Genomic DNA, 122,511 nt, shown 5'->3' on the forward strand with positions numbered 1-122,511 from the left:
AACTCAGTAAGTGTCTACACTAAAATGCAGCCCCCACCGATGTAACTCGCCCACTACATTGACTTAATAACTCCACCGCCACAAGAGGCATAGCTCTTAAATCAATGTAGTTAGGTTGACACAGTGTAAATGTAGACACTGCAGTGCTTACATCGACTGTTGCTGCCTTTCAGAAGCCTTCCCACGATGCCCCACACTGACAGTTAGATCGGTGCAAGCACTCCTGGTGAGGACGCACACCACTGACACAAGGAGCATCGTGAGGACATACAAAAGCAGCTTACTTACTGCGGTGGCTATAATTTCAATGTAATTTAGGTTGCCTTAATTTTGTAGTATAGACGTGCCATTAGTACACTCAGGAAGTGAATTAAACTAAAACAAATTAAGACCACTTTAATTTGGAATGAGGGTGTTAGTTGCTAGAGCTGCTGTACTTCAAAATTACAGAATCGAGAAGTGAGCTAATAATTCCCAGTGAATAATTTGTTCATTGCATTTTGCCTATTTGTCATTATTTTAAATTAATTTTATGAAAGTAACTTCAGGTTTACAATTTCATATTGACTTACACATTTAGGTCTCAGTCAGGCAATGGGATCTACTGGCATGGAGCCCTATGCCCATATGGCATTTTCATTGACTTAGGTAATACATAGTTCCAAAGGGTGTCCAGCAAATTGATACAATACATTATGTAGCTATCGATAGATTATACAGAAACTACATTCTTTTGAATGTTATTAAGGTTGAAAAGTCAAGCACTCAGGAGACAGAATGCCTATGCATCCAGAATTCAGCCCCCCTATGTATATACATTATGGAACAGCCTTTAATTACATGATCAAATGCTGTTTTTTCCACAGATCCCCTGACTCATTCAGTGCACAGGATGGACTACCCTAGCAGCTGGGCTCACAAGTGAGCCCAAAGAAAGCAAGAAGTGATAGGCATCCACCTGATGAGGCTATCACTGAAGGCTGAAACTCCTCCCTATACAACTAACAGCTATGGACGCTGAGCAAATAGAATGTGGGTCCAATGGATTCTCAGCTTTTGCTTTTATATCTTGAGGCTACTTTTTTAAATATATGGAGGAGCTGTTGGGATGCATTTCCATTGCTGTCTGCAAAGGGAAGTGCACAATGTATTAAAAAGTGAGGCATATGTTCAGCACTGATCAGAACCAAGGAAAATATCTTAGATGTAAGACTTGTGGGGGGAAATAATTGCTAAGTGCAGGAAAATTGAAAAGCATCCTACTGCACCTTTGAAAATCACACAGGCAAATGAAGCAGCTATGTCTTCTGAAAAATTAAACTTACAAAAGGTTGTACCATGTATATCCAGATTTACATTGCAAGGTAGACGTATCCCAAGTCACAGTCGTAGTTCCCCTTTCTGCACCAGAGGGCGTGTCTATATTACTGTGTGGGGTCGATCTAAGATACGCAACTTCAGCTACATGAATAGCGTAGCTGAAGTCAACGTACTTAGATCTACTTATCGCGGTGTCTTCACTGCTGTAAGTCGACAGCTAACGCTCTCCCGTCGACTCCGCTTGCGCTCCTCGTTCTGGTGGAGTACCGGAGTCGACAGGAGAGCATTCAGCGGTCGATTTATCATGTCTCGACCCCCCGCTGGATCGTTCGCTGCCTGCCAATCCGGCGGGTAGTGTAGACAAACCCAGAGGCTTGCTGGGTTTTACCACCTGAACTTCTGTATCAAACAGCTTGGGGCAGGCAGGGAATCCTTCAGAAGTACTGACATGGGGCAAGTGAAAGATGATGCATAAAGTTAAAAGGACACAGTTAATTTCTTCAACAGTTTTTTATTGATTTTACTTCCCATTTTTGTGATACCTTTTGAGAAGCTTTAAAATACACATTACTCTGCCAATCCCTCTTCTTATCCATTTAGGAGCCAATGGTTTTTTGACACACCCCCCCCCCAGTGGGTTTTGGGGAAAAAAACAACCTTGAAATTAGCACAATTGTTTAATATAATAATAGTAGCTCAAAATTCTGTAGCCCCTTTGTGATGTTACACCCCATATTCTTCATAGAAATATGGTTATGATATGAATATGGCATAACTAAGATATACTTTATGCAAGATGGCTCATGTAAGGTATCATTGGAAAGGTTATAAGCTACTGAATGTGATTATCCAATTTCTATGCTTGTATTCTTTCTGTATCTAAAGTTAGGGATATGGATTATATAACAATTACAACTGGGTGTGTATTTGGGAGACACCCACCAGACAACAGACCATCAGCCTTGATGGGCCATTAGGAAGAAACAAGAAGACTGTGAAAATACTAATCTCTCTCCTTCCGGAGAGTCCTCCTGGGACATAGCTGTGACACTACTAGGTCAGGTGGTCCTGTCACCTGACACTAAACACTATCTTGGACTTCTAGTCATTTTCCACTAACTGGAGGGGGAGGTCAAGTTTGGAAAACAAAAATTCCCACCTTATGTAAATTGTATTTAAGGCTGGGGAGAAAGGCAAACAGGATTCTCCTCCATTGCCTATCCAAGAAGAAAGACTGCTGAAAGTATCTGAAGGGACAAAGGAACTGACCTGAGGGGAAAGGCAGGGGTGAGACAGGGATCCAGTCTGTAAGAAGAAATAACTGGAACTGTAAGCTACAGGAACTCTGCAATTTGCCTAAAATAACATTTAGGGTGAGAAATTACTTCTTGAAACCAGTCTTTTTAAGATCTTAAGCTTAGTATGCGTGTTTTGTTTTATTTGCTCAGTAATCTGCTTTGTTCTGTTTGCTATCCGTTATATTCACTTAAAATCTGCCTTTTATAGTTAATAAATTTGTTTTGTTTATTATTAAACCCAGTTTGTGCAATTTCTAACTGGGGGAGGGGGGAAGTTGAGCATATCTCTCTTCACATTGAGAGAGAGGATGAGCGTGCGCTGTGCAGATCTTTCTATACAGCGCAAGACAATATACCTTTGGTTCTGCTCTCCAAGAGAGGTGGGCACCTGAGTGCTGGGGCAAGTCCCTTAAGCTGAGTTTTCCCAGAGCTGATCTCAGTGTCTGTGTCTTTCTGCATCTGGGTGTGGCCCTGCCTGTGTGTGTGCTAGGAGGCTTAAGAGCCTGGCTCAGCAAGACAGAGTAAAGGGGGCCCAGGCTGGCAGAACAGGCAGGCTCAGTGATATCCCAGTACATCAGGTGGTACCTTAAAGGAGGGCAACCCATCACACCCATATCAAACAAAAACATATTTGTTTGTGCACTGGCATCATGAACAGTTTAACCACAGCTCTGTGAGTTATGATTCCTTTGTTAATTATGGCTATTGACCTATCAAAGGAGAGAAAAACAGCCTTTTGTGGGACCTATATTTTTGTTTTATTAGTTGAATTTAAGGTGTTGATTTTGACCTGTAAAACATAGCGCACACTCCCTGAAAGAATCACAACATCAACATTTTTCTCTGACTTTATTTTAAGTTGTGCAGAGCTTTCAAATACTATGGGAACACTATAACAATCTAAGAGGACATGCATTAAACTGATACTACACATTTTTGCCCTTAACTTACAAAGAAAACTGTAAGGGTTGGATCCTGCATCATTGAAGTCATTGAGAGCTTTGCTATTGCTGTCAGTGGGCACTGGATGAGACAGAAAAGGAAGAAATTAGCAATCTGTGTATCCTAAAGTTCTTGAATAATTCCTGTCAGATAAAAACATTTTAGAGAAGAGTTGATTTGAAGGTCTGATGACTGAGCAATGGCTGGAAAATCCATGGTTTCCATGGCAGCTGGTGTCTATATGAAAGTGTTGGTGGGAAGGAGAATGCAACTCGCCTGTAATTAGTGTGGATTAGGGTAACATGAAGATTTATTTTTTATTCTGAGATTGCATTATGTTTTTCTTGTATGCATGTTTTCTGTTCCTTAGTTACTGGTGTAAATTAATCTGTCTTTTGTTACCTACTTGGAATACTGCTTGTAAACACAGGGGATAAGAGAGGATAAGGCCTAATCTGGTTTGCCTCAAGACACGCTACATTAAAAACAGAGGCACATTAGGATTTAACTTCCACTTTTTAAAGGATACCTTTTTGCCTCTCAGTCCTTCTTTTACTTTGTTGATTAGCCACGGAGGCTCTTTTTTGGTTCTCTCTGTTTTTTAATTTGGCGTATACATTTAAGTTGAGCTTCTATTATGGTGTTTTTAAAAAGTTTCTATGCAGCTTGCAGGGATTTTACTTTTAGTGCTGTACCTTTTAATTTCTGTTTAACTAACCTCCTCATTTTTGTGTAGTTCCCCTTTCTGAAATTAAATGCTACAGTGTTGGGCCGCTGTGGTGTTTTCCCCACCACAGGGATATTAAATTTAATTATATTATGGTCACTATTACCAAGCGGTCCAGCTATATTCTCCTCTTGGACTTGATCCTGTGCTCCCCTTAGGACTAAATCAAGAATTGCCTCTCCTCTTGTGGGTTTCAGGAATAGCTGCTCCGAGAAGCAGTCATTTAAGGTGTCAAGAAACTTTATCTCTGCATCCCTTCCTGAGCTGACATGTACCCAGTTAATAGGGGGATAGTTGAAATCCTCCATTATTATGGAGTTTTTTATTTTAATAACTTTTCTAATCTCCCTGAGCATTTCACAGTCACTATCACCATCCTGGGTCAGGTGGTCTGTAATATATCCCTGCTGCTATATTCTTATTATTTAAGCATGGAATTACTATCCATAGAGATTCTATCGTACAGTTTAGTTCATTTAAGATTTTTACTTCATTTGATTCTATGCTTTCTTTCTCATATAGTGCCACTCCCCCACCAGCACGACCTGTTCTGTCCTTTCAATATATTTTGTACCCTGGTATTACTGTGTCCCATTGATTATTCTCATTCCACCAAGTTTCTGTGATGCCTATTATATCAATATCCTCATTTAATATGAGGCACTCTAGTTCACCCATCTTATTATTTAGACTTCTAGTATTGGTATACAAGCACTTTTAAAACTTGTCACTTTTTAGCTGCCTGCCATTACATGATGTAATTGAATGGGACTTTTTTTCATTTGACTGTTTCTCATCAGATCCTACCTGTATTTTATCTCTTCCATCCTCTCCTCCTTATTAGGACACAGGGAATCTCCATGTATAGATCCTCCCCTAAGGCATGTCTGAACCACATGCTCTTCTGCACCTGTTGGCCTTCCACCAGCCCTTAGTTTAAAAACTGCTTTAAGACCTTTTTAATTTTAAGCTCCAGCAATCTGATTCCATTTTGGTTTAGGTGGAGCCCATCCTTCCTATATAGGCTCCCCCTTTCCCAAAAGTTTCCCCAGTTCATAATAAATCTAAACCCCTCCTCCCTACATCATCGTTTCATCCATGCATTGAGACCCTGCAGTTCTGCCTGTTTAACTGGCCCCGTGCGTGGAACTGAAAGAGAATGCTACCATGGAGGTCTTGGACTTCAATCTCTTACCTAGCAGCCAAAATTTGGCCTCCAGGATCTTTCTCTTATCCTTCCCTTTGGCATTGGTACCTACATGAGTCACGACCACTGGCTCCTCCCCAGCACTACACATAAGCCTATCTAGATGTCTCAAGAGATCCGCAACCTTCGCACCAGGCAGGCAAGTCACTATATGGTTCTCCTGGTCATACCAAATCCAGCTATCTATGTTTCTAATGATCAAATCCCCCATTACTATTACTTGTCTTTTCCTAATAAGTGGAGTACCCTCCTCCGGAGAGGTATCTTCAGTGCGAGAGGATACTACTACATCATCTGGAAGGAGAGTCCCCACTATGGGATCGTTTCCCTCGGCTCCAGTTTGATGTTCTCCTTCCCTGAGACTTTCATCCGCCTCAACAGCACAGAGGCTGTCAGACGGGGGGTGGGACCGATCTATTGTGTCCCGGAAAGACTCATCTATGTACCTCTCTGTCTTCCTTAGCTCCTCCAGTTCAGCCACTCTGGCCTCCAAAGCCTGTACATAGTCTCTGAGGGCCAGGAGCTCCTTGCACCGAATGCACACATATGCCACCTTCCCATAGGGCAGGTAATCATACATGCTGCATTGGGTGCAATAAACTGGCACTGTGCCTCTGCAATTCTCCCTGTTTCCAACACCCCTGTGTCCATGGCAGCACAGCTCTGGCAGGAGCCATACTCCTACTGGCTGCCCCCAATCCCATTGCGGGTGAGAGTACATGTTCAGAATCCAGAAAGGAAGTGTTGCCTTACTCACTGATTTGCTGTGGGGCTGGGGGTGGCTTATACTCTGGGAAGTGGTTGTTCTCCAACCCACCTGCACAGCCGTGAAGAAGAAGAGGCAGTGTGCTGCAGAGCTCCAGTCTCCCCCTCTGCCCTCCTCACCCAGATCCTCTGCTTTTTGCTACCCTCTGCTTACAGAAGTGATGGGTAGCATTTGGCCACTTCTTCTACACATCTGTTTTTGGCAATTTATGTAATATATTTTCTGCACTCTAATACTATAGAACATTTTGTGCCAGTGTTTGTATGAAGTGTGCTATTATAAAGTTGTAATGGATTGGATGGTATTCATTTTACTAGAGTAGATTATGATGACAGAAATGATCATGGTGAAGTCATCTTTGTTAACACAAAAGGAAACCTTTTCCTACTGTTCCTAGCTGGAAATACGATTATTGTAAAACTCATTTGTGTCATTATCTTTGCCATGGCACATCTGTCATTTCTTTTGTAATTTCTCTGCTATTCTAGTTAACTTTATTTTTAGAATAATGGAAGAATTTTCAGTACAAATCTGAAATTATTCTCATTGGAAACTGTAATCTTGATTGGCAGGAAAACTACTTAGATGATGTACAATTTTTTCTAGCCTAGCTTCGTATCAGTCAGTGTATTACAAGCACTATATTTGATCCCTGATTTCTAGTTATATCTTTGGGGTGGCGGGAAAGGGGTGTTCAACATTACATAGTTATTTTGAGCACAGTGAACCCTTCCCTGTTCCACTGGAAAGTACTAGTTCTTTTCAAAAATATAATCTATTTGTTTCATCTCCACCTAATTACATTACAGGTTCTCAAGATTCCTCTTTTTCTTTGTATTTGAGTTCACAACTCAATAAATATGTATGCCTCGTGTGACGTTGCACCCCATAATGCTTTATAGAAATATGCTAGTGAGTGTAAATATGACAACTGGAATATGTTTTATGCTAGATATGCCATGTAACATATTGCAAAAGTTATGATCTACTGAATATTTTCATCCTATTTGTATGCATGTATCATTTTTATATCTGAAGTTATGAGCATTGGCTCTATGCTTGTATTTAAAGTGTTTGCTGTAGGAAGCACATAAGACAGATTTGGTCAACATAGTGTGAAGGGTTATTCAAGTAATTGGGAGTACTTAACTAACAATGGAGTTTGAGAGATGCCAATCCACATCTGAGCTTTCCTGGGAACATTCAAACTAACATGTAAACAATGGCGTTGGCCTGCAAAAAGCGGAATCATTTGTAGACATGTGACTTGCCCAGGCGGCTAGAGACCCCATCTTGTGGCTGTGATGTTGCACAAGAGCGAGGATATAAAAGGCCCTGAAAGCCCCTCCATTTTGTTTTCAGCTAGCTCAGAAGATAGCCTCTCCATCCCAAAGAAATGCCTGAAAGAAACTGGAACAAAGGACAGTAACTATGGGTGTGTGAGTGATTGCTGGACCCAGACGAGGAGGAAGTCTAGTCTGGAAAAGAACATTATTGGAACATCTCTGAGGGTGAGATTTACCTGCATTTAGTTTCCCACTGTATTAGGTTTAGACTTGCGTGTTTTATTTTATTTTGCTTGGTAACTTACTTTGTTCTGTATGTTATTACTTGGAACCATTTAAATCCTACTTTTTATATTTAATAAAATCACTTTTTAGTTATTAATTAACCCAGAGCAAACTCCTGGGAGACTAAACACCTGTGCATATCTCTCTATCAGTGTTATAGAGGGTGAACAATTTATGAGTTTACCCTGTATAAGCTTTATACAGAGTAAAATGGATTTATTTGGGGTTTGAATCCCATTGGGAACTGGGTATCCAGGTGTTGGAGACAGAAGCACTTCTTAAGCTGTTTTCAGTTAAGCCTGCAGTTTTTGGGGGATGTGGTTCAGACCTGGGCCTGTGTTTTTAGCAGGCTAGTATGTCTAGCTCAAGAAGGCCAGGGGTGAAAGTAACTTACAGGACTTATCGGTACTGCCGGAGTCCTGAGGGGGTGTGGCTTCAACTGGAAGAGGTGGGGCCTCAAGCGAAAGAGGCGGAGGCCTCTCAGGATTTAAAGGTCCTGGGGCACCGGCTGTGGCTGGGAGCCCCAGGGCCTTTAAATCAACCTGGGGCTCCCAGCTGCAGAGGTGGCTGGGAGCCCCCAGGGCTCATGGGCAAATTAAAGGGCCCGGGGCTCCAGCCACCGCGGAGCTCTGGGCCCTTTAAATCCCCACCGCAGCTCCAGCTGGGATTTAAAGGGGAGTCCCGAGCCTTGCCGGGCTGGAGCCGGGATTTAAAGGGCCCGGAGCTCCCGCGGCTGCCAGGAACCCCAAGCCCTTTAAATCCCAACCCCAGCCCTGCCGCCGAAGCTGCGGGCGGCATTTAAAGGGCTCTGGGCTCTCCACAGTGGTGGGGAGCTCCGAGCCCTTTAAATTCCAGCCCCAGCCCTGCCACCGAAGCTGCGGGCGGGATTTAAAGGGCTCTGGGCTCTCCGCAGTGGCGGGGAGCTCCGAGCCCTTTATATCCTGGCCGCAGAAGCCGGGATTAAAGTAAAGTTCTCTGGATTCCTACTGTGTGAAAGGCATTACATAACTATAACATTATACTGTTATTTCAACATGCTGCCTTTGCAATTTAATGCAAACACTTTATCTGCTGCATGGGAATTTAAAGATATCATTGAGCTAAATGATCTAGGAAAACTTAGTGAAAATAAGATCTTCAGAGTTCAAACAAAGAATCCAACCTGCAACTGGGTCTCTGCAGGCTGACCCAGGTTCCCACACAAAACTCCATTGAAGTAAGTGACTGCACAGGTCCCATTGCAGGATCAGGCCCTATGGGACCCTAATATCCACAGTGATTAGTGTTGTGAAATTAAATGGAAATCAGACAACTTACTGTGTGCTTTGATTCCACACTAAAAAATGTAATGATAGAAACAAATTCCCTACAATTGAGCTATACATTTCTCCATAGAGAGACTATTACAATAATTTTTTATCTTTGATATTGGTGTGATTAAATCTAGCCAACAGCATAAAAATAATATGGCCTCTTATTGCATCTCTTTGTGTGCATAACTCCCACAGAAGATCTTGTGCAATTCTCCAGATTCTCTATCCAGTACTGCCCTATGTAGATATTTCAGTATAGATCATAGAGGTGCAGTACTCTTTGGCTTCAATTACTAACAAGAGTCTCAGATACAATTTGCCAAACATTCATTTAGGTGGCAATCTAGAAAATGCCATAATTTTTATATTTGGGGTCTGTAACAGGGCCTCCTTGGTCCTGCTTCTGCCTCAGTCAACAAACTCTGCAGAGACCTTTGTGCTGGTCCAACATCTTGTGCAGTTTATTTATAAAGGATTCCCACCACCTTCACAACATACACTTCTACCCCAATATAACGCGACCCGATATAACACGAATTTGGATATAACGCAGTAAAGCAGTGCTCTGGGGGGCGGGGCTGCGCACTCTGGTGGATCAAAGCAAGTTTGATATAACGCGGTTTCATCTATAACACGGTAAGATTTTTTGGCTCCTGGGGACAGAGTTATATCGAGGTAGAGGTGTATATAGCACCTTTAACAAGCAGGGGGGAACAATCAATCAATCAATCAATCAATCTCTCTCTCTCTCTCTCTCTCCCTGTCACTATCTGCTTTCCCCCTTTTTACTTCCTTCCTGTGCCTATTTGTGGGCTCTGGCTAATGGCTTAATTAGCCTTTTTGCCCTACCCCACCCGAGCACAAATTAGGCACACAGCTCTGCTTAGTCAGTTCCAATCTGCATTGCCTGATTGGAGTGGCTATGAACAGAGTGCTGACTCAGGCTTTCATACCTAGCACTCTGTCACAGGGTCAGATTGGGGGAGGGGGGAAGTGGTGGTGCTCTCCTACCATTGTTTCTGCTACTATGTATAAAACTCAGATATAGAGGCCCAGGCCTTCAGAAGTATTTAGACTCCTAACATCCAATGAAATCAATGGGAGTTAGGAGCCTAAATATCTTTGAGGACCTGGACCCATTTGACTAAAAACCAGGCCTCTGAAATATAAAAGCAGCCTGTGCTTTAAATGGGAAGGGATCTGAGACAGGCATTCCAGTGAGAGCAGCACAAGGCGTGAGTGGTCTATCGGCTGGGAGTGTTTTGGAAGAAGAGCTAGAAGGAAAGATGAGGAAGTTTAGGCTATGGGGCAATAGCCTCGTGGTTTAAGGGTTCCAGGGTTGGCAAAATATAGTGGATGGTGGGAGTAGGTCCCCCTATACTGCAACCCTGTGAAAGGGTGCAGCAACACCTGCATACTAGAGGAAGAGTAACTGATTAGAGTTGGACTGACAACAGAGCCCAGGAGAAGGGTGGAAGAGGTTAGTCATTCAGAGGAAGGGGCTGTGGCTACTACTGGAAGAGTCTAGAGTGGAAGAATTAGCTTTGGGTTTATGTTGGACTTTGAATTAAATCCTGGAAGAGGTGGACTTTTGCTATACTAGGGAGTAAAAAGGTAGTGGTGCTCATCTGACTTTGTTTCTGCTACAATATATAAAACACAAATATATAATGACTGTTTTATCTTTGGGTTTCACCCTTTCCTTGGATTCTTTCATCTGCAGGGAGTTTCTTGTGGTGATCTCACATGATGAGCTGGCCCTTTACGGGGATTTACTGGAGGACTAAGTCCCTTAAAGTGACCTGATAGCTCTAATGAATGAATGGGAAACTGAGGCAGAGTCAGCAGTCTGATGCTGGGTTTGGAGAGACCTGGCTACAGGTGGCCAAAGCACAATGCATTATGTGTTGTTTTGCTTTTTTAGTTTAGAATGATATCAGGCTACATGTGTGTGTACGCCCATTTATGTCCCCATCCAATCTTGCCTCATACCTGATTAAGCTGCTGCTTGAAATCAGTGCTAAAATGTCCACTCACTTCAATAGGATCAGTAGTGGGCCCTTAAAGCTACGACATATTTTAACTTAGGTCAGTTTTTTTTTTTTTTTTTTTTTTTTGGTTTTGTTTCCTTTTTTTGGTTTGGGGGAAGCTACTAGGTTTGATTTTGTTTTTAATATTAGTTTTTAATATTAATAATAGTAACTAATATTACTGCATTTTTAATATATAGCAAGATATCTAGAGCTTTGGGTAGGTGCTTTTTAATGCACTGTATAAATCTAAATAGAGAACCTCAAAGCATATTGAGAGGTATACTGAAAGACATATGGTGCCATGTAGTCTCTGATTCAGTTTTAAATCCTTTTGAATTGAGGATTTACATTTTCAACTCCACACTTGTAATTTACAGCTTGTTTTGGTTCCTTCAACCTGATATCTGATGATCTTTTTGTCTGCAGTTTCTGCTGCTCTCCTTGATGTCTCTTACACATTTTTTAAAGAACAAAATTGTGCTTATTGTGTAGTAATTTATTGTCTTATCCCATCTCATCACTTATAATCCTCTCTACAATTCTGTTGTAATAATTCCATTTACATGATTTTTAGGGCTGTCAAGCAATTAAAAAAATTAATCGTGATTAATCGCACGATTAATTGCGCTGTTAAACAATAGAATACCATTTATTTAAATACTTTTGGATGTCTTCCACATTTTCAAATATATTGATTTCACATACAACATAGAATACAACATGTACAGAGCTCACTTTATATTTATTTTTATTACAAATATTTGCACAGCAAAACCAAAAGAAATAGTATTTTTCAATTCACCTAATACATTTAATGTAGTACAATCTCTCTATCATGGAAGTTGAACTTATAAATGTAGAATTATGTACAAAAAAACCCTGCATTCAAAAATAAATGTAAAACTTTAGAGCAGGGGTGGGCAAACTTTTTGGCCCAAGGTCCACATCTGGGTTTGGAAATTGTATGGTGGGCCATGAATGCTCATGAAATTGGGGGTTGGGATGCGGGGGGGGCCCTCTGGGATGGGGCCAGAAATTAAGAGTTCAGGGGTGTGGGAAGGGGCTCTGGACTGGAGCGGGGGGTTAGTGTGCGGGGGAGGGGGGGTGAGGGCTCTGGTTGGGGGTGTGGGCTCTGGGGTGGGGCTGAGGATGAGGGGTTGGAGGTGCAGGAGAATGCTCTGAGCTGAGACTGAGGGGCTCAGAGGGCAGGAGGGGGTTCAGGGCTAGGGCAGGGGGTTGGGGCACAGGAGGAGGTCAGGGATGCAGGGTCCAGGTGGCGTTTACCTCAAGCAACTCCCAGAAGCAGTGGCATGTCCTCCCTCTGTCTCCTACATGTGGGGCAGCCAGGGGGCTCCGCACGCTGCCCCGTCCACAGGCGCCTGAAAGTGAGAACAGGCGTTCACATGGCACGTGCTTGAAGTTCTCTAGTGTGTCTTTAAGGTTGTTTGCATCCTGGCCAAAGAGGATGACATCATCCATATAATCCAGGTCAGTAAAAGAAGTTGAACCAACAATTATACCAATATTTGCAGAGACATGTTCAAGGAGCCAATCCCATGTATGGCAAAACAGAGCTGGGGCCAGGATACATCCCTGCTTTGTTCTAGTGAAAAACCTGTTGGACCGATAGGTTCCTGTAGTGAGGCAGAGTGGCCTCTCTCTGGACTCGTGAGTGAGGGCTCTTTTCCCTCCCCTGGGTGGGTGGAGCTAAGCCCTCCGCACCCCCTCGCAGGAAGTGCAGGGGCGGGACAGGAATTATAAAGGGAATTCAAAACAATGAGGAGTCCCTGTGGCACCTTAGAGACTAACACATTTATTTGGGCATAAGCTTTTGTAGGCGAAAACCCACTTCATCAGATACATGGAGTGGAAAATACAGTTGGTGCTGGACCAGGGAAGGAGGCAGATGTTGCTGCTAGGAAGCTGAGCCCTCTATTTGATCCTGGACCAGCATCTGAGCAGACCATTGCCCTACTGACCAAGGCAGCAGAAGGCCCTGAGGAGTGACCGGAGGGGACGCCGTCCAACTATGAAGCAGGAAGATGGAGACCAGTGCCAAAGGACCAATGCCAGCAGAGTGGGGTAGGAAGTAGCCCAGGGAAACCAAACATTGCTCCAGTTGTGCTGTTGGGACGCAAGGCAGCGAATTTGTGTTTCACCGCTGACCCAGTGGTGGGACTGCCTACCACTATTAGGGCCCTGGGCTGAGACCTGGTGGAGTAGGGCAGGCCAGCATCCCCCTGCTGCTGCCCCACAGCTGGAGCTGGCTGATTACTAAGCCAGAAGGCCTGTGCCAGACTGTTACCACTGCTCCAGCCAGGAGGCTGATAGCTACAGACAGCTTTACCTGCTCTGCCCCACCCCAAGAGCCAGGACCCAACTCTGCTGGCTGCCGTGTAGTGTGGCGGCATGGCCTCCCTCCTAGGGTTGCCAACTTTCTAACCCCTGAAAACTGAACACCCCTGCCCCACCTCTTCCTCTGGGGCCCCAGCTGTCCCCTCCTCTGTTGTTCACTTTCTACCCCCACCCATGTCACTTGCTTCCCCATTCCCCGGGACTCACCTGCAGAGCCGGGCTTGGAGCACAGTGGGGCACAGCAGGAGTGGGGGAGGGTCTGGAATAAGGGGTCAGTCCCCAGAGCGAGAAACTGTGGTGGCATAATCAGGGCAGAGCGAGGTGGGGTGTGCAGACAGGTTCCTCCTGCCCCCTCAATGGCACTGGTACCTACTTTGTAGCCTGGTCAAGGAGACAGCCAGTTCTCTCCACCAGGCTGGGGGCTGGAAGAACAGCAGATGCTAAGCAGAGTTGCTCCTCCAGGCTCCAGCAGCAGCTGCTGCTCTTCCCAACCCATGGTGGCAAAAGCCAGTTACTGCAGATAACCTGACTTCTAGTGTCCAGGAAGCTGTGCTGACCGGATGCTGCCAGTTTCCCATTTCAATCAGATGTTCCAGCTGAAAAACAGACACCTGGCATCCCTACTCCCTCAGGACCTGAGAGGGAGCCCCGTTAGTTCTCATTGCACCTATGCCACTGAGTCATTACATAAATCTTGGATTAACCTCAGAAAGATGTTATGAACACCAATACCTCATAGGGCCTTCCACAGGGCAGCTCTATTGACAGAATCAAAGGCTGCCTTCAAGTCTACATATGCTGCTGTCAAAGGACAATTGAATTAGCTGATAGATCTCAGGTAAAAAATGAAGAGTAAGTATAGCATCCATGGCAGATCACCCAGCAGTGAAGCCCAATTTTTCTGGGAGATGGCTTTTCACAAGGAGATGCTGGAGCTGGGCAAGTAGGACATGTTTAAAAACTCTTCCAGGAACAGAAAACAAAATTATTGCCCTTCAGTTGCTGCTCTCAGTGCGTGGAACTTTCCCTTTATAAAACTATCTCTTCCTTCCACTCTGCTGGTACCTTCCCAGTAGTCCAAGCCAGACAAAAAGTTGGTGTAATGTTTGCATTATTGTCTCTATGGAGCACCTGAGAAGTTCAGGTTTTAAATAGTTGGGTCCAGCAGCATGCCCACTGGAGTAGGCAGGGGTTAAAAGCAGCCCTGGAGAAGGCTGTGGCTGGGAAAAGCAGACACAGCTGTGGCCAGCTCAATCAGGGCCCAGCTGGCCCTGATAAGAGGGCTGTGGACCAGGAGCTGGAGGAAGTCTCACTCTAGCCCTTGACAGGGCCGCCCCAAGCAGCCAAAACAAAAAAAAAAAAAAAAAAAAAAAAGCCGCAATCTAAAAAAAGCAGCTATCGCGATCTGCGGCAGCAATTCGGCAGGAGGTCCTTCACTCCCAGGCAGAGTGACGGACCCTCCGCCGAATTGCCGCCGAATACCTGGAACTGCCGCCCCTGTCCGGAACGGCCGCCCCAAGCACCTGCTTGAGAAGCTGGTGCCTGGAGCCGGCCCTGGCCCTTGAGTAGGAAGGGCTAGTTGCCTGGGAGCAAGATACCTGAACTGGAGCAGTGCTGGGGAATAGGGCTAGGGAGCTCTTGGTAAAACCCCAGGCTGCTGGCCTTGTTGAAGGCCTACAGAGGAACTGGGGCTGCAGAGATACAGCCTGGGAATAGGCAAAGGCAGCAGCTCCTAACCCCTTGCCTATGATGAGTGGCCACTACAGACTGCAGTTTGCCCCAGTGAGCGGGGACTAGATAATGCCTGGTAGTAGCCACTGAGGCAAGGTGGGTTTAGAGGGTTGGGGGTTCCCTTGGGAGGGGAGACCCAGAGCATGGGGGTACTGCTGGGGCAGAACCTTGAGGTAAAGGGCACCAGGGTCTGGGAGGGACATGGGGGGCCTGCAGCAGGTGAGCCATTGGCCACCAGGAGGTGCTCCAAGGCTGGAAAGGAGCTAATTCCTAGGATGACCAGCAGGAGGCGTTGCACTGGTGAGTCTCACTTCACTACACCCACTTCAGTTTCTTTATGGCAGAGCAGATCTTTTCCAACATAAGTATATCTACACAGGTTTCAGGGTCAGGGATTGCATCTACTGCTAATGTGTCCAGATCTGAGTATGGGCATGGAGTCGCTTCAGGTTGGCTAAGTACAGTCAGATAATATTTTTCCCCTCTTTGCAAGGTTTTTGCTTGGGTAGAGCATGTTTTACCACACTGTACACTCTACTAAAAATCTCATCTGGATCCTTATTTCCCATCTCAATTACTGCCACCTCCTCTTCTCTGGCCTTCCTAATACACATGTGCCCCATTCAAAACACTACTGCTAAGATCACACTGTTGGCCCTTGGTTTGACCATACCATTCATTTCTGAGTCCCTCTACTGTCTCCTCCTCCTCCACCACATCAAGCACAAACTTCTGGTCCTTACCTGTAAGGATCTCTACAACCTAGTCCCTCCAAATTTATCTGTTCTTGTGTCTTACTATGTCATGTCTCACTTCCTTTCCCATTGCCTCTATATAAACCCGTGGTATGCCCACATCCTGAATATTGGGTGCAGATGTGGTCGCCCCATCTCAAAAAAGATATATTGGAATTTGAAAGGGCAACAAAAATTATTAGGGGCATGGAATAGCTTCCATATGAGGAGAGATTAATAAGACTGGGACTTTTCAGCTTGGAAAAGAGACAACTAATGGGGGAAATGATAGAGGTCTATAAAATCATGACTGGTGTAGAGAAAGTAAATAAGGAAGGGTTATTTACTCCTTCTCATAACACAAGAACTAGGGGTCACCAATTCAAATTAATAGGCAGCAGGTTAAAAACAAACAAGGAAGTATTTCTTAACACAAAACATAGTTAACCTGTGGAACTCTTTTCCAGGTAATGTGAAGGCCAAGACTATAACAGGGTTCAAAAAAGAACTAAATAAGTTCATGGAGGATAGCCATTGATGGACCTATTAGCTAGGATGGGCTGGGATGGTGTCCCTAGCCTCTGTTTGCCAGAAGCTGGGAATTGGCGACAGTGGATGGATTACTTGATGATTACTTGTTCTGTTCATTCCCTTTGGGGCACCTGGTTTTGGCCACTGACGTTAGACAGGCTACTAGACTAGATGGACCTTTGGTCTGACCCAGTATGGCTGTTCTTATGTTATGTTCAAATACCTTCTTTAAAAGCCATCTCTAATATGATTCTCATAGTAAGCTGACAGTGGTTTAGCAGTTTGATGCTTCTTCAATAATATCTTCTAAAACGAAACAAAAACCATGCAACCTGCAAACTAGGCACTGCTAATCAATGTCACCTTGTGTAATCCTTACTGGCATCCTCATCTTCTCACCCAGCTGTTACATCTTGTCTTAATCCTGATCCTGCAAACATTCAAGTCTGTTCATTCATAAATGTTTGAAGGAGCAGGTGTCACATTCTTGGGTGCAATCCAGTGTCATTGCCTGCCCTGTAATCCTGGGCACCTCACAATGCTTTGCTGCTCCCAACCTGGGCTGCTCACAAATAGCCTAACATCATGCAGGTCACACCCTGAGTGTCTGTATAGCTGCAGCCGTGGTCTAGAAGCTCTGACACCAGCAGCTTGCCAGCAACACACCCATCACACTCAGGCTTCCACCAGCTTTGTGGTGGACTATTTGCTGTACTATTTGCAGGATGACCCAACACATTCCCAGTCCCAGATTTTCCCCAAAATGTGTATTCTACAATGTCCAGCCCTTTCCTGCACAGTTTATATATTAAGGTTCAATGCCCCTGTAAAGAGTCAACGTTCAATAGTTTGTTACTTTAACTGCAGTTACTAAACAATTCAGTTTAAACACAGCACTGGGTTGGTTCAGGTTAAAAATAAAGGAAGTTTATTAACAAAAGAAGAGGTAGGATTTTAAGCAGGGCTGGCTCCAGGAACCAGTGCAGGAAGCAGGTGCTTGGGGCGGCCAATGGAAAGGGACGGCACGTCCGAGTCTTCGGCGGCAATTTGGTGGTGGGTCCCTTTTGGAGGGAAGGGCCGGCCACTGAATTGAAACCGAAGAATGAAGCGGCACGGTATTTTTATTTATTTATATATATATAATATATATTTCCCCCCCCTTCACTGCTTGGGGTGGCAAAAAAGCTGGAGCCGGCCCTAAATTTAAGTGAATTCAAGTATAAGAGAGATAGTTAGAAATGATTACCAGCAAACAAAAGTGAAAACACACATAGAAAAGTCTAATACTTAATCTAGCAAGTTTTGGTTCAAGACTTTGTTTAAGATGGCCTTTCTCACCCTCAGTCGTTTACAGCAAGATGGTGACTGGCTCTTTCCTTGGTCAGGATCTCTCCCAGAGGCTCAAAAGTGCTGGTGCCTTTGTCATCTTAGGTGAAAGAAATAACTTGGGGTTCTCTGCCCCTTCTCTTTATAGTCCAGTGAACCTTTGAAGTGAATTCTTCTGAGGGTTACCCTTCAAAGTAAAGTTTATTCAAGCAGTAAAGGAAGTGACATGGAGTCTAATGGTGAAGGAGACTTTCTTCCCCAACTTGTGTTTGCTGAAATCCAAGTTGTTCTGTTTCCTGCCATCTCCTTCCCCCGCTGTCTAGAAGACTATGTTTACTACTTACATGTAAATTGACTAAGCACCCCCTCTTGGCCTACTTAACAACTTTTGCCTAGGTAGCACTGTCTGGATCTGAATAAGTGCTGATAACATTATACAGGGGAATTTCTAACTTTACATATAATATTGCTACATGCATTTCACCAGGATAATATTGACCAGCAAGTTATAAGGCTGATCATATGTCATACAAAGATTATTACAACATTGTGTAGGGTGTGAATACAGGGCAGCTTTCGGTCACAGTGGGGCCCTAGTTTGTAGGTACTTCAGGGCAAGGTAGGGACTGTTGTTCACCTTCAGCAGCACCCAACACAATGTGATCCTGACCTTGACTGGGACTCCTGGATATTACTATAATATATAATAATTCACACTTGCATTTATAGATGCACCTATTAGATTAATGCATATTGTATAACAGTAGTTCTCAACCAGGGGTATGCAGAGGTCTTCCAAGGGGTACATCAACTCATCTAGATATTCGCTAATGCTTTTTATGTAGCTTGTTGTAAAACTAAGCAAAGTCAGTACAAACTAAAATGTCATACAGACAATGACTTGTTTATACTGCTCTATATACACTATACACTGAAAAGTAAGTACAATATTTATATTCCAATTGATTTATTTTACAATTATATGGTAAAAATAAGAAAGCAAGCAAGTTTACAGTAATGATGTGCTGATTTTTTTATTTTTATATCTGATTTTGTAAGCAAATAGTTTTTAAGCTAGGTGAAAGTTGGGAGTACGTAAGGCAAATCAGACTCCTGAAAGGGGTACAGTAGTCTGGAAAGGCTGAGAGCCACTATTGTATAAAACCTAAATACTGGTATTATTATTGACTACCTTTTCCCATTTTATGATGTGTTCCATTCCAAATTTATCTACGTAGGTAGGTGACATGCAAAAATCCTCTGCACACATCCTTAGCTTTACTTCTGACGCAGTCACTTCATTATTATACAGCTTCTTGTCCACTTTCATTACCATGTGGCAATATAGCAGCACATATGATTATGTTATTCTCCACTCCAGGAAGCTACTATACAATCTGGCAATTTTTGCACACAAGCCCAGGTTTGGACCCATCAAGACATTACTCTCTAGGACGGGTTAATTGGTGGATCTATATCAGAAAGTTTACACAGCAACTGCACAATATCCAAATGCAGCCATTTTTAAGGTAATGGCCAGTGTTTATATGTGCTGCTGCTCTCTTCTGGATGGAATGTTGATCATGAAGTCCTGGCTGGCAAGATTATATTGTATTATACACAAGATACTACATTAGAATAATATTAAGGTTGCCAAATCAAGTATTCGAAAGTTAGGAAATGCCAGAATTAAGGTTGACTGTGCAAAAATAAAAGCAAAACAACAGTATGTGATCATTAGTTAAAATTTGTATCATAATACATACACACAAGGTGGCTGAATTAAGGTTGCATAGGCAACCTTAATTCTGGAATTTCCTAATTTTTGAATCCTTAACTCTGCAACCTTAATGTTCCTGTAATGTAGTTTTGTGTGTGTAATTTCCTGTTTTTCAAAAAGCAAACTGAAAAAACAAATTCCATTGTGTGGCATCATATTGACAGCAGTATGGTTCATCATGAGCCTTTAGATACCCTGCACAGATCTCTGCCACTAGAACTAAAGGAGCAACTGATAGCAATAGTAGGTTGTGATCCTCTACGTGGACTAGCATTAGAGGGGGATGAAACACATACTTTGCCAATGGTTTTTACCCCACAGATACTTGCTGTCAGCAGAAGAATTTGGGGACTTAGGAATCTTTGGTTCTGCAAGGAAATGTGCTCTAGTGGTCACTGATCCTTTTGCCTGATACACCAAAGATTGACTCTTTCTCCCCATCCCTCCAAGCTGTCCCAGTCCTCTCTCTCCCTCATCCCAGCTCCTTGTACCCCATCCTTCCTCCCTACCCAGTTCTAGTCTCTACTCTCCAGGCGTTTCATTCTAGTCCTAATCACCTTGTCCAGTGAGTCCTAGTCTCTCCCCCTCCAGACTCCCCATCTACAGCCCAGTGTGTCTCTCTCCCCACTCCCAGTTTCTTAGTGCAGCTTGTCCTAGTTGCCCCCTCCGTTGACCCCTTGTCCCCAGTATCTTTGCCCAGCCAGTCCCAGTTTCCCCCTCCCAGCTCTTCATCCAGTTTCTCTGTATGCTTCCACTCGTCATCTCCATGTCCCTGATAATTCCCCCAACCTCCCTGGCTCCTTGCTCCACTCTCCCTTCTCTCTAGCTTCTTGTTCCAGTCTCTTTGCTGAGCTAGCCTCAGTTGTCTCTTCATACCCCAACTCCTTGTCAGATTTGTCTCTCCTCCCGCTGTTCCCAGACTCAGTTTTTCCTCTTCCCCCAGTTCCTCATCTGATCTCAGTGTTCCCTTCCTCCTGCCAACTGTCTTTCAGTCACCTGCATTTTCCTCACTAGCTCCCAGTATACTTGACAAATCATTTCAAGCCTCCTGACATCTCCCCCACAGCTCCCCACACCGCAGCCAGGGGCTGACCCCCACTCCTTGAGCTCCGTAAGCCGCTGCCAGGACAGGGGCTGACCCCTCCCTTGCCCCATCTCTCCGCACCACTGCCAGGAGCTGGGGCTGACACCCACCCCACACTGCTGCCAGGGGCTGGGGCAAGCTCCATTCTGGCTGGGACTGGGGCTGACCTCCCCAAGCCCTGCTGCCTAACAACTCGCATCACCATCCCCCACACACGTTCCTCCATACCCTACTAGAAGGCCACACCGGACTTTTTTGGTAAACTGGGCATTTGTTCATTTGCTCTTGCCAACTGATCAGTTGACAAGAGCAAACGGGATAAATGCCTGTTTTTGTCAAAAAAAGTCATCTTGGCCAGGACAGAGCTTAAAAAGGGAACTATTCCGGCCAAACGGGGATGTATGGTCACCCTATCTTCAGGCAATGGGTCATGAGGGAGTCTGGTCAGGGTGGGGGCAGACCCTGGCCAGGCTAACTGCACCAGTCCCGAGAGGCCGGAGTCATTCCCCACCTTGGCACTGGACTGGCCCTGGCCACGCTGCAAGCTTAGCCTGGCAGACGTCGTCACCTTCCAGCAGGGCTGGTCATAGTCGCCAACTTTCTCGGCTCCGGTTGAGTGCCCGCACCCCCGGCCCCGACTCTACCCCATCCCTGCCCCTGGCCTCACCCCCATTCCAATCCCATCCCCAAAGTCCCCACCCTAACTCCGCCCCCTCCCTGCCCCTATTGGATTCCTTCCCCAAATCCCCACCCGGCCCTGCCTCTTCCCCTAGCGCGTCACGTTCCCCCTCCTTTCCCCTCTCTCCCTCCCTGCCCCGCGAATCAGCTGTGTCGTGGTGCAAGCGCTGGGAGGGAGGGGGGAGAAGCAGGACGCGGCGGCGCGGTCGTGGAGGAAGCAGAGGCGGAGGTAAGCTGGAGCAGGGGGGTGGGGCGGGGCCACCGGGAGCTGCCGGTGGGTGCTGAGCACCCACCAATTTTTTTCATAGGCCACGGAGTCAGCACCTATGGGGCCGGTGAGTGTGGCCAGAGGGCAGGATGTGAGGAAGTGGGTCTCTGGAGGTGCATGGGGGGGCTGCTGCCCAGTGGGGGGTCTCTTGGAGAGTGTTGGGGGAGGTCTGTGTTGGGATGCTGGGCAGTGGCAGGGGTCTGACCGGATTAGCCACTGGGCCGACAGGGACCATGCCCAGGGGCCTCAGCCAATTGGGGCACCCCATGCCCTGACCCGCTCTGCCTGTCCAGTGTTCCTGCCATGGAGTGGGGGTGAGGCACAGAGGCTTTCTCCACTCCACTCTTGCTCCAGCCCCTGGACACTGACCCCATATCTCTGGCAGGAGCGCCGAGGGAAGGGAGGGGCGGGGGGGAATGCAGAGTGAAGGGATGAGGAGGGGCCCCCACTTGTTCTGGCCCAGGGCCCCACAAACCACTAATCTGCCTCTGCTCCTTACCTATGCTTCAACTGCCTACAGCCTTAAATCTGCTGCTCTTTCTTCCCCTTATCACATCCAACACATGGATAAGGTTTCTTTTTTTGTCAATAATCTGGTACAGTACAAATGACAAACACTTTATATATTGATTGAATTCCTTTTTGTATGGGGAAACTCCATCATGAATCTTTTTTATTAAACAAATAATTTTCTAAAAATATGAATGTCCATCACAGATCTTGGGAGACAGACCTGTCCTCGCTTACAGACAACCCCCCAACCTAAAGCAAATACTCACCAGCAACCACACATCACTGAACAAAACCACTAACCCAGGAACCTATCCTTGTAACAAACCCCGATGCCAACTCTGTCCACATATCTATTCAAGTGACATCATCATAGGACCTAATCACATCAGCCATACCATCAGGGGCTCGTTCACCTGCACATCTACCAATGTGATATATGCCATCATGTGCCAGCAATGCCCCTCTGCCATGTACATTGGCCAAACCGGACAGTCTCTACGCAAAAGAATTAATGGACACAAATCTGACATCAGGAATCAAAATACTCAAAAACCACTTTAACCTGTCTGGTCATTCAGTGACAGACCTGCGGGTGGCTATATTACAACAGAAAAACTTCAAAAACAGACTCCAAAGAGAGACTGCAGAGCTAGAATTGATATGCAAACTAGACACAATCAACTCCGGTTTGAATAAGGACTGGGAATGGCTGAGCCATTACAAACATTGACTCTATCTCCCCTTGTAAGTACTCTCACACCTATTATCAAACTGTCTGTACTGGCCTAGCTTGATTATCACTTCAAAAGTTTTTTTTTTTTTTTTCTCTTAATTAATTGGCCTCTCAGAGTTGGTAAGACAACTCCCACCTGTTTATGCTCTCTGTATGTGTGTATATATATCTCCTCAATATATGTTCCATTCTATATGCATCCGAAGAAGTGGGCTGTAGTCCACGAAAGCTTATGCTCTAATAAATTTGTTAGTCTCTAAGGTGCCACAAGTACTCCTGTTCTTCTTTTTAAAAATATGAAAAGATTCAAATCCTTCCACCATCAAACCTAATATTTTCAACCGCCCACTAACATCTACAGGTTTTATTCCTATTTTTATTTCTAGAACAGCTGGACACCTCTACTAGTAACTGACTGCATGGATTCCTTTCATTTGTGAGTCTTCAAACAGACTTCAGAGTAACAGCCGTGTTAGTCTGTATCCGCAAAAAGAAGAACAGGAGTACTTGTGGCACCTTAGAGACTAACAAATTTATTAGAGCATAAGCTTTCGTGGACTACAGCCCAAATCTTTAGGCTAATAAAATCACAGCAAGTCAGTATATCTTTGACTCCCCAATATCTCCTCACCTGACTCTCTTTATCTCAGGTTATTTTCACCTCAGTAGAATCCCTTTCTCTATTTTACTGACTTTTTGGAGAAACACCTTCTGATTGTCCTTGAGTAAATCCAGGATAATAGGATTGTAATCATCATTCTCTCCATATCAGAGACTCGCACCTTGAAGCTGTGGAACTTATCCAGCAGTCTCCATTTTATTATCTGTTACAGATGGTAACACATAGTAAAGAATTAACTTACTTCTGAATGAGTTCATACTCTTCAGCTCTCTTCCTGAGCATGGGTGCAGAGGTCATTCGCAGAATTGGGGCCTTAACAGCTGCACAGTTACTGCCGATAGGGCTTTTTTCCCAGCTATGTGCTGGAAACAGAGCCAATCTCATAGGACATTCTATCTCTTTAAACGGAGAGGTCTGCACTGGTGCATCTGAGGGTACTTGAGCAGCCTGGAGAGATCTGTACTTCTCTGCATATGGTGCTGGCTCTCCCAATCAATAAACCTGGTAGTAAAGGTTAGCTTAAATGCTCTTTTTGTAGTCTTAGCTTTTTAAATGTATTGATTTAATTACTAGCATTTCCCCCCCAAATGCTAATAGATTTTTAAAATGAAAATTTCAGCCTCCCCCAAAATGAAGAGAATAATCCCTTCTATTGTGACCTAGAATATGAAATATAACCATCCTTTTACATGCGTATGATATAAGCTATGTTGAAGTTCCCAGTGTTAACATGTTTAGTTATATTTAGGTTTTATGTTAATGATGGGATCCTTAACTGTTGTATATCTGAGTAAAATTCAACTCTCGCAGCTCCCAAGTGCTTATCTGACAGGAGTAATTGCAGAGTGATAATTATTTCTGGACTGGGGACTGTAGTAACAAGGTAATGCCCAAATGGGTTAATTGCAGCACATTTCAGTGCAGTTTATTGAGTATTTAGGGTTCGCTCCCATTCTCTCACATGCAATCTGGAAAGATGTCTGCTCCAACCTGCTTCTTTATAATAGAATGGCTTGCCACTCCCCTAACTCGGGGAAAGCAGAGGAAAATTTATCCTAGTGAAATTATGGCAGCCTCAGGGGTCTGAGAAATTAGTTGGGAATTGGTCCTGCTTTGAGCAGGGGGTTGGACTAGATGACCTCCTGAGATCCCTTCCAACCCTGATATTCTATTTTCTATAAGTGATGGACTGTGGGCCAAATATCTTGATAAGGGCTGCAGTGACAAAATTAAATGAGAATTTTTTTTACAATATTGCCAATCCCAAAATACCAAAATCATGCTCCAAAAAAGCAAAAGACTACCTTAAAAATCATAGGATTTAGAAAACAATTTTTTTGTTTGACTTCTGGTTTCTGAGCCTTGAACATATTTTTAAAAATGTAAACAGATGTGCACTGATCATTAAGGTAGAAAGCTTGTCACTGCTTCTCCTAAAGGGGAAGCTTTTTCCACATGCTGACAGTTTCCTTAGAGCCACCCACAACTCGGATTTGGGTGCTCTAGAAAAAACATAGGCATTGATTTCAGAAGACTGAGATGACCTTAGTGTTGCCAGCTTTCACAAATTTACTGTGAGACTCGCAATAATTGGGGTTCTTAAAGCTTCAGTTTCTGGAGTCAAGTGGTTATGTGAGAAATTTTTAAAGCTTCTAGCCTTTACAGTTGAGAAATGTCACCCAAACATGACAAAATGTGACTCAAATGTCCCCTCAAGGCTCAGAAACCAGAAGGCAAAGAACCCCCCCACCCCCCCAAAAAAATTAGTATTTTTTTCTAAATCCTTGATTTTTGTCCAGGAACAATGTCAGTCTAACTGATTCCCTGTTACCCAAGTTATCCCATTTATCCTTTTAAAATATTGAAACAATATTAGCTTTCTTTCCACATTTGTTAAATATAAACATCAAAGGGCCCAATATTTCTCAAGTTGGGCACTGAAATATTGAGGCACTCAAAATAAATGGTCACTTTTGAAAATATTGGCCTAACTGCTCAATTACACTGGTCTACAATTTTTGAGAAGTCGTCTGCTTCAGAGATAAAATGTGCTATTTATTATGTATTTTGATGTGCTGAATTCAAATATGACAATTAAAACAACTGGCTACTGTTTCTAAGATATTTAAGTTTTTACATTTTATGTCTATGAATATTGTGTAGATAGTAGAGTTTTAATAAAAAATTGTAAACCTAGGTCTTATCATGTAAAGCAACCATAAACACATGAAAATATTTCACCTGTCCTGTTTATGTAACACTTTAAAAATCAGCAAAAGGGTGTTATAAATAAAATTGATTATGAAACAAAAGGCAAAAAACTATTATGTACATAGTTTAGTCCTATTCAGTGTCTACTCGGCGCTTCTTGGCTTGTCTCTTGTCTTCATTAAATGGAGCATCTCTTGTCACTGTCCAGCAATAGTCTGCAAGCATTGATGGGCTCCATTTGCCCGGATAGCGTTTCTCCATTGTTGCAATGTCCTAGTGAAATAGCTCGCCATGCTCGTCGCTCACTGCTCCGCAGTTCGGTGGAAAAAAATCTAGATGAGAGTGCAAAAAATGTATCTTTAGTGACATGTTGCAATCAAGGCTTTTGTATGCCTTGAGGAGGTTTTCCACCAACAACCTGTAGTTGTCTGCCTTGTTGTTTCCGAGAAAATTTATTGCCACTAACTGGAAGGCTTTCCATGCCGTCTTTTCCTTGCCACACAGTGCATGGTCAAATGCATCATCTCGAAGAAGTTCACGAATCTGAGGACCAACAAAGACACCTACCTTTATCGTAGCTTCACTTAACCTTGGAAATTTTCCACGGAGGTACTTGAAAGCTGCTTGTGTTTTGTCAATGGCCTTGACAAAGTTCTTCATCAGACCCAGCTTGATGTGTAAGGGTAGTAACAAAATCTTCCTTGATTCAACAAGTGGTGGATGCTGAACACTTTTCCTCCCAGGCTCCAATGACTGTCGTAGTGGCCAGTCTTTCTTGATGTAGTGAGAATCTCTTGCACGACTATCCCATTTGCAGAGAAAACAGCAGTACTTTGTGTATCCAGTCTGCAGACCAAGCAAGAGAGCAATAACCTTCAAATCGCCACAAAGCTGCCACTGATGTTGGTCATAGTTTATGCACCTCAAAAGTTGTTTCATGTTGTCATAGGTTTCCTTCATATGGACTGCATGACCAACTGTAATTGATGGCAAAACATCGCCATTATGCAGTAAAACAGCTTTAAGACTCGTCTTCAATGAACAGTCTCCACTCATCTGGATCGTGAATGATGTTGAGGGCTGCCATCACACCATCGATGTTGTTGCAGGCTACAAGATCACCTTCCATGAAGAAGAACGGGACAAAATCCTTTTGACAGTCACGGAACATGGAAACCCTAACATCACCTGCCAGGAGATTCCACTGCTGTAGTCTGGAGCCCAACAGTTCTGCCTTACTCTTGGGTAGTTCCAAATCCCTGACAAGGTCATTCAGTTCACCTTGTGTTATGAGGTGTGGTTCAGAGGAGGAGGATGGGAGAAAACGTGGGTCCTGAGACATTGATGGTTCAGGACGAGAAGTTTCATCCTCTTCCTCAAGTGAGAATGATTCTGGTGCATCAGGAACTGGCAGTCCTTCTCCGTGGGGTACTGGGCGTATAGCTGATGGAATGTTTGGATAATGCACAGTCCACTTTTTCTTCTTTGACACACCTTTCCCAACTGGAGGCACCATGCAGAAGTAACAATTGCTGGCATGATCTGTTGGCTCTCTCCAAATCATTGGCACTACAAAAGGCATAATTTCCTTTTTCCTGTTCAACCACTGGCGAAGATTTGTTGTACAAGTGTTGCAGCATATGTGTGGGGCCCATCTCTTGTCTTGATCTCCAACTTTGCAGCCAAAATAAAGGTGATAGGCTTTCTTAACCATAGTGATTATACTGCGCTTTTGTGATGCAAAAGTCACTTCATCACAAACATAGCAGAAGTTATCTGCACTGTTCACACAAGTACGAGGCATCTCTGCTCACTTTGGCTAAACAGAAATGAGTCCCTTTGCAAAATCAAATACTGACAAATAAGAGAACACGACACTGTATGATTTCTAGAGCTGATATAGGGCAATTTGTTCAGCAGAGTGATGTAAGCTTTGTTATGATTGCATCATCCATGACTTCTAGGAATAACATGATGCAATTCATATCATATATGACGCAATACCAGCTTCAGTTGCATCATTCATTGTTTTGCCTAAAAAGCAAGTACTGTCCAAACCCAGTCATAGATTTATTCTTAGATCCAGTCAAAGATGTATTTATTGGTATAAAGGGAAGAGATCTCAATTTAAAACTCAATTATCCTCCGCCATTCCCAAGTCAAGGGTCGTATATACTGACCCAATAGCATATCTTGAAAACTAGAGCCAATCAACAGTTTTAAGCATCATTTTCGTTCTCAGTGACCCAGAATTAGTAAAGTTTGACTACGTTTATTTCAGAAGCATTTTGGCTGTAGAGCAGTGTTATAAGTCCTAGACTAAGAGCTGTGTTGGAGGAAGAAGCAATGACCAAATGCTAAACCTTTTTAATGTTGTGTTCTCATAACTACAGGCTTCTTACATGGACTTACATATTCACATTGTTCTCTCCTATGTCATGGGTCATTTAGTCTATCTCATAGTCAATTACCCAGTGGTAGAGTCCATAACCTCATAATTTTGTACTTTAATATTTGTAGACACTGGACTACCTTTGCAGCTGTTATATATTGGCATAGCTCCATTGAAATTAATGTATCTAGCAGGGCAGATTTACACCTTACGTATCTCTACACCAGTGGTTCCCAAACTTGGGTTCATGAACCCTTGGGGGTTTGTGAAATGTATCGGGGTTCTCAGAAAAGTTTTGTAATGGCGGACAGAGCTGTCCCTAGGGACCTGGGTGTAGGGGCCAGCAGCCCGAGCCTCGTGACCATGACTTCCTGGCAGACAAGTTCAAGCTTTGTTGTAGTCATGTGGTGTTTGCCTGGATTGCTCAAGACCTGAATGCTTGTAGGAGGACCTCTTTAATTGAGTTGGCTTCGTAAATACATGTATGCTGTTTCATGTCAGGTACTCCTTGATGAAACATGTAGGAGGCTTAATTGAGGTGATACGAGCTACAAAAGTGAAATCTTGGAAGAGAGTTGCTGTTTTCATAATGTAATAAAATTAATAATGTAATGATTAATCATGTAAAATAGTGTGTAATAAGCATGTCATAAAAAAACCAAATTATGTCCAAGATCACTGCTTCTATCATTTATGCTCAGATAAGCAAGACAATCCCTGTAAATATTCATTTTTAGGAGGGAGTTCGTGAGATTTGATATTCATGACGGGTTTGCAGGTTGTTAAAGTTTAGGAACCACTGCTCTAGACACAGCTAGCTCTTTCTGCAGAGCAGTCAGCTCAGGCTATTCTGGCACCACAGCGGCCTCCGGTGGGCAAAAGGCAGAACTGCAGCACATTTTCAGCAGGAAAAAAAATCTGCTTTCCTCCCTCAAGAATTCTGTGCATGCTGGAAACGTCACTTAAGGGGAGCAACAGAGAGTCCTGTGGCATCTTTAAGACAAACAGATGTATTGGAGCATAAGCTTTCGTGGGTGAACACCTACTTCGTCAGACTTAAGGGGAGGGGGCACAAAGTGAGCCGTCTAGGCAGGGGGCAGGACAGATCAGGATGCTCCCTTCCTTCGGAGAACGAATCACTGCCGCCAGGGGCAGCAAAATAGCCCAAAATACTGCAACACGCAACTGCTAATACTCCCGGCAGCTAAAAATTGCATGCTTGGCAGCTTGTGCCCTTAGAACATCAGCGCCCCTATGTGCCTACTGTGTCTAATTGGAAATCTGCCTCTGGTATATAGGCATATTTTACCATGTGAGGATCAGAAGATCTGGACTAGGGGTAGGCAACCTATGGCACAAGTGCCAAAGGTGGCACACAAGCTGATTTTCAGTGGTACTCACACTACCTGGCTTCTGGCCTCTGGAGGGCTCTGTATTTTAAATTAAGTGTCTTAAACATTTTAAAAACCTTATTTACTTTACATACAACAATAGTTTAGTTATATATATTAGCCATATAGAAAGAGACCTTCTATAAACATTAAAATGTATTACTGGCATGCAAAACCTTAAATCAGAGTGAATAAATGAAGACTCGGCACACCACTTCTGAAAGGTGGCTGATCCCTGATCTGGACTAATGTTTTCTAAGGGTTTTTGTCATTTTGTTTGCATTATACATTTTCGCTCACCCCATAGGAGATTTATTGGTTATAGTACTGCCATGATAGTTAAGTATGAAATAACCTTTTCTACCTTTGCCAAATTTGAAAACAGTTTCAGTTTTTAAAATATCAAAATTCACTGATTGTATTCTGCCTATTTATGGTGATATTCCAAAGAAGAGTTTTGGTGACAGCACCAAGTAATTTGTTTGCACGGTGCACTTATATTCAAATGAATGTCTATAAATAATGGGTTTCCATTCTCTTCAGGACAGAGACTGAGAAACTAGCATGATGGGGCCTTCATCCTAAAGACTTAGATCACACAATCACATAACTGCTCTGGAATGACATAAAGTGCCATATCCCACCACCTGAGGACTTAAGACACTTGGGCCTTGCCTTCACTAGGAAAAAAGGTGTATTCTTAAATTGAGTTAGCAAACTCGAGTTAGCTAACTTGAAATAAAATCCTAGCAAAGACAAGGCAGTTTGTAGTTTTCACATGTGTTAGCCTGGTGGGTTCACTACTTGCTTCTGAGATGTGTGAAAACTACAAGCTACCCTATCTTCACTAGGCTTTTACCTCCAGTCAGTTAACTCAAGTTAAAGACAATTTCCCCCCCTCTTGAAGACACGCCCATGGACATAAGTAGACTGAGCAAGGAAGTTAACAAATGATGCTGTTGATTTATTCTAGAACAGGGGTTCTCAACCTTTTTCTTTCTGAGCCCCACCCAACATGCTATTAAAAACGTCACCACCAACCTGTGCTGCAACAACTTCTGTATAGCCAGCAGATTAAAAGCCAGGCCTGGGGTAGCAAGCAGGGAAATTGCCTGGGGCCTTGTTGCTCAGGCTGTGGCTTCAGGCCTGGGGCGCGAGGCTTGGGCTTTCTGCCTGGGGCCCCAACGAGTCGAATGCTGGCTCTGCTCCCTGGTTTATTCTGGCGGACCCCATGAAGCCCGCTCACGGTCCCCCCACAGCCCTGGCTGAGACCCACTTCTCTAGAACTGGTTGAACTGTCACAAACAAAACGAAGGGTTTGGGGGTCTTTTTATTTTATTTTATTTGGTTTTTCCTCCAGAGAAAAACGGCCCTTTCTGGCGAACAGACATTTGGGCCATAAAAATAAAAAATCGTGGCGCTGACACTTCCCAGGGTTTGCTAGGGGCGTTGATGATGATGTGTTTCTGCCCCGCACCCCCGATGTCAGCGGAGGGGCGGACACACAACAAACCCGAACTAGTCTCACTGGCCTGTCAAACAGTGGCGGGTCGGGTCTCCCCCGCTCTGAGCGACCGACCCCAGGCTCCGTGCCCGGGCAGACCCAGCGAATAACACCCGGGCGCCCTGCGCGGCGGGAGGCCGATAGAGCAGCCCCCAGGGCCCAATGTACCATCGCTAAACGGAACCCCGACATGGGGCGGCGCTAGGACCGCCTGGGAACGATCCCTGCCTCTGGCTCTTCCGGGCGCGCCTCCCACGGGCAGCGGCCGGACGCATGAGGGGCGCGCGCTCTCCCGACTGCGTGCGCGCGGCGTCTCCCTCTCACGTCGGGTGCGGGGCCGCCGCCCGGCTCGAGCCTCGGGGTCATGGAGGAGCCCGGGCGGGAGGAGTCGGCGGCGGACGACTTCGAGCTGCTCGTGAGGAGTCAGCGCAGGGAGAAACGGGAGCTGCAGGGTGAGGAGCGGCCGTGGGGTTTGGGCGGGCGCGGGGCTTGAGGCGAGGGAGGGTCCAAGAGCAGGGGTGTGTGTGCGGGGCGTGGGAGCGCAGTGGGGCAGGGGTGCGGGTGCGGGGGCGGGGCGGGGCGGGGGTGCGGGGCGTGGGAGCGCTGCGAGGCAGGGGTGTGGGGCAGGGGTGCCCGTGCGGGGTATGGGAACGCAGTGTGGCAGGGGTCCCTATGTGAGCGTGGGACAGAGAGGGCCCAGGGTTCGGGTGGGATGGAAGGGTGGATGCAGAGTGTGGGGGTCGTGGAGCGGTGCGTGCTGGGTGTTGGGTCAGGGGCAGCAGAAGGGGATGGTGGGAGCTGGGGGGAGGGGCAGAGGGGTGTGTGTCGGACATGAAGTCAGAGCGGGTAGATGAGAGCGTATGGTCTGTCCTGGGAAGGGTGTTGGGCACCACGTCTGTGCTGGGACCCTAGACTAGTGGTTCTCAAACCAGGGGTCGGGATCGCTCAGGGGGTCGTGAGGTTATTCAGTGTGGGGTGGCGAGCTGTCAACCTCCATCCCAAACCCTGCTTTGCTGCCAGCATTTATAATGGTGTTAAATATATTAAAAAGTGTTTTTAATGTATTGGGGGTTGCACTCAGAGGTTTGCTATGTGAAAAGGGTCACCAGTAAAAAAGTTTGAGAGCCACTGCCCTAGTCTGTGCCACTTCATATAGTGCTGCTGGCCAGAGCCAGCTTTCGCTGCAGGTAGCAGCGCGGCAAGTAAGTCACACTTCAAAGCAATTCATGGGTGTTATGTAAACCTTAAGACCCTGCTGAGAAATAGGAAATAATTCTCTTCTTACACCTGGTCCACACTAACCCCCCACTTCGGACTAAGGTACGCAAATTCAGCTACGTTAATAACATAACTGAATTCGAAGTACCTTAGTCCGAACTTACCGCGGGTCCAGACGCGGCAGGCAGGCTCCCCCATCGATGCCGCGTACTCCTCTCGCTGAGCTGGAGTACCGGCGTCGACAGCGAGCACTTCCGGGATCGATTTATCGCGTCTAGACAAGACGCGATAAATCGATCCCAGAAGATCGATCGCTTACATCCGGACCAGGGAGTAAGTATAGAGGTACCCTTACAGATGAAGAAAGGGAAGCAGAGTGGTGAAGTGATTTCCCCACTTGGTGAATCATTTTGAGAGGCAGGGTTAGGGCCCAGGAATTTGTCTCCCAGTCCATATCTCTGTGTAGCTTTTTTATTGCATTATGGACCACACTTAACTTGAATATAAGGTACAAAAAATACCATGGTGCAGTTATGAACAATGAAGCCCACAAGGTGAGAATTCCAGAAGTTGAGGTTTATAATGCAGTAGTTCACTACAAAATACCATAAATGAACAGTTGTTAGTTTACATTTCAGTTTCAGAAAGAAAACTTCAGAGATAGGAAAGAACATTTTGTTAAAGCTACTGTTAAAAAATTATATAATACATAGGTTGAGAAAAGAGTGTCTGTACGTCTGGGTATAGTGCTTAGATTATCCACAAATACAAAGTTTGTTTTTAAGTCATGTGATACATAGAGTACATAATCAGCAATAACCCAAATTTAGGTGAATAGATTTAACAATACAGTTTAGATATTGGAATCTGAATACTCGGGTACATCACTCATGAAAAGTTGTACAGAGATTTGGTTGTGGAAAGCAGAATATATCAATAAGTGGAGATTATCCCTCAGTAATTGAGAATTAGATTGGTTATCTATTCAGAAAATACAATCCACGAGGAAAGTATTTGTTACTTTCCTGACTGTGCTTCTTATCAGCACTCTAGCTCATCGCTCCTGGTATTGCCGATCTCCGGTGATGTGTTCTATGTAGATGTCCCTCGACCACCTGATGGTGTCCAACACCATGAGTTATCGCATCAGCTGAGCATAGCGTTGGCTGATTCCGCATTCTCTCAGCACTCGCTCGTTACTGGGGTCCCATGCGCCTAGGGCTCCGCTGATCAGTGCGTGTCTGGACCTGGTAACCCTTAGCTCTCAGGGTTTCGGCCAGAGGGGCATATTTCTCTACCTTTTGAGCTTGAGCATCGTGGAAGGCTGGGGTCCTGTTCTCAAACGGCACTGTGACATCCACCGTGATGATATTCTTCTGGTCCTCGTTGGTGATGACACTGTTCGGTCGCAGTTGGCTGTCGGTTCTGGAGATGGTGGAGTTTATGGCAACCTTCCCCAGGGGTGGCGGGATGACTTTGACCAGGCGATCTTGGATGGCATTGTGTCACAGCTGCCAAGCTCTTGAATGGGGCTTGCAGCTACACAGGGCGTTTGGTAGCGTTTCGTTGGCGTAGCCGTACTTCCTGCATCGCTTGTCCTGATTCCTATGGCGGACGGCTCCGTTCAGTGGGATGCAGTTGAGCTGGGCCCTGTGGATGAACTTCCAGTCGGCAAATCGGATGAAGCTTCCCCTGGCGTCCCACTTGCACATCACCTTGAACGCCTTGCCCTGGTCTGGCTTCCGTTTCTGGTTTTCCACATATTGGCAGCGGATGGCATCCTTCGGGGTCCTCTCCAGCATGATTCTAGCTCTCAGAGTGATGATTGTGTGATCTGTATTCTTCACCTGTGGCACCAGAACTCCCAGCTCCTGGCGTTCCTCACACTGACTTCCAGTGGTAGCCGATATGCTTCTTCAGTCATCGCGTAGCATTACGGGCACAAGTCCAGAGCGAAGCTAAGTCTCCCCTGTCTCTTCCAAATTCACTTTTCAGTGAGCCGCTCAGGTAGGTGGCGAGATCTTGGTTGGAGGGGGTCCTGGCGATTCGCTTCTTGATGGCATCCTGCAGAGCACTCTCCGTGATGTTCCTCACCGTGGCATCCGGGCACGCCGGAAGGTGGAAGGCGTGAGTGATCACGGCAACGTTGCACAGATCACCAATTAGAGGGATTTGGCATCACCCTGTCTGTGCAAGATGTACACCAGTTCATTGCTGGCCCTCTGGGGAAGAAACATCCACTTCTTCACCAGCTGCTGGTTGGTGTTGTTTTCCTTGTTCAGAGGTACCTTCGCCACGGCAGATCCCCTCAGGATGAATGAGATACGGGGAATCAGGAAGGTGTTCAAGGCGTTGATCTTCTACCACGGTGCCAGTAGGGAGGAGTCGATCCTGGCCTCATCTCGTAGGATTTCTGCGATGGTATCCTCAGGTGTCTCCTGGATACGCAAACCCGTCGGTGTGCCAATATGTTGGTACGCCTGCCCGTCCTCGAGGAAGATCATGGGTTCACCCTGGATCTGAAAAGATGTATCCTGGACTGAATCCCTTCTATTGCCATCAATATGCAGGAATGCACACTTCCTGGCATTGAAGCGGAGTCCCATTAAGTTGGTAGCCTGGCTGGTGATGTCAAGCATTTGTTGGAGACTCTTGGGGTTGTCTGCAATCAGGACCAGATCATCTGCTTAGGCCAGGATATTCGCTCTGTTATTGTATAGATCAAAACTGCCTAGACCACTGGAGATCGCCCAAATGAGCGTCTCCATGGCTAAGTTGAAAACGGTGGGGCTCAGGGGTCAGCCCTGCTTCACGCTGCTACAGATAGGAATTTTGGGCGTCTCTCCTTCCATGGAGCGGATGGTGGTAGTGCAGCCTTCATACAGTTCCCGGACCAGTTGGAGAAAGTTTTCAGGCATCCCGAACTCTCTCATGTCTAGAAAATGTGCTAGTGGGGCATCGATCCAAAAGCATTAGCCAGGTCGAGTCATGCTATGGCACATTGCCTCCGTGCCCACCTGGCCATGTGGATGACAGTCTGAAGGACAAAGTTGTGTTCGTAGCAGCCTTCGCGTGACATGAAGCCTTTCTGGATGGAGCTGATGACTCTTCCATTCACCATCCAATCTGTGATCCTAGCTGTGAGGCAGCTGACATACAGTTTGTACATGGTGGAACAGAGAGAGATGGGTCTCCAGTTGTTGGGATCACCTTGCTCACCTTTCTTGTAGACGAGCACCATCATAGATTTCTTCCAGGAGCTGGGAGTGTGGCAGAACTGTTTGCATTTGTTGAAAATGGCAGTTAGTACCAGGCAACTGGGGTCTAATTTTTTCAGGAAGTTGTAGCGAATGCCATCTTTTCCTGGGGCTGTGTTTTTAGTCTTTGTAAGTCTGGCCTCTACTTCCCATGATGTAAAATCTTGTTCCAGGTCCTCTGCATAGTCAACCTGGGGTAGAGGATGAAGGCACGCTGGATGCTGTGTGTTGTTCTGAGCTACATGATCAAACACCCCCTTGAAGTATGAGAATAGTCTCTCGGATGGGATTGCGCAGTAGGATGAAGGCCCGTCGAGGATCTATCTCATAGCTTTAGAGCAGTTTGATTGGTAGAGCGTCTGGATCCTGGATGCTGCTGTTGGGTCGTAGCGGCGACTGATGTTCCTTCTCCTGGCTTCCCTCATGATGTTGTGGTTCTGTCTGGACGCAGGAGCTCTGTGCGCAGTTGGTGTGTTCTCCTGAGTTCCCTTCCTCCCAGATACGATTTCTGCGGACAGATCTTTAGTGAGCCTGTCTACAAGGAGGTCAAAGTCCTCGAAGGAGGCTGTCCTTGCCAACTTCTCTATCCAAGCAGCTTGCCATGGTGTGGTGGCCATCACTGTAGGCTTCTGTTCTTCCGGCTGCTAAATCTCCGCAGACTCAGGCTGGAAAACTGCTGTGGGATTAGCCTGTTGCCTTTTTCCCTCCCGGTGTTGAGAACTCTGTTTGGCCGGATCTTCTGGAATGAGGGCAGTGTCTTCCCTTATGGATTTGAGGGCAGCATTGGTCCTTTTAGGAAGGACAGTTTTAGTGGCAGCGGTACTGGCCCTTTCAGGGATGCAATCTTGCTTGGGAGTTTCCAGAGCAATGCTGATCCTTCTGTGGATGAGTTCTGTCTGGGGGGTTGTCTTTGATGCAGTGTGAGACCTTCTGGGGGCAAGGTCCCATTGGCTGGTCTTGGAGGTCGTGCTGTCCACCTAGGGGTGGGATCCTGTTGCATGGTCCGAGCAGTGGAGATAGCTTCTCCACTCGCTGGGTCTCACTGGGTGGCCTGTGAGGTAGTGCTAGCTCTTCCAACGACAGGATCCTGTGATATTACTTGTTGGGGGGCACTGACCCTTCTGAGGACTACGTTGTGTTGGACATGCTGTGAGGAAGCACTAAGCCATCTGGAGATGGATTTGCCTTGCATAAGCTGGAGGGAGCACCAATCCTCCTCTTGGCGGGGTCCTGCTTAGGGATTGCTGAGAAAGCACTTCCTCTTTCAATGGTAGTATCCAGTTCAGTGGTCCCCGAAGCAGGGGTAGTCCTTCCCTCAGTAGATGGTTGGACTACCTTTTTATGCTGTGCTCTGGGGGAGTTGGTTGGGATGCAGTAGTCGGAAGCCGGAGCTGGAGCATGTGGTGTTTCTGCTTTCGGAACAGAGATGAAGTGGCGGCAACATAGACTGTAGAGTTGGACTCTTCCAGTTCGAGATGTCCTTTGCAGGTGACTTGATGAGACTTGCGTTTCTTCTGCGTCTCGAAAGGCAGGTCACAGAGAGCACATTGAAAGGCGATCCGCTTGCTATGGATTCTCTTGAGGTGTCTGCTGAGACTGCCACTGTACTGGAATCGAGGATAGCAGAAGGGGCAGAGGAGTGTGTCCATAGCGAGGGGATACTGGTGATAGATGCAATTATTCTCCTTTTCTTCTCCCTCTGTTGGGTAGGCTTCAGTCGTATCAGCAGATTCACTACATGGTTCTCGTTCCTCTGTGAGAGTGGCATGGAGAGGTTCAGCTGGGCAGGCATCTAGTGAGATGTTTAGTCACGCTGGTGGTTTCTGAGGAGAGGTTGGTCTCACCGGTTGGGGTACCTTCCAGCACAGCAGAACGATGACCAGCATCAGGATCCTGGGCAGTGGAGGAGGTGGGAGAAGTTTTCCTTCTAGCATCCTTCTCCTGAGGAGCAGGCGAGATGTTTGTTTGTCCTGGCTGTGATGTCCTGGAAGGCCATCCTCGAGGTGCAAGACCTCCCTGTAGCAGCATCTCCACGGGTTTTCTTCAAGGTGGCTCTGCTTTTCCCATAGATGCTGCTCATCTGTGATGTCCTGTAAGCACTGAGGGTCTTCTTAGAGATAGGAAATTTTTTCACTTCAAGGTCCCAGAAGCAAAGATAAGGTTTTCATCTCGAGGCCAAAAGACCAAAAACATCAAGACACTTGATCACGGCCTTGGATAGACCAAGAGACTACCTACACTTGACCAGAGCTCGTTCAAATTAACATTGTGTTCCAAGCGTTAGTCTCTCTCTTGCAATCAGACCATTGCACGCCTGTTGATGTAACTGTAGGACTGAGACTCTTAACTGTCTTTATGTCCTAATTTCTCATGCACCCATAACTTCACAGCTATCATGTTGCACTAACATTAGTTTTTTGCACTTCATTTCTGTTTTTAATTAAAAAAAAAAAGAAGACCAGACATCTTCAGTTTCTCTCTATGTTATTCTAGGCTAGGGTAAAGGGAGTTGCAAAAAAAAGTTCTAATGTCCACTTGCAAACATGGCAATCTTAAAATCTTATCCCCGCAAAGCTAGTTAATTTAAAAAGAGTTAAGTATTATGGGATACTACATCTGCCAGTGGTTTTTAGAGTCATATCATATTGTGTGAAATACCACCCAAACCAAAGAGGAAACTAACTAGTTAGCTGACCTTACACAAAGTACTGTCAAAGGACGAGAGTCAGTACTTAAAATCAAACACAAACAAACCCAAACTGTTCATTTATAGTCATTTATAGCTATAGTAGGTGGATTAAAACAAATCACAGATGTGTGATTTTTCTAAGTTGATTTCCATTTAAATATTAATTATAGAGTGGCTCAGATAGTAGGATTCACATCTAGATTTCAAAACTCCAAGATTTGTTCAAATCAAAACCTCAGCCACACTCCTTATAGTGCTCTGAATCTATTTGCATAATTTTTATTTTGCGCATCCTTGAAGTATGGGGGTATTGGAATGCAGGGTGTAGACCCCAATCCTGCAAACATAAAATATGTTCAAGTTCTGATTGCATTCAATGAGGCTTCTCAGATGTGTGATGTTGAATGGTCTGTATTTTCAGAATCGGAGCCATAGTTCATTATCTTAAAAATACTGAACTAACTTTCATAAGTCTCGAATATTTATCTTCTTCAATAGAAATTGTAAAACAAGCCAAATTCAGAGTTTCTGGTTCCAGACATTTGAGTTATGCAGACAAATTTCAACAGACTTTTCGCTAGCTTTTCAAAATAAACAGTTTGCTGAGGCAAAGTACGGAAAATTTTAGTCCCGTATAATTTTGAGAAGGCTATGGTTGAGTTCCATAGTATTTTATAAGATTAACAGGTAGCAAATACTTTAATAAGGATGTGGCTGGAATATTTTCTTGCTTCCCGGGGTTTGATAACTGTATCTTTCAGAAAGTATAGCTGTTTTAAGATGTAGAAACAGGTTCTGAGACTGCCTAGCATAACTTATGACATTCTGGTATGTCAAAATCTTTATCTTATTTATATAGCCCAATTTTAATCACATTTGCACCAATAAATTTAGCATATTTCATTTATTAGAGGTAAACCATTGATCATTCTACTGGATGTTCCTACAGCCAAAATTCAAGGTATGAAAAATGCTGTACCTAAGAATGATAAAAAGAGAAGAAAACAGTTGATTGATGATGTTGCCAAACTGGAGGCAGAAATGGAACAGAAGCACAAGGAAGAACTGAAGCAGCTAAAGGAAACTTTACCTGAGCAGAATAAGGTACCAGTCATTTTTAGCCTTATTTGTAAGGTCTTGGGGGCAAATATTAACCTCAATCAGCTTTCATTGAAATTGTGTAACTGTGTGTGTGTGTGTGTGTATAATATATATATAATATATAAAAAAGTGTGTGTGTGTGTAACTGAGGCTAGAATTATTAAAAAGTTTATTCACAGATTAATAGATTTCAGGCCTGAACCCAGTCCTCTCTCTCTGTCTCTTTCTCAGGATCATGGTGATAATAAATCTTGTGTGGTGTTCAGATACTGAGGGTAATGAGCACTATAGAAAAAAGCATATCAACAACTTATTTTTTGAGAGAGTTTTAAGAGCAAAATCATATGTCCAATTAAGAGTGTTAGCAGCTCATTCTTGTCGGTCTTTGCATTTTACAAAAATTTAACTTTTAGCTCCCATAGTATGTTTTCATGCTAAGTATCTAATCTAGTTGTGTTTCAGTTATTGATGCTGCTTTTATGAGAGGTTCAGTGGTGTGATTCTTGTATTGTGATTCCTGTCAAGAATTTGTGCCTGAACTCTGAGTACTTCCTATATCAGTGGTGGGCAAACTACGGCCCGGGGGCTGCATCCAGCCCTTCAGACATCTTAATCTGGCCTTTGCGCTCCCGCCAGGGAGCAGGGTCCGGGGCTTACCCCGCTCTGATGCTCCAGCCAGGGAGTGGGAATGGGGGCTTACCCCACTCCATGTATGCCGTGGCTCCATGCGGCTCCCGGAAGCAGTGACATGTCCCCCCGTCCGTCTCCTATACTGCTCCACGCTGCCCCCGCCCCAAGTGTCATGCCCGCAGCTCCCATTGGCTGGGAACCGCGGCCAATGGGAGCTGTAGGGGTGACCCCTGCAGATGGGGCAGCGCGTAGAGCTACCTTGCTGCATAGGAGCTGGATGGGGGACATGGCACTGCTTCCGGGAGCTGCTTGAGGCAAGTGCCGCCAGGAGCCTGCACTCCTGACCCCCTCCTGTGCCCCAACCCCCTGCCCCAGCCCTGATTCCCCTCCCGCCCTCCAAACCCCTCAGTCCCAGTTGGGAATACCCTCCTGCACCCCTAACCCCTCATCCCCAGCCCCATCCCAGAGCCCACACTCCCGACTGGAGCCCTCACGCCCCCACACACCAACCTCCAGCCCAGAGCCCAGTCCCACACCCTGAACTCCTGGTTTCTGGCCCCATTCCACAGCCCGCATCCCCAACCAGAGCCCAGACACCAACCCCCAATTTCATGAGCATTTATGGCCCACCATACAATTTCCATACCCAGATGTGGCCCTGGGGCCAAAAAGTTTGCCCACCGCATCCTATATGTTCTGTAGAAAAACATGGAAATTCTGCAAACAATGTTTTAAAATTCTGCAAAATTCTTCATATTTTATCTGTCAAAATAACACAATAATCATGCCCGTTTCAATTATTTTGGTAAGTTATTTCAAAATACCTGTCAGCAAGTATGTCTGTAACAATATAGACCAAAAAAAAAAAATTCAGGAAATGTTTTTTGACCAATAGATTCCTTAGTAGGCATATTAATATTGAACTTTGAGTAATAATTCATTTAAACTACAATACAGACACACATTTCTTACACCTCTCAGAAGCAGTGCAAAGGCTTGGGGTCGTCAGGGGTAGTGGAGGAGCTGAGGGAGAGGGAAGTAATTGCTGGGAAGAAGCCTGGGAGCGAACCTGGAGGGTTGTTGGGTATGGGTGGGATAAATGTGTGTGTGTGTGGGGGGGGATTGTTAGGGAGCCTCTCCCACACTGACTTCAGCCCCATTCATTCATTCAGACAGACAGACACACATATGCCCTTGCACCCCCATGTGTACCTGTGCATCCCCATCTGTCCCATCACCCCTCCCCCATTCCCATGTGTCCCTGCACCCCCACTCTCATTTAGCCCCGGACCCAATCTGTCCCTACCCACTAGCCCTTCTGAAACTCAGTCTGTGACCTCCCACGTGCCCCACTCTGTCCATCCCTCCAATATCCTAAGCCTCCTGACCTGGCCCCACGGGCAGGGTGCTGTGAGGAACTCAGCTTCTTCTCCGCCCTACCTGTACCAGGCTTCTCCCACCTGGGAGCAGCTACCGTCTGTTTTGGTACACAGCAGTCCCTGGTGGGCAAAAGGTGTAACTGCACGACCTCTCTGGCAGAATGTATTTTCTGTGGAGAAAAAATCTGTGTGGGACATGAATTCTGCACATGCACAGTGGTGCAGAATTCCCCCAGGAGTAATCCTATCAGTTTTTCCATGTTATAACCTTTACTTGTGTCTATTTAAACACTTCCTTTCTGCTATTAAAACAGTTACATTTGCAGTCACATAATCTTTACAACCTGGTGGTATACTTCTGCTGGTATACTTCTTACTTTCAAAAATAATTACATATTTTGTGAAAAATGTGGACCTGTATGACAATCTTGCTAAAATTAAACACTCTTTTGTGCTCTGTAAATAATTACAAAAGTGTGTGACACTTTATAATCAAGTAGAAAAACAAAGTCCCTGCACTGAGGAGCTTACAGTCTCTATGGGTGCTGTGATGCTGGTAATTCAAGTGCCAGCTCTGGCCAAGGCTGTAAGTCGTCAGCTAAACCGAACCAGCTCACCTGTATGTTAGTTTTGTTCAAAACAAGTATTAGTCTTATAACAATGTATTTAGTGTTTAGACTCAATGAAATGCTTGTTATTTGCTGCATGCATTAATCTCACTTGTAATGACTGTATTCCATGCTATAAGGAAATATGTAAGTTTTGCTTTATGACTTTGAAAATGTTTGCTCTAAATTTGTGAACCCATGCATGGGAATCATCCCCCCCCCCCCCCCCCCCCCGCAACCAGGAGGACTATCAAAAATTAAGTGTAAGATAAAAGACTTGTTAATTGCTCCATCCACTCATGGATAAGAATGTGTAGAAGGCCTTATCCCATATTTTGAATGCCAGAAGAGGGAAATAAAAGTAGTGGACATAAAGGCATTGTCTACACTATATAGTTTTGTCGTCAAAAGCTGCCTTTTGCTGACAAAACGGGAGGTGTATGCACTACAAAACTACTTTTGGTGGCAAAACTCTGCCGTTTTGCTGACAAAACAAAACCACCTTAACGAGAGGCATAAAGTTTTTGCGGCAAAATTAAAGCGAAAAAGCATCAGTGTAGACGCTGCTGTTGGTTTTGTCAACATAACTGGCTTCCACCAGTATCCCACAATGCGTGCCGTGAGTGCTCGGCTCACTGTTTTGATCTCTGCTGCCCTGCGGGCATGTACACCTTCCCCCCCTTTCAAAGCTCCGGGAAGTATCTGATAGATGAGTATGCCCCTTTTGGGGAACAAAGAGCAAATCATTGATGTGGAATCTCCTGTTCTGCCCTGCACTAGGAACATGGGCAGACAGACTGCTGCTGCGGGGAGTGTGTGTGGGGGGAGGTGACTGCTGCTTTGACATTCCTCAGCACTGAGAGCTTACAGAGCTGCTCCCGGCAACTGAGGAGGCTGTGGGAGAACTCGGAGGGAATCTGTCGAGCAGAGCTGGATGCACACTTGCCAACCTTCACGGGGTAAATAAGCACCCCGACTTTCAAACACAGCCAAATATCAAGCTAATCCCATTTCAAAACAAGCCAATCCCTAAGAACCGCAACACTCTAGGTAGCTAGATTCCCCCAGCATGCAGTCTGGGACTGTGGTGGGCCCCCTTTGTACCCCTGACTCTTTCTCCCCGCTAGCCCCCTGCTTGCCGGGAACCGAACCAAAAAAAAAAAAGCAACAAGCTACAAGCCAAAAACTAGCCAATAAGCAACTTGCAAACCAATTAAGCCAAAACCAAGCCCAATATCTGTGGGTTTTTTTCTGTGGGTTTGGCATGTCTGAGCTGGAGGCTGATGGCGGGGGGGGGGCAGGGGGGAGGACGTGTCCCCCTCCCGCTGCCTAAGGATAGGTCAGTCAGCCTGCTGTCTCTCCCGCCCCAGACACACCACTCTCCTCTCCCTCCCCCCCCCCCCCCCCACTTCAGTTGAAAAAACGGCTGACACTCTCTAGGATGCCCCTGGAACAATGGGATTGAGAAACCTGCATCGTGTGATGCTGTACCTGCCCCGTGAGGCATTGCAAACCCTTCCCAAAGCACCCTGCGGCCTGTTGCACGGTGGGAAAGCTACCACAGTGCACTGCTCTCTGTGTCGATGCAAGAGCTGTTAGTGTGGATGCACTCTACCAACACAGTGCTAGTGTGGACGTGCAACAGTGATTTTAATTTAAAGTGGCGTAACTTTTGCTGAGAAAACTTCGTAGGGTAGACAAGGCTGAAGATTTTTCATCTCTTGCTATTTGAACTCTCACAGGGTCAGAGACATTAAACTAAAGCAGTTTGGAGTTATCCCTGGGTCTACCCCGAAAGACATTTTGAATTGACACATCACTACAATCTGTCACTCTTAAGACTTAGATTACAACTAATTTGTGTATATATGCTTGCTTGCTTTAACCTGTAAATAACTCTCATATTGTTTCCCCTAGCTAATAAATCTTTAGAGCTTATTACAAGATTGGCTACAGGTGTTGTCTTTAGTGTAGGATCTAAGGGCAGTGGTTTACAACCTTTTTTCATTTGTGGATCCTTAAAAAATTTCAAATGGTGGTGCGGACCCCTTTGGAAATCCTAGAGGTAGTCTGTGGACTGCAGGTTGAAAACCACTCATCTAGGGTATCAGTTGATCTGGTGTAAGTGACTGGTCTCTTGGGACTGGATGCAACCTGAATATTTTGTGATTTTTTTTTTGGTATAAGTGGCCATTTATCACTAATCCCAGCTCGCCTGGTGGCAAGATAGGCTGGAGAGTCTAAGGGGACTGCCTGTGACTCCATGATTAAGACTGTTATAGTGATCCAGGAGTTAACATTTTTTTAGGGTTGGTAAAATCTAATTATAGAATGTATCATCAGTTTGGGGTGCCTGCCCAGTTTTCTGACAGTCTACCCTGAGGTTGGCACTCACGGTTGTGGGCCACTCCAGACAGTGTTACAGATCCATTATTGGAAATCCACTGACTGAAAAAGAACTACTTTCGAATGTAAAGGTCATATGTATGAGTAAGCTTGTTTGTAGACTTTCTGTCCCTAAATTAGGGGAATGCAACTAGTAGGTAACTATACATATTACTGTAGTAAATTTTCCTTAGCATTTCCATTCCAGCCTACCTTTTTCAGTCTCTTATAACTTTCTGAAACTTTATATATTTGGCTGAAATTTTCTAGGCTAAGTATTTTCTGATTGCAGATTTGAAAAGCTTGAGAAAAAACATTTTCAGCTGTTTGAGAGTATGAGAAGAGTGAAAAATTCTTGTGATCATTTGTTAAGGAAATAGTCCTTATTGACAAGTGACTGTCTCTGAGAATTCCAGTGAAATTGGTTTTGAGTTGCCAAAGTTATGACCTGATGAAAATATTGATGTGTCTCGGGTATATCATTTGACAAATGCACAATGAAACCAATGATATACCTGAGATACATTGATGATATTTTCATCTTCTGAAGAGACAACTTAAACTCCCCCATAGATTTCCACCACCCATCCATTAAACTCTCCCTGGAACATTTCCACATTAGCATCAACTTCCTGGACACCACAATCAACTTCAACAATAGAATCATACAAAAAACTATATACAAAAACCCACGGATCACCACACCTACCTTCATAGATCCAGTAACCACCCTAAACACACCAAGAAATTTGTTACCTACAGCTCAGGCACTCCGATACGACGGAATATACTCTGAAGAAGTGGTCTGGGATATATAACTTAATATACTCAAAACCGCCTTTACCAAACAAGGACACTCCACCAGAGAAGTGAATCGCATCATGGAATGAGCCAACCAAATACCCCGAAAGAACCAGATTCAATACAGAAGTAAAATCCCGCCTGACCACACTCTGCTAGGTGACACCTACCACCCCACACTGGCCCCCATATGGGGTATCAAACAACTACAACCCATACTCAATGGGCACTCCATCCTGAAAGAAATCTCTTCTGGCCTTCAAACCCAAGCTCATCATCAGAAGCAAGCTCCCCACAGGCCAGGACACATCAACTCAAAGTGGCACCAGACACTGCCAGAACAACAGATGTAAAACCTGCAGATGTATAGCTGTATCTCCATTGCTACAATGATCAGCATCCCCCACCCCACAGCACACCTTTCAAGATTTATGCATCCTACACATGCCTATCACAACACATGGTGTACCTCAACCAGTGCACTAAATGTTTCAGTAACAACTATGTGGATGAAACCAGACAGTCACTATGCTCTCAAATGAATTCACACAGTAAAATAAGACAAAAACACCCTGTCACCTGTGAATGAACACTTTTTACAAAGCGATCACTCAATCCGTTCTCCTCCTCAAAGAAAACCTGCGCAACACCTTCAAAAGACAAGCCTGGGAGTTTAAATTGCTAGACCAGGAGTAGGCAACCTTTCAGAAGTGGTGTGCCGAGTCTTCATTTATTCACTTTAATTAAAGGTTTTGCATGCCGGTAATGTTAACATTTTTTTAGAAGGTCTCTCTCTATAAGTCTATATTATATAACTAAACTATTGTTGAATGTAAAGTAAACAAGGTTTTCAAAATGTTTAAGAAGCTTCCTTTAAAATTAAATTAAAATGCTGATCTTACGCCGCCAGCCTGCTCAGCCCACTTCCAGCCTGGGGTTCTGTTCACCTAGGCCTGCAGCAGGTTGAGTGGGGTGACTTGAGGTCAGGGCAGAGGGCTGGGGTGTGTGTGGAGGTGCAAGGCAGAAGGCTGGGTGTTGGTGACTCGAGGTCAGGGCAGAGGGCTGGGGGTGTGTGGAGGTGCAGGGCACAAGGCTGGGTGTTGGGGGGGAGGTGCAGGGCAGGGGGCTGGGGTGTGTGTGGAGGTGGAAGGCAGGGGGCTGGGTGTTGGGGGGAGGTCAGGGCAGAGGGCGGGGGGTGTGTGGGGGTGCTGGAGACAAGGGGGGGGGTGGGGGGGGGGGGTGGGGGGGGGGGATGGGGGGGGGGGGGGGGGGGGGTGCTCCCAGCCCCCTGCCCTGAGCGGCTCATGGCAGGGGGCTGGGAGAGATATGGCCCGTCCCCACCCCTTCCCCAAGGCCCGTCCCCACCTCTCTCTGCCTCCTCTACAGAGCAGCGAGCACGCTCCCCCTCGCAAGGGCTGTCGCCGGCAGGGAGAGGGGGGAAGAGGAGGAGGGGCCGGAATGCACCACGTTGTGGGAAGAAACGGGGGGGGGGAGCTTGGCTGCCACAGGACCAAGCTTCCCTCCTCTCCCTTCTTCCCCCAGCGTGGCGCTTTCCGGCCCCTCCTCCTCCTCTCACAGGGCAGGCAGTGCGCCACTCAGAATCGGCTCGCGTGCCGTGTTTGGCACACGTGTATAGGTTGCCGACCCCTGTGCTAGACACTAAAAATCATGATCTTAATAAAGACACTGAATTTATGGCTTAATACAACAATCTATAATCCACTAATCCCCCTTTTTTGTTCTATGACTACAAGGGTGTTTACAGGCCACTTCACCATGAATGGTCCCTTAGAATATACGCTAACTACTTATGCCAAACTGTCTGTTCCATCTTGTATTTAGCTGTGACCAGACCTGAGGAAGAGCTCTGTTTAGCTTGAAAGTTTGTCTCTCTCATCGACAGAAGCTGGTCCCATAATACCTCACTCACCTAATCTCTCTAATATCTTGGGACCAACCTGGCTACAACAACACTGAATACAATACTGAGAAATTTAGCAATTGTGCAGTAAATGAGGTAGGGCTGTAGAGATAAGGTAAAGCCTGCACCTTTTAATAGATGCAGGGAATTAGCTCAGTTCAGAGGACCTTGCAAAGTGTGGCAAGAACATTATAGTTCGATTTGGCCTAATATGTCCTAATGATGAGATTTTATTTAAGAGTCTTAAGAGACTATTGGATCGCATGGTTAACATTCAGGAAAGTTGGATGCATAACTTGTAACCCTATTTCCTTGTGACATTTGACAGATTTAATTATGTTGACTGTCTCAAATTCTAAAGTTTTATGATATTGAATTTTAAGGTGTGCAGATCAGGTAAAGGCTCCATTTATGCCTTAAGACAGAATCTACTGTTGGAGGTTGTCTTTAGTGTAATTTTCACTGTACACATTATGTTATATTGTTCTCAATCAAAGTGTTCTTAAGTGAATTGGCTTAAGATTCCTGATAGTAAGGAGAAAAAAGGTGGGGGTCTAGGTCAGGGAGTAAATATAAGTTAATAGATAATAAGATAGAGTATTGGCTGCCTTCCTACAAATAAAAGTAAGCTAAAAAAATTTCTATTAAAATATTTTAAACGTTGATAATACTGTTCAATATTTAAACTGAAATGTGTAACCTGATATTGATTGAAACATATTTAAGAAACATTTCCAAGGATCTGTTGTAATTCTCCATTCTCACTCAGATTAACTAAAATGTTAAAAAATTTTGTTTCTTTCTAGGTAGATTCTGTGGCTGATAGTATTGCAAGTTTTCAGCTTGAGGAAAGAGAGCAACAGATGCAGCAACCTCGAATATCAAAAGCACAGAAAAGGCGGGTATGATACCAGTTTAAATGTTTTTCTGCAAAGAAGTGCGGGCATTTTCACACCAGCGTATGCGTTTACTAACACGTGGCTAGGCTCAACACCTGCTAGTTCCATTAAGTTTACTTCAATCCCTAAAGAAATGCAAACATCTTCCCAATGGGCTCTACCAAGTCTAACGCATCTTTGGTGGTAGAGGTGATTGGGAATTTTCTGACAAAAGTTTCATCAGAAAATGCTAATTCAACAAACCCATCTTGGATTTGACAAACTTTAATTGAACCACAAGTTGGTTTCCTGGAAGGCTGCTGGGGGACCCCAGTATTCTAGGGTTTGTGATTTAAGGGCATCTCTGTCAGGGACCCCAGCGCATCCAGGGTCAGTGGTTCCAGGGCAGCTATGCCATGCCAGAGCTTCCAAGGTCCCTACATTAGAGCCAGGAGTCTGGAAACCCTGAGAACCATCAGGGCACCCAGCCTTACTACCATGGAGCTAGAAGCCTGGAAGCACTGGCTCTAGCCAATCTGGACTCTGGTCTGGTGCAGGGAACAAGGAAGCCCTGAGAGCTACTTGAGCCAGGACACTCTGGGCTTCTCTGCTTCTGGTTCTGCAGTAGGGAGTCTGGAAGTCCTGGGAAATCCAGCTGACTCCTCCTCAGTGGGGTCATGGGAGCTAGTTGGCAAGGGAGTCTAGAAGCCCAGCGTCTCTGGCCCTAGAGCAGTCTGCATGCTGGGGCTGGGAGCCTTGCCAGCTGTTGACTGAAATTAACATAATTCTTGTCAGTTTCAACCTGCCAGAGTCCCAGGGAACATACTCTATTTCAGAAACACCACATTTTGATGTTTCTGAAATAAAATTTTTCAGAATTTCTGGTTTGTGGGAAACTTTGAAAATTTTTGTTTTGTTCTGATTTGGAATGAAACTAAATATATCAAAATTTCCCACAAACCAGAATTTCTGAGTTTTAGCCCACTCTAATTGGTAGGTTACTTGCATGATTTGATGTTAGAAATCTGAAGGGGTGCTACCTTGGTGCTTTAAGTGTTTTTAAACAGCACTACTTGTGAGTTGACATCTGGACCTCTTTGGGTTGGCATTTCTCTACTCCTTGTTTAATTCAAACTCCTGAACCCACTGGCATGAGTGGGAAAATGTAGCAGCCTTATTAAAGAAATAAATACTACTTACCATTATAACTGTGGCTCTTTGAGGATGTCACCTCTGCATTCACTCTACCTGGAATTCTTCTGTCATTGGACTCTGGGGTTTAACAGGAGAAACTTGAGGCACTTGGGCCTGTATGAGCCTCTTATAATCTCATGACATCCTGTGCTGTAAGAGGGAAGTTGCTTGGCAACAGTACGTATTGCTTTCCAGAAGGTTCTTAAAGCTGAGTAGTTCTGGTTAAAGGAAGTACCCCACAAGCATGAATATGCAGAGGCAACACTTGGGTAGCCAGTATATTATCTCAGCTGGAATTGGCAGCTGAGTTTATCCATCTTTTTCACACACAAAATATTTTGAGATTTTTAAGGACTACAGGTATTCAGAGCTTCCGTTTTATAATTCCTCCAAAAGATGAATGACTTAGGAGAGTGCTATCTACTAAATTGCCAATGCTTCTTTCTGCACTTTTTCTGAAGGTCTTCCATCAAAGTACTAACTTCTGAGCCCACTTACCTTGAGATCAGATGGTAAAATAAAAAATTTTGGAAATACTACAAAATAAAAAAAAGTCCTCTAGTGAAACAGGCAACGTGTCTCTCAGTATTTGCTCTACAAAATTCTTATGTTCCTTATGTTCTTATGTTCCTGCAATTTGGCTTCATTAACTGATGCTTCACTATATCATAGCTTCAAGATAGAGACATAGGCCATAATTTTCAAATGTATGCCTAAAATTAGGCACCTAAATAAACAAGAGATTAGCTGTCTTTGGATTTAGATACTTTTCAAGCTAGTGCCTAAAGTTAAGTGTTAGTCTAACTTGCTAATTCTACTATACAAAGGTTATTCTTTCCTAAAGGGTGAATTTCAGTATATTTATTACTTGGAAAGATACTGACCTTCCTTCAGTGGCACACTGGTAATGCACAGACCTAAATCTGAGCAACAAAATTCTGAATGTCATAGATCTGAGCCGCAAACCAAGAATTGCACAGACACTTAGGACCCCTTGTGAGCTTGAACATTATTTTTCCAATAACTTTCATATGAAATCGACATCCTCTTGTAGCATTCTTTATTGTGCTTTCTGTTCAAGGAGAAGAAAGCTGCACTGGAGAAGGAAAGAGAAGAAAGGATAGCTGAAGCTGAGATAGAAAATTTAACAGGAGCCAGACATCTTGAAAGTCAAAGGCTTGCTCAGATATTGGCAGCAAGGCAGTTGGAAATTAAACAGATTCCATCAGATGGCCACTGCATGTACAGAGCTATTGAAGACCAGCTCAAGAATCAGCAAAACTCCTGGACTGTTGCAACCCTGAGAAGTCAAACTGCAGAGTATATGCAAAGTCATGTTGATGATTTCCTGCCGTTTCTAACAAATCCCAACACAGGAGACATGTATAGCCGAGGTAAGAATTATAGTTTAATAAATGGTTCTTAAAAAGTGTCTTTTTACAAATGTTACCAGTAGTTCTGGAGCTTATCAGTATTACAGTTGTAGCTGACTTGTGACCAGTTATAGCATGGTTGTCCCCCTCCCATGACACTGTATGTCATGCAGTGTAGATAGGATCGTAATCTCCTCTGTAACTAAGCAAATGTCTTGAAGATGTTTGTCTACACGCAGGAAAAGTAACTTCAGTCTGGTTATGTAACAGTTAATATCATGTATGATACAAAATGGAACCATGTTACATCTTGACCAGGTAACAATGATGCGGTAATCATGTTCCATGAGTGAGCTAAAATTGTAATGTAAATAGGACCTCTAACATAAGGATAATCTTGTTTACAGTTGAAATCCTGCAGGGATCAATGTTACTATTCTCTTTGCTGAATCTTGTTTTGGAAAAAAATATGCCTTTGATTAAGCTGTCCAGGAGACATGCATTGTAAACTTGACTTTGGCATGAAATAATGAAAATTTAGTTGGACAATGGCTTTCAAGTCATCTATGCCTCAGTAGCAAAATAGCTCTTTCTTTAAAGTTGCTCAGTAGTACTGTTGATATCCTGTATCTAGAATAGGCATTTAGCAGAAGGGAGCCTTTAAGCATGTTTCAATAGCCCAAAAAATCACTCTTCAAAAGAATTTTCAATAAAAGCGTAAACTCTCATGGAACCATGATATAGAAAAGTGTGGTATGTTTTGCTGTTCCTGTTAACATGGCAGTTAGAGAGTCCGGAGTCAAGTGTTGTTCACATAGTTACCACGTTCCGTAGAGCTGAGTATTAGTACAGTATTGTGAAAGTTAGCTAGTCTGCATGTTCGCCTCTTGTGATGCTAGCATCCTCATAGTCCCTGCCTCCTCATATTAGCTCCCGGAGAGAGACAACGTTATAGATACTGCTGCAGTGTTATTAGCAGCACGGTAGCACTTCTGGCTGGCTCTATCTTGTCTTAGGCTAAACTTCCTTTCTTAAATTTAAATTACCTTTCTATTTTATTGGTAGGTTTATTTTGTGCGTATCAAAATAGATAAACCTTCAGTTTGCCTCATAAATCTTAACCATGATAGCCTTTTTGAAATCCAAACTGATTTTCTTTAATTGTTGAGGAGAAGAATTTTGCTTTTCTCCAAGAAAATGCTTTTTGTCTTGCAGTGTATAATTTTGTTCAGTTTATTCTTCACCCAGAACATATTTAATAGTGTTTTTTATGAAGAGTTCAGCTAATTTTACACTTTTAATTCCTTTCATTTATAAGAGCACAGATCTTACTTGCAAGTAAGATTGGGGATTGCCTTAAAACTGTCTTCTGGAGACATGCATAGAAGGGAATGTTCTCTGGATTCTACATATTTCAGTTTACTGAGAAATAAACAACCCAGTCAGTTTGGAGAAAAACATAGAATCATAGAATATTAGGGTTGGAAGGGACCTCAAGAGGTCATCTAGTCCAATCCCTGCTCAAAGCAGGACCAATTCTCAACTAAATCATCCCAGCCAGGGCTTTGTCAAGCCGGGCTTTAAAAACCTCCAAGGAAGGAGACTCCACCACCTCCCTAGGTAATGCATTCCAGTGCTTCACCACCCTCCTAGTGAAATAGTGTTTCCTAATATCCAACCTGGACCTCCCCCACTGCAACTTGAGACCATTGCTCCTTGTTCTGTCATCTGCCACCACTGAGAACAGCCGAGCTCCATCCTTTTTGGAACCCCCCTTCAGGTAGTTGAAGGCTGCTATCAAATCCCCCCTCATTCTTCTCTTCTGGAGATTAAACAATCCCAGTTCCCTCAGCCTCTCCTCATAAGTCATGTGCTCCAGACCCCTAATCATTTTTGGGGTCTGGAGAACTGCAGCTAGTTACAGGACCTGAAAATTATCTGACATCTATCTTGCACAAGAGCCAAGCCTAGTAATTAGATAGAAAGATATTTCCATTGCACGCTGTCTCCCAAAGCTATGACTCCTGCAGTTTAAAGCTATTGTGTACCACTTATTGGGTACGGTATTTAATAAGATCACATTGTTCATAAAATTTATTCAAGAAATGCTTAAAATATAACTTGCTGTTTCCTGTATTTTTACTACACTATCTTTCCTGTCTTTGCTCTCCTTTTTCCTCTTTTTTCTTTTCAATAAGAGAACATACTATACTTCTTCCTTTGTTGTAGATGTTCGTTTCCTATTTGTTTTCTATTCTCTGCACTTAAATATTCTTATTCCCCTACATTATGTTCTACTTTAACAAGCCAGCATTTATTTTTAATTTATCTCATCAATATCTTTCCCACCCACATCCAGGAAAGAGATTTACTGAGAGGATTACTCTTTTTTTTTTTTTTTTTTTCCCCTCCTGCAGGGGAGTTTGAAAAGTACTGTGATGATATAGTCAACACAGCTGCCTGGGGTGGTCAGCTGGAAGTAAGTATGGCACTGTTTATTTTTGTTGATGAAACTCTGAAGTGGTTGAAAATTAATGGATTTTTAGATACAAATTCTTAGAAATGCCCCTTTTCCACTTCAAAGAAGCGGCTTTTCTTTAATAGAAAAATTTCTGGAGACCTAATCAAACACAGTTGTAAAGAAATATAATAACAATACCTACTCTTATATAGCGTGTTTCATCAGTATATCTCAAAGCACTTTACAAAGAAGTAGGTATCATTATTCCCATTTTTAACCTCTTGACAAACTTTACATTGTGGACAAATATTTTCTCAGAGCATTACCGGTTTTGTCTGTGTCTGTCTTGCTTACAGCAGCTTAAGTCTTTAAAACTTATAGAACAGGGGTTTCTAATGTGATGGTTGATAACATGGAGGGAGAGAATAAAAAATAGAGACAGAAAGCTGGTTTTATTTTCTTGGTTTAAACAGGGTCAACAGCTTGCTGTGCTGTGAAGTATATCATACAGCAAAGTGTAATTAGAGAGTGAGATTTATAATTAAAACTGAAATAAAAAACTTTTTAGCACTTACACTTTGTTTTTGCATTTCATTCCGTTTCTGCATTGAAAATAGACTAGTTGCTCTCTCGAGTTCTTGTGAACTAGCACCGTGCTACATTGCTTTTATCAACAAAGCAAGAGATGGTTCATAGAAACTTTTCATAGGAATTTAAAAACTAACCTCAGGAAGATTGTGTAAAATCTCACGTCTAAAAAAAAAAAACCCTAAATTTCAGGCCTAAACTGACCTAATGGTATGTGTGTTAGAACTAAGTATTTTTCCTGGTATTTAATTATACTTCTCAGCATATTGTTTTCCTGTCTTAAAGCTAAGGGCTCTATCACACATTTTGCAAAAACCAATTGAAGTAGTGCAAATGGATTCTCCTCCCATTATTGTTGGTGAAGAATATTCAAGCAAACCATTAATACTAGTGTAAGTAGATATTTTTATTCCTATTTTTAATCATGTTTTTCCCACAGGAGAGTATTTAAGGACTGATAGTAAGTGATTGCAATACTTTATCTAGCTTGTCTGACTAGAGAATGTTACAGAACGAATTGGCTTGAAAATGCAAAATAGCCATCAATAAATCAGGTTAGGAAACTAAAGAAGCTCTTTCTCATTGTTCGCTCTAATTTTGTACATCCATGTGCAGAATGAGTTTTGTTATGTCTACCAATATGGAGGTCATGTGTGACACATGACCTTCATATTGGTGTGCATGACAAAATTCATGTGGTGGGGGTGGGGCTGAGGGGTTCAGAGTGGGGGGGGGGGTCAGGGCTGGGGCAGAGGGTTGGGGTGCGGGTGGTGGGTGAGGGCTCTGGGGTGGGGCTGGAGATGACAGGTTTGGGGTACAGGCTGCCCTGGGGCTGCAGTGGGGAGAGAGGTCTTCCCTTCTCCCTCCCCTCCCCCCCAAGTCCTCTTTCGCCGCAGCAGCTCGGGGCCGGGGGAGAGGCGCCTCTCCCTGGCTGTGGCAGCTCTGGCGGGCTTGGGCTGGGCTGAGCTAAGGAAGGGGCTCCTCTCCCCTGGCCGCGGCAAGTCCAGGGCAGGTCCATGCTGGGGCTGGCGGGGAGGGGCTCCTCTCCCCGCCTGAGCCCCTGTGCAGGGCTTAATAGGCGGCTGGGCAGCTTAGAGGGAACTTAGACATCCGTCACTTTTCTGTCAGTTGACTGATTCGTTAGCAGCCTTCAGTTATTCAACAAAAGCGATTTTATTCACAATTATAAATGGATTTAACATTTTATTTTATATAAAAGCTCCATTAATGATATGTAGGTTTTATCATTATTAGCAAAACTAAAGAAACACTCCTTTCTCATGAAAACATGCAGTCAAACTTCCATGGTTTCCAGGATAATACATTTTTCATGCTGACTTGAACTTTAATTGAATGTCTTTAAACTATCTGAGAGTAGAAAATAGGTATATTTATACATATGTATATTATATATATTTTAATTTTAGTTAAATATTTTTTAAATTGCTTTTTTGTTTTGTTTTTAGGTATATGAGACATGCATATGGATTAGGAGAACATTATAATTCTGTAAAGCTGCTCACAGACACTGCTACAGAAAATGGTAGCTAGTATACAGTCATAAGTCCACATGGATAATGGGTGCCGCTTGACACTTTGGGCTCTTCGTCTATGGAGGGTTCCCAAGAAGACTGGAAAACAAAAGTAACGGGAAGGAACTTTTAAGAAAGACAAAAGATTTGGTTACATATCAGAAGTAGCAGTTTAAAACAGTACCTAGACTGCTGATTTAGATCATGTTTTAGAAAATATTATCTAAAATGCTGGCTGTGTAAGCCATTGTAACTTGCATAGTTTGAGTATTTTGGTTTACATAACATACTCTGCCACAGTGAAAGATCAATAGTATATGTTTCAGGTAGCCTGTGTTTTTTTTCGTGCTTCTGTGCATTTCTACTGAAGAGTTGATGTGATTTGCAGGCTCTTATTAGGTCATTTCAAGTAGATTATGGTGATCATGGAGATTTTATTAAGGCATTTAAATGACTGTTGAATAATATTCTGGACTGGAGTGACCGTCAAGATATTGCTTTAATCGTCTCAACAGGGCATAGCTAAAACATATTTAAACAATAGTAAGGACACTCCTAATACTTTAGTTACATAAGAGCCAGAGGTAAAGCCAGTGATGCTGAATATCATACCCTTATCTGACTCAAAAGGTCGCAAACCTAACTTCTGCTTTTATGGATTCTCCTCTTAATTTTTTAATCAGGTTTTGAAAACTGTCTTGTCTTCTGCTTATGGCCATAGATGACAGAACATGGGTGAGAATTGATAATGGCACTGCTGGTCCACATAGTCCCGCCTGTAGAACAGGGGACATTCAACTTTTTGTTCTTTTGTAATTTATTTTTCTTTACAATAGTTGTCATTTCAGATGAAGACTTAGTGAACTAGTCCAAACATACTGTTTATAGTGCTTCCATTCCATCAGATATGCAGTTTGGAATGCAGTTTACGATACTCAGGTGTGGTCTGTACTTAAAATTTAGGTCAATGTACCTACGGTGTTCAGCAGTGTGAACAATCCACACTCCTGAGCACCGTAGCCATTCCGACATGATGCCTGATGTAGATGTAGCTAGATCGCTGGAAGAATGCTTCCATCAACCTACTTACTATTGTTCGGGGAGATGGTTTTTCCTACAGCAATGGAAAAAATCCTCTTGTTGTAGGTTATGTCTATGTTATGGGGTTGTACCGGCAAAACTTCGGCGCTGGTAGTTACGCCAATATAGTCCCTGTAGTGTAGACATTGCCTTATACAGCCAGTTGCAAACAGTTACAAGAATTAAGTGATAATTTTTATAAGTAACTTTAAAGATGACCTGCAAAGAAATTTGGATTTGTGTTGTCTGCTTTGCTTCTTTATGACATACAGAGAAGACTCGAAATATATACGGAAAGCCTGCTAATACCAGGAAATTATTTTTTATATAGACTGTTTAAAACTTTTTTACATTTGTTCATTCAGGCAGTTAAAAAAAAAATTTGGGAGAAAAGCAGTTGTTAAAGATGCAATAGTGCTGTCCCTTAGCTGAGGGCTGAGAGAGTTTATAGTCCACATCCAAAACATCTGAGTCATACAGTAAAACCAGAAAACAAATTGACATTCCTGGTACTTCTTCATGCCTTCTTTATGTATCATAAAAAAGTAAGACACAAAACCAACTATTTTTCTTCTGTAGATCATTTAATGAAAGCACTTTGTGGTCTTGCTGAAAGAGATGCAAATGAGGACTTTACAAATGCCATATTTACTTGTTTTATAGGTAGTCTTCCCACATAAAGAATGTTTGATTATGAATTTCACAGCATGGAGCCTGCCAGGCAAAACAAGTGTTAACCAAATATAACATCGTTTGGTGATCTTTATTCATTGTAACAACTGGATGAACCCAATTGATGTCTTGATCGCAGGAGTCAGACTTTTTTTTGTAATGCCTGTTACCAGAAAGGGATTCATTAGTGAGAGAGAATTAATATAAAATCTTCTTTAATGCCATAAAGATTTTCACCATAATACAATAATATATTATTTTTAGTGTTACCTAAAATTGATGTATTAGGCAGTGTACATGCTGATTTATGTAGCTGAATGGTGAATAATTGTCAGTTAATTGAGGTTTCATCAGAATTTATTCCTGGGTCACTAATTGAAAGGGGAAAAAGATGATATTGGAATTCTGGAATATGTCTGTATCCAACAATTTGTCCAATTTAAGATGTTTTCAACTTGTACAAAGCAAAAGAATATTTAATGATAGTGAGCAAAGGACCTTTGCTCTTGCTGTATGGGCCATGCCAAAAAAAATAAAATAAAAAAAAAAATGTATGGAAACTTCCATTGCTTTAACCTGCTTGAATTAAGAAGTTAGAAACTTATTTGTATTTATTGAATTGCATAAGATTTCCACTTATCAGTTTGTCCTGAAATAGATTATCTATCACAGAATTTCTCTGCAGTACTTCCTGTTCCCTCTGAAACTAGTGAACTTAATGATGTTCACTTTTGTCATAATCCTACAACAGCATCATGTCTTAATCAACCACAAGTTCCATTCAAGAAGACAACTCTCTATTAAAGAAATAGAGATCCAAAAGCTCATTTTCTCCTGTTTTTAAATCAGTGTTATCTCTTAGTGTCACCAGTTGTACCTGCCATGGCTTTTTTCGGTAGCATCCGCTCCAGCGTATTATAGAATTTTCCCATCTTAAGTGAAATGTGGCCAGCTAGATACTACAAAAGCTCCCTGTTTCATTTTGTATTTTAACTTTTTGCTGCATATTGAAGCATGGCTTACATGATTTCCATTGATGCTTCTAAAATTATAGATCTGCTTTGAAGTCTTTCTTGCTATTCAATTCACATTTTTAATTTCTCAATTTTATCCCATTATTATAGTTATGTCCCTTGTGCCACAAAATATTCCACCACTTTCTGATTGGTGTCTCATCCTTCAAATACTCTAGAAAGTTGTTATGTCTAGAACCCTGAGTGGGTATGCAATTTACATCTACATCCGATCCATGATTTCCAAAAATGATCTGCGGATATCCGTGGATTTGCAGGGCTCTAATCATGTCCCCTTTTTGCCATGTTTAGACAAGCTGTAAACATTCAGCTGTTTTTCGCATAAATTGGTGCTTTTAGATTATTCCTGTTTTTTCCAGGCAAACACTTTTTTGCTTTTTATAAAGTTACAGGATTAGTGGCTAAAGGGGTTGCCATACATGTAAACTTTAGTGAAGCATTTCAATGAAGCATTATATCAGACTTTCCCAGAATTAGTTCAGGCTGACTTGGGTAGGAGCATTCACATGTGTTGAAAACTGGCTGCAGGATTATAAAACTGCAGTGGGGAGAGATGGTCAATGGGATACTAACCATTAATCTCTTTATTACAGGTATTATCACTGAAAAACAGAGTGAACAGAATATTAATGAAATTCAGTCAGTTCATCAAACAAGGCATTTCAATGATGTCTGGCTTCAAACCTCCTCTTGCTACCTTGTTGGCATGTTACCAATGCCCTGTGTTTCCAGTTGCTGTTCATCTTTATTACTTGATGCAAATAGGGTGACTTGACTACTGGTATACAAAATGCTCTGGTCATTACAGCTATGTTCTCTCTTTGCATCATATACTTTAAGAGGGCAGATCAAATATGAACTTTGGGTTTGTAAAGTTCTTAACCGGGGCGTAGGCCTTGTGTTATGTTTGAGAGCGCTCTGTTGAGATTAGGGTCCAATTGTCCTAGACCAGGGGTTCTCAAACTGGGGGTCGGGACCCCTCAGGGGGTTGTGAGGTTATTACATTGGGGACCGCGAACTGTAAATCTCCACCCCATGCCCTGTTTTGCCTCCAGCATTTATAATGGGTTAAATATATTAAAAAGTTTTTAATTTATAAGGGGCGTCGCATTCAGAGGCTTTCTGTCTGAGGAGTCACCTATAAAAAAAGTTTGAGAGCCACTGTCCTAGACGCTGCACAACCAGGATCTGCCTGAGGAGTTTGTAGTCTGTATAGCAGAGTCACAATGGGTGAGAGGGGGAACATGGGTCTGAGTGGGGGAATGTCTCTGCTATAATTTTTAGCCTTGTAGCATGAGCTTGATTCAGTTTACCTGGACTCTTAAACTTGCTGCTGTGGTTCCCCCCATTGTAGACATACCCTGAGACAGACTGATGCACATGTGTGGCTGTTGATGCCCAAGATTTTAGCTGATGTAGTTGTTCTCTGCTTTGCTTCTGCCAATGGGAGTGTGGGAGAGGCAGGGTTGGCCAAAGGCTCAGCAGCTAAAGGCAGGATGGGGGTAGATTTGAAGTGCAGAGCTGAGATGGCACAGTGTCTTGCTAGCATGAGATGGAGGCAGAGGGGGTGGGTGGTTGTTGGTATGTCAAGGTCATGCCCCATTTTCCACAGGCAGCAGGGAGCAAGGAATAGCCCCTTTCACCCCAGGACTCTGCAGCAGCGAGGGTTTGGGGATCAGGCAGTGGGTTCATGCCCCATTCTCCCCCAACCTATGGATGCAGTGGGAGAGTATTGCAGAGGGGGTAATGTGCCTGCTCCTCTCCTGGGACGTGGTGCAGAAGGGAGATGGTGGGCCTGCATGGTTCTGTTCTACAAACCACCTGCTGAGAGCAAACATCTTGTCTCTGCTTTCCCAGGTGGTGTTGCAGCCCTACTTCCACAAATGCAAGCTTATCATAGCCCTGCTGGGAGGGACCTCACCTCTGCTCTCCTTGCTAAGTGTTCAGTGGAGTACAAGGCATAGAGGAATGGTGGGGGGTGGGGGGCAAGGAGACTGAATTAGGTATTAGTGAGGGGAAGGGATGGCAGAAGACATGCTAAAGCCGGAAAAAAATGGAGAAATTGGCCTTGTTTTTGACTTAATTGGCTTGTGAGTTGCTTGTTGGCTAGTTTTTGGCTTGTAGCTTGTTGCTTCTTTTTTTGATCGGCTTGCGGCAAGCGGGGTGGGTCGGGGGGAAGCAGGGGCAAGGGAGGGGGGAGAGAGTCAGGGGTGGACAGCAGGCCCAGCACAGTCCCAGACTGCATGTCAGGGGGATCTAGTCACATAGAGTGTTGGGGTTCTTAGGGATTGGCTTGTTCTGATCTTGTTTTGAAATGGGATTAGCTTGATTTTTGGCTTATTGTGAAAGTTGGGGTGCTTATTTACCACGTGAAAGTTGACAACTGTGGATGGCAGTAGAGGTATTGGAGGGCAGTGGGGATGTCATGGGACTGGAGGGGGTGAGGTTTGCATTTGGGAATATTGGAGGAATATTGGGGAAAATTACAGTAATTTGAAAACATTGGTCAGTATGGCTTTAAATGTCCAGGTTGGCATGTGCACTTTACTTACTGTCTCAGCATGTCTCTTCTGCTTAACTTGTCATTAAGGTAACTCCATACAGCACCAGACCACCCTGTCAGCTGCGTATCCTTCACCTTCCCCTTAACACCGCAACTCCTCACACTATCTTCAGTAGTGGCCAGCGTGGCTAGTACTGCATGCTGAGATGCTGTTCCAGTGTTTGGTAGAGGGCACTGACTACCAGGCTCTGCTGCTCTCCTAGATGCACCCTTTTCCTTTGGGAGGTGGGGGCTCCTCCCGAGCCCCCTGGCCACATGACATAGCATTGCACTGTGGCTGTTTCCATGGCCATGTGAGGGGTCTCCAACGTCTTGGGCGGGGCTGGGTCCTGTCACCATCTGCATGGTGAGGGGGTCCCTGCCCAGCATAGTTACAAACCGCTGTTGGCACAGTTTGCTAGTGGTAGCAATTACTGACACCTAGGTGTTCTCTTTTGCTGGCCTGTCACAACTTGCAGCCTCTCCCTTTCCCCATTCTCTAGTCCAGGGATAGCAAGTTGTGATGACTGGGGTTTTCCCCTCACAATATGGTACCTCTCACCTTTCCCCATCTCCTGGTCCAGGGATGGTAAGTGGTGATAGATGGGGATTTATCTGTCACAATTTACTATCATCTTTCCCAATCCTCTGGTCCAGGGGTAACAAATTGTGACAGATGGGGAGCCATCTCACCACAATTTGCTACCGTTGTGAAATCTCTCTCAAATTTGGACACACAACGGTATTTTTGTAATTTGGAAAAACTTTCTACAGAGTTAAACCTCAGACCTATTGTATGTAAATCACTGAATGAAAGTGTTATTTCTTTTAGTCTCTTTCCGTTGTATATTAGGCCATACAGTTTCTATAATAAACATTTAATGCACACAAGTGAAAATAATATAAAACATTAGAGTCTAAAAGTCTACTCAGTCCTACTTCTTGTTCAGTGAATCGCTCAGACAATCAAGTTTGATTACCTTTTCAGGAGATAATGCTGCCTGCTTCTTGTTTACAATGTCACCTGAAAGTGAGAACAAGCGTTTGCATGGCACTGTTGTAGTTGGCGTCACAAGATATTTACGTGCCAGATGCGGTCAAGATTCATATATCCCTTCATGCTTTGCCCACCATTCTAGAGGACACGTTTCCATGTGGATGATGGGTTATGTTCAATAACAATCCAAAGCAGTGTGGACTGACACATGTTCATTTTCATCATCTGATTCAGATGACCCCAACAGAAGGTTGATTTTCTTTTTTGGTGGTTCAGATTCTGTAATTTCCACATTGGACTGGTGCTCTTTTAAGACTTCTAAAAACAGGCTCCACACCTCATCTTTCTCAGATTTTGGAAGGCACTTAAGATTCTTAAACCTTGGGTTGATTGCCGTAGCTATTTTTAGAAATCTCACATTGGTACTTTCTTTGCATTTTGTCAAATCTGTAGTGAAAGTGTTCTTAAATTGAACAACATATGCTGGGTCGTCATCCAAAACTGCCATAACTCAAAGTATATGGCAGAATGCAATGAAAACGGAGCAGGAGACATACAATTCTCCCCCAAGGAGTTCAGTCACAAATTTAATTAATGCATTTTTTTAATGAGTCATTGGCATGGAAGCATGTCCTATGGAACGGTGGCCAAAGCATGAAGGGGCATACGAATGTTTAGCAGACCTGGCATGTAAATACCTAGCAATGCCAGCTACAACAGTGCCATGCAAACACCTGTTGTTATTTTCAGGTGACATTGTAAATAAGTAGGCAGTATTATTTCCCGTAAATGTAAACAAACTTGTTTTAGTGATTGTCTGAACAAGAAGTAAGACTGTGTGGATTTGTTGGGTCTGAAGTTTTACATTGTTTTGATTTTGAGTACAGTTATGTAACAAAAAAATCTACATTTGTAAATTGCACTTTCACGATAGAGATTGCACTCCAGTACTTGTATGAGGTGAATTGAAAAATACTATTTTATCATTTTTACAGTGCAAATATTTGTAATAAAAAATAGTATAAAGTGAGCACTGTACACTTTGTATTGTGTTGTAAATTAAAATCAAATATTTGAAAATGTAGAAAAACATCCCAAATATTTAATACACTGCAATTGCTATTCTATTCTTTGACAGTGCAATTAAAACTGTGATTAATTGTGATTAATTTTTTGTGTTAATCGCGTGAGTTAACTGCGATTAATCGACAGCCCTATTTTCAACACTAAATCTGTACTTTGGCGCGTGCACACACACGCTTATTGCCCTCTGATTTTATTTCAGAAACATTGTCTCAGATCTTTTCCTGAGTGCTGAAATGCAAGAGTTTAACCTCTCTGTATTTTTTACCTCAGAATAGCTCTTGCACCTTAGTTACCCCGCGGTTTAAAAAAAAAAAAATCACCTTTCTAAATTGTGAGGAAAAGCCTTAAAGGATAGATTCATAAAGGGACTTGGGCATTGTGATACTGAGCATCACGATGCCTTTTAGCTGCCTAGAAAGTCATAGGAACATCACTGTGATCCACAAAGCCTGGATTAGGTGTCTAGGCTCCATGTACAATGAATAGAGAGAGAAAAGTACTTTAGAATCTGATCCACAAAAGCCTGCATGCTCAGCGGGGAATTGCCTCAACTAATCAATGGGAGATGCCAACTAGAGAGGTGTCTTCTAAGTCATGTCTCTTCTCAGAGTTCAGTGCCTAAATATCCACTGCAGTTAGGTCCCTAGCTCTCAGGCCTGGCTTTAGGTCTATTCTCCTGAATTGGGCCCCACGCCTAAGAGGGCCCCGGGCCCAGTGGTGAGCTGGAGCCAGTTCCCAAGCTCTGGCAGCTGTCCGCTGCACCCCCGGCCCCAGCTCATCTCCCCCTCCTCCCCTGAACGCTCCGTCCCCCTTCTTCTTCCCCTCCCCTGCTTTCCGCGAATCAGATGTTCGCGCAGGAAGCCTGGAAACAAGCAGCAGCAGGTAAGCTGGGGCGGGGAGGTGTGAGGAGGGCTCCAGGGAGGTGTGGCGCGGCTCAGTCCGGCTCCGGCCCCGGCCCCGACTCTGGCCAGGCGGCGCAGCTCCGGTGGGGGTAAGCGGCATGGTAAGAGGCCGGGGATGGGTTGGATAAGGCCAGGGGCAGGGAGTCCCAGGGACAGGGAGCAGGTGGGGGGTTGGATCGGGCAGAGGTTCTGTGGGGGCGGTCAGGGGACGGGGAATGCGGGGCGGTTGGGTAGGCGTGGGAGTTCCGGGAGTCTGTCAGGGTGGTGGTGGATGGGGTCAGGGAACGGGGGGAGGGGAGGTTGGGTAGGGGGGAGGGTCCTGGGGGGCAGTTAGGGTGGGGGGTCTCGGGAAGGAGTGGTCAGGGGACAAGGAGCGGGCGGGGGGAGGTTTATGGGTTGCGGTTTCTGAGGGGGGCAGTTGGGGGCAGGACATGGGTGGGGGTCAGATTGGGGGTGGGGGTGTACTCACCGGGCGGTTCCCTACCGGGTCTTCGGCGGCAGGTCCTTCACCCGCCGGAGACGTGCCGCTGAAGACCCGTTTGGGATCCGGTTCCTAAGATTTTGGCAGCTCATCACTGCCGCACTTCCTAAAGCCGGCCCTGCTAGCTCTGCCTATTGATCCATGAATGGGAACCCCTCCTGGAGTCAAGTGACATAGGTATGTAAGCTGTTTTGTGAGAATGAGCTAGGCAGATGCCTGACTCCAAACAAAACAGCTGGATGAGATGCCCACTTTATAACTTTTAGCCCAGTATTGAAGCATTCACCTAAGAGGTGGGAGACCCCTGTTCAAATCCCTTCTTTCCCTCTGCTTGAGGGGAGAATTGATGTGGGTCTCCCACATGCCAGGCATCTGCTCTAATACTGGGTTGTAAAGTGGTATTTATAAGATGGATAGTAACACTATATCCTCCTCTGGCCAGATTATGAATGGAACCCAATCCAGTCGGTGGCCTCTGAGCATGCCTACCAGATCAGGCCCCACTTTCAAGATAGGCATTTGCCTGTATATTTTCCCTGGTTTGTGAATCACTCTGGGGCTTAGGTGGGAAACAGGCATTTAGATGGTTAAAGTAAGTCAGAAGTGCACATGCTCAGAGGCAGAAACTTAAGATGCCTAGGGAGCTTTTACCCTGAAAACATAGGTGCTGAGTTTAGGTGTCTGAAGTGTTTGGTGGGAGATTTGGAAATCACAGTGGAGACTAAATCAGGGACTTAGGCAACTAAGTCTGGGTTTAGCTGTCTAAGTACCTTTGTGAATTTAGCCCTGAGTCTCTGTAATGTGTCCATAACATGTAGTGTATGTGCCTGGCTTTGTTTGACATTCTTATAAAGATCTGTCTTCTCCTTTTCAAAACACTTCTATGTGTTGTCAGTAAAACCATCCCTCACAGGAGAGACATGCCATGTTCTTGCATTGATCAGCCACTGATGTAATATGGCTGTCTTAAGCAGATATATTTATAACATTTTTCCCCTTGAGCTCTGATTGGTTCAGCTACCACTGTGATGAAATAGGGAGCGACCTGCCAGGTCACTTGGTTATAATGAAAACATCCTGTACAGCTTCAGAAACAAATATGTAGCATGTCTAGTAAATACCACATCCTATTCCTGGATGTTTTTGGGCCAGGTGACCAACCTTGCACTTTGCATGTGTGCTGAGACACAACATTACAATGTTTTAAGTAAACTGAAAATATTTGTGTTGCAGCTTATCAGACTGTGTCCTTGCAGCTTTGTGGATGTCAGAGTCATGGACTCAGTGATAATGCAAGAAAGATGTAAGAAACAATGCTGTGTTTGTAAGTTAAATCTTCCTGAAGCAGTTAGTAAAAGACAAGGTTTATATCCCATGTGGTTAGTGAGCAGCTAGAGGCTGAATTCAAAGAGGGATCTTCACAGTTAAAGAACCAAAAATGTGGATCAGTTGGTTAATTATAATGGGAGAAGAGTGCCACCATTTTATATACATTGCTCATCAAGAGGATTGCTGTACAGCCAGGCCACCATCCTCTATGTGCACAGCAGCATCTACCATCACAGTCAGGTCTTCATTCTCCTGAAATAGGTCCTGAGTAGTGCAGGGCAGAGCGAGCGAGTGAGCAAGCAAAATCACCTTACATTTTTAGGTCACTAGTGGGATTTTCAAAAGCATCTAGTGCTTTCAACCTTTAAAAATCTGGCCTTTAGTTGATATTTGGGAAGCACATTGAATCCACATGTGGTGATGTGAAAAAACACCAAGGTCCTGGATAGAGAGGCAAAATAACAGTTGACAAAGGCAATCCCCATTGGTAGATCAAAGGAAACTGATTTCCTGGACTGGTCAAAACTTCTTCAATTAGTCTTGAAGTCAGGTAATTCCAAAGAATAAATTTATACACAAAGAAAGGAACAACATTTAGAATTAAAAACTAATATCAATACAAAGAGGAAGTGTTATACTAGAAACACTGAGAATGTGATTGCTGAAGCTACTAGCAACTATTATTTGCAATGATTGTTATGAAAATGTAAATAGCACAATGACAGCCATCTGCATACTAGTAAAGAAGGTTAATGCAGGTGGACTAAGACTAGTAAAAATAACATTTTAAAAAGTAAATAATTTAAAGGCATGAAATTTGGTTTACAAGAAGAAGTGTCAGATTCAGCCAATCAGAGCAGCAGCCAAAACAAGTTTATGAATTGCTGTGATGCTTCATGGAGACAAATAAGTGGATAAGGCTTTTTTAAAAACACTAAAAACGTGTCTGAGAATTATAATTTTTGGAGGGGGAAATGGCAGCCCAAATATTTCAGGGAATCGAGTCTTCGGGGGCAGCTCACTGCGTAGCTCTCATCAGCCAGGGACTAGCTGCCTTGCATTGGGGATGCGGGGAGGGTCGTGCACGCTGCCCTCAAGCACACAGGCCTGGGACGCGAGTGCTAGAGCTGCTGCCCTGCCAGGGGGAGGGTGCACGACTCTGCTCCCCACACCCAATTTGTGCAACCTCTGCAGCCTGGGGCTCACGCCATTTGGGGTCACCGGCCCCCTCTGCCACTGCCAGGCTCTGTCTCAACCCTGTTCTTAGTCCCGGCCCGTGACTTCGCCCCTCTCCTTCCGCTGCCTCCTGCTCTTGATCGCCCCGCGCACGCGCCGTTTGGGCCCTGCGCGTCCCTCCGCCTTGAGCCCGGAGAGCGGGAAGCGGCAAGCGGCGTTAGCCCGCCTGAGGGCAGCGGCTCGCTGTCCCGGAGCATGCGCGGCAGGCGCTAGGTAACGGTCAACCAGCGATCGCCGCCGCGTAACGCTAGGGCCATGGCGGAGCGCCTGCTGCTGCGGGCGCGGCGGGGCGGTCGCGGGACCCGCTCGGTGTCGCTCCGCGGGAGGCGGCTGCAGCGCGTACCCCGGGGCCTGGCGAGCCTCCCGGGGCTGCGGGCCCTGAGCCTGCGCGACAACGAGCTGCGCTGTCTGCCCGTCGAGCTGGGCGGCCTGAGCCGGGTGAGGACCCGCAGGCGGCTGCCACCTCCCCGCCTGGAGCCGCGCCCTGGGCCCCAGCGTGTAGCCGGGCGGATGCGGGGCCAGGGCGCGCTTAGCCTCCTGCCGCCCGAGCCCAGTGTCTCAGATGCGGAGTCGCTCCTCGCCCACGCAGAGCCTGGCCGCTGCGATTCGCGAGGGTTGCAGCCACCCACCAGCCCCGGCCTCTTAGCATCTCCCATCGCTACTGGCCTGCCCCCGCCGCTGCCCTTTCTCCCCATCGCACTGCTGGCGCCGGGGTCCCTTGCCTGCTCCCCGCAGTGGTCGCTCACTGGGAGAACTTTTGCCATGCGGGAGACCTGGGTTTGATTCCCTGCTCAGAGAACGCTTAGTTTTGCGGGTCATACTAAGTGAGGATGTGGGGCTCCGTCCGGTTTTATAACCTATGCCCCTTTTTTCGATAAGAACTAAACATGTCAAAAGCCGGGATGGGAGTTGTGGCAGCTCCAGATGTGGAAAGAAGAGCTTATCTCAGACCTCAGTTGGTGCAGCGATCCCTTGACTGTAGCTGCTAGCTGATATCAAGGCCCCCTCCCTATGAAACTTCTAGAAAGTGCAGGAGTCTGGGATCAAGTTCCATTTGCATCACATTTTAATAAACTTTTTTCCTAACATCAGCTGAAATAAGTGGTCCATCCTGACAACATAACGTAACAGTAAGGTGCATACAGTTAGAAAAACACATTGTCTCAAAACCCTAGTTTTTAGTTGGTCATCTTTTATTGTAGGTCCTCCTTGGTCTCATTCAGAATTTTGAACACCCTGGTTAATGGCAAATATCTATAATTAGTGACTGAATTGTCCAATAATACCTGTCCAAAATTAATTGAGATGACAAATGGAAGCTGTATTTGTAATACAAATGATTTGGTTCTTCAGGGTTGATCAGATTAAATAAGGATTAATTTAACCAGCTACTGGATCAAGTGGAATGTGCAGAGTATAATGTATGTATGTATGGTGGGGAATAGTTTCATACTGTTTATTACCATATATGTAGTTAGGGTGTGCCAGGTTTTCCAGTCTAAAATTGTATTTTTAATGGATCATAAACTTGATAATGGAAGTTTGACCACAGGCTTAAATTTGGCTTTATCATGGTTCAGCGTGGGATCAATATACATTTCTTTAAACCAATTCTTTTTTTTTTTTTTAAATATTCTGGTAAAATTCAAACTACTTTACTTTAAAAATACCCAAAACCTGTAACTGTGGCAAGAAAACAAGTGCATATATTTTCCCATTATTTTAAAAAGCATTTTTACACTATGCTGAGAGGACACGGGGAAGTGCTGATCATCTCACAGTGTAATCTGGAGATGTCCTGAGGCAGAGCCTTTGCTATTCAATGTGTGTGATTCTGGAAAAGTCTCTTCATTGTTGCATCCTAGGGTTTATCTGTGTCAGCCTCTGGGTTTTAGATTTATTTTAGGGCTGTCAATTAATCGCAGTTAACTCAAGTGATTAACTCAAAAAAATGAACTGTGATTAAAAAAATTAATCACGATTAATCGCACTGTTAATAGAATACCAACTGAAATTTATTAAATATTTTTGGATGTTTTTCTACATTTTCAAATATAATGATTTTTATTACAACACAGAATACAAAGTGTACATTGCTCACTTTATATTATTTTTATTACAAATATTTGCATTGTAAAAATAATAAACAAAAAATACTATTTTTAAATTCACCTCATACAAGTACTGTAGTGCAATCTGTTTATCGTGAAAGTGTAACTTACAAATGTAGATTTTTTTTTTGTTACATAACTGCACTCAAAAACAAAACAATGTAAAACTTTAGAGCCTACAAGTCCACTCAGTCCCATTTCTTGTTCAGCCAATTGCTAAGACAAGTTTGTTTAGATTTACGAAAGATACTTTTGACTGTTTCTTATTTACAATGTCACCTGAAAGTGAGAACAGGCATTCGCATGGCACTTTTGTAGCCAGCGTTGGCAAGATATTTACGTGCCAGATATGCTAAACATTCATATGCCCCTTCATGCTTTGGCGACCATTCCAGAGGACATGCTTCCATGCTGATGGTTGTTTAAAAAAAAAATGTGTTAATTAAATTTCTGACTGAACTTCTTGGGGAAGAATTGTATGTCCCCTACTTTGTTTTATCCACATTCTGCCATATATTTAATGTTATAGCAGTCTCGGATGATGACACATGTTGTTCATTTTAAGAACACTTTCACTGCAAGATTTCACAAAATGCAAAGAAGGTCCCAATGTGAAATTTCTAAAGATAGCTACGGCACTCAACCCCAGGTTTAAGAGTCTGAAGTGCCTTCCAAAATCTGAGAGGGTCGAGGTGTGAAGCATTCAGAAGTCTTAAAAGAGCAATACTCCAATGTGGAAACTACAAAACCCGAACCACCAAAAAAGAAAATCAGCCTTCTGATGGTGACATCTGACTCAGATGATGAAAATGAACATGCATCGGTCACTCTGCTTTGGATCGTTATCGAGCAGAACCCGTCATCAGCATGGACGCATGTCTTCTGGAATGGTGGTTGAAGCATGAAGGGACATATGACTCTTTAGCGCATCTGGCATGTAAATATCTTGTGATGCCAGCTACAACAGTGCCATGCGAAAACCTGTTCTCACATTCGGGTGACTTTGTAAACAAGCCCTGGGCAGTATTATCTCCTGCAAATTGTAACCAAACTTGTTTGAGTGATTGGCTGAAGTAGGACTGAGTGGACTTGTAGGTTCTAAAGTTTTACATTGTTTTATTTTTGAATGCAGTTATTTTTTGTACATAATTCTACATTTGTAAGTTCAACTTTCATTATAAAGAGATTGCACTACAGTACTTGTACAGTAACTCCTCACTTAAAGTCATCCTGGTTAACGTTGTTTCGTTGCTGATCAATTAGGGAACATGCTCACTTAAAGTTGTGCAATGCTCCCTTCTAACGTCATTTGGCAGCTGCCTGCTTTGTCTACTGCTTGCAGGAAGAGCAGCCTGGTGGAGCTAGCTAGTGGGAGCTTGAAACCAGGGTGGACCGGCAGCCCCCCTATCAGCTCCCTGCTCCCCTAATTTCCCTGTGCAGTAGCTGCCTGCAATTCAGCTGTCCCTCCCCCCACTGCCATGTACTGCTCCTGCCCTCTGCCTTGGAGCTGCTCCCTGAGACTCCTGCTTGCTGTGCGGGGGGGAGGGAAGAAAGAGGGGGGCTAATGTCAGGGTGTCCCCCTCCCCCCTGCTCCTGCACCCCGCTTACCTCATCTTCCATAGAGCACGGGGAGCACACCAGGGCTCAGAACAGAGGGAGCTTGCAGCAGCTGCGGTCTCAGCAAGCTGATCTAATTAACAAGGCAGTGTACTTAAAGGGGAAATGCGTATATTGCTTTCTAACACATACTTCCTGCTGCCTTGTAGAGTGAGAGAGTGAACCCTTGAGAGCTCAGCCAATTGCTAGTTCATCATTTAGCAGTAAGGGAAATATCCCACCCTCTGACTTCTCCACCTCAGCTAAGCTTCACAATCATCATCACTGTGTACCAGTATTAAATTGTTGGTTTAAAACTTATACTGTGTGTTTGTGTGTGTGTGTATATTGTCTTTTATCTGGTGTAAAAATTTCCCTGCAACCTAACCCCCTCATTTACATTAATTCTTATGGGGAAATGGGATTCGCTTAACATCGTTTCGCTTAAAGTCGCATTTTTCAGGAATATAACTATAACGTTAAGTGAGGAGTTACTGTATTAGGTTGTAATAAAAATAAATATAAAATGAGCACTGTACACTTTGTATTCTGTGTTCTAATTGAAATCAATATATTTGAAAATGTAGAAAACATCCAAAATATTTAAATATATGGTATTCTATTATTGTTTAACATTGTGATTAATCGTGATTAATTTTTTTAATTGCTTGACAGCCCTCATTTATTTATGTAATCTGTGTAAGGTATGTCAGCTTTTCTGGGGTATGAAGATTAGTTTTGAGTGTGCAAATATGTATGTGTACTAAATAAACTACACTAATTCTTAGATGTGATTGAGCATTCCTTCACCTTCATCTCTTAAAACTGTTCTTAGTTACACCAGTAACTATTGATTTCGAGAGAGTTATTCTGCATTTATATTTGCATAAATGAGAACAGAATCCAGCCGCTTTTCTTAGTATTATTGGTTTGTTATATATTTTGCTGGCAGCTTAATTAGTTGTTTTATGTTAACTGATTAGAAGAGTAAAATGGGATTTTCCTAAAACTAATCTTATGCTATATGAAATTGTTTTATTATATGTACTTTGAATATATGCATTAATTTTCTGTAATATATGGAGAATAGAAGGGAAATTTAATAAAGGTCTTAATTTCCTGGGCACTTGTGTTTAAAATGTGATCAGCTTGTGTTTTTCAGTCTGTCTTTGCTAAGGAGGATACAATGTTTAAGAACATTTATAAATATCTCTTTATAGTTGACGGAACTAAATTTGGGAAACAATATATTTGAGGAAGTTCCAGAACAGTTGAAATATCTCCGTTCACTGCAAAAGCTTCATTTGTTTGGAAATAAAATTACTACAATATCACCCACAATATTTGGTAAGTCAATGTCAAATTAAAACAGATAATTAAGTAATTAGAGTGTTTTTAGACCTAAACTATAATAATACATTAGCTATTTCATATATTTGGAGTGAACAGGATTGTTTGGTAAAGTGTGTGGTTTTTTTCATACCTGTTTTATAAACTTATTACTCTGTATGGAAAATTGTAATGTTTGGAAGAAAAAGTTACCTGTTAATGCAGTTTTCAGTTTTCTTTATATGCCTGGTTAAATTAGTTCTGTGACCAGTGGCAAGACTGTCGGAGCCTTCCCAAAAGTGTGTGTGTGGGGGTCCTCACCCTCCAAGGCACTGCCCCTAGCCAAGCTGGAAGTCGGAGCGGGGCTAGGAAGTCCCCCTGCTTCCCCCCGCTGCGGTGGGGGTGGGGCCGGGGCCAAAAGCAACTCCCTGCCTGTGTCCCAGGCCCCATGCCCAGGGCAGGTGGAGGGGCCCAGGCTCCCCACAGCTGCCCATGTGGCTCTCCCTGACCCGACTCTGGCTGGGGAGTGTCTTGGAGCTGCAGCCGGGCCATGATAAGAGCTGTGCGGGAAGCTATGGGGAGCCATGACAGACTCTACCTGCCCGCGGTGTGGGTGGCCTGAGGAGAGCAGGTGGAGGGCTGCGGCTCTGAAGCAGTCCCCTTCCTTCCCCCACCCCGGCGGGAGCCGGTTTGGGGAGAGCCACGCAGGCAGCTGTGGGGAGCCGGTGGAGAGTCGTGGACCCTCCACCTCCATCTGCCCTGGGCCAGGCGGGGAGCCTGGCGAGTGGGGACATGGCCTGGGGGCTGCTTTCAGCCCCCTTGCACCGTGGGCAGGTGGAGAGTCTGCACGGCTCCCACATCTTGGCTGGACTCCATGGGGCCTTGGGGGGAAGAGGAGGGAAAGGGGGCAGGGTTTGCCCCGTCCAGTGGGAGGGCTATGGCCCTCTGGACCCCCCTATTCCGGCACCACTGAAGCGGTAACAGTAAGCATTAGCAACAATCTGACTAAATTCTCGTTAACAACATTCTCTGAATTAAAATACCTACACACCTAAGCTTTGCCATCTCGGATAGAACTAGTGATGTTATGCCTTCAGTACTTGCCTATGGTAGATATTTCACAAGGAAGCAGAAATTTCCTAAAATGCATCGACCTGGTTGTACAGTATTGTACAAAAGGTGGGGGATTATTTCCTGCTGCTTCTTGAGATACTATTATTTTGGCATTTATAACTAAAAATATAAATGTGGTTACTAACTAGTATTTAACTCCTTCACCATAGGTCTGCCAAAAAAAAATAACATTTATTTATTTATTAATTATCATGTTTATTTCAGTAATGCTCAGAGGCCCTTCTCAGGATTGCAACCTAATTGTGTTGGCTGATACAGAAACATTAACCATAGGAACAATTTACGAAGGACTGTGATGGATTTCTCTATCACTGGAAATCATTAAATCAAGATTGGCTATCTTTCTAAAAGATATACTCTAGTTAAAATGAATTAATTTGGTGAAGTCCTCTGGTCTGTGTTATGCAGGAGGATAGAGTAGATGATCATAGTGGTCCCTTCTTGGCTTATAACTTATGCAGGCAGAGCTGTACAACAAGTCATGAATGAATGAAACCACCTATCATCATGGCAAGATTAAATTACCTCACGACTCAAAAGTAAAGAAAATGTTCTCAAAAATCTGTGCAAAGCCGAAGTTTTCACACAGGTCTACTTTATAGCTGAATGAATGAATGACAGCTATTATTAACAACCATTTGCAAAAAAAGCAAGAAAGAAACTACTGTAAGTCATAAAAAGAGGTGCTTGCCATAAGTATGCTGTCTTTCTGTGATGGAATAATTACACCCCAAGGTCAGTATTCTACATCATTACCAGCATGAGTTATGAAAGAGCAATGATTCATTATCCTTACAGTGTCTTTCTTCAGAAGAATATATATAAAATGGTCAATATTTTTTTTTGTATCCAGTATTGTTGTAGCCATGTTTGTCCCAGGATATGATAGAGACAAGGGAAGAAAAGTAGTATCTTTTATTGGACCAGCTTCTAGTGTTTGTGCTACACAGAGCTCTTTTCCAGGTCTGGGAAAAGTATGCCGAGTATCACAGCTAACTACAAGATGGAACAAATAGTTTAGTACAAGTAGTTAGTACGTATTCTAAGGGACCATTGAGGGTGAAGTGGCCCGTTAACAGCTCTGTAGTCATAAAAGGGGGATTGCTGAGTTACAGATTGTTGTAATAAGCCATAAATCCAGTGTCTTTATTAAGATCATGTTTTTTAGTGTCTAGCAAAGTTTTAAATTTAAGCTCCCAGGCTTATTTTTTGAAAGCGTTGTGCAAGTTTCCTTTGAGGATGAGGACTGATAGGTCAGGGAACGTTATCGCTTTGTGATAAGTGTTCACCCAGAGGTTATATGGTGTTTTTTTTCTTTAATCATTTTCCTCCATGAGTTCATTTGAGAGCATACTGACTCTCCGGTTTTGCCACATACTTGTTATTGGAGAATTTTGTGCACTGGATAAGGTACACCACATGTTGTGATAAGTATGTGTAGGACGCAGGGCCCGTGATAGGCGTATTATGGCGGGTGTTGATCAGTATAGCAATGGAGATATGTTTGCAGGTTTTGCATCTGTTGTTCTGGCAGGGTCTGATGCCGCTTTGAGTTGATGTGTCCTGGTCTCTGGGGAACTTGTTTCTGATGATGAGCTTGGAGAGATTGGGGGGTTGTTTGAAGGCCAGAAGAGGGGGTTCAGAAAAGATTTCAGGATGGGGTCCCCATTGAGTATGGGTTGTAGATGTTTGATGATACTCAGGATGGCTTCCATTGTGGGGTGGTAGGTGACAGCTAGGGATGTGTGATCAGCGGGGGTTTCATTTCTGTATTGAAGGAAGTTCTCTTGGGGTATTTGGGTGACCTGTTCCATGATGTGATCTGCTTCTCTGGTGGAGTGTCCTTATTTGGTGAAGGTGGTTTTGTGTGTGTTAAGATGTACATTCTGGGCTTTCTTCTTAGAACATATTCTGTGGTATCTGAGTGCCTGGCTGTAGGTAACGGCTTTCTTGGGGGTGTTTGGGGTGGTTACTGGATCTATGAAGGTGTGTGAGGTGATCAGTGGCTTTCTTGCACATAGCTGTCTGTAGGGTTCTATTGTTGAAGCTGATTGTAGTGTCCAGGAAGTTGATGCTAATGTGAAAGTGTTCCAGAGAGAGTTTAATGGACAGGTGGTGGTTGTTGAAGTTGTGGTGGAAATCTATGAGGGAGTTTAAATTTTTTGTCGAGAGGATGAAAATATTATCAGTGTTTCTCAGGTATATCATTGATTTCATGGTGCATTTGTCCAGAAATTCTTCTTCAAGGTGGCCCATGATTGACCACCTTCAGTGTGACCTATAGATCCAACAGTTACCACAAACACATCAAGAAAACTATTATGTACAGCCAAGCACTCAGATATCACAGAATATGCTCAAAGGATCTTTAGCTGTGACACTGTGCATAGCTTTCCCAGGCAGACTTGAAGAAGAGCTGTGTGTAGCTTGAAAGTTTGTCTCTCTCACCAATGGAAGTTGGTCTAATAAAAGATATTACCTCACCCACTCTTGTCTTTGTAATATTTTTTTTCATTCACACACCTTAACAAAATCCTAATAATTTTACAGTCCTTCCACATGCAAAGCTTCCATTGACTTCAGTATAAATTGTGCATACTTAAAGTCTGCAGCATCTGTATGTTAATTTAGGGAAGTTAAACTTTACCTGTCAGCTGATCTAGTAATTTGACAGGATATTCACCTGTTATAAATGCCTGCCTTTTAAGCACTCTACAAGGCACAGAGAGGAAAGTAAAGAGAGTAGATTGTTAATCTGCCAGATGGAGGTCATTATGTGTGTGTCTAAGGAGAAGACCGAGAGTGAGTGTAAAGATGAATAAAAAATGTACTTTTTATATTCATTTGGATAAGAATGTATTTCTTACAGATGGATTAGAAAAATTGATATGTCTCAATCTGAACAACAACAAGCTTAAATATCTTCCTCCAGAAATACACAGGTAATTTTGATTATTATGTAGCTTACCCTGTGTTGGCTGTATACTGTACATGTTATACTCATGTACAGTCTTTGTGGACGTTAGATGCTAATTTCAACTGCTGGGAAAACTTCTGCTACATTTTCATTTACAGTTGAGCGCCGAGAAATAAAATCTGTAGGTGTTTTTTGTTTTTAAAGTGCTCATTTCCCTTATATATACTCACTCTTATATAGTGAGGTTACCTTTTTGATACTTTTCTGGGAAGAGATGCAATATGAAGTCCTCCTCATTCTCAGGAATGGAATATAATTGTCTCAAAATACTTTTTTGTAAATCTTTTGAGAGTTAGGGTTCTGACTTGGTTCCCACACACAGGCCTTCCAGCTAGTAATTCTACTAAAGCCAATCTTTTTAATATTCTCTCTGAACAATTTGGCTTTTGTGTGTTATCTTTTAAAATATGCTGAACTACAAAATCGGAGCTTTGTACTGTTTCTTATTACCATATATATCTCATTTCTTGTGCTTTAGCGAATGAAACTAGGTACAACTATACTATTTCTTTCTAATTTTTATCCCAATCTTCTTTTATACCAAGAACTTTTCAAGAAAGCCTCAGCATGTAAAGTTGTGAACATTATAGCAAAAATTTAGCTTATGAGATTAAGAAGCATAACCTGGGTTATGCTATTATTATGATTGTGCGACTTAGGCTAGGTACTGAGTAGGAGGATGTCATGGTTTCTTCCCTGGAGAGTTTGCAGTCTAACAGATAAAACAAAAACAAAAGCCCCAAAACCCAGACTAAGGGTGGGAGTTTTGGAGGGCTGAATTCCAGATGAAGAGTGGCCCCAGGAGAAGAGTTGTGCAGGGTCTTAGTGGTAAGGACTAGAAGCTTGAATCTGATGTGATGGGGAAGGACAAACCAGTGCTTTAGGAAGGCAAAGATATGCTTTAGGAATTATGTTGGGGAAGTTATGTGGCCTGTGGTATATAGGAGATCAAGACTAGACAAACACAGTGGTCCTGTCTGGCCTTAGAATCTATGAATCTTTGAAGTCGAGGGATTCAAGGACAGGGGATGACTTAGATGGGGCAAAGATGATGATATAACTACTGTATTTTTTTATGGGCTTGAAGGATATTATGGATGTCAGAGAAGCTGGAGAGGATGAAAGAGGTCTTTTGTAGACAAAAGCTTAATCTCGTAAATATTGTGGAGGATGATGCCCCCTCTGGCCTCTAGTTAGTCAAGTTTTTCTGACCAAGAAGTTCCTCCTGTCTGTTCTGTATTTGGGTGAATATGTTGTGATTTTCCCAGTGTGATAGTGTATATTTTCTTCAGTGCATTTTGAACAGAAGTTATTTTACCAAATAAGCACATCAAAATTGTCTTAACTGTATAGAAGAAAATGTTCAGTATGTTCAAGAAGAAAAACATTAAGTTGGAATGAAAAGTACAAAATCTTTACTAACATTTCTGTTACCCAAGTAATCTTATCCTGTAAAAACATACCCTGTTTCAGACGCACAGGACCATGTTCATCCCTGGTTGTAACGCCATTGATTTCAATGTTGTATTTGGCTCAAGATGTTTTCACATTGGAAAATGTTAAGAACCATTTTAGCAGAAAAGCAGCAAATGATTTTAAAATACACCTCTACCCGATATAACGCGACCCGATATAACACGAATTCGGATATAATGCGGTAAAGCAGGGCTCTGGGGGGACAGGGCTGCGTGCTCCGGCAGATCAAAGCAAGTTCGATATAACGCGGTTTCACCTATAATGCGGTAAGATTTTTTGGCTCCCGAGGATAGCGTTATATCGGGGTAGAGGTGTAATCATGATTACATTCAGACATTTTTGTCTGATTTTCCTGTCCCCAGTTTCTTGATTTGCTTTTTCTGACCCATACATGGAGTTTGTAATTAATGATTTTTGTACCTTCAAATACAAAATGCTCCATGTTGTTATGTACTCAAAATGGGAAGAATCTAGTGATAGAATCTTTTTTTTTAAATAATTAGAAAGAGGAAGAAAATAAAAGTTCAGATTATATAAAGCTCTGTGCACCAATAAGAATGGCCATACTGGGTCAGACCAAAGGTCCATCTAGCCCAGTATCCTGTCTTCTGACAGTGGCCAATGCCAGGTGCCCCAGAGGGAATGAACAGAACAGGTAATCATCAAGTGATCCATCCCCTGTTGCCCATTCCCAGCCTCTGGCAAACAGAGGCCAAGTTCACCATGCTGGCTAATAGCCATTGATGGACCTAACCTCCATGAATTTATCTAGTTCTTTTTTGAACCCTGTTATAGTCTTGGCCTTCACAACATCCTCCGGCAAGGAATTCCACAGGTCGACTGTGCATTGTGTGAAAAAATACTTCCTTTTGTTTGTTTTAAACCTGCTGCATATTAATTTCAGTTGATGGCCCCTAGTTCTTGTGTTATGAGAAGGAGTAAATAACCTTTCCTTATTTATTTTCTCCACACCAGTCATGATTTTATAGGCCTCTATCATATCCCCCCTTAGTCATCTTTTTTTCCAAGCTGAAAAGTCCCAGTCTTATTAATCTCTCCTCATATGGCAGCCGTTCCATACCCCCAATAATTTTTGTTGTCCTTTTCTGCACCTTTTCCAAGTCCAATGTATCTTTTTTGAGATGGGATGACCACATCTGCACGCAGTATTCAAGATGTGGGCGTAGCATGGATCTATATAGAGGCAATATGATATTTTTTGTCTTATCCCTTTCTTAATGATTCCCAACATTCTGTTTGCTTTTTTGACTGCCGCTGCACATTGAGTGGATGTTTTCAAAGAACTATCCACAATGACTCCAAGATCTCTTTTTTGAGTGGTAACAGCTAATTTAGACCCTGTCATTTTATATATATAGTTGGGATTATGTTTTCCAATCTACATTACTTTGCATTTATCAACATTGAATTTCATCTGCCATTTTGTTGCCCAGTCTCCCAGTATTGAGAGATCCTTCTGTAGCTCTTCGCAGTCTGCCTGGGACTTAATTATCTTGAGTAGTTGTGTATCATCTGCAAATTTTGCCACCTCACTATTTACCTCTTTTTCCAGATAATTGATTAATGTGTTGAATAGGACTGGCCCAGTACAGACCCCTGGAGGACACCACTATTTACCTCTCTCCATTCTGAAAACTGACCATTTATTCCTGATATAACTAGATTAGGGATGTAAAATAGTAAACAGTTAAATGGTTAAACAGTAAGCATTAGTCTCACCGGTTAACCACCCTAACCGTTAACCCGGCCAGCCAGCCGGAGTGACCCCAGCCATGCTGGCAGGCCGGATGGAGCAACCCCACCTGGCCAGTGGGAGCAGCTCCAGTCCGAGGTGCGCCGGCCAGCCGGAGCAGCCCCAGCCTCAGCTACGCCAGCTGGCGAGCATAGCCCCAGGTGTGCCGGCCCCTAGAGTGACTCCGGGTGGACAGGAGCAGCCTCAGTCCCAGCTGCTGGCCGGCCTGCAGGAGTAGCTCCAGCCCTAGCCACCGACCAGCCATAGCAACCCCAGGTCTAGCCGCCGCTGGCCAGCGGGAGTAGCCCCAGCAGTTAACCAGTTAAATAATATAATTTTAATTGTTTAAACAGTTAACTTTTTAAAACAATATTTACATCTCTAAAGTAGATATATTACTGTGAGTACTTGTACATGAATAGGTCATTGATTACTTAATATAATTTTCTTTTTTTAATTCTTTCATTGTTTGCAATTGCTTGTAAATGTCATTTTCTGTAGCACTTGTGTATTTTTCCATTGAGCATATGTGTTGTGCTACATTTACAAAAAGTGCTGAAGTCAACATGACAATTGACTTTGTGTTTCAGCATCCCATTTAACGTAGATCTGAGAAAATGTTTTTTCCTTTTAAAAAAATGTTAATGTTGAGAATGATGCCAGATTGACAGTACCAGAAAACTGAAATCCTTTACTTATAGAATAGATACACACCACAAGCAGCAGCAGTACAAGCTTTCTGTTACTGATTCTGCTGCAAAAGTGTGTAAAAGCCTGTTTTAGGAGGATCACAGTTGAGAAAGGTACTTGACCTTCCTGTTGTGGCTGCTGATAAAGGTGCCATTTCACGTGGTGCCCACCAAGACCATTAATTCATTTTTCATAGGTCACCTGTTGTTGTAAGGACAATTTCTTGTCAGTACCCCAGCACCCCTACCTCACTGCAGACCCAGCTGCACTCCCACAACTTGTTCATTGACTGCTGCAGGGTGAGCATGTATGTCTCACGAACACACTAAACCCTTGTGTCATAACTATAAAGGGAAGGGTAACAGCTGTCCTGTGTACAGTACTATAAAATCCCTCCTGGCCAGAGACTCCAAAATCCTTTTCACTGTAAAGGGTTAAGAAGCTCAGGTAACCTGGCTGGCATCTGACCAAAGGACCAATAAGGGGACAAGATACTTTCAAATCTTGGGGGGGGGGAAGGCTTTTGTTTGTGTTCTTTGTTTGGGAGTGCATTCGCTCTCGGGACTGAGAGGGACCAGACATCAATCCAGGTTCTCCACATCTTTCTAAACAAGTCTCTCCTATTTCAAACTTGTAAGTAAATAGCCAGGCAAGGCGTGTTAGTTTTCCTTTGTTTTCTCAACTTGTAAATGTACCTTTTACTAGAGTGTTTATCTTTGTTTGCGGTACTTTGAACCTAAGACTAGAGGGGAGTCCTCTGAGCTCTTTAAGTTTGATTACCCTGTAAGGTTAATTTCCATACTGATTTTACAGAGATGATTTTTACCTTTTTCTTTAATTAAAAGCCTTCTTTTTAAGAACCTGATTGATTTTTCCTTGTTTTAAGATCCAAGGGGTTTGGATCTTGATTCACCAGGAGTTGGTGGGAGGAAGGAGGGGAATGGTTAATTTCTCCTTGTTTTAAGATCCAAGGGGTTTGGATCTGTATTCACCAGGGAATTGGTGAAAGGTTTCTCAAGGCTTCCCAGGGAGGGAATCCATTGGGAAATGGTGGCAGCGGACCAGAGCTAAGCTGGTAGTTAAGCTTAGAAGTTTTCATGCAGGCCCCTACATTTGTACCCTAAAGTTCAAAGTGGGGATACAGCCTTGACACCTTGTCTACACGACAAATTTATGTTGGTATAACTACGTCGCTCAGGGTGTGGATATTGACATAACTCCTGGTGTAGACAGCGCTATGTTGACAGGAGGGCTTTGTCCTTCGACATAGCTGCTGTCTCTTTGGGAGTTGGAGCACCTAAGCAGATGGGAGAAGCTCTCCCCTCAGCATAGGTAGTGTCTTCACTAAATGCTACAGCAGTATAGCTGCAGCACTGTAAGTGCAGACAAGCTCATAGTTTATTTAATATGTATTAGTAGTAGAGTGGATTTAAAAAATAATAAATGTTTGGAATTCAGACTGCATTTTCTCCTTTGCTGTTAACATCTCTGGCCAATTCCTTTGTTTTTGGAACCTTTAATAAAAGCAAACAATTTGTGATTAATCACTATATACAGATGGATACTTTAAAAACATACTTAAAACATTTTGGGAAAGATGTGAACAAATGGGAGAAAGTCCGGAGAAGAGCAACAAAAATGATTAAAGGTCTAAAACATGACCTGTGAGGAAAGATTGAAAAAATTGGGTTTGTTTAGTCTGGAGAAGAGAAGACTGAGTGGAGACATAACAGTTTTCAAGTACATAAAAGGTTGTTACAAGGAGGAGAGAGGTAAATTGTTCTTCTTAACTTCTGAGGATAGGCCAAGAAACATTGGGCTTAAATTACAGCAAGGGTGGTTTAGGTTGGACATTAGGAAAAATGTCCTAACTGTCAAGGTTTGGAATGAGCATTGGAATAAGTCCCCTAGGGAGGTTGTGGAATCTCTGTCTTTGGAGATTTTAAAGGGCAGGTTAGACAAACACTTGTCAGGGATGGTCTAGATAATACTTAGTCCTGCCATGAGTGCAGGGGACTGGTCTAGATGACCTCTCATGGTCTCTTCCAGTCCTGTGATTCTGTGATTGTATGAAAACCCTTAACAATTACTCACTAGGGTTAGCCCTTAATAGTTGGCCAGCATAGAGTTCAGTTTATATAAATATGTTACTCAATATAAAAGTATATAATTAAAAATAGAAGTAATCCATGTACAGCAAATTCTACAGTAAAAAGTTTAAAGAAATTGATACATATTGTAGATTATAAATTAAACGTACCATGGCTGTACACTGAAATACTTTATTAATTTCACAGGTTAGAAAATCTTGAAAACATGAATTTAAACAATAACGAGCTAGAAAGTATTCCCAAAGAGCTATGTTCCTTGCAAAAGCTCTCTGAACTCCATCTATCCCACAATTGTCTCATCACAATACCTGAAGAGATTGGATACATGACGAATCTCAGAATGCTGTGCCTGTCAAGAAACCAAATAGGAGTGCTCCCTGACGTGAGTAATGTTGTGCTTTCAAAGGTAGTATTTTCTCTTTCAGTGAATATGGATAGCTTAAGAAAGCATTTGAATAACACATCTTTAAGGATGGAATTTTCCAAAGTGCCTAAGTCATTTCAGTGGGGCTTTTATGACTAAGGCACGTTTGATAATCCCACCCTTAGAGATATGTTGTTCAAATGCTATTTTCTTGAGGAATATGGAGATCTCAAATTTTATAAGGATTAATAGGTTGGTTTTGTTATTACTTAAAATAGGACTAAAACCTTATTGGTTAAATTAGAAAAGTAGGGGTGAAATTTTCAAAGGGCCCCGACTCAGCCTCTCTATCTTTGTGCACCTCGTTTTGGCCTTGCAACTTCTAGGAAACTCAACAATTGAAATGTTCATGCCCAGAGCAGGGCAATTAGATGCTTGGCTACCTTATTTATTCACACATGCCATGTACATGTACCAATTTAGGTTTCATAAGCACACAGAGTTAGACCATTTTTGAAAATTATCCTGTTAATTCTAGAAAATCTGCAAAGAGGACTATACTTAGAAACATACTATCTAGTGGCCTGCTTTTCAGTGGAGCAGTGTGTGGTTGCTCCACTAATCTCATTTGAGAATCAAGAGGAGATTCAGGTGTTTAGTGCCCTTGAAATCTCAGGGCACATTTCTCTATAGTGAGTGGTCCTGGTTGAATTGATAAGAAAGTTTGAAAGTAATTGTATAAAAAAGTGCAATAACATCCCTGACTGCAAGGAATCTCATTACATAAAGTCTGAAGCGATAAAGAGCCAGAAGCAACTAATAATGCAAATTCATTGTATTCATTGTTTTGAGATATACTAGGCAAAGACTTAAATAGACAATGTCAGCTGCATGATTCCTCAAAATGACGCCTTTAAGAGAATATGTGGTAGCTCTGTCACAGCTGGAAAGGATTCTACATGCACAGGAGAAGTGTAAACATCTTCATAGTGTGTGTATTATAAAATAGAAACATAAAAGATTGTTCTGCCTCTTTATGGGTCAAATACATATAACAGCATTTCTCTCAGTCAGAGTTGGAAGGCTAGGCTTGCTTTAGTCAAATCTAAATAAAGGTTTAAAATGGGTTAGATATTAAATGTTAAAAGTCTAAACTCTGGCTCATTTTAGTCAGCTTCCACAGAAGAAAAGTAACCTCACATACTGGTTTTCCTCTTAACTCAAGCCCCCTCTTAAAGACCTTTCTTGATTTGCAGATGCTCTAAGCCCCACTGCCTTTTGAAAATTTGGCCCTAAATGCATATCCATTGAGAAATTTCATTTTGCACTTATTGTACTTGTGCTTAGCTTTCATTTGTCATCCTGTCAAGTTAAAAGAAAAGATAAAGGACATCTGTCAGTTTAAAATAAATATGTTTTGTCTAGTATTTTAATTACAAATTGCTGTCCTATTTATATCAGTAAGTGAATGGTCTTCATCTTAAATTCTCAGGAATATTGCATATACTAATCCTGCCTGTTTCTAGTAGATTGTTTCTGATTGGAATTGTATGACCTTTTCTATTACCCCATGCTCAGCACCAGTGGACAATCAACAGTATGTGCATCAAGGAGGAGGAAATAAAATTTGGAACATTTAAAGCTTGTATGTGATGGAATTTGCTTTGTCTTGTTACAAAGAACATGAGTATTAGATGTACATTGCACAATGTTTCTTTGATTTCTGTATTCACTTTGTTATCTATAAAAGCCAATCAATAAAATGAATTGAAGATGGCTGCCACAAAAGAAAATGTTAAAAACAGCTGTTAATGCCATTGTATCTTGGCAGCTGCTTTCAGCTATTGCTTAAGTTGACATTGAAAACACTTAAAAATACCAGCATAAACTAGAATCCTGTGCATTTGTTTCCATCTAATATTCCAACAGATGCAAGCAATTATCTTAAGAAATGAAAATTGAGTTAGATGTTGAGGGCTGGGAACCAATAGTAATTTTGAAAGTGAAGGAGCTCTATTTAAAAGTTTTTTTTTAATTGGAGATAGGAGTCTGAGAAATGTGGATTCACAGGCTGTTCAAGCTCCTTATGTGGTACACAGGAAAAGCCTTGATGTAGAGAAGAAGATATTGGCATTGTAAATAATTCAGAATGAGGTGTGAGGGAGGATGTGGGGGATAAGAGATCCATGGGGATGGTGAATGATAAATGCAGGCGTTATTTTTGTAATACCAAAAGAATGGACACCTTCTTCCCTTTTGTAATTTTCAGTTTTCCTCCTATTTTCTCTTTTATCTGGTAGCTCAGTCTCTCTTCGTCAGTACTGTTGCTTCCTGATGCCTGAGACTGCTCTCTCATCTCATGGGGATTTTAACTTCACATTCACTGTTGTTGATATTTTTCAGTTTTTATTACATTGTTTTCCCCCCTCCATCTAGGGCCTTTGCAAATTGAGAAAACTAAGAATTCTAGATGTAGCAGGGAACAAAATTCAGATTTTCCCAATAGCAGTAAGTATTATTTTCTATATTCTATCCTCTAATATGAAATTTCTACTGCAGATCTATTAAATGAATTAAATGGGTAGCCTATGTAACTTGTAGCAATTGATACCATGAGTTTCACAACTCATTGAGTGAAAAGAAAAAAATGTGTAGAGTAGTTGCATATAAACCAAACAAAATCCAATTAGATTTAGCAAAGTTATGTAAACCACAGTAGCTTTGTCCTAAACATTCCATATAATAATAGAATTAATATACTTTTAATATTGTTAAATCAAGGAGCCAAAAGTTTCAAATTTAAAAATGTGTCTGGGACTTTCCAGTTGCTAAAGAATTTTTGTTTATGTCAAAATACAATCATACATTTCACCACAATTTGCAATAGTCTGCACATTATTATGTTAGGAGAAGTTTTACAAAAGGTCATGACTACAGTGTTTTGATTTTAATGTTGCGTGTATTTAGTGTCACACCTGGACCAAGTGATCACTTGGAAAGGGGAATAAAGATTAATCTGTAACTACAAAGATGTAGGAGAGTCCAAACAAAAATCCCACTTGTGTGGTGGGCTTTGTAGACCGTAATTTGTATGTTTTTTTGTGTCCTTTGTCCTCTGAGAATTAAATAATTTGATATACCACTAACCAGTACATAAGCTCTTTCTGCTGCATTGCAATCTTTGGTTTTGGCATAAAAATCTTTTGTGTGTATTGTGTGTTTGTTCTTTTGTGGCTGTTTTGAGTCATGCTCTTCTTTAATAGTTTGCCTTCTGATTCTTCTGGCACTTATGAGATGGTGGGGGAATGAAATCTTTTGGTTTCAACTACTCTAACTTTTCTAAGTTTCTTTCCATTGTTATTGCTGTGTCTATAACATAAACGTTATTTGTGAGTGGTGACCTGTTTTCCAGAGGGCATTGGAGAACATCTCCTTCCCACTAGTAGTCAAATTCTCTGCCTTGTCTACTGAAAGTTACCATGTTATACTGAAGTTACTGGAAATAAGGAAATTTTGCAAAAAAAAAAAAAATTGGTAGAGTTTTTTTTAATTAACATGTGTAGGTTTGAATGTGCACATGCATTAACATCAATAATCACTTAACGGCGCTAGTAAATTACTTTATTCTGCTCAGGCAACAAAGTAATTTAGTAGTGCCCTCAGGTGATGATTATGAGAGGACCCATTTACAGCCTGGCACAGTTACTAAACAGCAGGAAAGTTTATAACAAGAAACAGTGTGCTTTATACAGGACAAAACAAGATGGTTTGAGTTTATAAATTTGGGGCCTGATCCTGCAAATCCTCACATGAATTATTCTGTACTAACGCAGGAAGGCCTACTCATATATTGAATAAGCACTACTTGTTTTGCAGCCAAGGCCAAAAATCGTTTCAAAATTTTCCAAAAAACCATTGCAAAGATGAGGGAGCAAAAGAATGGGGCACTGTAATAAATATGGGCCCTACTGTGGTTGTAGAATACTCCTGTTTCTAAGAGTATAGCAGATTTAAATAGTAGTGTGCACTCTGTAACTAGGTGGTGCTTTATGTAACTATGTACATGTTCACTCTGGATGCTTATACATGCTGTATATAACTGTAGCTTAAATCTGCATCACTGTAGTCTATTCTTACACATTTAATGCATATTTAGCATTCAGTTGTGCCTGATAGGCACTGGCCCACTTTTTAGGCTAGGGTGGCGCCTACTCCAGAGGACGTTCCAGGACAGATTGTACCTCAAGAAGGCTAAATCAGGAGGGAGTGTGCCTACTGCTATGCTCCTTTCAGGGATGCAGCCTACTCCACTCTACATATCTGCCTAGGTTTCGCTGGCCAGTGGTGTTGGGGTGGTTCAGTAATCCCAGTTCCTCTTTACCCTTTGGTGTAGCTTGTACTATGACGGAACATTCCCTTTGTTTTAGTCATTTCATGGATTGCAGTTGTGCCTAACTGCTGCACAATGGGGCAAGGAGGATGCTCACACTCTTCCCCATATTTTGCTAACCTGCAGAGCAGCTGGGAACAATCTGGCCCTTTATTGCATCTCTTTGGGTTGATTTTAATAGCAACCCTTTGGTAGTCTGAATTTGTGAACATTTAGCAATCTAGCCTACGATCATGGATTTAGTTCTAGTTTTTGCTCTCTAGCTATTCCTCTGCTGCAAGAATCATTTAGCTTCTTCAGTATATTTTCCCACAACTATCAGGTAATCTTCAGGGCTGCTGCACATTTTGCTGTTTCTGGAGTCTTGGTTGATCCATCAAAGTTGAAGCTTGGCTAAGGATCTTTGAGAAAACAGGGATGGAGCAAAGGGGGGGAGAATGGGGTAAAAGGTTAAGGGTGGGGTTCTGTATTGTTAATTCAAAATGTAAATGTGATTCTCTTCAGTGAAAAAAATATTTTAAGGGAAATTATTTACTGACTATTTAAACTTAATTTTAAGAGTCTGAACGGTTTTAGTTTTGGTGGCTAGATGCAATGATTTTTTTATAGGGCAGCACTAGGTGCAGGAGGCTCATCTCAGTTAGCATTTTCAGTACAGTATTCACAGACTAAATTACTTCTGCAACAATCATAGCTCTCCTAGCCATAACAAACAGTGCTCTTCCTCCATTACCTGGATATAATTTATGTAACTGAACAAGGAATTCTGATAAAGCTGTAGTGTAAACATTAGCAGCAAAATTAATCTGGAATATTTCAAGGCCTTTTTGTTTTCTTTTAAACAAAGCAAGTATATATAGGTAGAAATCTTTAGAGTATAAACATTCATTTTGTGCGGCAATATTCATTTCAAAACATTATGACAAGGTCGTAGGACTCTTTAGCAAAGTTCTTCAGCCACTGTGGGTATACTTCATAAAGAAATTGAGAGAGCTGTGTCAGAGGAAACAATAAGCCCATACTAGGAACCCTTAAAGAGGAGATGCTCTATATCAGAGGTTCTCAACCTTTTTCTTTCTGAGGTCCCCCCAACATGCTATAAAAAATCCACGGCCCACCTGTGCCACAGTAACTGGATTTCTGCATATAAAAACCAGGGCTGGTGTTAGGGGGTAGCAAGCAGGGCAATTGCCTGGGGCCTCATGCCAGAGGGGCCCCTACAAAGCTACATTGCTCAGGCTTCAGCTTCAGCCCCGGGTGGTGGGGCTCAGGGACCTGGGCTTCAGCCCCATGCGGTGGGGCTTTGGCTTTCTGCCCTGGGCCCCAGCGAGTCTAATGCTGGCTCTGCTTGGAGACCCTCTGAAACCTGCTTGAGGCCTCCTTAGAACTACTGCTCTATATAACCTGAATCATGATGGTTTGCTAGGCTCTTTGGGACCACGTGTGATCAGAGTATACAGGTTTATTTTAACAGCTATACAGATGATCTGTTATTGTTTTCTCATGCCAAATTGAAATTTGAATGGCTCTAAAATCGCGAAGAAAGATAGAGCTGTTTCAGCTGAGCTTGTCAGAATGCTATCCGTGTAATTCAAGAGGGATTCCCATTACGTCACGTGATATGAGATCAGACTTGGTGACATCTGTGTTCTGGTAGTTTAATTCTAATGCAGCTAAATAAGATAGTAGAAAAGCTTTATTTAAATGCTCTAGTTATAAATATTAATGGATCAAGTGGGGAAAAAAGGTGAAATAGTAAGTATCTAATGATTGAAATGTTGATCAAGTATCAGGGGGCAGCCGTGTTAGTTTGTTCAGCAGATTTGGGGGAAATCTTCCCCTTTTTTCATTACCCATGTTCAGTCTATCTCTATATCTATAGCAAAATGCAGTGCAAGAGATAGGTCTGTTTTCTGTGTAGCAGGACAGAAACCTGACAGCCTTTTGTTTTCTATGTAAGAAAACAAAGACAAAACTCTAGAAAGTGCCTTTTTCCCCCCATTGGGAGAAATGTTGAATCTTTTCTCTTCTATAAGTTTATTTGTCTACAAAAGCCCATTAAAAGAGTTTTTGCCCAGAAATAGTTTTGGCCAAGAGAGAGATTGCTTAGCTTTCCTCTAGGTTTACTTGGTGAGCCATAATTCTCATGCCAGTGTACACAGTGTTTATAATGTAGGACGTTTGCAAATTTCCATACTACTTTAACTTTTCTAATTCTCTTTTATACAGCAAGATAGTGCCAAAAGGGTTTATTTTCCAAAATCATCTAAGTATTTTCATAATTTTGTTCATGTTTTCATAATTGTCCTTCTCCGGATTTTTGTTCAATAGTCACTGGAATAGAACTCAATTTTTCAGGTTTGTAGGACATTTCTTCTAAAGTTTCTCTGACAATGATTATTGATTTTCATGAAATACCTAAAGCAGTGGTTCTCAAACTTTAGCAACCCGAGGACCCCCATTTTGATTTAATTTTTTTGAGGTGTTCCGCAGCGTGCAGGGAGGGGGAGGGAGGAGAAGGAGTTGAGGGAGGGAGGAGTTGATCAAAGGAGCCCACGGACCCCAGTTTGAGAAACACTGACTTAAACCATTTCAGCACCACTTTAAGTGGCTGGGTTTTTAGTAAGCTTCCTTTGTCCTGGGATATCTACAAATTGTCCCAAATGAAGACCCCTTGCAGACAACTTGTTCTTAAATGCCTGTACTTTATATGTAAGCTTGGCAGAATTTGATTTTTTTTTTCCTTAAAAAAATTAATGGATAATACTGATTTTGATCAATTTCAGTTTTCACAGTTGCAGGAAAATAGGGGGTTCAGACATTTATCTGACAATAGACATTGAGATTAAAAAGTTAAAGGCTTTATAAACTGTTAAAACACAGATTATCAACACCACATGTCAAAATATACAAAGTAAATATCTTTAAATCAGCAAATCATTTATGTTTTGACTACTCGTTCGCTAGATCATTTGTAACAAGCCTTAGTCAAAATAAGGCTTGCCCTGAAATAAAGCTTTACATTTTTCTTAAAATAAAGTCATTACTCTTAGAAAAGGAAACAAGAATGAGTACCACTGATCTTCTAATAGACTTTCAGATACTCTGTTAAATTGTCCTTGAAGCTATTAACTGAGGGAACAGATTGTTATGTTCATTATTCCAATGTGCCTATTATACGTTCTAACTATGATTCAAGAAAAGTATTTGTGTACCTGCTGTTCTATTTTACTGGACAAAATGAATTAGAGAGATAAGAGCAGTTATGTTTTAAAAACAAAAAATAAATAAGATTAGCAGATCGTTCCATTTTTGTTGGTGAGGGAGCCAGAAACAGAATCTTTAGTTTTACGTATTTTCTTTATACACTGTGAGTTAAATTATATTGTGCTTTTGTTAACCTCCATGCATTTTTCCACAGCACTGTATACTTCAGAAACAAGAATTTGTTAAGCATACCGTAAAACAAGTGAACAGTGAATTAAAGTTTCTGTGTTTGTTTAAGCCTATTTCACTTAGGCTTTCTTAGAATCCTAGACCACTTCTGAACAGTATATATGGGAGTGATTTTTCCAGTCTCATTTCATTTTTTAACTTATATATTTATTTAGAATTTTTTAACAGCTTTATAAATTCTTGCCATATAAATAAATATCAGAGACCAAACAATAATCATTACAATAGCAAACTTTTCCTTAGAGAAACTTTATACAGATCTCTCTATTAAACCGGGAGTTACATCTTTACACTATATGTGACCTCAGTCACATTCCAAGCAAAGGGCCTTTCATTTTCCTCCTTACCTTGAGAGGGTATTCCATTGAGGCTGTTGAGGAGTTGAATACAGGAGCGTCAGAATTAAATGCATGTGGATAAAATCATTCCTGTTTAACAATAGAGGACAGGTTTTTTAATAATTATTTTAATAATGTCCACTGTGTTAGCTCTTAAATGCAGAGATTTTGATAATCGGTAACTATCATGTGACTTAAATAATACTCTAGGCACAAGACCTCTCTTGTAAAACAACCAGTCTTGTTTGATTTACATTTTTATACTATTTATTAGCAAGAATATTGGAATATGTACTCCACTTAAATCTTGTATGTTTTTTCCAGCAGATGAGTATATCTCCTGCTTTCTATACATTCATATTTGTTACATTTGTTTTTCTTGTTTAAATAAAAATAGCATTTGAGATTTTTGTTATCTTTTCTTACATAATTACACTATTTATTTATTCAAATAGATGGAGGACCTTATGCTGATGGAACTTTACTGTGAAGATAATCCGTTGCTCCAGAAACAGCCTGTTTCTGCCATTCAAGAGGAAGAAGTTTGGTCTCTTAAGGTGAGCAATGAGAGACTTCAACTAATACCTTCATAATTTTAAAAATTCAAGATTTAAAATAAAAATAAAGATTGAATAGTATTCTTGTCAATCCAACAATTCTAAACAGTTTCTGAATCTCTGTTCAGATTATTCCTTCATGAACTACATGGTTTGGTCATATTTTCTTTTGCCTATAATATTGTTTGATCGTATCTGATTATAACCATTGTGCTGAAGAATGTAGAAGAGGTGGAGGTGAAAAGTTTGAAGGGAGAACAGAAGAGGACATCGGCATTTACTTAGCAACCTTCCATTTACGTTTTCGTATTGCTATAAAACAAAATTCTGCCCCGACTAAGGGTTTTATGACGGCAGCCTGGGAATGGCAGTTTAGGCAGTAACAGTAGCTGATCGTAGTAGGCCCTTCTGGCCTTAAAAATCTATGAATCTGTAAAGGATCTACTTCCAGTTTGCCGTTATATGATCCTTGATTACTTGACTCAAATGCAGGCCAGATACTGAGCTTTAATCCATAGCAGGTCCAACTCACTCCGTGACAGCATCATTCATCTTTTTTTGTCAGCTTATTTTTTCTTTGGAATTGTAAGGCTGCTCAAGGATGTTAAATGATAATATTGCAGCTGCTAATTCCAGCTATTACCCAGATTCCGTTCACTTCTCTCGGAAGAAAACTTGGCTGTAGTGGTTCATGTGTTAATCATCTGAGATAAAAAAATTTATAAGTACCTAACCTGTTTGCAAAAGTGACTTAGGCATCATTCATTTTGATTGAAAATGGGAATTAAGTTCCTCAGTCATTTATGAACATTTTACCGATCCAGGCAAAAGTACAGTAATTCTTTCTCAACCTGGACATGAGAGTGACAAAAGTTGCAGCTAGTACACAATTTGGTGGCTCGTCTCTGAAGTTTTTTGTTACTAGCATTCTTCAGGAAATCACTCTCCATTTTACTACCACTGTTGCAGTTTCACCACTAGTAACTGGTATAAACAATCTGCAGGCATTTTTTGTCACTCATTTCTACCTGCTCTGAGGTGCACTGGAAGGTAGTGCAAAGGAATGAGATTTCATGAAAAATGCTGGTGTAGATGCAGCCAAAGGTCCTATGCCAGTGCTCCATAACCTGTCATGGCACCCTGTGCACTACTGGGTCTAATTCATTGTTCTAATGTATAAAATCCTCAGTAGGCTAGACTTACGTTAACTCAGACTGCTTCTTGGTCAGGAACCCTACACTGTAGTTACCCCTCACCAGTTATCAGAACGTTGATACAGATTTGAGAAAGTAGAAGGCAAAGCCTTCTTAACCTCAGGTCCAAGCCTGTAGGACACCCACTTGAGGGAGATCAGAGAATGCCAGCTCCAGGTTACACTGCAAGGCACATCTAACCCCTCTAAAACCAGAACAATATAAAAGTTTGTGATGTACTCAAAACTAGCAGCTCAAGATCAAGCAAAACAGAGAGATGACATCATGCTCATGGGAGGAGACTTGATAACATCTAGATTAAGTTGGAGTACTTATTGCTCCAGGCAGCTCTTAACTGTATTTTTAATACTTTTATGGTGCTTAGATAAGGCAGTGCTAAGCAGCTTATGAATACTGGTAAATAACCCTGAACCAGCTTCAATGTGTTGGTACTAAATCTAAGTCAAAGAGATGTTTGCTGTGACAAGTATCTTCTTGTTTTAAATGCTATTTGCAAAATCTGTTTAAAATACAAGAACATATTAAAATAATTTTAATGAATTGTCAGTCTTTTTTGTTCTCAAGGATGGGGGAGGTTCTTACTTGGCATGCACACCAGCAAACTCCCATTGATATCAGTGAGAATTTTGCTTTAGTAAGAACTGAATGAAAACAGAGCCAAGACCTTGGGATTTGGCCCCAATGGCACCTGTTACACAGCCAGGAGTTTGCTTTGGATGAAAGCACAATATATTCAAGACTAAAGCACATATATGATTTACATCCATACCCTTCTCGTAGGTAAGATAAGATTAATTAGTTTTTACCTTCAGCAAGAGCAGGTTCTTTCTGGTGGAACCGGTTAATAGAACTGTAGAGTTCTTTGTCTGTGTCACTGAGCAGTCAATCCTGCATATTTGTCAATTTCTTGATTTTATTTCTATCTAATTACAGTATGTAAAAGTTAATAATTGACTGTTTTCTCATGCAAACTGTGGTGGACCTGAGGTTTTTATGTAATAATTGGGGCTGTTGATTAATCACAGTTAACTCACGCGATTAACTCAAAAAAATTAATCGCGATTAAAAAAATTAATTGTGATTAAGCACAGTTCTAGTCACCCTGTTAAACAATAGAATACCAATTGAAATTTATTGTTTTTCCACATTTTCATATATATTGTATTCTATGTTGTAACTGAAATGAAAGTGTATATTTTTGATTATAAATATTTACACTGTAAAAATGATAAACAAAAGAAATAGTATTTTTCAATTCACCTCATTCAAGTACTGTAGTGCAATCTCTGTCGTGAAAATGCAACTTACAAATGTAGATTTTTTTTGTTACATAACTGCACTCAAAAACAAAACAATGTAAGACTTCAGAGCCTACAAGTCCACTCAGTCCTACTTCTTTTTCAGCCAATCACTAAGAGACAAACAAGTTTGTTTACATTTACAGGCGATAATGCTGCCCTCTTCTTATTTACAATGTCACCAGAAAGTGAGAACAGGCACTTGCATGGCACTTTTGTAGCCGGCATTGCAAGTTATTTACATGCCAGATATGCTAAACAGAAGTCTTAAAAGAGCAACACTCTGATGCAGAAACTACAGAACCTGAACCACCAAAAAAGAAAAACAACCTTCTGTTGGTGGCATCTGACTCAGATAATGAAAATGAACATGCATCTGTCCGCACTGCTTTGGATTGTTATCAAGCAGAACCCGTCATCAGCATGGATCCATGTCCCCTGGAATGGTGATTGAAGCATGAAGGGACATATGAATCTTTAGTGCATCTGGCATATAAATGTCTTGCAATGCCGGCTACAACAGTGCCATGTGAATGCCTGTTCTCACTTTCAGGTGACATTGTAAACAAGACATGGGCAGCATTATCTCCTGCAAATGTAAACAAATTTGTTCATCTGAGCGATGGGCTGAACAAGAAGTAGGACTGAGCGGACTTGCAGCCTCTAAAATTTTACATTGTTTTATTTTTGAATGCAGGGTTTTTTTTATACATAATTCTATATTTGTAAGTTCAAATTTCATGATAAATGGATTGCACTACAATACTTGTATTAGGTGAACTGAAAAATAATTGTTTTTTTTTTACAGTGCAAATATTGTAATAAAAAATAAATATAAGTGAGCACTGTACACTTTGTGTTCTGTGTTGTAATTGAAATAAATATATTTGAAAATATAGAAAACACCGCCAAATATTTAAATAAATCGTATTCTATTAATGGTTAACAGTGCAATTAATCACACGATTGATCATGATTAATTTTTTAAATCGTTTGACATCCCTAGTAATAATTGTATGATGTACATGCAATAACTGTATATGAGGTACTTAGTGAGTGAGTCACTGTGTAGCTATATTGGGTTATTGAGTTTTCCCATATGAATGTATTGGTTTAGTTTAATAGAGGCTGTTGGAAAAATGAGCAGGAAGCTCCAGAGAAGCCACCTCAACAAACACTTGTGGGCTATTACAAGACAATGGCTGAGTTATTAGGACTGAAGATGTTACTTTCTGTCAAAGTAACATGGCTGTTTTGCCAACGCTGGGAGCCTAGAGATCAAAGGAATATTACACATTTGAAAAACTTGGAAAAAGGGAGGGAGTTGTCAGTGAGCGACTCCTGCTGGGAACAGACTGACACAGACAGGTCCTTGTGGGCATATCTGAAGGCTTGGGGCCTTCCCAAGCTTCAAGGGGATGGTAAGCCTAGGGAGAGGCCATGTGTCTAGACTGTTTATTGTTTTAAGATCTTTTTCTCTGAAATGCTTTGGTTATAAATAAACAATGCTTTGTTATAAGAAGGCTGTCTGGTCCCTGGGTGCCACTGATCATAGCTCCCAAGGAATAGAACAACAGAAGAGCAAATCAGGCTTCCAGAGGTGGTAATGGTTTCACCACGCAGGGAAGAGAAATAAAGCTTCAGTCATTGGTCTTTTAAGATCCTTTCCTCAGGGCAGGTTTTATTGTCCACAAAACAATATCAACTGAGAAACAATGTGCAGTAATTCCCATAGGCTTTTTCTGCTTTAACCAGCCAGGAGGGGAGAGGACACAACCTTCCAAATTCCCTTTTGACCCAGTTTCTCCTTCCTTTTATACTCCCCTCCCCCACTCCCTGCAATCATATACCAACAGGAAGACTATAATACCATTGTCACGATGGCCTTTGCTCAATATGATATATTTGCATATGCTTTTTTTTGTACATGAGGTCTCCCTTGGTTTTAATAAGAAATTTAGGAATATATTTAGTAATACAACTATTAATTGTTCTATAAAGAAAGCATTGCAATGCACTAGCCAAAAAGAGTAATTGTTTATCTCTTGCAGACTTACTAAGTTTACTTATGTGAAAATGTTAACTTTAAAAAAAAAAAAGTCTAATGGAGGATATATCAAGAATAAGCTGGGCTTCTGAGATGCAGCAGATAGCTGTTTTTTGTAGCTTTTATAGAATTGCTACTGTAGGCAGGGTCTGAATGAGCTCTCCCCTGACACGTAGTGATGAGCTGGGGGAAAAGACTTCAGGAGCAGACTGTATTTGCATAAACACAACTACTCTGCCTAGGTGTGCAACAGATGGAACTGCTCTGTCAAAATGATCACTTGTGGCTGGTGTTGGGTTACAAATCACTTTTAGTCTTGAGTGTAGGAGTAATGGACTGTTTTTATCCTGATTGTATGAGTAAAGGGCAGTAGAACTTTACTTAGCCTGCCCTGATTGAGGGGGGTCACTCTCAACTAAACCTCACTTGCTAAGAAGGGGATAGGGATGCCAAATCCCAGCGAAAGGCAGGGAAGTAGAGACAAGTGTTTGTACCTGGTGGTGTGGGCTCTGCCTAAATAGTCATAGACATAATTTGACTGTTCCCCTCTTCACTTTTTACAGGTGTAGGCCTGGCTTGTCGTAAGTAACTTGCCTTATTTCTTAGTAGGCTTGATAGCGAAGGTGAATAGAAGGTTAAGTTGTAAATAGGGGCTAAACAAGCAGTATGCTGGAGTCAAAATGTCTGTGCTAGCTAAGATAAGCAGTAACAACCTGATAGGTATAATGGACAAGATAAACGTGGAATATAAAGAGCAAGTTCCACATGAACAGCATTTGGAGAGAACATGCTATACAGGGATTGGTTCCTGCAAAGTAACCAATCCAATCCAAAACAATGTGATGTAATGTATAGCAAATGCAATATCGTGTAAATGTATATAAAGGAAGAGTTTTTCTGTGTAACTTTGGATGTGTGGTATGGCCTATACCCACCCCTTACACTTGAGTCTGATCAACTCAGTGTAGCTTTGCTGTATGCCAAATAAAGGAACCTGAGTGACAAAATCTGGAGTTGAACTGAGAATTTTGGATCCCAAAGAACTGGATGAAGTGTTCTCCCAGAACTGGACAATGTGTTCTGGATAAGCCAAGTGGAAAAGGTCTCAGAGGGAATCCCAACAAAAGGTAGAATTGATTAGACTCAATTGAGAGTTTTTGTTTTGTTAAGCGATTAGTAGAGCTGAAATCACTGATAATCAGGTGTAGCTGCTGAACCTTAGAGCTGGTGAGGGACAGTGTTGCGGTGAAAGAGACAACCCATCCTGCAGTGAGGTTCACCACTGCCTGCTAAAATCACTGAGAGGTGGGTTAGCTTGTGGAACCACGGAATGTGGCATCAGAGTAAACAGTAGCAGCAGCGGTGACAGAGTGAATGGCAGCAACTGTGAGTCAGTTGCAGAGGCGGCAGCAGCAGCTCAGGCATTGCTTGACACTGGCCCCCAGGGAGGGAGGTGAACTCACATGAACGCACTTCTGAACACTGGGCCTTTGCTGACCAAGGACAGCAACTGTGAGTGGGGTGCAGTGGAGGAAGAGCGCAATGGCAGATTAAAGGAACATTTGTTGGAGTTTTACACCACAAAAAGTGAGAAACTGAGGCAAAGGACACTACCCAATATACTTTGGGGTGGGTGTTTGTTCATGGTCACATGCTTTCGAATTGTGGTTGTGGTGTTTTCCTAAATTAATGCCAGGTTCCTTTTCCCTTTTTATTAAAAGTTTTCTTTTGTTATACCCAGACTCGGTGTTTGCAAAAGGGGAAGTATTGCCTCTTGGAGGCATCTGGTAAATTTTCCCAGATTACAGGGTTGGGGTCTAGAGCCAGTTCTGTTTTGTATTGTTAACAGGAACAGCTAGATATTGAACCCAGACTTTGGGACTGCCAACTCCACCTGGCAGAAGAGTTACACTACAAATATATTAGCTTACCCTTTCAATGTAGTAGCAAAATAATCTGTGTCATCAAGGATTTCAGAGACTAACAGAACATTAACAAAGGCCTATAAATCAAAGTAATTAATGCAATGATTAACTTCAGTAAAAGTTTTAAGGCCTTGAACAATCTAGACTATTGAGCAGCTGTGCCACCCTTGCCTTGCAACCTTGTCTGCCTTATGATGCTTTGATGAAGGAATTCCCATGTGGGGTGCTCACAAACAGCCTTCCAGCATTCAAGTCACACCTTGAGTGTGTGTTTGTAACAGCGGCTCACCAACCACATTTAAATTACACTCTGGCTCTCACCAGCCTTTGTTATACTGCAGTTGTCCCCAAACTTTTGAGAGTCGTGCCCCTCCTTACTGCTGTTGGTGCCAGCCAGGACTGGGAACAGAGCCGTGGCTCGCGGGGGCAAAGGGGCTGAGGCTGGGGCCACAACTGGGGATGGGTCTGGGGCCGGGAGTGGGGCTGGGGGGGACAGACCCAAGCGTGGGGGCGGGAGCGGACCCACGCTGAGACTGGGGACGGGCCAGGAGCCGGGGACATGGCTGAGGGCGGAACTGGAGCAGAGAGGGGAGGGGCTGGGTGGCACTTCCTCCCATCACCTGTGGGGGCTAGCCCGGCCCTCGCTGCGCACCCCCCGAAGGTTCCTCTGTGCCCCACTAGGGGACCAGTGGTCTAGGGAAGTCTCAAGATAGTTTTAGTGCATCAATTCCATTCATAAAATAACTGTAATTTTCCAAAATCCTGCTTTCTCAAACACTAAATCTGAAACACAGGGAGGGAGGCCATGTAGTCTCAGAATACATTATCTCTTGATAATGCTCATTTTGCTTGTCAGTTATCAGGATTCTAATACATTGAATTGTACTTCCTTTGCATAATGATGGATTGAAATGCTTGTGTCCCTAAAACTCAAGCTTTTATGAGATGGTGCTGAAAAGGCATGTATGATGTCCATTCAGCGGCACTAAGAACATGAATAGTTGGGAAATTAACAGTTCTATAAAATTCTTATATTAATTTCAAGTTGTATAAGTCGGTTTCTTGGAAAAGAAACAAGTGTACTTTGTCTTAAAGGCACAGCTATAAAGAGAATGATCTTATGGCTGAGGACTGGCCAGTTAGACTTTCAAGTCCACATTAATATCTTCACAGGACAAATATGCTGTAGTTTTGGTCAGATTTCTTCTTTGATATGCTTGTATATGAGTATATGGAAAGTACTTTTAGACAGAGCATTATATGAACAAAGTAATGATTCACAGCTTGCTCTAGTATATTTTGCTCCACCAGAATCCCCACTGAAATTCAGTGAGAGTTCTGCCTATGTCAGGATTCCTGCATTGGTCTAAAAATGCAATACTTGAACAAAATTTGGGAAGTATTTTAAGTGTATAACATGCCCATTACATTTAAGTTGAATATTCAGTGATGAATGTAGATAATGAAAAATATAGTAAGTTAAGTGGTGATTTATACAGTGCCATAGATGTGCATGACCATGTGTGGAACAATAAGACAGTCCTTGCCCAGAAAAATGTGCAATCTAAATTTTAAAATAATTATGATGACAAAAGGATTTGGGGGAAGGCGGGAAGCTAGGAAGAGAGAGGACAGGAGTAATGTAAATAAGATAAAGCAATTGCTTGATGGCTCTGGTGATTTTTTGTGTGTGTAGATTTTCTTTGCAGTTTATAAACAATTTGTATATAATCATAGTAATTTAAAAAAAAAAGTCCTTAATTCCTTTTTGTGCAAAACTGAGCTGACTGTGCTAATAGAGATGGAAGGGTCGTGCATATGAGAACACAGCAGGATGGGAGACAGATTTGCGGTGTGGGAAAGAAGACCAAGATGAAAAGGGGAGAGGGAGAAAGTGAGAAATATGAAGACAAGTTCAGGTGGCAGCAAATTGACTTAGCAGCATAGAGTTAATGAACCGAATAGCAATGGCAAAGGTGCAGTGCAAGTAACAGCAATGACATTATGGACAGTGAAATTAATGGCAGTGGCAGTACACGTAGTTCACCATTGTTCTAACTGCTAATTGATATTTAGGTACTTAACATGATTTTCAGTGTTGGGATTAGTCATCAGTCAGTTTTTAGGTGGCAAAATAGTATTTATTTTGACCTAATACCACATATTGTGAAAATATGTCAAGAGTTGTATTCTGTATCTGTTAAATTATCCAGGAAATAGCGGCAAGACTTATTTTCAGTCAGTTAACCAAAGAGGACTCCATTCTACATACTGCAGTAAAACAGAACTTGGAGGCATGCAGTATACTTTCCAAAAAACAAGTGTGTGCTCAGTGTGGGCAAGGATTCCTGAATATATGGCTGGAATGTGTACGTTTTGTGAATGTCAGACAGGTAAATCACCCTTTTATGAATTTCTCCTAAAATTATAGGTCTTGCTTCTGCCTGAAGATACATAGTAGCATAAAATAAACTCATGTGCAGTTATTTCCTCTTCACTTGAAGATCTCTGAGCTGAAAAATCATGTAAGAATGGGTTCACAAGCACAGGAAATGATTCCTTTACAAAGATAGTGTAGAGCTGCATATTGGTAGGCAGCACTGAATCCATAGTCTCTCTATCGCATGGTTGCAGGATTACATTGCTCCAAAGTGATTTGGTCATTTGAAGATAAGAATCTTTGTGGATACCCTTTCAACTTGTACATTATGAGTATCATCCTTCGGTGTGCCAAGTGCTGCCGGAAAAAGAAGAAGGAACTCAGAAGCTTGCAGTGTCAGCCCTCTGTGAAATCCCTTTCACTGTAAACTTTTCTGCATTTCCTGATGCCGTAATGAATTCCCCCAGCAACTATGGATCATCAGAAACCTTGCTACTTTCCACTCCAAATGCAAGCAGCATTTCTTCGACCATGCGCCTTCTCTAATATAAACACAGAGCAACTGGTATATTTATATTTAAAAACAAAAACCCTAACCAAAAAATAAAACCCAACCTACCGAACTAAGAGAGTCCACTGCATATGCATCTCCCTCTGGGGAGAGGACAACAGAACAAACAACATGTGACAGATGTGTAATGCGTTATGGGAAGGCACTTGGATCCTACAGTGATGAGCATGGTATAGGAACTTATATAGAATAGAATAGAAAATAGGCACCAGGAAGAGAGACACTTAAGGGAAGACCGTGGTTAAATGAAAAAAACCTGTAGATGCTTTATGACACAACGATAGCATTCCAAGGGATTTGAGGTAATGTCTTCTTTTTAATTAAAGATAATCCAGAATTCCAGATTCTCTCATTTGTTCTGATCTGGTAGTTCAGAGAGATTGCAAAGTCACCAGATCTGTTGGAGGATTCCCCCAACTGAAGTAAAATTACTGTAGCTGGCTGCTATCCTCCCTTCTCTTGCAAGTCCTGGTGAAATGCAGGAGTATGTCCAGGGTTATTTTGTTGTCCTTCAGTCTCTGGCTGGCCTTTGAGTTCCACAGCGAACCAGTATAGATTAGAGCAGCCCCATGGATATTCCCTTTTGTGCTATATTCAGTAATACTTAATCACCTTTGTGTTGATTCCGTTTGAATATTTGAAAAGGCTTGTGTGTTCCATGCTTACCCTCTCTAAATTAATTTCTTAGCCAAGCTATAATATTTAGCTCTGAATCTTTGCACATAAATCATTCTACTGCAAAACATCTCCACTAGTCTACAGCAGTTGGTTGTCTCATGTCTGCACTGGACCCAGGGGCTGCTGAAGTTGCGTAAGAACCCATCTGGTTGGCCCCGACCCTTTCTTCTGTCATACCTTCCCAGATCTCCTTTGACAGCAATATTACATAGAAGTGGTAATCACTTCCTTCCAAAGGAGCTAATTTTTACCACAACTGGCAGATGACAAGCTCTTCCTCCTCCACTCCCAACTTGGCTTTTTCACTTGAATTTCATTTTATTTTTGTTTTTATTTTCTGTCTCTCTGTATTATTTCTCTCTCTTCAACGGCATTGAACCTCTAGTAGCAATTAATTTCATTAACATGTTATTTTCTTCTTCTTCTAGACTAGTGGGGAGGAGATTAAATAAGACTGGACCAGTAACACTGACCTTTGCCACATACTGCTAGGCACCATACTTAGCCAATACACTGTCTTTTTTTAACTCTTTATCTCAACCAGTTTTCAATCTGCATGACATAACTACCATCCCAACAAATTTGGATTATGTTCTCATGACACATTTTGTCATACAGTATCAAATACTTTACTGAAATGCTTTACCACCCACTTGTAGCTAAACTACAGCCACCAACTCTATTACACATAAACCCCTGTGTTAGTGCTCTTCTCTGAAAAGAACTTTGAAAGAAGAGGAGGTAATGCATTCTCTGTTCATTCAGTCCTCAGCCTCTCTGCTTAGACTGCCTGCAAGAGTTCCAACCATATGATTTAAAAAAAAACCCAGACCTTTTCAATTAGGAACAGGACTTGGACCAACAAACTAATTTCACATAGGCTAACACCTTGGTTTTAGTAACAGCTTTCAGTTATTACTGACTTTGGCCATAATGAAGCCAGTGACTGAGAAGTAAAAGGCTCTGAATTCCATTAGCAATTCCCTGAGCCAGCTAGCCCTCAGGATATGTATGTGTTCATATATATATATAAACATTTCATTTCTTTTTGTTGTTTATATTAACTTTTCCCTATATCCTATTAAAGTCATGGAGTTTAGGGAATAAACTACTTTTGTGTTGGGTAATGAACTTTCAACCCTGCATTAAATGATGTTATATAATTTAAAACTGCTCTCAAAACATATCAAAATAAATACGCCTTCCTCCAAATGAGTGTGACTTGGATGATCAATATTATGGAAAAATAAATCCAATTTTGTAACCACAATTTCTTTCAGTAACACAGTTAGCTGAGCAGCAGGAAAGCATACATCACCTTAATTTATATTGTTAATTCTACTCATGATTTACAGCATAAAAGACTTGCTTAAGAGCTAAAATTACCTGTTTGAGTTAGACATAATACAGTCCGCAGTTGAAGTTGACAACTACAATAGACCAAGTCACAAAACTGTTGTAATGTATTTGTGTATGGTACAGCTTTGTATTTGTTTAGTGCTATATATAATTAAGCACAAAAGGAGGAGAAATGATATAGAATTCCTAATTAACCATGATTATTCTTGTCAAGAACCTATGCGTACTGAGAAGTATGACTAAAGTTCACTAATAGTAAATACACGGTATTTTATTTCATCTTCATAGTTGCATTAGGACTTGCTCTCTTTTGTTCAAAAACATTGATAACTAGGCCTTGAAAGTCTTTGGTAACTTCTCAAATACTCCGCTCTCCTGCTTTATATCTATTGCTCTTTTTAACTCATTACCATTTTATTTTTCTAGTTTTCCTGGTCAGATGGTAGTATTCATAGGCATGTAAGAGATGGGATTCTGTCTGTAGTATGAAAATCAACTTCTGTCATACTGTTCATCTTTATCAGAACAAGTATTATTCTAAATTATCTGCTTACAGGATATTTATTACTTAAGGGGATGTTGGCATGTCTTTTAGACCAAAATGAAGTCATTTTATTCTATCAGCAAACAGGAAGGACCCAATGTGTTGTTCTATTGAGTTATGAGTTACCCTGCAGAATATAATTTGTGCACTGCCCAGTGCAGAAAATATATGCATGCTTGTTGATAGATTAAACTCCCTAACGCAGACCCTTGTGAATGAGCAGCTGCATATAAGATGGGAATAGCAACTCAGATCGAAACTTAGAAAAAAAAATCCAATTGACCTTTTAAAGGGATGTTGGTTGGCATGAATAGTATCCTAATGCAAATTTTCAAATTGAACTCAGTCTGTCTCTTAATTACATGAATGCAATCATTTATGAGTGTACTATCATTTGAACCTAGAACTGATAGTGGAGACATCATTGTTTGTGTAAGTATAAAGCCCCTATTTTGATAATTTGACCCTCTATTTAGAAGCAAGCCTGCTAAGTATCATGTGTCATCATCTTTTTTATTCTTTATTTCTGAGTGAGGAATAACGTGTATGCTCATGTTCAAGCCTGATTGTCACAGCATGCTGTAAAAAGTCCTTGAGGCTTGTCCACACTAGCAATTTAGGAATATGGGTACTAATTTTGCTAGAGCAGATAAGGCTGGAAAGGTTAAATGACCAGTCTGTAATCTGATGAGTTGTACTGGAGAAAGAGAATTGGGTTTCAGGAAGAACTAGAAGCTGGGGTGTGAGTGTAAGTCTATGGGTTGCTCCTGCATGTGGTATAGATAGAAACAGCAAAATCCTGAGCATGTTTTCTTGGAAACAGCTTTATTAAATGTACTGCTTTTCTGACAGCTCTGCCTCCTTGTTGCATCATATATTGCTAATGAACCATTGTCTAAGGTTACATAGCACATCACTGGCAGAGAGTGAGGGATATAATCAGGTCACCAGATACCCAGTCCCTTGCTCAAAGCCACTAGAGCATGCTGTCTCTGAACTCCTTGGTGGAGTTCAGACCTGGGATTACATGAATGCATATGGATTATTATTATGTAAATGTAACTAAACTGCTGAGCTCTATTCATTTGGGTTTTTGAATCCATTAAGCTTCCAATCAAACTGTATGAAGGTAAAACTACAAGGACCAGATTTTTCAATTCATACTTGATACAGTACTTGAACCTGCAGACCCTTGCATTTGTATTGGCAAGCTGGTTCATTCATTCTGTTTGTTCCCTCTGGGTGACCTGGCATTGGCCACTGTCGGAAGACAGGATACTGGGCTAGATGGACCTTGGCCCAGTATGGCCATTCTTATGTTGATTTACTTCCACACAATTTGGTGTCTGACTTGATAATTTGGCCCTACAGATAAATTCAGACAGCACAAACGTATAGCTCTTAAAAAAACACAACTCCCCACAAAAACCGTAAGATTCTGGAATAGAGAAATAAAACTCATTTAGCTGGAGTGGTCATTATGGGCATTATTAAAGGAGACATCAGGATGGTTGGCTTCTTGTACAACTGCCCAGGACAGGGTTGTTTAACCAATTTAAGGTACACTCTTTCATGTCATCATTTATTTAACTAATTTCTGTAGGAATGAAAATGACTTGAAAAACTACAATAGAATTATTAGAATTTTATTAAGCTGTCAATTCAGAGCTGTTACGGCCATTTTACAAACAACTACACATTTTAGGACACAACAAGCTATTGAAGTCTATGAATGTGTTAACTATGGTCGAGGACAGGGGAAAGAAGGTTTAAAATTAAACTGAATATTGCAAATGAAATATCGTAAAACTATTTTGAATTTTTTAAAAGAGAAAATCTTGTGCCCTGGATGGTCTTCCAATGGATGAGGCTATGGACTGGGACTCAGGAGGTTCTGCCACTGACCTGCTGTGTGACTTGATAAATCACTGTGTCTCAGTTTCCCCTCCTATCCTTTGTCTGTCTTGTCTGTTTAGATTTGTATGCTGTTCCACTATGTGTACAGACAGTGCCTGGCACAGTGAGGTCCAATCTCAGTTAAGGCCTCTATGCAATACTGTAATGTCACACTTCAAGAAACGTAGTAGTAGTAGATCCCTGTATTTCTCAAGTCGTTGAACTTCCAGAGGTCTGTGGATAACCAATATAGCTCCATTTCTTAAATACTTGCTTAATTTAGACAGGGTGGAAGAGGCAAAGCTCTCAATCTCTTTTATCACCTCATTTTCTTGCTGTAATGTCTTGATTTTCAAGTATATTTAAAAAGCAAAAACAAAAAATCAGTAAATTTTCCACAGACTCCTCCTATGGACGCATTTTCATGTTAGATTATACATATTAGACTGCATTAGCATCCAGTCTTGCTGTCTTTACATGGCAAAACTCCCATTCATTTGTTTTTATTAATGTGCTCAGTGCTGCAGCACGCACAAAAGATGGCCCCTAGGATATCAATTTTAATATTATTCTTCAAGCTAAAACTTTAATGTGATTTTGCCTGTACAAGGCCTGCAGTATCAGGCCTTAGAAGAATAACTTCATTTACAGGGTGTTCAGAAAATTGGGAGTTGTTAGTTTCTTATGAGACAACTTTATTGAGAGTAATATGAAACACCAGTGTTACAGCTTTGCCTTAATTGTATGTGTAGTGTAGAAATATTTTCTATTTTTGCAATTTTTACATTGATTTTTTTTTTTTTTTAAAGAAAATGAAGATAAGCAGAAACGTGCACCTCTTGCCTGTAAGGACATTGCTGTGCTCTTACAAATGCTTTAACCATCCTGGCCATGGATTCTTTGGAATTGCTGTACCATAGAGCAAGCAAGGAATTCACTCAGTACATCAATCAGATTGCCCTCTTTGGCATTGTTTAGCCTTACCCGAGAGCTAGTTCTTAGAATTCAATATTGAGTCTGTTCTCAATGTAAAATATACGGTATATTATGGAGAGATAATGAGTTACAAAGAAATGATCTCCATATACGTAATTATTCCGCACAACTGTGTGATGCTGATGTTTTTTGGCAGACTTAAGACAGCTTCTAAAAGTGGATGAATTAAACCAATGACATTGTTTAAATATGATGCAGAGTTTTATAGTGTAAATTGTAAACAGACATTGTATTGTGGCTTCTTTGACAGATGTCTTATGTTCTAATGTGAAATTATTATGAAAATTTGTTTTTTCTGAGAATTTAGGATCAAATTTTAAAGCTTCAAAGAAATATATGGAGACGTGTCAAAGTGATTCTTTATATATTCTTTCATTGCCATAATAAATCCAGTTTTTTAGAAGTTTGTAACTTGGCACACAAGTGTCTTAGTACAGGAGCAAATATGTATGAGTGCTTTAAAAATGAAAAAGATTACCAGTTTTAAGATTTTTTTTTTCCATAAAACAATTTTAATTTTTAAAGAGGCACTTATGCCTCATGGAAAACTTTGGGAAAACATTCTATATAGAAACAATTCTTAGATGTTTTATTTTTGTAGTTTCTTTTCTTCCCTGCTTTATGATCCCTTTGGATGTTTTTAGATTGAAACAGGCATTTTTAAATCTTCCTCCCCTAAATTTATAAATCCTCTGTTAATGTCATAAACCCGTCCTTTGCAACTAATTATAATGTTACAAACAGAGTCCCTTGTTCTGGAAAGTGCTTAAGTATGTGCCTAAATGTAAGCGCAAGCAGTCCTATTGATTTCAGTGGGACTGTTCCTGTGTTGAAAGTTAAGGATGTGGTTAAGGATGACGTTTCTGCATTGGGTCCAGAATTATTTCATGTGAGAATAATAAGCAGGAACAGACACATATTTAAAGAGCAAAGACTGTTTTTAAACAATTTGTTGCCTAGGAGTAAAGAACAAGTTAACAAATACCAAAAAACAAGCAGAATTTTTTCTAAATAGAATATTTTTGTGATTTTTACATTTCCATGAGGCATTGGTGGAGCACCAAAAAAAATTTCTCAAGAACTTTATCTCATAATATGGTGTACCCACTTCAAGTGAAATTCATTGCAGACAGAGGATTTATCATGGAAGCTGTACGGTAATGCTGTGCAGATAGTAGTGGGCATAGGCTGAGTGAAGGGAGGATTCACCATACCTCTCCGAAAGTACAAACAAGAAGGAGGGCATTGAGGATAGGCTAGGGAACAAACTACCAGATCTGTGCATATGCAGATTCAGTGACTAGGAACCCCATATAGTGTGATGGGTTGGATCACAGAAACCCCCTTGGGAGCTGCCACCTAATGTACCAAGACTACTTCTATTCCTGTTTTCCCTGCCAGCTCAGGACTCCAGCACCCTGTCTTGCTGAGCCAGACACTCCCATCTGCTCCAACACAGACCCAGGGTCTGAATTACTTGCCCCAAGGCTGCAGGTTTACCTGAAAACAGCTCACAGAAGTGTGCTTGTCTTTAGCACTCAGATGCCCAACTCCCAATGGGGTCTAAACCCAAATAAACCCGTTTTACCCTGTATAAAGCTTACACAGGGTAAACTCATAAATTGTTCACTCTCTATAACACTGATAGAGAGATATGCACAGTTGTTTGCTCCCCCAGGTATTAATACATACTCTGAGTTAATTACTAAGTAGAAAGTGATTTTATTAAATACAGAAAGTAGGATTTAAGTGGTTCCAAGTAGTAACAGACAGAACAAAGTAAGTTACCAAGCAAAGTAAAATAAAATGCGCAAATCTATGTCTAATCAAACTAAATACAGATAAGATCTTCACCAGTCCCAGAATGCTCCTTTTTACAGGCTAATCTCCTTTTAGCCTGGGTCCAGCAATCACTCACCCCCCCCACACCCGTAGTTACTGTCCTTTGTTCCAGTTTCCTTCCAGTATTCTGGGGGGTGGAGAGGCTCCTTCTTTAGCCAGCTGAAGACAAAATGGGGGAGGGGGGGTCTCCCACGGGTTTAAATAGACTTCTCACTCACATGCATGCAAAGTCCAGCTCCAAGATGGAGTTCTGGAGTCACCTGGGCTAGTCACATGTCCCTGCATGACTCAGTCTTTACAGGCCGAAACCATTGTCCACATGGTATCTTGTATGTCTCCAGGAAGACTTCTTATGTGGATTGGAGCATTCCAAGATGCATTGTTCCCCAAGTTCTTCCTGATCAGGTCCTTAACCTTGCCAATTCCTTCCTAAAGAAACTGACCAAATGCCTCACAAAGCTTACTTAGAAACCAAGCAAGTATACAGCCTATATTCTTAACCTCAAGTAGAAAATGATATATGTGTACAAATAGGATGAATAGATAAAGTAGACGATAACCTTTATGGAGATATGTTACATGGCACAGGCAGCACAAAACATATTCCAGTTATGTCATACATACATTTGTAAGCACCCCCCCCCATAAAGCCTTATGGGGTACACTGTCACAGGGGGCATGGAGTAGAAACTGCGTAAGGACTCCATCCTCCACAGTTTCCAGGTAGGACAGTCTTATGGAATGTGATCATTCAAGCTGTGAGAGAATTCCACTTTTATTACATTATCAAAAATGAGGAAACAGATGTAGATGGAACATTGAATGCTGAAATTCTGCTCTTTCACATGGACGGGAACATCTGCTTTGCATTGCACACACTTGGTATACATACTAAATATGTTCTAAATACACATTTACATCATAGGTCTCAACTATCCTATTAAATAACTAATGCCGTGAATGAATAACTGCCTGATCAATTTTCAGAGTAGCAGCCGTGTTAGTCTGTATCCGCAAAAAGAAGAACAGGACTACTTGTGGCACCTTAGAGACTAACAAATAAAGCTTATGCTCTAATAAATTTGTTAGTCTCTAAGGTGCCACAAGTACTCCTGTTCTTCTTTTTGCCTGATCAATCTTTCTGTTGTATTTTCTCAGTTAATAGGCACTTTAGAGAGACATTTGGTTAGTTTGGTTTTAAAATAATTTGTTTTTAAAATAATTCAGTTTGACACAAATTGGCTGAAGCAAGAAAAGTTAAATTCAAAGCTGCCTGAGCCGCCTCCTCTTATTGCAGTGGAGTTATTTATACTTGGCTTCTAATACAATGTGTGCTGCATTTTTTCCTTGGCCTTTTTGGCTAAGGTCCAGACTAATATTGGTTTAATATCTGTAAACATCCTCTTTTGGGGAACACTATATAAAGATTCCAACAGGATGGATTCAATGAGCTAATAGATTTGTCCTGTCTTTAATTACAGTAATTGTATTGCGAAGGCATAAGAAGATGAGTTAAGCAGTATTAGCCTTAACTTTGAAAAACCTCACTGTCACTTAGTGCCTTGTGTGTTAATTTCTTTGTGCAACTCTGTTAAATACATGTAAGACAAACAGAACACTTCCTCAACTTAGAAATGCCCTCCAAGTACCCAATGAAACTGCACCTTCAAGAAACTAAAAATGCATGTGTGCAAGTTGCATTTATGGCCTCCCTTTTTCTCCAGGGAGGGGAGTGAGACACCAGTGACCTTCATGATGATCTTGTTTGGGCGTGAATGGGATGGCATAGTCCTTGGGAACACACTTTCCCTTTAGAGAGAGAAGGACTCCATTGGTGGTGTCCATTGGTGCATTATATAATCATGCTGCAGGGCAGAATCAGTGACTGCTTCAGAAGAACACCCTCTTCTGCTTAAATCAGCGTGACTAATACATGCTGTGCTTATGCTGATGTCTGTGATGTGCGGACATCATGCTCCATGCCACCAGATGAAACAGGAGAAGAATACTTCTGTGTATTTTTGTAAAGATTCATCTGAAGATAATAATAGTGACCATGACACAGAATATTCCATGGGGATTAATAGGATTTGGGGCCATCTACAACTCTCAGCTAGTCCTTGACTCTCAAATAGCATTTGTTGTTACGTCTCTCTCCCAGCAATGTTTTTCCCCTGGAATATCTGTGGGCATCACAAATCACAAACAACCTACACAGTAGTGAACTATCTGTTAAACTCCCATTTAAATCCAGTCAAAACTCCCTTGTATTCAGTGGGAGCAGGTTCTTCATACCCCAAGTCGTGAGCCCTGTGGAAGTAGTATTTGCCTCCACCTTAACTCAGAATCTCAAACTACTATAGGTAAGTGAAATCCAGCAGGTCTCATGTAAACTGATGGAGAGTGTGAAAAATGAAGGTTCACCTGCTATTTAAGTTCCAAAGGGTATTTTACTTTCTTTGATGTTTTTCCCAGATATCTTTCTGCCATGCAGGCCTCATGTAGCACAGAAGGATTTTCAATAATCTTGCTGCTCCTGCTAGCAGGAATTAATAAAAAGGAATGAACCAATATGGATTATCATTGTTCCTTTCATTGTGCAGTTTATATGGCTAACTAATGATGCTTGTATATCAATGCCTGTGTGATGCTACTTCTGTAACCTCAGTGTTACAACAGGCAAAGAAAAGAAAGAGTTGTAAATGCCTAAGCACATTGAAGTGTCCCCACTGTGATGTCATCATATGGCCCCTGGACATAGGTCAAAGGCCTTCATAGGACTCTTAGTAAGAAATATAGTTTCACATAATAACCAAGGAAAGAGACTGAAAAGATTTTCAAAGTTAAATTTACATTATTCTGTAATTGTGAACAAAATGTTTATGCATAAATAAAATATTTGATAAATGGATTTTCACAATACTAGCCTGAGTTGCAGCTTGAACACCCCTTAACAAGGCTACTCTGCCTCTGCAAAACTCTTCACATTCAATACAGTCCCTGGAAGCTCCAGTGAAGTGAGGCTACAGCTGTGATATAGGCAGATGTTTGAACACTTGGGAAAGATGAAGACAGCCTGACAAGGAAGGTTGTGCAGGGGGACGTGAAAACTCTGGGTCTATGGGGAACAAGGAAGGATCCATCTGAAGCAGATAATTGTAGTTGGGTGGGAAGGTACACGGTCTGATCTGAGTGAAGAAGCAGTAAATATCCAAGTCAATGAGGAAGAATGCCAAGCTGGTAATAGCTGGGTGGAAGGGAGATTGGTCACCAGGAATAATGGGAGCCAGTGGTAGTAAAAGAGCCCCCAAAATATAAATCTGCTTCAATTTAAAATCAATCCATTGAATCTGTTATGCTTGTAGGTTCCCTAATTCAAGCTGTTTACTGCATCCGGGATAGGTTGTAAAGGGACCCTATGCAAGGGAGATTTCAAGACAGGCACAGAATGCTGTACTGTCCGTGCTTAGACCATGCTAGAACACTGATCATACTTTAAAAATAATTGATAATGTCTGATGTAACAATTGGTCACTTGAGAATGCCTTTAATGCATTTGAAGGTATGTACCAATTCTAAGGTAATAGAAATATGCTGCACTTGAATAGATTGTGACATATTGCAGCCTATCTTTGGGAACCATATGGTATTAAGTTCACGTATTACTGTGAGCCAGGGATTGCAGTGACGACGGTTCCCACAGCTCCAGGAACAAAAAACAGTGGGGGTTGATTAAGGTGAATCAGTTAGGTTGTAAACACCTCCAGAAAGGAACCCTTCCAAGGAGGTTTGCATATACTGGTTCAAACTGGGTTTTCCAGAAACTAACAGACAAAGAAAAGGGATTTTATTATTATTAAAAAAAAAAAAAAAAAAAGCTGGGTTTAAAATGACTTGGGGCCGTCTGTCTGGTTCAGCAAATGGACAGGACATTCTGCCTCGGGGTGGGGGTTCTAACCCTTGCAGTGGGGTTGGAAAGATATTGGCTTTCTAGGGCCCCATAAGATTAATAGGTGACCACAGCACGGGGTCTATTTAGCATGAATAGACCCCGGTCAGACCTGCTGGGAAATAGCAGTGAAGTGCAGAGGGACAGCAAACCCAAACCTCTGGTCTGAAGGGAGAGAGATGTGGGTCTCTGCCCCATGAGAAGTGATAACTGAGAAGCCTAAACCTTGAGTGGGGAAGAACAGGAGGGGGTCAGTTAAACCTGAAACTCTGACATACATAAGCACTTTTAAAACAAGACTATTAAAGCATTTTACAAATAATTAAACCACATAACATGTATGTGAGGTAATGATGAATTAACCATTTCATTTGCAGTGGGCCAAGACTGAAAAGCTTGGCCCCTAGCCCATAAGTCGTCTTAACAGAATTTCAAACTGTATATTTCAACATAGTACATGTGATGGGGTAGTGTGCCATGGAGGGCAGTGGCTTCTAGTGGTCAGCCCAACCAGCAACCTGGCATGGCCTTTTAAGGGCTTGGAAGGGTCCAATAGATATATAGGGAGACCTTAGAGTCCCAGGAATGGATGATGCTTGAGGAAGAAATCCTGACGTATCTTTAAGGGCCCAAAGCCTTGCAGAGAGGGCAGGGCAAGGATCCTCTCACCCCATCAGTTGGGGAGGAGTCAGGGGAAGGGGACCAGTATAAAGGCTGCCGCCTCTCTCACAGCAGGGCCATACTGTCCAGAGAAGGCTGGCTAACTGACCCCTCCAGACTGACAGACTAATTGGAGAGGGTGTTCAGTTGAAGGGAGCTGGATAAAGCCTTGCAGCTGCCTATTCCAAGCACGAGGCCTGAGACACAAACCCCAGCTCAAAGAAGAGGGCTGAGCGGAAACTCCTGCCTGGAGCAGGGAAATATCGACTGCTCTAATGGTGAGAGACGGGGGACTGCTCACACACAGCCCAGCTGCTTCAGAGGAGGGCTGGGAATGGTCTTAGAGAAGGTACTTTCATGGCTCGCTAAGGAGAAGTTGTGAGGAATCAGCTCCAGGTGGGGATAGCAGAGACATGGTGAAGACATCGTCAAGCAGGGTGACTGTAGGGACAGTTCAGGGAAGAAGCAGAAGGATAAAAAAAACACACAGTCCTTATCTGCTTAAAACAGGGTCCTTGGGCTGGAACACAAAGGAGAAGGTGGGTCTGGTTCCCCTGCCTCTCCCCCAGACCAGGAAGGGGTGCATGGGTGTTAAGAGTAAAAGGCCAAGAATGACAAGTTGCAGATAGATGCTGAGAGATGAGCTTGAAGGCCATTAGATTTTGAATTTCCTATTTGGGAGCTTTTTGTTTATCCCTGGAAGGGAAATGGACTGAGCAGTGACCTGATGGGAGGGCTAAGCCAAGTATATCAACAGACCATTACAGCACAAGAACAACTAAAGAGGGTGCTAGACTGAGAGAACCCCTGCAATTGTGTACCTGGATGCTCGGAAGCACTCTGGAGGTGAGAGGCGCGATTACATAACAGCTATGCCATTTAGTATACCCCTAATCAGAAAATCAGGAGCATCAAAACCACCGCCCTCCTACACCAACAATTTCCCACCCTTACAATTCTCCATTTTCAAATGTGTGGGGAAAAAGATGTGTTTTTCAGTATGTCATGAAGATCATCAGACGAGGTATTCTGGAACAAGGGAATGTGTAAATTCCAAAGCCATGGGGTCCTCACAGAATATCTGGCTGGCAACATCTTTGCAGTTAGAGCAATGGAACTTCAGCTCAAATGTTTCTGCTGATCTCATTTCTGGCAGCAAGGCACAAAGAGAGAGGGAGAGTCTTTCAGGCAGGAAGGTCCTAAGCTGTTACTTACCTAATAAAATGAAAATGTGTAAATGTAAAGCTAATTGATGGACTAATTTAGATACTAAATTGTTTGTAGCAAGCAAGAAATGGATTTAATTTTGCAAAGAACAATGGATATTTGCAAAAACTGTTCTTCCCAAAAGAAAGTGTTAGCATGCGAGGGGTGAAAGAACTGAAGTGCATCTTTAAATATGTGTACCAGGTCAGAAAGCACTGGGAAACAAATGACAGAAATCAGATTTATTTGCAATCAATATGGAGCAGTAACAACACAGCACAAATGTTTAGCCAAAAGCATTCTTCCATGGAGAAGTATTACTTTGTTAGATGCATAATTTCTTGTGCAAAATGCATGCACAATTCTGTGCCTATATGTGCACATGCAGTTCCAATGATTAAATGCACAAAACGCTAATTTAGATAATTTGTGCATGCTATTAGCCTGTTGTGCAATATTTTTTTGTTCAAATTAGGTAAGTATTTTGACTGTGCAACTGTGCATCTATTTTGTGTGTAATCAGCCCCTTAATGTTTAATAAAAAGATAATACTTTAGTTTTGAATTATTATACCTACAACAATCTAGAAATGTGTAGCTCTTTCTTGATCAGTTACAGAGGAAAATTTCAGTCAAATGTATAGGTAGATACTTGAATTATTTTTCCTTTGAAAATACTTAAGATCAAGAGGGATGCTCCTATATAATCCATCAGTCTGGTGGTAAACAAAAGGAATGTGAAATAAGGGCTACTGGCAAAACTTAGGCATGTGCAAAAGGCAGAAGATTTTTTTTTAATGGGTGTTTTGATCAGCAATGCAGTCTTGTACAGATTTGGTCCTTTAATGAGCCATCTATTTTTTTATTTTTATGACAGACTAAGAATCTAGCACACTGACCATGTGTTCAGAGTTGCAGTACACATTGGATTGTTTTTAATTCCTGTTGCTGAGAGAGAAACAACTGGTGCAGTAAAAGCAAGATTCCTGATTGCAAAGCACTAGGCAAGTATACCATAAGTTTCTATTTGGTTTGGTTTCTTTCTAGAGCGATGGTAGACTTGGAGGAAATAATTTACAAGCAGCTGACTGATACGACCTAGTCTAAAATGTTTTAAGCCTGACATAATCATTTCATATGAGTCTATTTGATAAATAGAGGCTTCAGCCCTTTTGCGTAAGTCGTAATTTGAGGTTTAAGAGGTAAACAAAGGAGGCGCAGTCCAATTGTGTTAGATATATGCATTTCCTAAGATGATTTTCCTTTTCAGTAGTACAGTTATTTAGAAAATCACTCACTCAAATCTATTTCTGTCCTAGATTTATTTTTGAGAACCGATAAATGCTGTTATAGTTCAGGATACTATTAATAGTATATTATTCAAACAAGACTTTTTATGTTTTAGTATTACTGATTTCTTAATGTCAGCAATAGCATAGCCTTGTGTACAGTATTTTTGATTCACATTTTTATATGCTACTAATTACCAATTCAGCAAAAATATCTTCAGGAAGGAAAATAGCGTGTAAGACTTGCTGAGCTCATGTTACAAAGTTAGCCTCGGATGCTTTATTTAGAGCATACTGTGAATTCTTCATTTTGAAAGACTGGTACATTTTTGAAGCGTTCACTTTGCTCTACACAGTAGCAGTCTCAGAAATAAAGTTTCAGATATTTGTAGTTTACAATGGAAACAGAAAACTAAAATAAATGGTAATGTGCATTGTTTAAATAACACATTCAGTTTAGACATTTTCAGTGATACTTCTAATAGTTTACAGGTCTCTAGACTATATCTAGGCATTCTTCTTTGAATGCATTTGGCTGACAGACTGGAACTCCACTAGTTCTGGAAGGTAATCAGGAATCAAGGGTACTGGCATGTTATTACTAACTTAGACCTGTGGCTCCTTACAAATTTTTCTTTTGAGTGGTTATGTTTACTGTCATAATTATAAAAATAATTATCATTATTGTTTATATTACAATAGCATCCAGAGGCTCCAGTTCAGATTAGGGCCCCATTATGGTAGCCACTGTCCAAAGACGTAGGAAAGACAGCTCCTGTTGTATAGAGTCAACTGTCTAAATAGACAAGACAGATAGTGGGTAGTAGGGGAAAACAGAGGCACAGAGAGGTGAAGTTCTTTGCCCCATATCACACAACAGATCAGTGGTCGGGCTGGGAAATAGAACCACATTCTCCTGAATCCTAGTTCTGTGCCTTATCCACTAGACCACACTGCTTTTCAATGTGTCCAAACTATAGGATGTCCTTTCAACTCTTTCTTTAGAGGAACTGCAGTAGTACATAAAAATGAATTGGTTTATAACAGTACTGCCCACTGTTGTGTTGGAGAGCCAAAATGTGTATGTGAATGGCAATGGGAGTCTTGGCAATGGGAGTCTAGTGGCATCGATGCTCTAAAACTGCAGATGTGCATAGGCAACACTATACTTGCTTTACTTGCCACTATATTTGACACTTACATTTGACACAATATTCAGTAAAACATCACAGCAGCAATATCCATCAGATATAATCATAGAAAGCTGAGCTGGAATTGCCCAATACATCAGTCACTCCATATCTTCACCCCCATACTTACAGAATCCTGGGGAGCAATGACTTTGCAAAAGATTTGTGGGTGGTGTTGGATAATCTGCTGAACATGAGCTCTTCATTTGACTCTTTGGCCAAAAGAGCTAATGCCATCCTGGGATACACAAGCAGGGTAGGAGTAGAGAGTTTATTTTACCTCTGTATTTGGCACTGGTGCAATACTGCTGGAATACTGTGGACCAGTTCTGGTGCCCACAATTCAAAAAGGACGTTGATAAATTGAAGACGGTTCAGAGAAGAATGATGAAAGGATAGAAAACATGTCTTCTAGTGATAGACTCAAGGAGCTCAATCTGTTTAGTTTAACAAAGACAAGGTTAAGGGGTGACTTGATTACACTCTGTAAGTACCTACATGGGGAACAAATATTTAATAATGGGCTCTTCAGTCTAGCAGAGAAAGGCATAGTACGATTTAATGGCTGGAAGTTGAAGCTAGACAAATTCAGACTGGAAATAAGGCGTACATTTTTGACAGTGAGAATAATTAAACCATTGGAACAGTTTATCAAGGGGATGTGATAAATTTTTTTTTATTGTGTCAATTTTAAAATCAAGATTGAATATTTTTTCTAAAAAGTATACTCTAGGAATTATTTTGGGGAAGTTCTATGGCCTGTGTTATACAGGAGGTTAGACTAGGTGACCACAATGGTCCTTTTGGCCTTGAAATCTATGAATCTGCCAACACAATTGCAACTCTGAAACCCAATGACAGAGAATCTGAAAACCACTTTCTGAATAGCATATACTCTTTTCAGTTAGTGCATACCTTAGGGGAGAAACGATAACCTGCCCCCATCAATGTTATGACCACTGGTTATGCGGGGTAGCTCTCCTTCTGGAGCTCATCAGCACTGCCCCAGGAACCAATGAAAGAGTTGCTTTATCATTTAACATTCTGTCCACTGTAACTGTTAGAGCACCAGGGTATCCAAGCAGAGAGTGGATTTATGCTGGAAAATGAGAACAATTATGTTTTTCTCTTGAGAGCATTCCTTCAGCTTGTTTCTTTGTTTTGTTTTTAATTTTTTTTGTAAGACTCATTCCTGAGAAAGGTGTGCTTTACACATTGAACACTGTTAGGCTTTGGCTTTGTTTGATATTTATCTAGGTATTTATATGGTTGCAATCACTATAGTATCTAAGTGCCAGCAAGAACAGGATTCTGCCAGCGAGAATGCTTAGAGTCACGGAGTTCAAATTTGGGTCTCTATCTATTTCTGGGTATGTGGCCCCCCATTGCCATAGAATCTGAGTGCCCGACAATACCACTGTTGGGATAAGGAAATGCTATTATCCACATTTGACAGATGGGGAGCTCAGGCAGAGAGAAACTAAATGATTTGACCAAGGTCACACAGGAAGTCTGTGACAGAACAGGGAATTGAATTCAGATCTCCTAAGTCCCAGGCTAGTGCCCCTAATCACTGGACTATCCTTCCTTCACAGCCCTGTGTGCTACAGATGTTTTAGGTCATGGAGGGGGAAGTGGTCTCTGAGGTAGCCATGTCCCAATTTGTTAAGGGTTTTGTATTTTAGGACTGGGATTTGGAAATTTGGTTAAGTGAATTGAAATTCAATTGAGTTTGCAAACCTATATGTAATGTGTCGGAGTTGGTCTTTATGTGCTGCTGAGCAATGTACCAATCGCAGCCTTTTTGTGCTGGTCACTTTCAGTGCTAGGTAAATTGTGCTGCAACACTAATTTGGATATTTTACAAGATTGAATGATCACTGTTGGCTAAGATTTCTCCTGAGAGAAGAGGGGTGAGAGGTGCGGTTTTCTAGTTAAATGAAAATAGAAGGCATTTCTGGCTACCATGACAGTATTGATGTCCAAAAGCAGTAAAGGATCCAGTATGACCCTAAGGCATGGTACAACCATAGCAATCTCTCTGTCATTGTGTCAAGTATCAGAGGGGTAGCCGTGTTAGTCTGGATCTGTAAAAAGCAACAAAGAGTTCTGTGGCACCTTATAGACTAACAGCTGTATAAGCTTTCGTGGGTGAATTAGTGTGTTGGCAAGTTACTTAACATAATAGATTCCTGGGTACAGTTGCAGCCTCACAACGGCAGTAACAGTCATGGACTGGGTTTGCAGCTGGGATTATGGGAGGATTCCTTTACTCATACAACTTTTCCGCTGTAGCAACACACAATGCACAGCACAGAATTTGGATAGAGAGCATTTGAATCTTAAGAATAAATTGATCAAAATGGCAAGTCAGAGCTAAAATAGGAAATGGACAGGAATTCAAGATCTCTTGTTGGGCAGAACAGACACCGCCAAAGTGAAGACTTTCCCAGAAGTGTTTGTTTCAGGTATAACCTCACCAGTAAGTATCATGGTCACAGAGCAGAAAGGGCTTATTTGAGAAATGAGGTAAGTCTTATCAAGCCCATTGTGGGAGATGTGCCCTCTCTGATAAACAGAATTATTTTTGGGTCCTAATAACTTGACTTCAAGGTAATGAAAATCAGTTTTAGGGACAGATATAGCTGGTGGGAAATGTAGAGTTGCTGTTAAGATATTTGTTGTGGCTTGCCCAGGGTAGACATACAAATGGCGTTCTCTACTCACACCCATTTTGCGGCTGACTAAAAGGATTTGGTGTATAGTTGCCAAGAAAGTTAACAATGATCACATCCCTCCTCTTCTATCAGGAGAAACCCTGGGCTCTTACCAAATGTGAGCCAGCTCATAGCACTTTATTAGTCCTGTAGCACCTAGGAGCCCTAGTCATGGTCCAGAACCCCATTGTGGTAGGCACGGTACAAAAAAATGGTCCCTGTACTGAAGAGTTTACAAGTTGAATAAACCAGACAGGGTGGGGGAAGAGATATAACATACAAGCAAAATGAATGAAATGATAGCGGCTAATGTCCGTCATGCTAGTTCCAGGATTATTTTTGATGGTTCAGGTAAGAGGGGATCAGCTAAAGGGAAGGGAGAAGGGACATTGAATGGAAGGAGGCTGAGGGGGCCAGGGCAGGGGAGAAAAGGGTGAGAGAAGTGAAGCTGAGGTGAAGAGAAAGAGACTATGAAGAAGGGGGAATGTTGGAGCAAATAGCTAATCAGCACAGGGCAGAGAAAGCCCAGTCAAATCTGTAGAAAGTTCTCTGTGTCCAGAGGTGCCTGTTTTGGCTGCTTCTGCCCTTACTGGCCCACTGGAGTCTCTGGCTGACTCCTCTTTGCAGCTTTCTCCCAAGCCCACATGGCAGAGTGGAAGGGGCCACCCACCTGGAATTGGAAGGCAATTCTTTATCTGATGGACCCAAGGGACACACTTCTGCTGTGTTTATTATATAACGGCTATTTTAAGATAATGGGTCAAATGGAGCAAACCTGACACAGGGAGCTCTAAAGTTCATCCCCAGAGTGCACTCTGCACCAACAAAGCCTGATTAGTCAGAGGACAGGTCCACTGTTAGGGTTGCCAACTTTCTACTCGCACAAAACCAAACATCCTTGCCCTGCCCACTGTCTCGCCCCTCCTCAGAGGCCCCACCCCTTCTCTGAGGCCTTGCCCCCACTCACTCCATCCCTCCCCCTGTCGCTCGCTCTCCTCACCCTCACTTGCTCATTTTCACCGGGCTGGCGAGGGGGTGTCGGCTCTGGGGTGGGGCCGGGAAGAGAGGTTTGGGGTACAATCAAGGTGGCCATTTCAATCCGTTGACAAGAAGGTGTGAGTATCAGCAGAGGGAAAATCCATTTTTAAAAGTACTAATTTTGGCATACCTTCCTGTCAACAGTTTGAAATGGGCCACCTTGATTGCATTGGCCTTGTTAGCACAACAAAAGTAATTTTCCCTCCTTTGGTATTCATCCCTTCTTGTCAACTGTTGAGAATAGGCCACTTCCACCTTAATTGAATTGGCTTGTTAACACTGACCCCCAACTTGGTAAGGCAACTCCCATCTTTTCACGTGCTATAATATATTTTCTGCTTACTGTATTTTTCACTCCATACATCTGATGAAGTGGGTTTTAGCCCACGAAAGCTTATGTCCAAATAAATGTGTTAGTCTCTAAGGTGCCACAAGGACTCCTCATTGTTTTAGCAGTGCATGTGACTGATATCTTGCTAGTCTCACTGCAGGTCGGCTCTGTGTAACTATCTTTAATTTCTTTTGACTTGCTCAGCAATGAATGCATTTGCAATATATTAAGTAAGTCTCTTTTAGCAAGTATCATACTTCAGTTTCTACAAACGATGCCATTTAATTGTACAGCTAATATTGCCAAGTTTAGAGAACCTTGTTTACAGAGCCAACCACTGTGGACACTGTTCCTATGATTCTATTAATACAGAGTAATCAACACTAATGTACCTAACAAAACCACTGGATGTCACTGTTGCTTCATGCAGTGTTGTAGCTGTATTGGTCCCAGGATATTAGAGACAAAGGGGTGATGTAATATCTGTTATTGGACCAACTTCTGTTGGTGAGAGAAAGACAGCTTTCAAGCTTACACAGAGCTCTTCTTTGGGGCATGGAGGAGACAACCTGAAGAAGAGTTCTGTGTTAGCTTGAAAGCTTGTCTCTCTCACGAACAGAAGTTGGCCAGTACTAAAGATATTATCTCACCCATTGTTGCTTCACACAGTTATTGAAAAAGGCAACATATTTAACCTAGCAATGTGGAAAATCTTGTTTAGAGACAAGGCTAAGGTGACCAGATAGTAAGTGTGAAAAATCGGGACGGAGGTGAGGGGTAATAGGCACCTATTTAAGAAAAAGCCCCGAATATTGGGATGGTCCCTATAAAATTGAGACATCTGTTCACCCTAAACAAGGTTAAGCCATAAAGTCACATTAGGACATGAACTTTTCCACAGTCAGGCTGGTTGGATCTGGGTTTTTGTTGTGGGCCTTTTTCTAGGTTTCATAAGGTTTTCTCTTGGTATAATTCTGACTGATGTGTATTAAATGAGCTATCAGTGTCAGACATGGCAGATCTTGAAGTATTGTATGGTGAAGGGGCTGTTGTATTTTTCAGTGTAATCTTTGCTTTCAGGGGTTTGGGATTTAATTAATTTTAGATTGTTAGGGTCAAATTTAACAATGTATAATGTTTGGTCCAGAGGCATTTTTCAAGATACATGTTATTAAAATAGGTTTCATTTATTTTCTTAGAGTTGTTCAAATAAATAAATTTGGATATTTTGGAGCTAGTGGATTATGTATGCTTTCAGTACACAGACATAAATACAGAAATAAAAGACTGCATGCAGTTTTTGATAGCAGCTATGAGCATGTGTAAATAGCTGGCACTTCAGTTGTTTGGTTCCATGTTCTATATAGTACATGTGATATATAACATTTTTCCCCGCATGGACTTCAAGTTCATTCAGTAAATGTTTAATATTTTTTAAAGTACTAATTTTGTCATGGCTTTTCTGTTGTTCCATTTTTCAGCTTCCTGTTGTAAGCATGCCAATAGGTTGTCTAGTACTCTAGCATATGCTTCACCCTTAAAGCTGAGGTTGCAAACTGTTCGACTTGAACTGGAAAAGTATTTGACCAGCCTTGGCTGAATTCAGGTTCCATTCTTGAAACTGCCTATGGTTGGTTAAACTTATTTTGTGTCTGCGAACTGTCCATCAAAGCTTCTTTTAGAATTCTTTACCTTCATCCATGAATATTGGTGGCCGCTGTTTGGTGAATGTAGAGTGCAAATTTTCTTCTTGGGAAAAGTTACAATGGGCAAGTCATGTTAATTTCTAGCACATGACTCTTCCTACCTCTGGTAATAATAAATCTGTAAACTTCATTCACACCCATGTGACTGAACATCAGCATGTGCCAACCTGTTGAACTTGAACTTGCCTATGAGATTGCACCCACATTCCACCATGGGTGAATAAAGTTAATTCAAACCCAAATAGTTTCAAGGGCCTGCAAACCAGTTTTGACACACAAGAGCTTCCTAGGCAGGTTATTCCCATGTAGAGGAGTGAAAACTGTGACTTATAAATCACTGTTTTCCTGGGATTCTTTTGTTGGGAGTGATGTGTTGGGTTCTCCCATTCCGTAGCAGAGCCAGATTATCACTTCCCCTAAACCCATGTATCCCCCAGCCAAGAGATTTATGCAGATCTTGGGGATCTGCTTGAGGTAAGGGCCATACTTACAGAGGTATTCTGTCTCTGCAGGAACTTGTTTTGAACTAAATACGAAGAGTTCCTCAGATCTAGTTATAATGCATTAATTTTTTCCTCTTTGTGTGCAATCTGTGTTCTGTGTTACCTATGCTGACAGTCTACCAGATTATACATGCTGTGCAATATTAGAATCTATGCTACTGTACATCATACAGAAAAAGAATGATCTGATCACTTGAAAGAGGGGCTATACAATGCATAAAATGACCATAAAAGCTTTTTGAATGTAACCCAATGTTACAATAGCACATGCACCTTAACTTAAACATACAAAAGCAAAATATCAGGGGGTAGCCGTGTTAGTCTGTATCTACAAAAACAACAAGGAGTCTGGTGGCACCTTAAAGACTAACAGATTTATTAGGGCATAAGCTTTCGTGAGTAAAAACCTCACTTCTTCGGATGCATAGAGTGAAAGTTACAGATGCAGGCATTATATACTGACACATGGAGAGCAGGGAGTTACTTC

At 42.1% G+C, this 122,511-nt stretch overlaps 2 protein-coding genes across 4 annotated transcripts; both read left to right on the top strand.

The window, feature by feature from the left end:
• Positions 1 to 31,323: 31,323 nt before the first annotated feature.
• Positions 31,324 to 57,444, top strand: OTUD6B (OTU deubiquitinase 6B). Its single transcript, XM_034763246.1, has 7 exons — positions 31,324 to 31,482; positions 39,144 to 39,298; positions 47,826 to 47,921; positions 50,173 to 50,485; positions 52,882 to 52,943; positions 53,799 to 53,905; positions 54,980 to 57,444. The coding sequence occupies exons 1-7, from the start codon at positions 31,395 to 31,397 to the stop codon at positions 55,062 to 55,064; spliced, it is 906 nt and encodes a 301-aa protein (XP_034619137.1). The 5' UTR covers positions 31,324 to 31,394; the 3' UTR covers positions 55,065 to 57,444.
• A 9,179-nt stretch (positions 57,445 to 66,623) lies between these two features.
• LRRC69 (leucine rich repeat containing 69) lies at positions 66,624 to 105,931 on the top strand. 3 transcript variants are annotated; one of them, XM_034763247.1, is made up of 8 exons: positions 66,624 to 66,842; positions 71,332 to 71,458; positions 75,444 to 75,516; positions 81,768 to 81,963; positions 84,382 to 84,453; positions 90,585 to 90,686; positions 99,384 to 99,563; positions 105,408 to 105,931. In XM_034763247.1, the coding sequence occupies exons 1-8, from the start codon at positions 66,660 to 66,662 to the stop codon at positions 105,516 to 105,518; spliced, it is 1,044 nt and encodes a 347-aa protein (XP_034619138.1). In that variant the 5' UTR covers positions 66,624 to 66,659; the 3' UTR covers positions 105,519 to 105,931. The 3 variants fall into 3 exon arrangements, with proteins under 3 accessions (XP_034619138.1, XP_034619140.1, XP_034619139.1); XM_034763249.1 differs by lacking the exon at positions 99,384 to 99,563; XM_034763248.1 differs by lacking the exon at positions 84,382 to 84,453.
• The last annotated feature ends 16,580 nt before the right edge of the window (positions 105,932 to 122,511 follow it).

This window comes from Trachemys scripta, chromosome 2 (assembly GCF_013100865.1).
Source record: "Trachemys scripta elegans isolate TJP31775 chromosome 2, CAS_Tse_1.0, whole genome shotgun sequence".
In the NCBI taxonomy this organism is placed as follows: Eukaryota; Metazoa; Chordata; order Testudines; family Emydidae; genus Trachemys; species Trachemys scripta.

Coding starts and splice junctions, on each gene's coding strand:
- OTUD6B (XM_034763246.1), top strand. CDS start 31,395: ATGGAGGAGCCCGGGCGGGAGGAGTCGGCGGCGGACGACTTCGAGCTG. Junction 31,483..39,143: donor GGAGAAACGGGAGCTGCAGG/GTGAGGAGCGGC, acceptor ATGTTCCTACAG/CCAAAATTCAAGGTATGAAA. Junction 52,944..53,798: donor CCTGGGGTGGTCAGCTGGAA/GTAAGTATGGCA, acceptor CCTGTCTTAAAG/CTAAGGGCTCTATCACACAT.
- LRRC69 (XM_034763247.1), top strand. CDS start 66,660: ATGGCGGAGCGCCTGCTGCTGCGGGCGCGGCGGGGCGGTCGCGGGACC. Junction 71,459..75,443: donor AATATCACCCACAATATTTG/GTAAGTCAATGT, acceptor TATTTCTTACAG/ATGGATTAGAAAAATTGATA. Junction 84,454..90,584: donor TTCAGATTTTCCCAATAGCA/GTAAGTATTATT, acceptor TTATTCAAATAG/ATGGAGGACCTTATGCTGAT.